General features: G+C 52.0%; 2 protein-coding genes and 1 pseudogene across 3 annotated transcripts in view; 1 reads left to right on the forward strand and 2 right to left on the reverse strand.

Moving 5' to 3' along the window:
- Positions 1-23,891: 23,891 nt before the first annotated feature.
- Positions 23,892-97,191, forward strand: ATP2C2 (ATPase secretory pathway Ca2+ transporting 2; the record flags this gene model as incomplete). The annotated part of the gene is made up of 27 exons (XM_080643806.1): positions 23,892-23,990; positions 39,390-39,500; positions 41,558-41,674; positions 44,414-44,503; positions 45,833-45,868; positions 45,972-46,033; positions 48,965-49,073; positions 53,933-54,082; positions 54,171-54,239; positions 55,022-55,097; positions 59,025-59,091; positions 66,356-66,480; positions 66,639-66,736; positions 67,592-67,693; positions 67,833-67,922; positions 82,989-83,090; positions 87,032-87,188; positions 88,357-88,527; positions 89,309-89,406; positions 89,502-89,552; positions 90,132-90,298; positions 91,477-91,545; positions 91,639-91,755; positions 93,812-93,959; positions 95,144-95,242; positions 95,382-95,523; positions 96,823-97,191. The coding sequence occupies 27 exons, from the start codon at positions 23,892-23,894 to the stop codon at positions 96,939-96,941; spliced, it is 2,841 nt and encodes a 946-aa protein (XP_080499932.1). The 3' UTR covers positions 96,942-97,191.
- A 10,657-nt stretch (positions 97,192-107,848) lies between these two features.
- Positions 107,849-126,880, reverse strand: MEAK7 (MTOR associated protein, eak-7 homolog). The gene is made up of 8 exons (XM_080645368.1): positions 126,749-126,880; positions 119,003-119,177; positions 117,091-117,321; positions 116,615-116,759; positions 115,934-116,359; positions 111,555-111,673; positions 109,863-110,042; positions 107,849-109,376 (listed from the first exon to the last, which is right to left on the reverse strand). Exons 2-8 carry the CDS (start codon positions 119,150-119,152, stop codon positions 109,263-109,265), a joined length of 1,365 nt encoding a protein of 454 aa, XP_080501494.1. The 5' UTR covers positions 119,153-119,177; positions 126,749-126,880; the 3' UTR covers positions 107,849-109,262.
- Positions 126,881-136,513: 9,633 nt separating this feature from the next.
- LOC308235949 (ubiquitin domain-containing protein 2-like) overlaps positions 136,514-140,912 on the reverse strand; it is a 5,653-nt pseudogene continuing 1,254 nt past the window's right edge. The window contains exon 2 of the transcript in view: positions 136,514-137,209. The product of the transcript in view is annotated as a ubiquitin domain-containing protein 2-like (transcript). The remainder of the gene's footprint in view (positions 137,210-140,912) is intronic.

Raw genomic sequence — 140,912 nt, forward strand, 5'->3', positions numbered from 1 at the left:
AATTGTTTGGCAGGCTTCAACCTTTTTAATTCCAAATGTGGAGGCAACACCTGAGTATGTATATTTTAAAAACAAGCCACTGTCCTGTCCCCTGTCCCCCGGCACGTCCCTACCCATGCACACAACACACATTCTCTTAGAAAATAGTCCAAGTCCCGTTTAAAGTGGAGATTGATGGCCTTGGTGTGTGTGTCATTTCTGAGCATCAGTGCATTCAAAAGAATTCTTACTGTTTTCGTGTGTAGAACACGAGTGAGAACAGCCGAGTGACTCACGTAAACGGTGCGTGAAGTGGGCATCCGTCACGCTGCCTGGGGAGGTCTGGACCTTCATGTTGATGGAAAAGAAGGACAACTTTGCCCACGAACGTCCAGTCAGGAGACATTTCAGAGACTGAGGTTATGTCTGTTCACTCCAGGCACAAGCCTCAGAGTGGAACTTATTCACACACTTGCTGTGGGGCAAGCCAGGGGTCACCGCTTGGGTGACCCATGACATGCCCAGTCTCCCACGTGTCCAGGAGGGGGGATCTCACTGGTCTGGAAGGGACCTGGGGCTGCGGTGGCAGTAGCTCCTGGCAGAGAGAGGGGTCTACAAGGAGCAGGGCTCATCAGGGCTGAGGACCGTGGTCTAAGGGACTGTCCGCTCAGGGCTGGCCACACACGGTGGAAGCAAACAATTACAGCCAGCCACTGGAGTGTCAGAAATCTAAAAGGACTCACCCAGAGTCACACAGCCGGTAAGTGCCGGGTCCCGGATCCCAGCCGGACCTGTCCTACCCACAGCTCAGGCTCCAGAGGCCCAGCTGCTCTGCTAGTTCTGGCCTATCGGGCGCATCCCTCCAGCCCCCCAGGCCCAGAGGGGGGCTGCTGGTGTGTCGTCCCACACAGGGCGCTGGGGACGGGGCTGAGCTCATCCCCACTTAGAGGGCTGCCCATCAGATGGGGCGGAGCGAGCACAGACTGGTCAGTCTGGGTTCCAATCCTGGCCAGGTGCTTACCTTCTCTGACCTCGGTTTCCTCCTCTGTGAAATGGGTGTGATAAGAGTGGCTGCCTTTCAGAGCTGCTGGGGAGGATTGTGTGAGATGATGGATGGATGGTAAGTGCTCGATGGGCGTGGTTATAATTCCTTATTATTATTTTCTTGGCTCAGTCATCTTCTGGGGGCACAACTGCCCCTGCTGAGAACCTCTGGTTGAAGCCCAAATAATTGCTATCGCTTCGTCCATCAGTGAGTCCCACTGAAGCATTTCTCCCAGGTTCAGGACTAATTAACTTTCCCACTCACTCATCACCTGTTCATTCATGCATTCATACATTCATTCTGTTAATAAGTATTTACCAGGCACTAACCACCATTTCTTGGTAAATCCAAGATGCATGCCTTCTCACCTGTCCACATCCCTGATGCTGGGATGTGTCTCAGTCACGGCGGCGGGCAGCAGGGCCCACTGCCTGCATCTGAGCACTTTGCAATGTGCAGGTTGGGTGTAAGCAACTTGCTGGAAACTTCCAGGGACAACGGAGGAACCATCTTCCAGGAAATTCTGTGTCACCAGAGCTTTGGGGGGTCAGAGAGCCCTATTAGCAGAAAAACTGCGATACTGGCAACTCTGTGTCGAAAAGGGATTCGGAAGGGTGGGGTGCAAAAGTGACAACCTAGGAGAGACCTTCTCCCATTTATTTCACTGGTGTTTTCTTTTGGTGTTTGTACAGAATGATACATGCTTAAAACCTATGTCTACCTCAGGCTTTAATAGGTTTGAAATAGAAAGGTGGAAGCATCCAATCCCTGCCCAAAAGCGTAGTTGGCGGTGCTTTTTCTTTTGCTAAATACAAAGTGATGCTTGAACTATGGTAAGTGCTGCTTGTCATGCTGAGACATGGAGAGGAACAGCCCAGAAACGGTCCCTGTCTGCACTGCGTTCACATTCTAGTGGGGACTTCAACCCGGCCTGCGGGCTCCAGGGGCTCCGCCCTCCATCCCACCGCTCCTCACCTGCCCGCCCCCTTGCTGTGTCCCTGCCCCGGGTTCTCAGTCTGGAGGGGACACACGGATGAATCCGTGATCTTGGGCAGTGAGGGAAGCTCAGGGCCCATCTGGGAAGTGGCTGTGTCTCCTGGTTTGAGCTGGGAGCAGGGTCCCTTTGAGCGCTGGCACAGCCCTTCCTTGGACCTGAGGGGTTTGGGAACCAGGTGATGGTGCTTGTCCAGCTGCCCGGGAATGACAGCTCTGGGCTTGGAACTGGCCCTGTTTCTGCCAGGATGGAACGGAGAAGAGGACCTGGCATACCTTCCCCAGGACCAAATGAGATGAGGAGTGTGAAATCAGCAGGATACACAGAAAAGCCTGTCCAGGGTCTTCCAGGTCTAAGAGGCAAAGAAGACGGAGGGTACACTGGAGGCCCGGCCTGGGGTGGAGGGGGACTGAGGGGCTATTTGTCCACTGTGCTGGTGGTGATGACAGAGTCCCAGCTCCAACCAGCTGGCAAAAGGGGCTGCAAGGAAGGGCAGGTGAAGGAGTGGTCAGAGGTATGGCTTTGGTGCTGGGCGGATGGAGTTCAAATCCTGGCACTGATACTTGCTAGTGTGTGACCTTGCACAAGTTATTCATCGTGCCTCCATTTCCCCAATTGTAAAAGGGGGCGATGATACTGCAGAGCTGTTATGAGAAATAAAAGTGTTAAAATATATGCAGTTCTCAGAACAATGCCTGGCTCATCTACATATATAAAACCCTAATATGCAAATAGACCGAACGACGGAACAACCAAACAACCGAACAACCAATTGCTATGATGTGCGCTGGCCACCAGGGGGCGGCCACAGACCCTGGTGGGCGTCGGCCGTGGCGGGATGGTGGAGCAGGTGAGCGGGGGCGCCAGACCAAGGAAGGGCACTGGTCGCTGTCATCGGGGCGAGCCTCTGGTGGTGACTGAAAATTCTTTGCTCTTGTGAGCCACGATCCCGCCCAGCACTTGCACCTGCTGCTGGCACCGGCTCACTTGTCCCTCAGGGCTTCTCCACCTCCCCCTGCTCCTGAGGGGTGATCAGGGCCAACAGCTGCCTCTCACATCCACTGCTGGCAATGGCCCCGCTGGCACCCACTGCCGGCGCCTGGTGCCAGTCCCAATCACGTGGTGCCGTCAGTGTGTGCAAGCAGTGGCTGCCAGCCCTGATCACCCCTGAGGGCTTCTCCACCTCTCTCTTCTCCTGAAGGGCAATCGGGGCAGCGGCTGCTGCTCAAACCTGCTGCTGGCGCCGGCCCCAACCACTCCATGCTGTCAGCGGATGCGAGCGGGCCGGCGCCGTTAGCACATGGGTGTGGTGGCAGCAGGAGCAGGGCTGCCAGTAGACAGGGGACTGGGGCCATGGCAGGAGGGGCCAGGCAGGAGTGTGGAGGATGTGTTGAGACCCGCCCCTATGCCCACTGCAGCCTCGCGGCTCACAGTTCCTTTCAAGGTGCACAAATTCGTTCACTGGGCCCCTAGTCTATTTATATAAAAGGCTAATATGCTAAGTGTCCATCTGGGTAATGCCATCACATAGCAATGCCCAGCTTTCTCTCCCTAGTGACTAGCCTCCTTAGAGATTCTTCAGCCCAGGAACATGACTTGCTTTATAGCCAAGTGGAAACATTTTACACTTACACCAAATGTCTGTGAAGCGTTTTCCCATGCCTCATCTCATTTGATCCTCACAGAAGTCCTGGAGTAGGTAGATAGGAGACTCAGTGGAATCCTATTTTCTTTTCATTAGCCGGAAAATAGAGATTTAGAAAGCTTAGAAACTTGACCTGACTGAAAAGAAGTAAGAAATGGTGGACCTTGAAAATGACTTCAGGTTTTCTCACTGTGCAGAATATAGTCAAACATTGCTGCAGTTAAATATTTTACCCTTTGTTCTCCCTGTGTGATCTACACTAATAATCTGCTTCGTATTGATATTTACTGCTGTGTTGCTGACAATTACCTGAAAGAGAAGTTAGGGTGCTTCACTGGGCTGGAAAAAGTTTAGCTAAATTAGAAAGCAGGTCTAATGAAGCAAGATTATTCTATATTTATAAAAGGCTAAGTTGACTTGCACATGTGCCATTCATATAAAGCTCTCACTGGCGCCAATTGCACGCATGAGTTTCGATCTGTCATTGTCAATCGTGAATTTGGTTGACACTTCTATTATAGAGAAAGGGCAAATAGCAATATTAAAATATTTCTTCTAATTAATTTCCTTTCAATGTGCACAGATTCGTAGTATATATTAACCTAAGTCCTTACTGCTATTGTTCTTGTTGTTATTATCACCTCTGAGGAAGAACTGACTGATCCCAGCTGGGAAGACAGGGCCTCGCCTGGGCTTCGGGGACAGTGAGAACCAGGGTCAGAGTCCTCCAGCCTCTCTGTCCCCTCGCGGTGTGGAACGTGGCCCCGGCAGCTCAGACTCTCACACTGCACACCCACCCCCTGAACAGGATGAACAACTGTCTGCTGCCCCTCCAACTGCTAGGAAGGCGCCCACATCTGGGCCCATCCGCTGAGGCTCCGGGAAGGGCAAAGAAGGAACTAGCCGCTCCCCCGTCACAACCACAATGGGGTGGGGGTGGGGAAGGCGCACCTGGGGGGGTTCCGGGGGAAAATGCACACCTGGGGGGTGGGCAGATTGTCTCCTAGATAGCCACCCCAGAGACCTCATTTCACAAGGGAAGACAGACGTATTGTGACTTGTCCAAGTCACCCACAGCCAGGCAGCAGTAGATGGGCAAGTAAGCATTACGGGGACTCCGTCTGTTCGTAGCACTCAGCCTGTGTTATTTCGTTGCCTCTCGTGGCAATCTTAACCCAGTAGCCAGCACCTTCTGAGCACAGGCCATGTGCCAGGTGCCCTGTAAGCCCTTTACAGAAACTAGCAACTCATCTGAGCTCTCCCAGCCCACGAGGAAGAACTACAAACATCCATCTTACAGGTGAGGGGGCCTGAAGCTCAGAGCAATCAGGTCACTCGGCCAGGGTTACCCACTAGTACGTGGCAGAGTGAGGACACAGACCTCAGTAACCCCATCCCAGTGTCCTTGGGAGGCAGGAACTTTTCTTAAAAACATTTTCATTGATTTTTAGAGAGGAAGGGAGAAGAGAGAAAGAGAAACATCAACGTAAGAGTGGGGCCACCACCTGCACACCCCCTCCCAGAGATGGAGCCTGCAACCCTTGGTGCACAGGACGATGCCCAACCAACTGAGCCACACTGGCCAGGGTTCTTTTTCTTTTATTAAGCAGCAGGAAAAAGCATTTAATTTGTGTAGTTACATGAACACATATAGGTATTGTTTGAGTTCTTGATGAAATGTTGACTGCATCCTGACATTCTTATATCGGCAGCATCGGAGTAGAGATGTTATAGTTTATCTCCTAGGAAGCACAAATTACAGGAAGCTCTTCGGGAAAGATTGTAGGAAGAAAAAACCACGTTTGGGGAAGCCATTAATTGTCAAAGTCAGATTACGTCTCATACTCAGGTCATCCACTCGTATTACCTGTATTCTTTTCTTTTTAAAAACTAATTTTTGAAAACATTTTATTTGAAACAATGGAACATTTATGAGACAGGCAAGGAAACAAACAGGGAGTCCATCCCCCACGGTGACACCTTGCGTAACCACAGGACAGTATCACACCAGGAAGCTGGCACCAGTGCCGTCACAGAGCCTATTCGGTTTCCTTCGGTCCCACAGAGGGAGCTGAGGGGTGAAGCAATTCTCCAAGGCCACCCAGCGTGGAGTTGGCAGAGCAGGCCACTGGCATGCCAGGGTCCCACCTCCCATTGTCTCATGAACTGCAGGAGGCCAGTCCCACTGCTCCCAATCCCCAGTCTGGAGTTTTCCTTCTTGCCACACAAGACCTCCCATATTGAAGAGACAAAAGAAGCCGTGGCCACCACCTCTGAGGCTGTCTGAGGACTGTGTCCCAGCCGTAGGGGTGGGGGGCCAGCCTTTGAGAGGGCATGGTCCCCCCTAACAGGGCCCAGGAGTAGGGCACCAGGAAGACGGAAAATAGCGGACAGGCCCCTGGGCTGCTCCGGCCCTGCCTGCGGAGACAAAGGGCTTCTCGGAGGCCACTGAAAAGGGACTGGCCCCCCGGGCACTTGGCTAAAGGCAGGGCCTGCCTGGGCCTCCCCCACTGAAGCAGCTTTTCTATAGGAAGGAACAATGACACAATTGTCCCAAATGCCTCTGTGTTCCTTGGGTAAAGGGACAGTTACAGTCTTTCCTGGGGCCATTTTCCATCTGAGCTGCCAGGATTAACTAAGCACCTGATCCCAAGTCTTTTTCTAGAACATTCCCACACAGGTCAGCAAGGTAGTCTAAAGGGAAAGTGCAAAGATGAAAGTGCAGGATAAATCCTATCTTATAACCCCAGGGAAGGTCCCTTGCTTCCACCTGGGAGGAGGTGAATAGGCCCTGGGGTGGGAGGAGCCCAGCCCCCAAACAGACTCCTCCCTGAAGGCACCTGTCTGCTTGAAATTCAGCTGGGTTGAGTGTCGAGGCCTGCTGGACTGTGGACTCCTTTCCCCTGGGAGAGGCTGCTGTCGTTTAAGCCACTGGAGACAGAGATACCTGCTGTCCGGAGGAGACACACGGGTGTGCGGGCCATCGCAGGCACCCTGGGAAGTGCTGGGGTAAAGCCATTCATGGGCCCTGGGCACCTAGTCCGGGTGAAAAGTCAGGGAGGGCTTCTCAGGGGAGGCGCTGTCTGAGCTGAGTTTCTGAGCGTGAGTTTCCCAGTGGCTGCCATACAAATGACCATAACTGGGTGGTTTTAAACAACAGGAACAAACTTATTCTCCCACAGATCTGGAGGCAAGATGTCCAAAATCAAGGTGTCACCAGGGTTAGCTCCTTCTGAGGGCTCTGAGGGAGAATCTGTCCGTGCCTCTGTCCCAGCTCCTGGGTGGCTACCAGCAACCCATGGCATTGCTTGGTTTGTAGATGCATCACTCCAATTTCCACCCCCATCTTCCCAAGGCCTTTCCCTCTGAGTCTGTGTTCCAAATTCCCCTCTCCTTGCTTTTATAAGGACACTTGTCGTTGGATTTAGGGCCCATCCCAAATCCAGGATGACCTCATCTCAAGATCCTTAACTGAGATACATCTGCAAAGACCCAACTTCCAAATAAGGTCACACTCAGAGGTTCTGGGCTCTGAGGGTGAGGATGTGGACATATCCTTTGGGAAACACAAATCAGTCCACAACAGGGAGCCAGTTAGCTAAGTTAGATTGTGTGAGAAGAGGAAGGGCATCCACGGCAGAGGGCACAGTATGTGCAAAGGCACAGACCAGAGAAGCTCAAGGAACTACATACAAGTAGTTGAGCACGGCTGGAGAAGGGGGCCGCTCTGGGAGTAGGGACATAAAGGGTAGAAAGTTAAGCAGGTGCCAGCCAACTCACATCTTGAGTTTGAACTTGACCCTGAAACCCATATGGAAACACTGAAGAGTTTACCTGGGTTATTATCTGATTCTCCCCACATCCCTGAGAGGCCAGTATTGTGATCCAGATGAAGACTCTCAGGCTCAGAGAGGTAACTCCTTTGCCCAAGAGCAGACCTTTAGGAAAATGGCAGAGGCAGGATTTGAACTCAGGCCACTTCAAACTGCTTAGTGGACTGATGAATGCAGCAGGGTTTTGTGTGCCCGAGGAAGACAGGAAATGGTATATCTAAGAAGGAGGGAGGGGACATTCGTGGAATCTTGCTGAGACCATGTGCCAGCTCACGGCCCCATCTGAATATGGCTCCCTAATGCTGGGCCTGGGAGTCCCACGTTGGTGCTCTGAGAACCACCTCCTTGGCCACAGTTGATTGGTTGATTGGTCCAGAACTAGACACCTGCCTCAAGCTAGGCCAATCAGAATCCCCCCTTCCCCCCGCCCAGGAACGTGCTCCTGAATCTTTTTGACTTGAGAAGTTAATGTGATAGGGGACTAGGACACCCTTCAAATCCTGCTCTGACTCTTATTTCAAATGTGTGGTTTCAGGCACTTTCTTGAAACCTCAATGCTTCGGTTTCCTTCTCTGGAATTTGGAATGATGAAAACAGCTCTTCCTCCATGGCTACCGAGGGATGACATGAAATCCTGGTGGTGAAGCCTTGTGTCTAAGCTGCAAGGGTGGGGAGGTGGGGAACATTCGGCCCGAGGGCTGTATAAGGCCCGCAAAATCATTTGGTCTGGGGTGAGTTAATTAAATGTTTGACCAAATATAGCAGACTAATTTTTAAATTGGTAATTTTGTATGGCCCATGAATGATGTTATAAGCATCCAAATGGCCCTTGGCAGAAAAACGGTTCCCCACCCTTGGTAAGGCCTGGCACACAGGAAGTGCTGGGCAGACATTAGCAGGCTCTGCTGGTTGAATGAACAGAAGTGATGGACTCAAACTGTGTGGAGGCTACTTCCTGCTGTGTATATGAAGAAGGAGGAGGAGGAGGAGGAATAGGAGGGGAAGAAGAGAAAGAATGAGAGAAAGAGAGAGAGAGAGAGAGAGAGAGAGAGAGAGAGAGAGAGAGAGAGAGAGAGATGCCACTGGGGCTCTTGACAGCTTTCCAGGACTTGCTTCCAGTTGGTAAGAGACTTGGCTGCCCTCCTTATAGTGAAGTTCAAGGAAACAACTTACAACTTCATGGTCCCCAGTCGCCAGCGCCCCTGACTTTGGCTTAGGCCAGTGGTCGGCAAACTCATTAGTCAACAGAGCCAAGTATCAACAGTACAACGATTGAAATTTCTTTTGAGAGCCAAATTTTTTAAACTTAAACTTCTTCTAACGCCACTTCTTCAAAATAGAGTCGCCCAGGCCATGGTATTTTGTGGAAGAGCCACACTCAAGGGGCCAAAGAGACGCATGTGGCTCGAGAGCCGCAGTTTGCCGACCACGGGCTTAGGCAAACATAAATGAGTTTCTGTTAGCTGAAATCAAAACCAAGCGAAGAGCACCTGGATGGGGACAGTTTGGCAACCACCTTTGAACTGGATGCCAGGGTCCCTGCCCCAGGCTTGGTTACCAGGCAGAGAGACGCCCAACAGGTCCAAGCCACCGTGCGTGGCGACCAGCGGAGCTCCACCGCCGCCATCCTGCCCATGACTGCCCAGAGGCCTCACGCTCAGGGCACACACATGACCTATCTGCTCCACATTCCACACCAACCCCCCTGCTGCCAGACAGGCAGGCTCCTGGCTTGCTCCACTCTCCACCCAGGAACCCGTTGAGCAGGTGCCTTGAGATGAGTGAGTCGCCTGCCCATTAGGCACTGCCCTGGCCAGGCCTGGGCTGGAGAATGTGGAGAGCGGAATAAATGGGAGCAATTACAAGTTCATGAGTTATGTGCCAGGGTGGGGGCTACAGGTCTAACACCACTGTCCCCTCAACAATGGAAAGACGCCATCATCTGCTCCATAGCAGAAAGAACTGTGGCTCAAATAGTGCAACTTCTGGCTCATGTTCATGTAGTTACTAGGTGAGGGAGCCAGAGCTTTTTTATCTACACAAAATAAACAAGGTTGATTATTAACACTTGCAAATATAAACTAGGTATAGGAAGTGGTATAACCTTTTTGGACTCATTAGCCAGCTACCGTTGTTTCATTTATACCCTCAACTTTTTGCAAGGGGAGAGGCTGGCATATTTTAAAGTAAATCCCAGACATGACATACATCACCTGTGATTGCTTCAGAATGCATCTCTGCCAGAGGAGGATTAATATTTTTTTTAAAATATATATTTTATTGATTTTTCACAGAGAGGAAGAGAGAAGGATAGAAAGTCAGAAACATCGATGAGAGAGAGACATCGATCAGCTGCCTCCTGCACGCCCCCCACTGGGGATGTGCCAGCAACCCAGGTACATGCCCTTGACCGGAATCAAACCCGGGACCCTTCAGTCCGCAGGCCGACGTTCTATCCACTGAGCCAAACCGGTTAGGGCGAGGATTAATATTTTTTTTAACGTTATCATGGGACCACCTGGATGAGAAGAATCACATTGGAACTGCCACACTGTGTCCTGGGAGGGAGCAAAGAGCCAAGCTCTATTCTTCCAGGGTGGGCAGTGGTTCCCAAAGTGGGGTCCCCGGACCAGCAACATCAGTATCAGCACCACTGTTAACACTTATTAGAAATGCAGGTTCCCTGGCCCACCCCAGCTCTACTGAATCAGAAACTCTGAGGTTGGACCCAGCAATCTGTGTTTTAACACCCCTCACCCCCAGGGATTCTGATGCTCGCTCAAGATCAGGGACTACTGTCCTAGAGAAAGTCAGCTGGCCTAGGAGTGGTTCCATTCTTACATTAAGTCCATTTATTTAATGTAAGGAGCAGGTTCTGGCTCCTTCCCCAAAGGATGCGGAGGACTGGTTTTAAGTGGTACTGCATTGTCTTCTGGCTAGAAGCACCAAGTCTGGAGCCCCACGGTCAGTGGCTGGGAACTGGCTCCTTCTCTCATGTCCTAGGTGACCCTGAACCAAAGGCTCCTCACCCCTGAAATGTGCAGGTGATAAGTACTTGCCTCCGACGCTGGCCTTAAGGTGGAAACTGGTTAAGGTACACAAAGCGCTTAGAATGCTTCCTGGGACATATCAAGTGTTAGGAAAGAACCAGCTGTTTTTACCAAAACAGGAATGGCAGGGCTAAGCTAGTGGCTTAATCCGCATGCTGTTGTAGGACTCCTGAGAGTAAGCTCCAGGACGTCACCAGGGGCCTGATTCTGAGGGGCAGGCCTCCTGAGGGAGAGGGGGAAGGAGATTTGGGGGCTACTGGGAAGAGCAGGGAGCCCCCCACCCAGACCAGGTGGGGAGGCTGCAAGGCAGGGACCTGGCAGAAGATGGTGAGGGAGGAGCTTGTAGTAGCCCAGGGCTCCCCAAGTCCCAGAAAGGGGACAAGGGGGCCGTTGAGCTGCAAGAGCTGTGGTGCCTCAGGGAGCCTCAAGAAAGTTTTTGCCCAGCCGGCGTGGCTCAGTGGTTGAGCATTGACCTATGAACCAGGAGGTCACGGTTCAATTCCTGGTCAGGGCACATGCCCAGGTTGCAGGCGCTATCCCCAGTGTGGGGCATGCAGGAGGCAGCCGATCAATGATTCTCTCTCATCATTGATGTTTCTATCTCTCTCTCCCTCTCCCCTCCTCCCTGAAGTCAATAAAAATATATTTAAAAAAGAAAGAAAGGAAGTCCTTGTCCCCTGGGGCCCACAGGGAGAACAAGAGTTGGAGGAGCTGGACACCGGAAGGCCAGGAGGCTGGGGCTGAGCTCTGAGCTAACATCGATGTGACTTGCCCCAGGTTTGCTTGTCGCCAAGGCTGGGGAAACATGAGAACTCTAACAGGGAGATAGAAATCTTGTTTCATTTACCTCCAAGCATGTGAGAGCTCATAGGATTTACACCTTCGAAAGGACCGAGATGCCAATCAAATAGCAGATCAGGAACAAGCTTTGCAGTGGGATGAGCAGCCAGCCACGTGTAGACATTGTGGAGGTTCGTGGTGTGAACTCACCACGAATTTCATTTAAAAAAACCACTCATACGAGCTAGCGCTACCCGCTGTAAAGGCCTAGAAAAAAGAGGTCACTTTTGGAGCCTAGTACACAGGTGTGGTCTTAAAATGCCATTTCCCTTTCTTAAAAATTTAAAAGCAAGGTTTCTTGGAGAAATAGCTGATTCTGATACCGTTGTTATTAACTAGTTTTTAACAACAGGAAAGAAGCCAAGGGAAGGCCAGACATTATAGGCATGTTCCCTGCAAAACACGGGGGCGGGGGGAGCACATAGGAAAGACAGACGCATGCCCAGTAAAGTTGGGGTGACATAGGGAAGATACTTGCCTGTCAATCACACCTGGGGACAGAGATGGTTGGCCAGAATGGGCGTGGCCACTGCCAGTTTCCTGTAGTCGCCCATGAAAACCACTTGCATTCAAATCTTTTTTCAGAGTTTGCTTCTGGGGGACCCCAAAGCAAGACACTAAGAAAACGTGTAATGAGGTGGGAGGCAATGGTTCATCTACACATGGGTTGGAGAGAGTACCTGTGCTAGTTTACCTGCAGCTTTTACCACCCGCCTCACCCACCTCCAGCTCCTCACATAATCTCTGGCACATAAAAGGCACTTGATAACTGCGTGTTGGATGGATGGATGGGTGCGTGGCCGGGGACCGTGTCCCACCTCCCCTGAGGGAAGCTGAGAAGGACAGATCTTCTCCCTCCCTCCCCTGGCTTAGTCTTGGCGAACTGATGTCCTGCTGAGGCAGGACAGTAAGAAGCTAGGGAAATTCCTTGACAAGTGGAATGGGATAACTGAGGCAGATAGCTGAACGAACTGGCCGAGTGATTTAGCCTCACCTCATTTAAGCTCGTGTCGGTCCATCCTTAACAGCCCGGTGGTGGGCATTGTTCTTCTGTTCTTGCTTGTCAGAAGTGAGGCTCGGGAAGTGGGGCGGTTGGTGGAGGACTCCCGGAAGTCAGTGGTAGAGTGAGAACTGGCCCAGAGTGGACTTGTCCGCTAAGCTTCTATGCCAATCCTGTCTACTGAAACCCTGCCCAGTGTCCCCCAGGTCCTCTTGGCTGCCGGCGTGGCCCAGAGACCTATGGAAGCCTGTGAAGCTCCAGGCTCCAATGAACAGTGCTCAGGTCTGGGGCTCACATGTGGGCACCAAAGACCCCCCCTCGGCAGGTCTCAGCAATGACAGCCCCCATAGGCAGCACTGCTGCTAGTCCATCTGCAGGCTTTGTAGGGTTTCAAAAAGGGCGCCCATCCTCTATGATGAGCACCTGCAAGGATGTGATTAGTGCCCCTAGACCAGCCGTGGGCAAACTACGGTCCGCGGGCCGGATCTGGCCCGTTTGGCTGTTCTATCCGGCCCGTGGAGCCGAAAGAGCGGAGGGTTCTCTTGCTCTCCCCTCCGCTCCTTTACTTTGAATTTATATTAGTTCACACAAACACTCCATCCATGCTTTTGTTCCGGCCCTCCGGTCCAGTTTAAGAACCCATTGTGGCCCTTAAGTCAAAAAGTTTGCCCACCCCTGCCTAGACCCCTGCCCAAGCCCACCTAGCAGCCCTGCGGGCTCCATCCAGGGCTTACTCAGGGCGAGGTCATCCTCAGGTAACCTTCGTGACCACCTGCAAGGTGTGTGTGAGTGTTCCCCTTTCAGAGAGGCCCAGGCTGAGGGGTGAGATACGTGGTTCAAGGTCCCAAAGAAGTGGATCTGGGTGCCTGGGCCACCTCTGGTGTTTCCTCCAGAGCCCAGGCAACAGCAACCGGCTATGATTTCACGTCCTCCTCTCAGCCCAGCCAAGGGCCTCAGATGTTATGCAACTGCTCCTCTCCTAGATAGTGCGTCTCCACCCGTCTCTTCCCGCACCCCGTCTCTCTGTTCTGTTTAGATCCAGATGTGTATCAGCTCCCTGCAGACTGACATGTGCTTTGTTGTGCCCCTGCGGGTCCTGCATGCAGAAACATTGCGACACTTGCCACGTGTTTGCTCCTTCTCCACTGAACCTAGAGTTCTTGCAGGACAGGGACCATGTCCAAGTCCTTTCCCTCTCAACACCTAGCATGGTGCAGGCACATAGCAGGTCCTCGACATTGGATTATTGAATTGGTGAATGATCAAATGGATGGGGTTGAGTCTGCCTTCCTGAAGAGGCTGAGAGCTTCTGCAGAGGGGCCTGAGAATCCCCTCGGCCCATCGGCTCTGAGCCTGGCAGCGGGGGATGGTCACAACAGGACTGTGAGTGAATGAATGAGTCCCTCCGGGGAGGCAGTGCGGCATGGTGGGTAGGGGTGCAGGTTCTGGAATCTGACTCCAGGGACACAACCTCTGGCTTTCCCTCTTCTCTTATCTGTGTGGCTGTGGTCCAGTTACTCAACCACTCTGTGCCTCCAATTCTGTCCTGGGCCAGTTCCCCAGAAGCAGACCCTGAGATAAGGATGTCCTTCCAGCAGCAACCAGAAGGACGCGAAGGGAATAGGAGAGGCAAGGGTGTGGTTTCAGGTCAGGCCCCAGCTCGGCCTGGCCGGCCGGAGCTCTGGAGGGTGAGCTTGACCTGAGTTGTCCCTCCTGGGGGCCAGGAGCTGGGCTTCTGCCGTGGGCTTGCCAGTCATGGTCAAGGGAAGTCCTGGTATGAGAACATGTCCCGGCACTTTGGTCTTGGGCACTGCCAGATCTGGCCTCTAAAGATGCCCCGGTGTTGGATTTTAGAAGGGGGAGACCCCCAAGAAGAGGTCCCAGGGGACCTGGGCGGAAGACCACATACATTCCCTCTTCAGCGAAACGGGGGCGCTGACTGTGAACATGGCACGTGGCTGAAGTGAGAACAGAAATCTAGTTATGTAAGGGAAGGTAGCGCTCGCCGACAAGTCAGCAGTATTGTGTGCTGGTATTGTTATCACCTGCTGCAAGCAGCCTCTCTCCTCTCTGCCGGCTCTCAACAAATATTTGTTGAATGAATAAACCAGCTTTCCTACTGGTTTAACTGGGTTCGCAGTTACCACCCAAACTGGTTATCAGACGTCTCTTTGTTTCCAGGCTACACGGTACAAATAGTAGGAGACCCACAGCCAGGAGGAAGCAATTACAGCAGCAGCATCTAGGCCTGCCCCCCTGGGGCCCCCATCTTCCCAGAGGGGCCTGATGTGCTTTAACATGGCTGTTGCTCTGTGCTTGCCTCCCTTCAGTTTCACTGTGGCCAAGACACTCAGTTGCCTCTAGCTATGGCTCTTATTCGTTTATCAATTTACCTACGATGTGCCAGGCACTCTTCTAGGTGTTGGGAATAAAGCAGGAAAGGGATGTGTGACAGTCCAGTAGGGGCTCTGATGATACCCATAAACAAATGGGTGAAATCCGTGAATAAAAGCTATGGAGAAAAATGAATCAGGATAGGGGAATGCAAGGTGGCAGAGAAACACTATTTCTTTTACTTTTTCAACTTCTTATTTTTAATAGTTATAGATTCACAGAAAGCAACAGAGATTGTACAAAGAGGCCCTGTGCAGCCTTCGCTCAGGTTTCCCTGATGGTTCCATCTTGCATTCCTCAGTGCCTTATCACAGCCAGGGGACTGATGGGCACAGTGTGCGTGTGGTTTCTGGCATTTGGTTGCTTGTATAGATAAATGCAAGCACCACCTCCACCAAGATACAGAACTGTCCCATCACCCATAGCTCTTCTCATGCCTCACAGCACAGCCGCCCTCCTCCCCACACCACCCCAACCTCTGCCGAGCAATAGCCTGCTCTCCAGCTCTATACTGTTGTCACGTCAAGAATGTTAGAGAGTGGAATCATACAACATGTGACCTTTTCAGATTTGCTTGTGTTCTTCATCAGATTCTCAAAGTCCCTGCACAGGAGTACACTCTTTTTCCTCCCCTCCCTTTCTTACTCCCCAAAACTTGAGGGTGTACTTTCAAAAAGGGACATTCGCTTACATAACTAGAGTACCATGATCAAAATCAGAGAATTCATATTAATTCCTGGTGGGACAAAAGCAGGTTTACAGTTGGGAGTCTGCAAAACAGTTTATTCTTGTACTAGAGGCCCAGTGCACAAAATCCGTGCACAGGTAGGGTCCCTAGACCTGGCCGGCAATCAGGGCCCATAGGGGCCTTCCTTCCCCCGGCTGCCAGCCGGGACCTTCCTTCATTCCGTGCTGCCCCTGGTGGTCAGCGCATGTCATAGCGGGCGGCCGAACTCCCCGTTGGTCGAACTCCCAAGGGGAAAATTTGCATATTAGCCTTCTATTATATAGGAGGATTATTTATTAGTTATTGTATTATTTTCCGTACAAACAACTGTAAACCTACTTTTGCCTACCACTGTATAATACTATTATCTACAGACCTCACCCAAACTCACCAATTGCCCCACTAATGTTCTTTAGGACAAAAGATAAAGATATTTTTTCTGGGCCCAGGATCACAGGTTGCATTTAATTGTTATGATTCTTTAGTCTCTTTTAATCTGGAACATTCCTTGATTTCCCTAATGATGACAGTTTTGAAGAGCACAGCCTGTTTAGTTCCTCAGAAGCCCCCAGGGAGGATGTGGTGCTTCCTGGTGATGAGATGTGTCAGCCCTTTGCCAGGAACACCCAGCGGTGACTGCTCTTGGCCCATCTCTCTGATCCACACGGGATCATTCGCTGCTTCACTGGCCATGGAACTGCCTCCTTGGTTAATGTGGGGTCTGCCACGTTTCTCCACTGGAAAGCGACCGTTCTCCCTTTGTAATTAATAAGTATTTCGTGGGACACACTCTAAGGCTGTGTTCATAAGCTTCCATCTGCTCTATAAAAACAAATGTAACAGAATGTTTTATTGAAGCAAAGTTTGCCTACAGAAAAGTACACCCAGTACAAGTTCCACCCAATGAACTAGTACAGAGTGGGCACCCCGCAGGGCAGCACGAGGCTGTGCTTTAATCCATGGGAAGGGAAGGCTTCCCTGGGGAGGGACACTGACACCCAGGCCTGGAGGGATGGGGGTTGGGCCCTGCGAGTTGCTGGGGGGAGAACAGTCCGGTGGAGGGGCCGGGAGGCCGGACCACGCTCAGTTGCTTGACAAACAGCCAAGAGACTGGTGGGGTGGGGCTGGGGCAGGAGGTGTGGAGTTGGCAGATGGGGCCAGATAACAGGGGACCCTGTGGGCCAGTATGAGGAGTCTGGCTTTATGGCACGGGCTCCCAGTTCCCAGGGTGAGATCCCAGTAGCGGAGGGGGGAAGTGAGACAGGTGAAATAAAGGGTGTGTTCTCCCAATGACTACCTCTGTGTGCGACTGGATCCTGATCCTTTGGGAGGGTGCTGGGACACAGTGGAGACAGTGCCTCAGGCTATTAAGTCCATGTCTGGCCCATGGCGCCAAAATAAAACCCTTCAAGCAAAAGCCTCCCCTTCAAGGTGAGTGTGGACGGATGGGATGTGCCCAGTGGCACCTGCTGTGGGCAGCATGGGGGGCTATGAGCTTGCTCATGCTTCATGGAGGATTGATGGCAGGGCGAGCCAGGAGGGTAGAGGGAGACCCCACCTCTTTGCTTCCTCGGCTTGAAGGGATTCCAAGCCCCTTCAGGAGACCTCAGCCCCAGAGAGATGAGTCTGGAAATGGCTTCACCAAACCCAAGAACAGAAGTCATGCCCCTTCTACCAGCTCCCTCCCTGAGAACTCACCACCCTTCAGGCACAAGCTGACCTGGGAGCCTTTAATAGTTATTATACTTAAAAGCCAGCAGAAATCATACACTCAGCTTCTTGGTTCACTAAACTAGTAACTCATTCATTCCCCACTCAACAAATATGTATTCAGGGCCTCCTTTTAAACGATATCTCTGTTGAGATAAAATTTACCATTTTTGACTATTTTGAAGTGTGCCACTCAGAGGGTTTTACTATATTCACGAGGTCCTGCCGCCATCCCCTCTAATTCCAGAACATTGTTATCCCCCCCCCCAAAAAAAAATCCATACCTCCAAGTTCCCCCCTCCCCGAGGCCCTCGCAACCACTAAGCTGCTTTCTGTCTTTTTGGATGTGTCTAGTCTGGACATTTCATATGAATGGAATCATACCATATGTGGCCTTTTGTATCTAGTGTCTTTACTTAGCATGCTTCTTCCAAGGTTCATCCATGTTGCAGCATGATCAGTACTTCATTTTTATTCCACCACATGGATGGGCCACGCCCTGTTTATTCACTGCTCATAGACATCTGAGCTGTTTGTCTTCAGCACCTTTGTTTAAACTTGTGAATGTAATAAAGTGCCAAGACTTTGTGGAAACCACAGGGATGGTAGGGATCCCTTTGCAGGACATCTCACTAGGTCCAAGGATCAGGAGGGGCCTCTCAGAAGAAGGGACAATTCAGATAAAACCTGACGAGTGAGCAGGACTTATGAGGGAAAAGAGTTTGGGTAAGGGGACCCTACGGAGGAATGCAGGCAGAGGGGACAGCTCAACAAAGCGGGGGGGGGGGGGTGAGGGGAGAGAGCTTTCACTGGGGGGCCTTTGGGAAGAGAAGGGGTTTGGCATGGGTGGAGTGGGCAGGTGGGGAGGGAGTCGGGGGCCAGGCCTTGGTGGCTCTGGCTTGTTTGAGTCTGGACTTTCCTCATAGCACTGTTCACTCTGCTAGTGTCCTGGGGCCGGGGCAGCAGCAGTGACCACACACACACCGGTTGGCTTAAACCTATTTTCTCCCTATGTGTGTGTGTCTCCTCTTCCATCTCTTACAAGGACACCAGTCATTGCACTTAGGGCCCAACCAGTTAATCTAAGATGATCATCTCAAGATCCTTGATTTAATTATATCTTCAAAGATTGTCTTTCCAAATAAACTTGCATTCCCAGTGTCTGAGGATTAGAATGTGAGCATATGCTTTTGGGGGGCCATTGCTCAACCCACTACATTCACTGCCCGGCATTGCATTACACATCGACTTGTTTGCAGCCTATGGCAGCCACTAGGAAATAAGATACAAGAGTGCAGAATAAAGTCTGTTGTGTTCCGGGGTCTATCTCCAATGCCACATAGAATATGTGCTTAAGAATATTTGCTGAGTGAACGCAAGGGGCTTACCTCCTTAAACTGCAAATTTTTATCTATGAAATGATTATATTATTCCCTGTGTGCCATTTAAAAAACAATCAGAGCCCAGCTGGTATGGCTCAGTGGTTGAGTGTCCACGTATGAACCAGGAGGTCATGGTTTAATTCCCAGTCAGGGCACATTCCTGCGTTTCAGACTCCGATCCCCAGTGTGGGGCGTGCAGGAGGCAGTCAATCAATGATTCTCTCTCACCATTGATGTTTCCACCTCTCTCTCTTCCCCTCTGAAATCAATAAAAAAAAATATTAAAAAAAAACAAACAGAATTGAGGGTTTATGTAAAAAGACATAACTTCATACTAAGTCCTAAAATTAAAGACATATGTGTGTGCAAAATATGCCCTTTGTATTAGTCAACAGAGCCAAATATCAACAGTATACCCCTTCTTAAAAGGATGCCTTCAAATGCCAACCTTATAATTTGTGAGGTTTATTATAAATTTCAGGTGTGTTGGGATTGCATCAAGGCTTCCCAACAGGTGTATTTTGTGGAGATGATTTATGGGAAGGGAAATGACACCATTTTCCTGTAGAGAGTGAATGGGAGTTGGAGAGCATGACTTCATTGCTCAAGGTGCCCAGAGCAGATATTCAAGAAAGACTGCTTTTGGCTGAGTCCCGCCCTTGACTCAGGGCTGACCAAGACATCAGGATCACTCTGAGCTGCAAACCTCAGGAAGTTCCCAGAAACTGTCTTGTCTGAATCGATTCATTCAGCCTAGACTCTACAATTCTGCAGTTTAAAGGCAGGAAAAAAATTCTTGGAAAAAAAATATCTTGAAGGATGTTGAAAACAAATATAAATAGCAGGTGTAATTCTGGGGGGAAGTGGAGAACACACAACAAAAAGACTAACAAATTATAATAATTTGGGTAGTGACATCAAATTACTAAAAATAAAAAAAGAAACAGAAGTTAGAAAAAGAAGAAAGTCACCAACAAAATGCCTTTAAATCTGTAAGAGGAAACCAAAAGAGATCTCTGAAATGCTTTCCTATAGTTCCCGGTAAAATTTTCGATGGAGTGCTTATCCTGAAATCAAAGAAAAGATGACAGTAAGTTGCATCTTATGCCTTAAAAAGCATAGGAATAAAATGTAAATGAGGATGATAGAAGTCAATTTAATGGTAACAACTATAGCAAGGTAGACACAATACATATCTTTTATAAGCAAATGATCTCAAATTAAAAACAAATTTCAATAATCTGCTGCTTATGAGAGACGTGGTCAATAAATATTTTTGTCTACCATGCCAGACACTGAGTGGACACACAGTGAGGAAGAGTTCCTGCTCTCATAGAGCTTACAGTCTGTGGAGAATGAAATAAGACAGCCAAAAAAGATCAAGTATAGGTCACACAAATTTAAGCCACAGGGAAGAAACAGTGGCAATATTAACTCTACAAAGTAGAATTTAAGGAATAAATTTTAATGGGTTGCAGATGATATTAAACAGTTACAAGAGTTATAACAAACAGGTAAATCATATGCACTAATGGTTACCAACAAAGAAGCATAATACAAGAAGCAAAAATTCAGACAGACAAAAGAAAAAATGGACAGGAAAGCAATTAGACTGGGAAGTGTTAAACTTCCTTATCTTGCTGTGTCAGATCTACTAGTCCAGTGGGTAGGCAAACTCATTAGTCGACAGAGCCAAATATTAACAGTACAACAATTGAAATTTCTTTTGAGAGCCAAATTTTTTAAACTTAAACTTCTTCTAATGCCACTTCTTCAAAATAGACTCACCCAGGCCGTGGTATTTTGTGGAAGAGCCACACTCAAGGGGCCAAAGAGCCACATGTGGCTCGTGAGCTGCAGTTTGCCAACCACGGTAACTAGTCCAGAGAGAGAAAGAGAGAGAGAGAGAGAGAGAGGAGAGAGAGAGAGAGAGAGAGAGAGAGAGAGAGAGAGAGAGAGAGAGAAAAGGACATACAATATAATTAAAAAGTAAGAATGAATAGCTACAGAACTAATTTACAAAAGAGTGCAGCTTACCAGTACCCTTATGAAGAATATACCAACTTTTCTCGTGCCATTGGATACTTATAAAATAGTGCATACAAACCAGACACAAAGTCTCAATAAATTAAGAAAATTTAGTAGACATGTGTGCAGGCTACATTTTCTGATCACAATGCAACAAGAACAAAAAATTTAAATAAACTTAAGCCTAAGGGTACCCATTCAGCTGCTTCTGGTCACATAGCTTATCTCTTTAAATGCTTTCTCTGTGGTCTACTCCAGCGGTCGCCAGCCTTTGGGACCTCACGGACCACCAGTGGTCTGCGGACCTCCGGTTGGCCACCGCTGGTTTACTCCGTATTTTTCTCCATTCCAACAGGTCCAGGTGTTTCACAATATCCACTACCCAGATTTTTCATCCTGAATACCCTGGGCATTATCAAACTTGATCCATGAATTCCAGCCTGACATCTCTGAGTGGGAGCAGAGGCCATGGTGATGGGATCCAAGAGGCCAGGCTTTCAAGAGAAAGGTGTTTGACCAACACATCACTCCCTGGATGTGTTGCACCACCTGAAGAAAGGATACCTGATAGCACCCTTGGGGAAGCATGAAGTTCTGTGCCAACAAGACATTTTTCTTCCCTGGATCCAACACTATCTTAAAATAACTGAAAAAAACCTGAGAAATAACTAAGCCAAGGTCCCATGAATATTTTATATTAATAACTCATGGCCCGGTGCATGGATTCGTGCACATTGAAAGGAAATTAATTAGAAGAAATATTTTAATATCGCTATTCACCCTTTCTCCATAATAGAAGTGTCAACCAAATTCACGAATGACAGATCGAAACACATGTGTGTGATTGGTGCCAGCGAGACCTTTATATGTATCACGTGAGTCAACGTTTGTTTTTATTTTTTTATTTTTTATTTTTTTCCCAAGTATTTTTATTTATTTTTTATTTTTTTTAATTAAGGTATTATATGTGTACATATCTTACCATTGCCCCCCCACCCCACTCCCATACATGCCCTCACCCCCCAATGTTTTGCATCCATTGGTTACTCTTATATGCATGCATATAAGTCCTTCAGTTGATCTCTTATTTCCCCCACCTCTCCCTAACCTTCCCGCTGTAATTTGACAGTCTGATGCTTTACTGCCTCTGTATCTATCTTTTTGTTCATCAGTTTATAATGTTTTTCATTATCCCCAAATGAGTGAGATCATGTGGTATTTTTTCAACGTTTATTTTTAAATTGCCAGTGCGCGTCATATGTACTGGCCAGCCAGTCAGTCGGACAGTCAGTTTTGGTCGGTCAGATGAAGGGTTGGTCACTTAGCCTTTTATATATATAGATGGAATTTCCCAAGGAGCTACTAATGTCAGACCTAACTAGCTATTCTACCTAGGCAAACATTAGCTCAGACCCGTATACACAGGGCTGTGAAGTAGGTTCCGATATGCCCCCTTGACTCCTGCAGACCCACTCCTCACTCTCCTCCCTGCTTCTTTGGGTTTTGGTCCAGGAGGCTGCATCCCTGGCTTCCTTTCAGAGCCATTTCCCTCTACTACGTTTTCAGCTCCACACAGATATCTCCTCCAAGTAACTGCTTCCTCCTCTTTCCTCCCAGGCCTTGGATGGTAGCATTTTTTCACCGCTGCTAACCTTGAGAAATTGCAGAATCCCTCTGGTTTCTCTACACCTGCCCACACCTTTGTAAATATCCTGTTTATCAAACTCTCCCCAGAACACTAAGTTTGAGGGTGGCATCTGTTTCTCTTGGGATCGTGACCAGGTAGGTAGTGTCATCCCCATTTTGTGGATGAGTAAACTGAGGTGGAGAGAGGTGAAGAAACTTGCTTAAGGTGACACATCTGAAAGGAACAGGCCTCAGATTCAAATCTGGACGGAATCACACCAGAGTTCTGCTTTTTCCATTATTCTTGGGCCTTTGTTGAAATGGGTGGAGCCAGACGGTACAGTCTTGGTAGGCTCTTTTGTTTCTGTAAAGGGGAAAGAGTCAGGATAAACACGAAGGGCCACCAGAACTTCCCAGCAGGTTGAATGGGGCTGAGGTGGCCACTCCCTGCAGTTGAGGTAGGTGGCAAATATTTGCTCAAAAGGGGCAGCCCAATGTAATGGACACATACACATGCCATGTCCTACATTCCTTAAGTAATCCCACTCTATAAAACAGAAAGCAGAGGCACGGAGGCGTGGCACAGCCTTCCCCAAAGCCAGCCCCCTAAGTGGTGGGCCTTGTTATGGATTCCAGTCCCATATGAAGCCGAAGCCCTTACACTTTTTCATACATCCCTTTGGAGGCTGGGCACCGTCCACACTACACACTCACTCACATACCTTGGGAGGCATTTGAGCCCCGCAGCTTCCCTGGTGATGATGAGACCACCAGCATACCCCGTGCCAAGCCCTGTCCTTGTCCTGAGCCCTTCCTATGCAACACTGTTCGGGAAATCCTCTCCATTTTACTATGAAGGAGGCACTCTCATGGTGACCATTTTACAGATCAGTAAACTAAGGCTCTGAAATTTTAAGAAAACTGCCCGAGATCCCTCAGTTGGCAAGTGCAGAAACCCATTCTGCAGTTGAGACTAAAAGGCTCAGAGATCACCCAAGACCACACACAGCACAAAGGCTGTGGGGGCCTCAAGGCTCTCCCTCGAGGTGAGTGAGGTCTTGGCCTTTTCCCACTCCAGGCCAAGGAGTCTCTGCTCAGAGAGGCCCCGTGGCTGGTCCCGGGGCCACGGCAGCGGTAGGATTCTCACTCGGCTCCTGTCCACTGTGCTCTCGGCACCTTAGGGTTAACTACTGCCCGCAGGCGAGTCACCTGGGCTTGTTAAAGTCCGGCTTTTGGGCAGCTCCAGACCCAAGAACTCGAGGTCAGAGAATCCGCATTTTAAACAAGTGTTTGCTCGCCCTCTCGCTCCCCGTCCCCTGCTCCAGGTGGCTCTCAGATCTGGCAAGTTTAGGAAACAGCCGGGATGCGGAGGCGCAGCTGCAGCCCCCGGGCCGCGGGGCCACTACTCTCCTGAAAGTCCCGGGGAGCTCGCGGGCGGGTGCAGCCAGGTGCGCAGCTCCGCCCCGGGGCGGGGCCTCACCTGCGGCAGCAGGTAGGCGGCTCCCTGGTAACCTGGCCCTGGCCCAGGAGGCTTGGGCGCGCGCAGCCAGCCTTGGCCTCACCAGGGATCCAGACACGCACACAGGGGCCGCCGGCGGCGGGACAGGAGGCTGGGCGAGGGCCCCCCGCCCGCTCACCATGGTCAAGACACGCTTCTCCAAGTTCCTGCAGAAACTCGGCTTCTCCGGCGCGGGCCATCAGTACGAGCGGCTGGAGAGGGGCGAGTTGGAAACATTGGTGAGTTTGGACGCCCGGGCGCGGAGCGTGGGACCTGACCCTCCACCCTCCGCACCCCACACCCCGATCCCGTCCGCGTGGTGCGCTCCTCCAACCCGCCCTCCACCACCCGGTTCTGGAGAAAAGCGTCTTCATAGCAACGCCAGCTCGCGTTTCTGCTCTGGCCCTGCGCTCATGCCGCTTAACCCCACTTTGCGGATGCGAAACTGAGCGCGAGGCACGTAAAATACGCCCCTCAAAGGGCACACGGCTAGAAAACCACCTCGCTAGAAACTTAATCTAGGTTTCTCCGACTCCGGAGAAATGAAATCCCCGGGTTTCCACACCTAGGCTGCTATATGGATTTTTAAAAGCTACTTGAATTGGGGGGTGGGGGAGGAGTGATGTAAAACAACAGCAACAGAAAACTGCGCACATGTTTTAGCAATCATAGAAATAATGGTGAAAATCAAGGTAACAGGAGCCAGGCCTCCCAGCTTCGCTCCCCATGTCTCCAGTGTCCTTGTAAAAAGCCACTCAGGTTTGTGTGTTGACTTTGCAACCTTCAGGTGACTCTCTAGAATAAACCAACAGGATTCTCAGGGAGGGGAGTGTTTACTAGCTGACACACGGAGACAAAGCTGTCCCCAAAAAGCCCTTCCACTTGGAGGAGCCAGAGGTGACAGTGGTGACCGGTGGCTTTACTACCTTCTCCTTAGCTTGTAATCAGAACTCACAGCAGGATACCAGAGCAGAGGGCGCTGAATTTCTAAGCTTAACCAGTCATTGAAAAGTAAAACCCTGAAATAGTCCCCTGGGGGCGCTCATGAGACTACAACCCTGCCTTTCTACTGGTGAAGGGAAACCTCAAAGTTAAGTTTACTTTGTAATGAAAGAGATCAGTTGGAAATACTTGATTTAAAATATTTAATTTCCTCCCAAAGAATGAAAGTAGTCAAACAGTTTGGTTGTAGGATTCCTAAATATTGGTGCATTTTAAAATGGCATTTTATAAATGGACTAGAGGCCCAGTGCTGGAATTCATGCACGGGTAGCGTCCGGCTGGCCCCCATCAGGGCCATCAGGCCCCTGGTGGTGGTGGGGAGGGAAAGGGATGTGGGCAGCCCCGCCCCCATGGGGGGAGCAATTGGGGGCGGGGCCAGCTGAGAGGGAGGGGCTGGAGGCGGTTGGCCGCCCCCGACCCCCAACTCCTAGTTGAGGGGACAATTTGCCAGCAGCCTTTTATTATATAGGATATTAGCACTAGGGTGAATATTCTGGCACTAGGGTGGTGGACCACAGGACTGTGTAACTAGCAGTTCTCAAATTTATTTTTCTGAAGCATTGTGTGTGCTAAACATGGATTAGGTAAAGAGTTCCATTATTTTGCCAAAATCCATTTCTCTACTTATATGCCATGCGATGCATTGTTAAAGAAGTTTGAAGTTAGTTTGCCAACATGGTTGCCTTTTCTATGTTCTTTTTCTTTCCACTGTTTGATTTTTGCATTACGCTTGGTATTTTTCAAACACTCCTGATGTGTATGTAGTTGGTTATGATCAGATTTTATGAGATGTCCAGGTGCCCCAAGTATCATCCAGGTGTGCCAGGCATGGGGATGAAATAGCATGAATAGAGCTGCTGGGGTGAGCTTGATCTCTGCACCAAAGTGGACTTCATTCCCCCCAAAATTTTTAAAGGGGCCTTAAAAGGGTGGGACAGGGCTTCAGCCTGTCTGTAGGTGTGGAGGGGCAGGGGCTCACCCTCTGGGCTGTGGACCTGTGCTCTCAGCTGCACCCTGAAGGGGGTGTGGGATGATTGTCAGTGTAGCGTGACCCAGGCAGCCAGCATCAAAGGCAGGCTGAGAAACACAGTGTAAAGGCAAATGGGGAGTGTGATGAGGGAGGGAGGCCAGCCCACCCCCATGAGGAGACCTGCTTACTGCCAGCTCAGCTCAGAGCCGAACAGCTCCTTTGCTCTCACATTTATGCCCTCCAGTTGGAAGTCTTTCTCTCAAGAAATTTTGAAAAAAGAAGCAATGTTTCCACAATAGTCCTAACTCTTATGAGCACACTATAGGCCTGGTGCACGAAATTCATGCACGGCGGGGGGGGGGGGGGGTCTTCCTCAGCCCAGCCTGCACCCTCTCCAATCTGGGACCCCCTCAAGGGATGTCCGACTGCCTGTTTAGGCCCGATCCCACGGGCAGTTGGACATCCCTCTCACAATCCAGGACTGCTGGCTTCCAACCGCTCGCCTGCCTGATTGCCCCTAACCACTTCTTCCTGCCAGCCTGATCACCCCCTAACCCAGCTGTGGGCAAACTACGGTCCGCGGGCTGGATCCGGCTGTTCTATCCGGTTCTCTTGCTCTCCCCTCCACTCCTTTACTTTGAATTTATATTAGTTCACACAAACACTCCATCCATGCTTTTGTTCCGGCCTCCGGTCCAGTTTAAGAACCCATTGTGGCCCTCGAGTCAAAAAGTTTGCCCACCCCTGCCCTAACCACTCCCCTGCCAGCCTGATCAACACCTAACTGCTCCCCTGCTGGCCCAATTGTCCCTAACTGCCCTCCCTTGCTGGCCTAGTCACCCCTAACTGCCCTCCCCTGCCAGCCTGGTCGCCCCCAACTGCCCTCTCCTGCAGGCTTGGTCACCCCCAACTGCCCTCTCCTGTTTGCCTGGTCACCCCTACCTGCCCTCCCCTACAGGCCTGGTTGCCCCTAACTGCCCTCCTCTGCAGGCCTAGGTCACCCCAAACTGGCCTCCCCTGCAGGCCTGGTCACCCCCAACTGCCCTCCCCTTCAGGCCTGGTCGCCCCTAACTGCCCTCCCCTGCTGGCCTGATCACCCACAACTGCCCTCCCCTGCCGGCCATCTTGTGGTGGCCATCTTGTGTCCACATGGGGGCGACCATCTTTGACCACATGGGGGTGGCCATCTTGTGTGTTGGAGTGACAGTCAATTTGCATATTACTCTTTTATTAGATAGGCCGTTGTATGCAGCGTGCTGGGCAGTCTCTGGACCTCCCAACCACTTTGCCCAGTCACCCAGTTATAATAATGGTTACTGTTAAGAACTTGCTGCATTTCCTCCTGGGTCTCTTCAGTTCAAGAGAAGTTTTATTGTAACTGTGAGAGATGAGGATGTCAAGGCTCACAGTGGGGCGAGGCGCTAACAATACTTCTGTACAAAACAGAGTTCATGGGGGAGGCTGACAGCCAACAGAGAAAACACGAGATGTTTAACATCCAGAGGTCTCAGGTCTGATGGAGAATAAAGAACAGAGTGACCGGGTGGGGGACAAGTGGTTGAGACGGGACCAGTGTGGAGCCAGAGTTAGACGCGTCAGAGGCAGGAACTAAGCACAGTTCTCATGGCTCCTAGGACATCTCACTCTGGCTGTATTTTCATTGTAATGAAAAAAAAAGTGTAAGAGAAACCCCCTTAATTACTGGGAAAAAAGCTTCTCTCTGCTGACCTGATGGTTGGGTAAGGAGAATGTTGGACCAGAAATACCTGCTTCCAGGATGATTCTGTGAAAGTTGTCTTGGACCCTCAGGGCTCCCACCTCTTAACTGAGACTGCGTGGCTCCACCTGCACTGCCTTCTGGTTGGTGAGCAGATTTATCCTCCGGGGTCTCTGCAGGGGGAAGGCGGTTCCAGCAGACTCGTGTAACGGCAGGAGGAGGATCGGCTCCCAGGCTCACTCCCGTGGCTGCTTGCAGGTCTCTGAGCCTGGCTCAATGGTCCTCTCCCCAGGGCTGCCTCAAGCATGCTTCCCCAAGGATGAATGGTCTAGTCTAGCCTACTCTCACGGGGGCAGCATTACTAGGTGTGAATACGGGGAGACTGGGATGATTGGGGGCTGTCTTAGAGGCTGCCGTCCACAAGTGGTAGGAAGAAATTGTTTTTTAAATGAGATCATTCACATAAAAACCACGTGCGTGGTGTATTCCAGAGTTGTCTAGTTTTGTTAGTGTTTTTATTAGTCTTGAGTTCTATTTATTTAGATTCTTTTAAATTTGATTTTGATAATGCTCAGGCTGAGAATGTCTACTTACATGTACAAATGGCATTTAAATGTCTCAAAAATGTGTTTGCTAGTGTAGTTTGGGACCAGCCCCCTGGGAACGCCCACTTGGAAGGCTGTCAGTGGGTAACTGTAGAACTGGTTGGGTCACTGGACGAGGAGGCGAGCGGCGGCCACTGTGGAAAGAATATTTCTTCACTTGGGCTTGATTACCATACTCGCTGCTCATCCACTGTGGCAGGCAGGCAGGCAGCTGTGTACAAAGACTGGATTCACACGAAGCCCCACTAGCAATGTGATGGCACTGCTCACTGGTTCGACACTTTAGGGTTAACTCCCGGATGCCTCGAGCACCTGCTGCACGAGGACTCCATTGGTTTTCTCTCCGAGCCTCTCATCCCTTCAGCATGTCAAGATTATTGTCCCCAGTGCAATTGTGACTGTCCCCCCCCCCCAAATACCAGCATATTGACATTTGAGTGACAGTTTTGCCTTCATTGAATTATGCTCCTATTAGTTGTGTTGTTTTTTTTAATCTATTTTTTATGAACCAGGAACTATATATATTTTTCCTCCCTTTCTTTTTCTTTTCTCAGCTTGTCATGGTTATTTTCATAAACCACAAGAAAAACTTGCACAATGTGGCATTCTCCTTCCCTGCCCCACTTTGCTCCCACTTTCCTCCTCGGTGTGTGTTGGGGTTGTGCGTACTGTTTGCATCTAATCAGGGTGCAGCGATCAGATGGCTGTTTGCGTGGGCGGTCCTGGCCCCTTTCCTTGCAGTTCCTGAAAGGCTGTGGTTAGCAGCACTGGAGCCTGTGGTCCAGGCTCCCTAAATGCGCATTCTGGTTCTGCCACTTGCCAGCAGCGAGACCTTGAGCACATTCCTCAGTCTGCCATGCCCCTGGTTTTCCTTCTGGATGTGAGGTCATGACTGCACACACCGCAGAGATCTGTTGTGGAGTGGAATGGTTGCGGAAAGCTTTTAGGGCAGCACCTGACCACAGTATTTATTATTCACACCCAACTCATGGTTTTTCTTTCCTTTCCTTTTCTTTTTTAATTTTCACCCAAGGATATTTTCACCATTGATCTTTAGAGAGAGTGGAAGGGAGAGAGGAGGGAGGGAGGAAGGGAAAGAGAGAGAGAGAGAGAGGGGGGGGAGAGAGAGAGAGAGAGAAACATTGATGTGAGAAAGACACATCGACTGGTTGCCTTCTGCACGTACTCCAACTGGGACCTGGGATCAAACTTGCAACCGAAGAACATGCCCTTGACCAGGCCGACACTCTAACCATGGAGCAAACCTATGTTTTTAAAAAACCTATATTTTTAAAAATATACACAGGGTAATTCTGTGCACCTGCACCCTCCCCATTTCTGCAGTATATACAGTTCAGAAGTACAGTTCAGGAGAGGGTTCTTGCTGTGTAGGCGTTTTTATTTAACCCACCTCTGTGGATGGGCATTCAGATGGTTTCCTGTTTTAATGATTAGACAATGTCCCAATGGACATCTGTGGAGGCACCATGTTATTTTGAATCCTTACAAACGTCCCCGCAGAAACCTGAGGCTTTGAGGGTGCAGTGACCTGTCCAGGGTTGGAACCCAGGGCTGCCTGGATTCTGTGCTGGAGTTTTCTCTCTCCTGGCCTCGTTTCTCTCTATACGTTGCTGTTTTCCCCACTGTCATTAGTAAGTATTTTATGGAGAGACGTGTTGAGGTTGTCAGTAGCCTGTTTCTCAGACCATTTTCACTCTTCAGTTTTAGCATCCGTTGATGATCTTTGCCCGAATCAATTAGTCTTACAGCATCTGAGAAACGGCGGTTTTCTAATTCTGTCATTCCCTCCCCGCTTGGTTACCTGGCATTCTGGTATGAGGAAGAGCTTCCCCTTTCCTCTGTGTATTTGGTCACTTATTTACTCATTCGTGTATCGTTGTCAGGCATGGGTTTCTGTTTTATTAAGGGTGTAAAATTTTGTTAGTATCTCATTTTGATGCTCAGATTGTCCCAGATTTGGCCAACAGAAGCTCCTCCGTGGTGACATCTTGAATCTTGGATATTTTTTTCATCCTTCTTTGAGCACATTCCTACTTTCTGGCACAAAAAGAAATTCCAGCCTCGTTCGGTACCTTCCCTGCCCCCGCCCTGGATCAGCCAATTCTCCCAGGATTCTCGGCTCTTTTTACTGGAAGAGTGGTATGGAGAACCAGATCTGTGGCGAGGTGTGCGCATGCTAGTGGGTGTCATAGCTTCTAGGCCCTCTCAGAGAAGGGTGTGTGTGTGTGTGTGTGTGTGTGTGTGTGTGTGTGTATGTGTGAGTGTGTGAGTGAAACCATAGATTGCAATCAATAAATGCCGCAGGGTCAGTGACAGCTCTCTACATGTGTAACTCCCTTTACCAACAGTGAGAAGGGCAGCTCCCATTATCCGCAGTATATTTACTTATTGCACAACCTCCCTGTCTGTAAGCAGTCTCCTCACCTGCCAACCAATTGTTGGCTCCGGGTTGAACTGGCCACCACCTAATTTGGCCATCTCCTCACTTGGGCCTTGACTGCCTGTAAACAAGATATGTATTCTGGATGTCACGTTTCCTCCTATTGTAGCTCTTTGCTGCTGGGGCCACACCATCTCTCTCTCTCTCTCTCTCTCTCTCTCTCTCTCTCTCTCTCTCTCTCTCACACACACACACACACACACACACACACACACACACACAACCTAGCTATAATTTCAAGGACTGGGAAACACCTCTGAACCCATCTTGACCTGAGACTGGAGTTGAAGAAGCCCTGACTCAGCAATCCTCCATATGGATCACCTTATTCCCATTTGACAGAGGAGAAAACTGAGGCTCAAAGAAGTTGGGGGACTTGCTGAGGGTCACACAGCTGGTAGCCAGGGGAACTAGGATTAAAACCGAGATTAGTGAGATGTGGGCCTAGTGATGCTCCCTCCCCCTGGCTTGCTACATTTAGGGGTTCCCCCCTAACATTGAAAGGTATTGGGCAGGTCCTCTTGAGTTCATTTGTGATGCTCTTGCCCGAGGATCCAGCCTCCTGTTTCCTGTGCTCCGCAGAGAGCCGGCCTCCTCGTGGCTCCTCTGCGCACAGCTTTGCCCACACTGTGCCCTGCCTGGGGCTCTTCTTCCCCCCATTCCTGAGTTAATATCTGCTCATCTGCTCTGTCGTTCGTTTTCTGAGCATCCCTTTACTAGGATGCTCCCTCCTGCAGGGGCTCTGCCCCCATGCTTGGTCAGGACGGGGTTTTCCCTCTTTGAATCATCCGTTCTTACTGTGGTGCAGGATTCAGAAAGGTACAAAAGGGGGTCCTTAGGAGCCTGTCACTGCCTCTGTCTCCCAGCCTGGTTTGAGGTGTGCCTTATAAACAAGCAAATACGCATTCTCCTTTCTGTGTTACTTAGGCTAATGTGTTACAATAGTGTACGTCTTTTTCTTCCCAACCTATTGCTACTCGTACCACTCCTGGGAAAACTGATTGGCAGTGTCTACTATAACCAATGGGGTGTATACCTGCGGCCCAGCGGTTCCACTTCTGGGGATGTGCCCAGGAGAAATGAGGGCTTATATCTGCTCAAAGACTGTTCATAGCAGTGTCATGTATGATAGGCCAAACCAGACTAAGTGCCCAATCATATGCAAATCTATCTATAATAATAAAAGCATAATATGCTAATTAGACCGGACATCCTTCCGGACAACCTTCCGGATGAAGCTGGGACTGCGAGGGAAGCCTGGGTCCCGGATGCCAGAGGGAAGCCAGTGCCGGCAGCTGGGGGAAGGAAGGCCTACTCTTGCACGAATTTTGTGCATCGGGCCTCTAGTAGTAAAATAAATTATGGCATATCCAATGGGACACTTGAAATACTACACAGCAACGAAAGAGAATGAATTGCAGATATGAAACCACGTTCATGGAATAACACAGATGAATCTCAGCAAAATGACATTGATTGAGAGAAGCCAGATGTAAGAGTACCTAATATGATTTTATGTATGTGGGGTCCCAAAATAGGCAGAACACATCCACGTTGATAGAAGTCCGAACATTGGTCAGCTTTCGCAGGGTGAAAGGGCACGAGGGAAACTTCCAGGAGCTGGAGAGGTTCCAGGCTGTGTCCTGGTGGGGTTCCTCAGGTGCACACATACAGAACGGCACCCAGCTACACACCTAAGATTGGCTGTATTGTCCTATCTTCCTTATGGCCTGTTAGCTGTTCTTGGACCCCCTTTATTGCCCAGCTCCTTCCCTTGACTGTCCAACTTCTAGAAAGTCTTGGGGGCACCTGCTGCCCTGGGCCTTGCCCTCACCTCTCCTCCAGGAAGCGGAAGGACCCTTCCCTGCTTGGACTCCCATGGCTCTCCAGGGCCCAGGCACTCCCCACCTGGTGTTTGGCCTGCGAGCCATGGGCTTTTCGGTCCTCCAACGTGGTGGCCTCTTAAGAACAGGACCCTGTGGGGTTGGTCTTTAAAGGCATCTCCAGCCAGGTAGCCTCAGCTTAGCTCTGGCGGCAAATTAGAATCACCTGAGCTTTTAGGACTCCTGAGAAGCAGGCGCCACTCTGTTGACCTAGCCATCAGGATAGGCCGTGGCAGGTATATTTTTACAAGATCCCAGAGGCTCCTCAACTTTGGAGTCGCTGCTGTTATAGCCCCCACTTTCAGGAGGGGAAACTGAGGCAGCCAAGGGGTGGATTTGACAAATACGTTGAAGAAATAAGTGTTCGCATCAGTCACTGGACAGGGAAGCAATCCTTGGTGTCTAAGCCAGTCAGTGCTTGAAATGAACTGACTCTGAGCCCGGAGGAAGGGCAGAGAGAGCCCAGTTCTGGCTCAGGAGGCTGGTCCACCCCCAGGTGCCACGTGCTCGCTCCCTCAGCCAGCTCATCTCTCAGCAATGTCATGTTTGCCCTGTGCGGTTCCCTCCGGAAGCCTCCACTAGGTTAAATATTGGCACTGAGCTGTCTTCGCTTGGGAAAACACTCAACACCCTCGTTCCAGACTATTTCCTCGGGGCTCAGGACGGCCCCACTCACCATCGCCTGCCCTGGGATGCCAGCGTGGATCTGTTTGCTGTGGGCAAACAATACTTTGGGGGTCACAAAGCTGGCACAAAAGGTCCCACACTGTGTGATTCCATTTATATGAAATATGCAGAGTAGTTCGGTCCATAGAGACAGACAGCAGATTGGTGGTTGCCAGGAGCTGGGGGAGAGGGGTAGGGAGTGGGAAGAGAATGGGGAGTGACTGATAATGGGATGGGGTCTCCTTTTGGGGTGATGGAAATGTCTCAGAACTAGATACAGATGGTGGTTGGACAACATTGGGAATGTGCTAAACGTCACTGAACGCTTTAAAATGGTTAATTTTATGTTATGTGGATCTCACCTTAATAAAAAAGAACTTTAAAAAAAAGGAGACACAAAGGAGAAGGGAGGGGTGGCTCTCCCTGAATCAGGTTTGACAGGAAGCGAGAATCAGGGGTGCCCCACAGGGCGCCTGACCTCCATCAGGACGTGCCACTCTCGTTACCAATGGAACATGTCCTGACTCAAGCCGGACAGACGCCTACAAAGTGTGTGTGTCCTTAAGGAGCGAGAAGGCCGCACGTGCGCACCCTGTGCAGAAGTCACCCCCATGCGGGCAGGGGCTGGAGGCCGCGTGCTCAGTCCCGGGCCCAAGGGCTCTGCTCTCTGAGAATGAGACGGAGTGAGCCTTCCCAGGTGATGTTTCGGGTCTCGGCCACATCCTAGCAGCCTCGGCCCACAGGAGGGACCTGGGAGACCCCCCAAGTGGGTTGAGAAGTGGATGGGAGGTGAAAAATTGGAGACAGCGAGTGTAGACAGACGACTTTTTACCGAGCCTGATTGTGGCAAATGAGAGAAGGAAGTGTGGACATCTCCATTGTGAGCCCGACAGGAGGCTCTGATTCAGGTGGAAAACCTAAAAGAGTATTGAAATGCTTCTGGGGAGAGAGGGGGGACAGAGGAGATGAAAGGCCGAGGGGGTGGCAGGGCGGGGCAGAGGTCTGAGACCTCTAGGTGGTTCAAGATTGTGGTGGGAGTTCCTATCTGTGACCTATAATGGCTTCATCTTTTTTTATTTTATTGAGGTGAAATTCACATAATATAAAATTAACCATTTTAAAGTGAACAATTCAGTGGCATTTAGGACAGTCACAACACTGTGTGACCACTAATTCTGGTGGGACCCCGATAGAGGGTTCCAGAACATTTGTGTCACCCCTAAAGGAAACCTCACCCTATTAGCAGTCACTCCCACCCCCCACCCCCCACCGGGGGGTCAGGACTTCAAGATATGTTTCTTTGAGGGGAAACAATTCAACCCACAGCACAGCGTGTGTCAGCACCCCATGCCTTTGTGTGGCTGACTAATGTTCCGCTGTGTGGCTGGAGCCCGTCGTGTTTGTCCACCCCTCGTTGTTGGCCACTGGCTGTTGTGGATGGTGCTGCTGTGATCACCCATGAACACACGTTCATGTGAGTCCTTGCTTTCCGTTCTCCTGGTCACATACCTGGGAGTGTGTGGATGGCTTTCACTTTGGAGGCCAGGTGCCCTCCCACTTGGTCTCAGACTCTGCCTGCATGGAAGGCATGTCCTCAGCCAGACCTCCCCCACAGGCTGCCTGTCCCTGCCCCTGCCCCTCCCCCTCCCCCCTTAGCCCCCCAGGCCTCTTTCAGCCACTTGCCTGGTTCCCAGAGCTTGGACCGCCCTGCCCTGCACCTGTCAGAGCCCACCAATTCCCGAGAAAGCGTGGGCACGCCTGCTGGCCTTTTTGTTAATCCTCACCCAAGGATATTTTCCATTGATTTTCAGAGGGAATGGAAGGGAGGGTTGGAGAGGGAGAGTTGGGGGAAGGAAGGGAGGGAGGGAGAAGAGAGAGAGAGAGAGAAACTTTGATTCCAGAGTTGGTTGCCTCGCCCACGCGCTCCTTGGGGCGGGGGATCCAACCTGCAAGCCAGGTACCTGCCCTTGACCAGAAATCAAACCTGAGCGCCTATGTTTGCCGGCCAGTGCTCCTCCAATCATTGAGCAGCTCCAGCTAGGGAGTCTCCTGCTAACCTTGACCCACAAAGGCAGGGGAGCTGTTTCGTTGTTTTTCTGGATCTTTTTTACTGTGGTAAAATATAGATAACATTTACTATCTTAACCATTTAAAAAATATATTATTGGTTTCAGAGAGGAAAGGAGAGGGAGAGAGAAATAGAACATCAATGATGAGAAAGCATCATTGATTAGTCTCCTCCTGCACGCTCTACACTGGGGATCGAGCCCACAACCCAGGTATGTGCCCCGACCAGGGAATTGAACCCTGACCTCCTGGTTCATAGGTCAACACTCAACCACCGAGCCATGCCTGCTGGGCTTAACCATTTTTAAATGTACAGTTCAGCAGCATTAAATACATTCACATTGTTGCACATCCATCACCACTATCAGCATCCAGAACTTTTTCATCGTCCCTAACTGAAACGCTGTCCCCGTTAAATATTAGCTGCCCTTCCCCGCCCCGGCCCCTGGCAGCCACCCTTTTCCTTCCTGTCTCTGTGGATTTGTTTCATCCCTACAGGGCTGGTCAGTGACAGAGCAGGACTGAAACCTGGTCTGTGCCATTCCAACCTCTGTGCTCCTTTAGTTGCGCTCTGCTCCTTCCTGTTCTAGAGTTTCCTAATCATAGCTGAGCCACCAAGCAATGCCCCGTCACCGTGTTTCCAGCCAAGTGCTGAGGCCTGGTCCCCACCGCAGGTACTGAGCCGACCCTCACTGGGAGCGCGCAGTGGGTCTGGGCTGCATTAAGCCATCCATACGCATGCACTTGCTTGATTCTGCAGAAGCATGACCAGGAAGACATCATCGACCCCATTTTGCAAACGAGGAAGTTACAGCTGGATAAACTGAGGCTTGTGGCTGAGAGCATGTATTCATTCCACATAGCCAGGAGAACTAGCTGCATCCACATTTCCGGTAGTGTCCTGAGCTCTGGTTGACAAATGTCTGGGGAGCAGCCCGGGGTACCAGACATTGGTCCCGCCTTCAGGAGTGGCTGCACTGTGAGCGGATAAAGGCGTTTAATGACAACCACTCGCTGGTGATTGCGTAGGTGGCATCACGAAGAGGTCAGGATGCTGAGGGTAGAGCAGGTTGACTAATCTATCTGGGAAGATGTCAAGACAGAATAATCCCTCTCTCTCAAAGCAGAGTTTCTCACCCTCAGTACTACTGACCTTTTGTTCCAGATCATTCCGGTTTTTTTTTTAGGGGTGGGGACCAGGGATTGTCCTGTGCATTGGGGGGTGCTTGGAAGCATGTGTGCCTCTACACACCAGACGCCAGCAGCACCCTCGCCCCCCAGTTATGATAACCAAACGTGCCTCCAGATGTTGCCCAAGTCTCCTGGGGGCAAACCGCTCCTGGCTGAGGATCCTGCTTTAGAGTCTGGTGTGGCGGCCATGAAATGTGCATGGACTCCTTTAGGGCCACTAGCAAGGTCCATTCCTGGGGGACACAGGGCTCCTCCTGGACAGCATGTGTCTCGTGGGCCCCGGAAGCAGGCTGTTTGCTGGTGTGCTGCTGTCCAAACGTACCAGGCTTCTGGGGGTGGGCATGTGGGGTCTGCTGAAGCCCGCTGAAGGCCGTTGGGTTTTCCTCCTCAGAGAACTGGAATCTCCCCACGTGTTTCAAGCATGGTGTGTGTGTGTTCATGAGAGAGAAGGGCAGAGAGGTCGGGGTGGGGGCGGGGGAGGGAGAGGCCTGGCTTTACATTTTCCAGGGTCACTCGGGGGATGCTGTACAAGAAGTGAATCGGGTATGGTCATGCCGGAAAGAAATGGCAAGACCGCGCCCAGCCAGGGAGCAGGTCCTAAAACCCCAGCACACCTCTGTCTGTGGTGTGAGCGAGAATGGAGCCCTTTACCTGGCACGTGGAACCAGCTCTTGAGGATAGAAGCAGCATTCTGTGTCATGTTGTGAGGCACAGTTTTCTTAGTCTCGTACAGCGACCGTGACAGTGGCCTAGCAGATGTCCTCAAACTACGGCCCGCGGGCTACATGCGGCCCACCGAGGACATTTATCCAGCCCGCCGGGTGCCACTGCCTGTCCTGCTTAGCAGCCGACTTGTCCCAGGCCCACAGTGTGCATAGGAATTTGTTCATAGTTTTTTTTTAAAACTATAGTCCGACCCTCCAACGGTGAGGGACAGTGAACTGGCCCCCTGTTTAAAAAGTTTGAGGACCCCTGGCCTAAGGGAAGCTCACGATGGCCAGGGAGCCTGCCGAATGGCCTGTGCCATCACTGCGTGCTTCTGGCCCCTGCCTAAGTGGGCAGCACCCCCAGGGATCGATGTGGTTAGTAGAGCATTTCTAGACAAGTCAGGTATGTGGGATGTGCTGGGTGTGGGAGGGGGGTATGGGGAGGCTGGCGAGAAGGAAAAGAGGAATTTGCTCCTCTGTTCCAGCTGCAGGAAGAGGGAAGAGGTTAGCCAGTGCCTCCTCCCCTTCCTCCTTCCCGGGCCCGACAACCTGGTGGAAAAGGAAAAGATGGTTATCATGCCCTGGGCCTAGGAATTCTCAGAATAATTCTGCAAAACACTTCATTTTTTCTGGATTCTGAGGTTTTCCTGTGTTATGTCCTCCCAAGCCCTCCCGGTGTTTCCCAGGCTTCTTCCCAGGCCCGTGAGACACCCAGAACTCAGCTGGGCTCCCCTTTGTTGGGCTGTTCCAAAGGCTGTGAGACCCCTGTCTCCATCAGGGACAGTCTCCATAATATGCTGCAAGCTGGACTGAGAATCCCAAAAGTTCGCGGTTCAGGGCTCTAAATATGTAAACTGTGGCCCTGTTCTGTCAGCCTTGTGAGCTCCGATTCTATTAAATAAGGTTGCTTATAAACAGATGGGTCAGTATTAGCCAACAACTGGAAACATCCCAAATGTCCAACAACAGCAGGACAGATAAATGCCTCGTGATGTATGTAGTCCCCCTTATCTGCTGGGCATATGTTCCAAGACCCCCAGTGGATGCCTGAAACCTCAGATAGTACTGAGCTCTAAATATACTATAGGGTTTTGTTCTGTACATACATACCCTTTCACTTAAGAAAGCACTTTATGACTCTTTTTTAAAAAATATATTTTTACTGACTTCAGAGAGGAAGGGAGATGGGGAGATAGAAACATCAATGATGAGAGACAATCATTGATCGTCTGCCTCCTGCACACCCCACACTGGGGATCGAGCCCACAACCTGTGCATATGTCCTGACCAGGAATTGAACCATGACCTCCTGGTTCATATGTTTGACGTTCAACCGCTGAGCCACGCTGGCCGGGCATGACCTTTTATTTTTATTTTTTTGCATATCTGAGTTGCCAGCATCACTCCTCTTGTGCACTGGGGCCATTCCCAAGTAAAATAAGGGTTACTTGAATACAGCACTGCCATACAGTGACAGTCGATCAGATAACCAAGACAGCGGTAACTGACTGACGAGCGAGGAGCGTGCACAGTGTGGGTACATGGACAAAGGGATGATTCACATCTCGGGCAGGATGGAGTAGGTGGGGGCAAGATTTCATCACACTGCTCAGAACAGAGAGCAATTTGAAACTTGTAAATTTTTCATTTCTGGACTTGCCTATTTAATATTTACGGACCACAGTTGACTATGGATAACTGAAACCATGGATGGGGAGGGGAGGCTGCTATGTTTATTCAGTGGAATATTATACACCCATGAGAATTAGCAAACTATTGCTGCATGCAACGTCCTTTGTGACTCTTACTAACAACACTCAATAGAGGGGAACCAGATGGGAAAGAGTATGTGTTACATGCAACCATTTATATCAAGTTCAAACCCCAGTAAAACTAATCTATGGTGGCGAGACTATGAGACTATGACGCCATTCCCCTCCAGGGGGTTAGGTCGCCTGCAGGAGCTGCCGGGGTTGGCTTGTCCATTTCGTGATTTGGAGGCGGGTTATCTGGATCAGTCTGTGAGACTTTGATCTGTGCAGTTAAGATACGCCCACTCTCTATGTGTATGTCATACTTTATAAAGACGCATCAGGCCCTAGCCGGTTTGGCTCAGTAGATAGAGCGTCGGCCTGCGTACCTCAGTTGCAGACTTCTCCCTGGCCCGGGCCCTGATCAGGGCTCTTGCAGGAGGCAACCAATCGATGCGTTTCTCTCACATCAATGTTTCTCCCTGTCTTTCCCTCTGTCTTCCACTATCTCTAAAAGTCAATGGGAAAATATCCTCGGGTGAGGATTAACAAAAACAAACAAAAGATGTGTAAGTACAAAACCTCAACTTGCTTAATAGCAACCTGCTTTTTTCACAGTTTGATGAACAATGTGAGTTGAAAGCCATCGAGAAAGAGAAGACGGTGGTAGCCCTGCCACCCAAGGAGGCGAGCAAATGCCACAGAGAGGATTTGGCCGAAGCATTGTCCGTAAGCATTGGATTTGCACTTGATGCCAGCTGTGGGAAAGGTTTTAGATGAAGCAGAAAGGGGCACAGGGTCCTGAAAGCTGCTTTAGAATTCTGTGCTGACACGTTTGTTATCATTGTTTAAAAAATGCTATTGCCCTGGCCGGTGGCTCAGTTGGTTGAAGCGTCATCCCGTGCACCACAGGGTTCTGGGTTCAATTCCTGGTCAGGGCACATACCTAGGTTTCTGGTTCGATTCCCAGTTGGTGCACATGTGGGAGAAACCCATCGATGTTTCTCTCTTACATCTATGTTTCTCTTTCCCTCCCTCCTCCTCCATCTCCCTCTCTCCCTCCAAGTTGAACTGTTCTGATTTCCCGTGAGGCCCTTACCAGAGGACTGGCACCCCCCTCTCCCAGATGCTCAATTATTTGTTTCTCTTGATCAGACATAGAGAAGTCATAACCCAGACAGCTATACAGTAGCATAGCCAGTGGTGAACCCAGGTGTTTTGACATCAAAGTTCAAATTCTTTTAAAAAAAAAAATTTATTGATTTCAGAGAGGAAGTGAGAGGGAGAAGGAGAGAAACATCAATGATGAGAGAGAATCATTGATTGGCTGCCTCCTGCAGGCCCCTACTGGGAATTGAGCCTGCAACCCGGGCATATGCCCTTGACTGGAATCAAACCCAGGACCCTTCAGTCTACAGGCCGATGCTCTATCTGCTGAGCCAAATCGGCTAGGGCCAAAGCTCAATTCTTAACCACCTCCTCTTCACACCCTTCATCTTTTATCATCTATGATGTTGCCAATTCCAGAAACCAAATTCTCACATTTCTCAAGTGATTTGAATTCCTGGCCAATGCAAAACTAAAAGAAAGAAATGAAAAAGAACACCCGACTCTATAAAACTCTTCTCTGCGGCTGAAGGACGTGGCTTGCTCCATGTGTTTAATTTCTTTACCTAGAAAACTGAGCAAACATAATGTTGTGTTTGTGAGTGCACTCATCACTCACCACACTTGGTAAAAAAAAATTACTAATAAAGGGCACATGCCACAATTTCAGGGAAGTTGGGTGTCCGTGTTTCATGCCAGGCTTTCCTGGAGAAGAATTCAAAAGTCTGTTTAGATTCAAGGCCTGCTTGTTAGTATTTGGAGAGGGGAAGGGAAATATTTTTTCCTTGCCTAGACTTTTTACGCCACCTAGAAAATGAGCTTGATTTTCTTTACTGAAAGGAATCTAGAAATTAATTCAGCGTTCCCTGCCACCTCTACCACCTGGGAGAGCTGTCTTGTCCACCTTTTAAAAACAAGGGTACCTTTGCTACAACCAGAACAGTGCAGTTTCCTTACGCAACTGCCAACTCAAATGAACTGTTTTAACGTTAGTTTGTGTGAAGAGCTTGAAGCTGTGCCTGGCACAATGCGTGCACGGTACAGTAATTTTAGCTAGTACTGTGTGTAGGGACAGGCCTTCTTTCTGTTATTTTACTTTATGTTTAACTGTGGTGAATGCACAACATAAGCCTTCCCATCATAAGAATTTGCAAGAGTACAGCTCAATGGTGATGAGTACATTCACATTGCTGTGCTACCCATCTCCAGAGCTCATTCATCTTGCAACACTCTGCACCCATTGGACAATCTCCACCTTTTGGCTGTTGAGAATAACGCTGCTATGAACACACATCACAAATATCTCTTCAGGATCCTCTTCCAACTCTTTTGGTATATCCACACCCAGAAGTGAAATCGCTGGATCGTGTGGTATTCTATTTTAATATTTTGAGGAAACTCCATATTGTTTTTTTTTTTACAGTGTCTGTACCATTTTACATTCCCAAGGCCCGTGACAAACTTGGGCCCAGGGTTGTTGTTTTGTGCTGTAATTGTAGGGCAGGAGTGCAGTCTAATTGAAAAGGAATTGGGGCTGTGGGTTTCCTTCTCTCTCTGCCCTTAGTGCTTGCGGTCTTTGATGGTGCAAGTGGCTGGGTGCAGAGTGGGGACTCTGTGGCTTGGGCTTCTCGGCATTTACTGGCCCACCAGTGAGCGTGGGCTTGACCGTCTCCCTGCAGGTGGACTTACAGAATGGACTGTCGGAGTTCTCGGTGACACAGCGCAGGCTGGTCCACGGCTGGAACGAGTTCGTTGCTGACAACACTGAGCCCGTGTGGAAGAAATATCTTGATCAGGTAGGACCATAGGCGTCATTCCCTGCATGTCTAATGGGGAGGGTGGGCAGTCTTTCTTTTTTAAAAAAAGATTTTAAACTATGTGTGTTTTTTTTATTGATTTGAGAGAGAGAGGAAGGGAGAGGGATGGAGAGAAAGAAACATTGATGAGGGAGACATCTATCAGCTACCCCCTGCATGCCCCCACTGGGAATTGAGCCTGCAACCTGGCATGTGCTGGTTCATAGGTCGATGCTCAACCACTGAGCCACACCGGCTGGGCAGTCTTTCTTTAAATATTCACCGAGAGTGTCCTTGGACCAGTCCCAGGGCATGGGGCATCTGTACGACAAAAATAAAAAGGCTCTCCTACACTCAGGCTGCTCTCAGCCAGCAGGAGGGACGGACACGAGACTTCACCAACACCCCAGGCAGCCGTGATCAGGAACAGCAGTTGCTACATTCACAGAGGGTTTCCCTCCTGCTAGGCCCCATGCTAGCTGAGTGAGTCAGTCAACATTAACTTACTCTATCTTCCTCCTAACCTCCATTCTGAGATGAGGAGGGCGAATATAAAGAAATGGAAATATCTCCAGACTGTGTAAGGGTGCCAGATTTAGCAAATAGAGACACAGAATGTCCTGTTAAATTTGAATTGTAGACAGATGAACAAAAAACAATAGTTTAGTGTAAGTAGATCCCAAATGGTGCATGGGACCTACATCTACAAAAAAAAAAAAGGTTTTTGTTTATCTGAAATTCAGATCTTACTCGGTGCCCTATTGTGTATCTGGCAACTGGAGCCTGAAGTCACACAGCAGTCAGTGCAATGCTGGGCAGTGAGCCAGGCACCTAGCTGCAGGGCCCCTGCCCCCTTAACTGCTGCCGTTGGTGCAGGCAGGGTGCTGAATGCAGACAAGGTGCTGAATGGAGGGCACACAAATCAAATGCCTGGAAACCACTGGGAAGAGGAAAGAAAAATTGGGATTGGACATGGCTGCAGGTTCCAGTTTAGAAGTTAAGATCCCCATCACCCACCCAGTACCAGCTCAGAAAGCCCCAGTTAGCAGGCAGATTTTCCCAGATACCTGAAGGCATTCAGGTTGCCTTGGTTTCTTCTCCCTAGCCTTTTGCACCCCTTCTCCCATTCCTGACACCTGCCTCTCCTAACCCTAATCCCCACCCCACCCCCAGCCAGGCTTCAGCCCTGTTCTATTGGCTCAGCATTTAAAGGTTTCTTGATTGGTTGGTTTGGGGACCAATCACAGCACTCCTTGCAGCATCCTCACACTATCCTCCAGTCCCCACCCTGCTCATTGGTTGGTTCTCAGTGTACTGAGATGCCATTCACTGATGCATGTTGGCAGCAAAAGGGTCTTCTGCGAGCAGGTGGCTCTGGCTGCCAGGAAGATTCCTGGAACCCCAGTGTTAGAAGAAGGTAGTGGAGGTTCCTGGAAGTTGGAGTTCAGGGAAGGAGGCGGACACACTGGCTGCGCGGGACATTTTCCTCCTATGGTCGGGCCTCCTCAGTTCTGCCCTGCCTGCCCCTTCCACTAAGCAACCCCCGACACCCCCCCCCCCCCCCCCGCTGCCCCAGCCCGGCCCGTAGTTCCCCAGCCATCCTCCTTCTTGCCTCTGCCCTGTCAACCTCATACCAAAGGTTCTCCTCCAGCCTCCAGCCAGGGCCTTTCCAGAAATAAAATCTCTCACGTTCTAAGAGGGAACATGTTTATTCATCTCAGCCTTGTCTGTCCCTGGGTCCATCTGTGGGAATCCCGGAAGGCAGCTCCTGATGGCCCTGCCCCACCCCCACCCCCTTGCTGAGTACAGAAAGCCCATCTGCACTCACGTATTAACTCTTCACACTCACCAGACGTTGTGCTTCTCCTGTCTGTCTCCTCCAGTAACGGGGAACTCATCACTTCACAAGGCAGCCGTACTTCTCCAACTCAGGAGACGCACCATTAGGAATTCTACCTGAGCATGACCCCTGGAATCATGAGGCGAAGGTGTATTAGAGTCAGGCTATCAGGGTTCAAATCCCACTTTCCAGCCTTGTGACTTTAAGCAAGTTATTGAACTTCCTTGAGCCTCAATTTTCCCCATCTCGAAAATGGGACTAATAAACACTGTTCTGAGTTTTACATAAGAAGAAGCTTATCACATATTGAGTTGCTCAGTAAAGGCTGTCCTGTATACGTTGGCCCTGATTGGAGCGTAGCAGGTAAGTGCACAGGTTAAGGAGTCAGTCTGACCTAAATGGATCTTGGGAAATTCAGTTTCTCTCAGAGCCTCTGGTTGCTCACTTATCAAGCAGGAGTAATAACAGGTGCGTGTGCCCAATAGATGGTGGTGGTTTTTATTGTTGCTGTTTGTCCAGTGGATCACCAGCTCCCCTGAAGAGTGAGGTTCCAACAAGCCTCTCGCTGCCTCTCCCTGATCGTGTGGGCGTGGAAGGGGCTCCAGGAGCCAGGAAGAGTCTGTTCGTCCACAGCCAGGGCGGCACGGGGGGCGCGTGGTGTGTGCTTCCCATTGGGTCTCTCACCTGTTTGCTGTGTGGCCCCCGGAAGCCAATGTCAATGAAAATGCAGGGGGGCGTTACAGGAGGAGGACCATTGGCGGTGGTCTTTCTCCCCCAGGCCTGGGTCTCTGTAGTTGTTGGCTTGGAAGCCTGGCTCTGAGTAAGGAACCGGGTCACACGCGCTGCTGCACAGTTAGAATTCCAGAGAAGAGCCCACCCACCCTGCTTTCATTTTTCAGTTTAAGAACCCCCTGATCCTGCTGCTGCTGGCCTCTGCCTTGGTGAGCATCCTCACGAAGAACTATGAGGACGCCATCAGTATCACCATGGTGAGTGCACGGCACCTGGGGCAGCACCAGCCCCCAGACCCGGCTGCCCTGAGGCTTGCCGGGTGTTTGCTTACTTACTATGCAAGGAAAACAGAGCTGGGCTGTTGAGAAAAAAAAGAAAATGCAGCAGAAAGAAAGAGAAGCAAATCCATGTCCTTCTCTGCCCACATGGGGGTGTCGGGGTTTATGTGGCCATCGCTCTGTGGGTGGATGCCCAGGTGGCTTCTATTCTTTGCCACTTGGAACGCTGTTGCAAGGAGTTCCTCTCCCATGACCCGGGTGGAATTGCTCGATCCTGGCTGTGCGTGCAGGCGTAGCCAGTTTGACTCAGTGGAAAGAGCATCGGCCTGAGGACTGAAGGGTCCCGGCTTTGATTCCGGTCAACAGCACATGCCCAGGTTGTGGGCTCGATCCCCAGTAGGGTGTGTGCAGGAGGCAGCCAATCAATGATTCTCTCTCATCATTGATGTTTCTATCTCTCCCTCTCCCTTCCTCTTTGAAGTCAGTAAAAATATATTTTTTAAAAAAGAGTAATTGTTTGTAATCTGTTACCTAGAGAGAACCACTGAGTACCTTAAAAAAAATTTTTTTTTAATTTAGGTGAAAAGTCACATAAAAAAATCAACCATTTTAAAGTGAACAATGCAGTGGCATGTAGTACCTGCACAATGTTGTGTGACCGCCACCTCTGTCTAGTTCTAAAACATTTTCATTGTGCTAAAACGGAACCCCATGCCCATTATAGTTACCCCAACCTCCCCTCCTCGGCCCCTGGCAACCACCAGTCCGCTTTCTGTCTCTGTGGAGTCACCAATCCTGGATATTTCATACGAATGTCATCACACAATATGTGACCTCTCATGCCTGGCTTCTACCGATCACCTTTTGATGGATGCCATTCCGGCTTTCTCTATCTGTCAGGCACTCCTAAAGTACAAACACGGACTCATTCCACACCATGAAATTTGCTGCTTCTGTTTAAAAGGCTGGGGTTAGAGCCACACCTTCTGATGTGGAATGGTGTTTACAGGATGCTGTTGAGTGAAGAGGCAGTTTGTAAAAGAATATGTCTACACTGTATAGGACCCTGTGTGATAAGTGTGTCTATCCAGAAAAATCTAAAGGGGTACCCCACAACGTGAACCTCTCCTGGTAGGACTTGGGGTGGTTTTGCTGCTCTTTTTTGGCTTATCTCTTTTCTAAGTTTCTGCACAGTACACTTATTTTACAAACAAAAAAGAAATATATTTTGAAATTCGATGACCTCCCCTTACTCCCATGGACTCACGCGCTGTGCCGCCGTGTTAACGCCCCTCGTTTGCTCCTTAGGCCGTGCTGATCGTGGTCACTGTCGCCTTCATCCAGGTGTGTATTTATTTCCCGAGGTCCCGGGTGGGGTGACCGGGCATGGCGGGAGCTCTGTGGAATCCCCACCTTTGAAAAGCATGTGTGATGTGCTTCCTGCCAGGAGTACAGGTCGGAGAAATCTCTGGAAGAGCTGACCAAGCTGGTACCTCCCGAATGTAACTGGTAAGTCAGAGACCCCTGGGACTTTTTGGTTCATCAGAGGAGCCGGTGGGCTGGTGGTGAGTCTGGCACAATTTGTATTCCTTGTAGTGTGACATGGGAAAACCTGGGCTGGTCGTCCTGCCAGTGGGTTACCTGAGTCCTTGGGCATGTCATTCGGCTTCTCTGGGCTTCCCGTCTGTCATTAGCATCTAATCAGGGTTCCTGGCCTGGGGGCCACGGATGATGGAAATGGCCCTGGGAAGAGGGTGCCCATGAAACCCGTCATGCGCTGTGCAAAACTATGCTTTTTCCCAAAAGAGAGCGTTCAGAGGTTTCATTGGATTCTCAAAGGGTGGACTCAGGAGGCTGAGATGCGGGGCTTTATCAAGCTGAGGCATCAGGACGTTGGGTGAAGGGTAGGACGACATGAGAATAAATTCCAGGGACTGGGTTAGCAGCCCACCAGCCTCTCTCCTGTCCAGGCATTTCCACGTTGCTGCTTGTGATCGCGCAGCCCTTACCAACGACATTTAAACAGGAAAACGACAAAAATATCTGTCAATACCTCGTGGGCATTTCTGCTTAGCACAGTGCTGTGCAGTAGAACTCTCTGGAATGTTCTGTAATCTGTACTGTCCAGTACATGTCCAGTCAAATATGGTTACTGAGGATTTAAAATGTGGCAGGGGCAGGTATTACATGACCTGAGGTATTTTGGAAGGACTTCAGCATACAGTACCTATTTTCTGAAGGATAATTCTGCGGAAAGAACCTTAGCATATATTTGAGTACATATGGCACCATTGAGCCACAGGGCTGGCGGATAGAAGGATCTTGTGAAATAGAGTTCCACTTCTCAAGGAATCAGTAGAGAATAATGAATAACAAAATAGAGACAAAAAGGATATGTGGAGGCATGGGAGAGGATGAATCAATTCTGGAAGGGTCATTGGGGACAGTAAAAATGTCTGGGCTTACTGATGGGATGAATAAGGCTGTCAGAAATCCAGGTGTGTGATGTGTGGCATAATCCCATGAGCAAATGGGGGTGTAAATGATGGATGTGGTTTGATGTGATATTAAGTGTAAATATCAAGTCTTGACCTTTTAGGTGAATAGATACATTATTGATGTCCTCAGAAGTTTTGCCTCTAAAAGACATTTTATTCTCGGGAACAGCAGTGGCAGGCAGCCTGGCAGAGTTGAAAGAGCATCGCAGACATGCAGCCTCACTCTCTGGGTCTCCAAGGCCCATTTTACAATTTAGGAGAAACACCTGCCACGCAGACCCTTCCTGCGTTACCCCACCCTTGGTGCAGCCATTAACTATTTATTGAACACCTACTGTGTGCTGGGAGAAACAGCGCTGGGGTTATAATCAGTGAACATGATTAGGTGCATTAGAGCCAACAAGACCCCTCCACACACAAAGCCCCACAAAAATCAAAACAAAAAGCCCTACAGAGACACAGTGGTGGCTGGTGCAGGAGTGGGGCAACTTTAAAAGCTGGAGGCCAGGCCCTCCCTCCCCCCGATCCGACATTTAAGGGAAAGCTGACATTTAAGTTGAGGCCTGAGAAAGATAAGGAGGCAGCCGTGGGAACAGCCGGCGTGTGTCGGATAGGTGCTCTTGGCTACAAGGAACAGAAAACTCAACTGCACAGACCACAAGGAAACTGTGCTGTCTCATGGCAAGGGGCCTGAGGGGGCGGGCAGTGGGCTTAATGAATGGAAGATCCACTAAGGACCTGGTCCTTTTCATGTCTTTACTCTGCCATCCTCAGCTTGTTGACTTTGTTCTCTGGCTGGTTCCCCTCGGGGTCCTAGATGGCTGCAACAGCTCCAGGCATCACAGCCAGGCATGAAGGGTCAAACAGGAGAAGAGGCTGTGTGTGTGTGTGTGTGTGTGTGTGTGTGTATGTGTTTGTATGTGTGTGTGTGTGTGTGTGTTTACAGGTGCATGAGCCCCATCACGTGTCCACTCATGTCTCAAAGGCCAGTGTTACAAAACATGCCTGTGCCTAAGCCAGTCGTGGGCAGGGGGTGGGATCACTCCGATGATCTCAGCCAGTCAGGACCCATTCCTGGAGCACACAGTTGTGGGGGGAAGGGTGGATACAGGAACAAGGTTGAATTCTGTTTTCAAGGAGGAGGGGAATGCCTGCTCCAGCATTCGAGGTCACCAATGACCTTGAGACTAGAAAGAGCTGGGTGTGTTCAAGGGCTGGCTGGTGTGAGGAGGAGACAAGTCTGGATCGAGAGGGCCTTAGTGGGGCTTTTGGGTTTGCTTGCAAGGTCATCAGAGAGCCACTGGAGCGTTTGATTTTGTGTTCTAAGAGCTCTCTGCTGTGTGCAGGATGAGTTGAGGAGGCCAGAGGAGAGGCAGGAGTGCGGCTGGGAGGCCACTGGAGGAGGGCCGTGTGTGGTGGGATTGCAGTTGCAACCTGTGCACAGAAGCACGTCCATTGTCCAAAGGCGGATGGCCATGAGCAACGGCCCTGGCCCTGTGGGATGATGGTCCTGGGCTGCTCGGACACTTAAGATGCTCCTCCGGGCTCTGACGAGGCTCTGCCATCCCTGAGATCTCAAGACGGGCTCTGCACACCTGGGTGGTGTCTCCTCTGAGGACACAAGCTACTGCCTCCATTAAGGAAGCTTTAGTACCGCTGACCTAGAGCTGCAAGAGCTGGAGGCCGTGTGGCCCAGCCTCGTGTCCGGGCGGGTGAACAGGGAAAGCTCTGCACTTCAGACAAGGACCAGGGTCTCCCAGAAGCCACACACTCTCCCAAAACACCTTCTAGGGTACAAGAGTTTAAGAAATAACAGCACCGCAAGGGTTTGTCCATACCTGAAAGGGAAAGCGTGTGTCTGTCATCTTTGCTCACATTTATCAAAGGGCATGAAGCTGGGTGCTAACATGCGTGCTTTGTCTTTTCACTGTTTCACATGCAGCGTAAGAGAAGGAAAGCTCCAGCACCTGCTGGCGCGAGACCTGGTTCCCGGGGACATCGTGTGTCTCTCCATCGGAGACCGGATCCCTGCAGACATCCGCCTCACTGAGGTGAGAGTCCCAGGCCCTGGTCGGTGGGACATGCTTCTCAGAGGCGGACACTGTCTCTCACACACATCCGTGCACACACACGTGCATGCACACACGCGCACACATGCACCGAACAAGTCGGGGAGTTAGCAGACAAGCTAATTTTAAGCACAAAGCTCCTCAAATTGTATTTCATAAATCATGTACTCTCGCTTTAGCTATAAGCCTACCACATGTTGGTTGTGTGACCCTCTAGTTTTTATAGACTGCAGCAGCAAATTGAACCAGGGTGAGGTTGAGGAATGAGGCAAGAGTTCCTTCCAGAAACAGCCGCATTGATGTCAGAAAGAGTGATAGCAGCTGCTGAGGAACGGGAAGGGAGCCAGACCGATGAAGCATAAAAAGTAGCGCAAGCTTTTTACAGTTGCTCGGTTTGGGGACATGGGGTGTAGCCAAGCTATTTGCCTAACCTTTGTGGGTGCCAGGGTGCCACAGCTTCACAGAACAATACCCGAGGCTCTGAGATCATCCTGGGTTCTCGAGCAAAGGTGAAATCAAGTTCAGAGAGGTCTGTTGCTGGGAGTAATCTGTTTTATGGCTCTTCCCAATAATGCCTAAGAATTGTTCAAAGCGTTTAGCGATAGAGGATTAAGCACAGGTTATCTGCCCGATTTATTTATTTTCTCAGGAATGGGAGGGTTAATAGCATGCTGTTCAAAGGTGGTGTGAAGGGCGGGGGATGGAGATAGGTGAGGAGGCCAGGAGCCAACTCCTGGGTCCTGCCTTTACAACATGCTGGCCAGGCTTTGAAGTCGAGGCAGGGCCAGAGGGCCACTCAGGCTACTCTGCCTCCCTGCCCGGACTTTCAGATCTCCAGGCGGGGCGGGGACCAGGTGGGGCAGGGACCAGGCGGGGCGGGGACCAGGCGGGGCAGGGACCAGGCGGGGCAGAGACCAGGTGTGTGTGGGGGGGAGGGAGGGGGTTGGGGGTAGGCATTCTCTCTCAACCTCATGCTGATGCCCCTTCCTACACCAGAATGGATTCCTCTCCCTCCGCTCCTCCCTGTGCTGGCATTCAGCACGCAGGTCTGGGGCACTGGGATCCCATTAGAGAAACCATTGTCCCCCGGAAAGCCAGTCTGACATTGTCCACTTCCCCACCAAGAGGGGGCACTGCCTCCCAACTTGGGGATTCCAGAGGAACAGGGTTGGTCCTGATACTGGGCATCTCCACCACAGGTGCTATGAAGAGGCAGTGCTTCTCGGTGGTTAGTGCGCTGAGGCGGGGCGTTAGCCTGAGTTTGAAACTGATGCTTATCATTCACAAGCTGTGTGACCTGCAGCAAGTTACTTAACCTCTCTGAGCCTCCGTTTCCTTATCTGTAAAATGGGGGAGGGGGGTGATAATGCCCAAAAGGTGCTTTTAAGGATCAAGTGACTTCATAGATGCAAAGTGCTCAAAATGGTGCCTGGCACCAGTGAGTGATGGGCACGTGTTGGAGGTCAGGGGGCCCTGGGTTTCAAATCCCCACCCAGCACCTGCCAGCATGTGACTTTGAGGGAGGGATTGGCCTCTCTGAGCCTCAGTTTTCTCATCTATCAAAGGGGATAATGTTCATTCCCACCTTGCAGGGTTATCAGGAAGAAGAAACAAGCTAAGACCTGCAGCCTACTTGGCACAATGCCTGATGTGGGTTAGCAATCACCGAGAATTAGCTGCTGGTTTCGTTGTTTATCATTACCGGTCTCCGCAAGAGTTCTTTAAAACAATTTTTTAAAACCCCAAATAACATCTTTACAACTTAACTGGATTTCTTCCTGCCCTGCTTATATAAATCAAATTATACCTGGTTGTTGACACCATAAGGGTTTAATCCAAGCTACCACCTGTGAACACTACAGATTTCCTTTTTGGTATGTTGCAACTCCTTTGGACAACATACCAACAGAGTTGCAACACAGTTAATAGTTCTATCAGCTCTTAAGCTCTGAGGTCCAGGAGAGTTTGTATACATTTTGGAGCCACTTAGGGCCAGAAAACAGCAGGTTCAAGAAAGTTCTTTAGCCGGGCCAGTGTGGCTCAGTGGTTGAGTGTCGACCCATGAACCAGTAGGTCATTGTTCGATTCCTGGTCAGGGCACATGCCCTGGTTGCAGCCTCAAACCTCATCATTGATGTTTCTCTCTCTCTCTCCCTCTCCCTAAAAATCAATGAGAGAGAAACATCGATCAGCTGCATCCTGCATGCCCCCTACTGGGGATCGAGCCTGAACCCCAGGCATGTGCCCTGAACAGGAATCAAACCAGTGACCTCTTGGTGCATAGTACCATGCTCAACCAACCCAGCCACATTGGCCAGACAATATCCAAATTTCTTAATCAATGCCAAATGCAATTGGGTTCCAACCACACTTTTCACAAGTGTTCTGCTGTAGTCAAACTAGTCCCCGTTCGTGTCCCCACGTGGACCAAACTTCTTGCCTTTGCCTGGGCCCTCTCGTCTTGGTAGAGCCCTATCTTCCATTCAGTGCTCCCTGAGGGCAGGGTCAGCTCTCCTCCCGCTATGGCTTCAGCACCGGGGGACAGCGTCCGCCTCTGCCCACTCCCAACAACCTGTATCCCAAAGGGTGAACTGGTACCAATGCTCCTGGCTTCTGTCCTTTTAGTGCCAGTGACGTGCTGGGAGAAGTCTTTTCTCTGTCTCCCCCATCTCAGTTGCTTGGATCAAGTGTGTGATTACCATGTTCTCCCACCATCAGTTGCCCAAATTGCCTTATTTTCCCTCCCTGGAGAGCCTTTCCTATTCACTCACCAAATGCTTGCTTATTCTGCAAGGTCTCTTCCAATCCCAGAAGCCTCAGGAAGCCCTTCTCTTCCAGCTCATCCCCCCCCCCCCACAACCCCACACCAGCCACTCCACCCTCCACTTCCCACCCCCAACCTTCTGCTGCAGATTAGATCTATTAGAATATCAGATTGTTCCAGTTACGTCTCTCACAGCCAGTGGAGGGGTTTCCATACCATTGTTGACTTGTTTTTATTACAGTGTTGCTTAAATGTGAACAAGTATATAAGTTTGAAGTACAAATTCCATGTGTTTCAAACTTATATAGAACTGTGAACCTAAGCCAAATTTTCAAATCAAGTACAGCTTATCCAAATTATTGTCATTTCCCATTAGACAGTGTTTGGGAATGAAATCTCTGAGTGCCATTGGGATGTGGTGCTCATTTCTGCTGCCCGGGCCTCTGGGTCAGCAGCCTGTGGTGCTGGGTGGCTCAGTTCTCCCATTTTTTCTTTCATTGTGGGTTAGGAGCTGCCCCATGAGATTATTTGACTTTCCCTTGATGCCCTGGGGATTAAAAAAACACAGGTGCAAACTCTAGATCAGTCGGTAGCTGTGTTTGACTTGAAATCAGGGGACAGAAATCAGAACATGACCTGAGATGAAGATAAATATGTATATTGGCTCCAAAGGGCCAGGGATTTATTCCTCTCACATCATGGAGTGTCCAGAAGTGGAGTGTCCCTGGGGTGGCCATCGCCTTGATTTGTAAGGTGGCTTCTGGAACTCCAGGATAACAACACTAGGCAGGGGGAACGAGGAAGGCAAGAAGGGCAAAAGGGGCCCATCAGCTCCGCCACCTTCAAAGATCTTCCCCAGTACGGTGGTGACTTCTTACGTCTTGTTGTCTCATTCCGGAGACACTGAGTAGCTGCAAGGGAGGCTGGGAAGGAGGATTGTGTGGTGGGGCACATCACCGCTCCCAACACCATGGGGCTCTGTTTCAGAGGAACGAAAGATGGGCATTTCATAACAAGTGGTAGCCCCAATCTTCTTGGGGACTGGGATCCCATGGCATTGGGCATATTTTTAAAAGATTGAATTTAAAAATTTTTGAATCATAGAGGATTCCCCGGCTCCTATTTGAGAAATGCTGAACTAACAGTTCTCTTGTGAGTTTGCAGGAAGTTGGCTCCTCTCTCTAAGTGGGTCTTACATGCTCAGATAGCAGGGTCCTGAGCCATCCTAGGCCCATCCTAGGCCCCTAATGTCCTTAAAAGTGCCTGTTAACAGTTCCGGCCACAGCAGACTCACCTCTTGAGCGATACCTACTGGGTCTGTGGTCAGTTTGGAAGATGGCTGAGAGGGCAGTTTTTGGAAGCAGAGCCTTGGCTCACCCTCTGCTCTGCCACTAAGTAGCTGTATAACCTTGAGCATGTTACTCACTGTGCCTCAGTTTCTCCATAGGAAAAATAATAGCATCTTTCATGGTGGGTGTGAGGATTAAGAGATAAGCTTGCTGGCACCTTCCTTCTGCTTTTCTGGAGAGAGAGAGAGAGAGAGAGAGAGAGAGAGAGAGAGAGAGAGAGGGAGGGAGAGAGAGAGAGAGAGAGAGAGAGAGAATGAGAAAGAGAGAATGAGAGTGGGTGTGAGTCAGGGTCCATGTTTCTGGTGTTGATATGACCTTGGGCTGTCACTGAATAACCTGACTCAATGCTGCTCAAACCGCACCAATTTCATGGGCCTCTTTCAAGGAGGGGCAGCACGTGGAATGTTAGGTGAAAGGCACAGGTGCTTTGAAAGGTATATTCTAAATTGGCCATTGCCTGTGTGTCTTTTTAGATGTTATATTAAAACTTAAAAAAACGTAAAAGAAGATACAAGGCTTTCCTGTTTTTTGAGAGGGGCCACACGTTCAAAGCTTTCTGGTTCTTGAGGCATCTCGGGTCATGTCCTGGTGGTTGTTCCCTGATTTCGAGGAATTCTATGCTGTCTGTTGGCAATTGACATGAAGGTGTCAGACACCGTTCTGTGCCGGGAAAACCAGTGCACAGGGCGAGAGGGCAGATCCCACGGCCTTTCCCTCTGCTCCCTTAGGTCACAGACCTCCTGGTAGACGAGTCCAGTTTCACGGGAGAAGCTGAGCCATGCAGTAAGACGGACACCCCGTTGACAGGCGAGGGGGACCTCACCACCCTGAGCAACATCGTCTTCATGGGGACCCTGGTTCAGTACGGGAAGGGGCAGGTGAGCCCTGAGGCACCCTGGGGGCCGTGGCTTCTATCACCAGCAGGCCTCCAGCCTCAGGCCTTACACTGCTCTCTCCTGAACCCAGGGAGTCGTGATCGGAACAGGGGAGAGGTCTCAGTTCGGAGAAGTGTTTAAGATGATGCGGGCTGAAGAGGTAAGGCGAGTGGGGGCTTTGGTTTTCTTGTGAGCTGGGGTTTGAGATCTTCTTGGCTAGTGATGCCAGTCCTGCCCACCTGTTAGGAATGAGGATCATGTGGTTAATCCTATCTAATAAAGAGGGAATATGCAAATTGACCATCACGCTGCCACAAAGATGGTGGCACCCAGTCCCCTCAACCCTGCTGGAGTCCCACAGTCCTTTCAGCCCAGCTGGGGCGGGCAGGGGGTGGGGGTGGCGGTAGGTGCACGGTGCAGCCGGATCCGCCCTCAGCCCCCCAGCCACCCAGGGCTGGCTGAGGCACAGGCAAGCCTTGGATGGCAGCTGCCCAGCCACCCAGGGCAGCCCAAGGCTTCGGTAACCAGGGCTGGCCGAGGCTTGCACTGCCGGCAGTGGCAGCAGCAGAGGTGTGATGGGGGCATCGCCTCCCCCTGATCACCAGGTTGCCTCCTGCCCCTGAGGGCTCCCAGACTGTGAGAGGGGGCAGGCCGGGCTGAGGGACGCCCCCTCCAGTGCACAAATTTTCATGCACCAGGCCTCCAGTGTGAGTATAATTTTTAAAAATTAATTTTTATTTTAAGACATGTGTTAGGATTTTTGTCAAGATATAACTTACAGACAGTCAGGTGCACAGACATTACATGTAGAGGTCAATGAGTTTTTGTATATGTGTACCCCTGTGGCATTGTCACTCGGCTCAAGATAGAAATGAGCCAGGCAGAAGCTCTGGGATGCTGCCGGGATGTCAGCTAAGAAACCCATTGTTCCCATCCTTGCAGACACCTAAAACGCCTCTACAAAGAAACATGGACAAGCTGGGGAAACAACTGACACTTTTCTCATTCTTCATAATTGGTGAGTGAAGCTTTTGCACTTGGTCCCAGGGGTTGGGGAGAGCGCCCCACACAGCCCAGCTGTCGCTAAACAGCTTGCTGCTCACCTGGGTAAAGATGGGGGTTTGGGGTCGGAGACTCTCTGACTGTGACAAAAGGCTTCTGTATTAGTCAGATGAGGCCAACTGCGGTAACAAGCAGCCCCTGCCTTGTAGTGACTTAGCATAGTCAAAGTTTATTTCCTGCTCATATCATAGTCCACGGGCATGTTCTTGTCTGGTCCGCAGACCACTGGTGGTCCGTGAGGTCCGAAAGGTTGGTGACTGCTGGTCTAGTGGCTTTTCTGGACAGCTCACCTTCAAATGGCAGCTCAGGGGCCCAGGCCCCCACTGCATCTTTGCTCTCCCTTCCTCTGGGTCCTTGGAGGCTGGTCATAATTCTCTTTAGCCCGAGAACACAGAGGCTTGTGTGGGAACATTGTAAGGCATGGACTAGGAAGTGAAGCCATCGCTCTTGTCCATTTTCAGTTGGTCAGATGGAGTCATGCAGCCTGCCTATCTGCAAGGGAGACTGGCAGCTGTGGTTTAGCCATGTGCCCAGCCATATTTCTGTGCCACTAAGTAGGCTGTGCCTGGTCTTATGCTTCATGGCTTTTGGCAGCCCACCACAACCAGCGTTCACGTGATGCCGAGGACCTGAATTCAGGTCTTTCACCCAAACGTCACTGTGCAGCTGCCCTGGCCCCTCGCCCGCTCCCTCCTGCTGGCTCCAGCTCTGGCTTGGAGTCTGTGTCCTTTGTTCCCAGCCTTCAGGGCCACCCAGTGCTTTGCCCATAGTAGATTCTCAATAAACATTGGTTGAGTTAATGAGCTAATAAAGGAACAAGCCAAAACCACTGCCCATCGCACAAGCAGTGATAAGAGGAAGGACTAGTAAATCTGGAGCCAGGGGAAGTTCTTGGGAGGATCAGCCATCCCTTCCGGCAGCAGCGCTGTTGTGCCTCTGGCCACACAGATGCATGATTTCATTACGTGAGTGTTTTATGACGCACTAGACCCTACGGTAGGTTCTGGGCCCACCAAGATGAGTAAAACGCAGTTTCTTCCCTCTGAAGGGCCCCCAGGCAAATAGGGGAGAGATACCTGAACAAATATGAAATGTGAAAGTAGCAGTTAATCTGGTGTGGAAGAGCTGGGAAGACTCCAAGGAGGAGGTGACGTTAAACCAGGTCTTGCAGGATGAGTAGGAGTTTGCCAAGTGACAAAAGAGGGGATTGGGAATTCCGGGCAGGGAAAAAATAAGTTCAAAAGTACGGAAGGTATCTCCCAGTCCTTTACAGCTTGTCGGAGATGGTGAACTTAGCAAAGTGGTTAAGAGGATGTGGCCTGGAGTCAGGGCTCTCCTTCTGTCATGCCGGGGACAGACCTACTCTCCTTCCCTCCCTGGCCACCCCTCCCCAACATTCCAGTCTAGTCTTCTTTCCAAATTTACGCTTTGGATTAGCTGCTCAGAGTTTGCTAACTCACTCGGTTTACTGTTTTTAAGTAGCACTATGCCCTCTTCCCTCCTTTCTGCCCTCCTTTGTCCTGGAGCTGTGATGAAAAATGGGTTTTAATCTGCCAAGTCTGAGGACAGCCAGTGGGGCTCTGTGCTCTGAGAGGACTGTGGGACTGTGGTGGCCAAGAGGACTGGGAGGATGAGTGACACAAGGGAAGGTGGCTGTGAGCGCCACTTATTGGCCATCCTTGGGGTTGCCTGCTGCCCAGGCATCAGGGCAGATTAGAATACCCAGAGGCATTTCACATTCCAAAGCAGGGATTGGAATCTGTGGCTCTGGGGCCAAACTGGATTCACCACCCAGTTTTGTAATGGCCCACAAGCAACGAATATCTTTTATATTTTTAAGTGACTGAAAAAATCAAAAGAATAATCCTATATAATAAAGAGCTAATATGCTAATTAGACCGAACAGCAGAACAACCATCCGAACGACCTTCCGGACGAAGCCAGGGCTGCGAGGGCCGAGCCCCTTACGTGAATTTTGTGCATCAGGCCTCTGGTATTTCATAACATGAAAAGTATATGAAATTCAAGTTTCAATTCAGATTTCGGTGTTTATCAATAACATTTCATTGGAACATAGCCACACCCATTCACCTGCTATCTACAGTGGCCAAGCTGAGTTGCAACAGAGACCATGTGGCCCACAAAGCCGAAACTATTTCCCCTCTGGCTGGTTACAGAAAAAGTTTTCCCACACGTGCGCTGGAGGTTGCAGTGACCTGCAGGACATAGTGCTGTAATGGGCGCTGCTCTTTCTACCCCAGGAGCCTCAAGAACAAATAGCAATTAGATGTGCTTTAAGTTGTCAAGCAGGTAGTATTCATAGGACTTTCCCCAAGATGAAATTGTTTATAAAAAATAAAAAGTTTCAAGTCAGGGGTCCTACAAGGTCATTGCCTTGCATTGAGCCACTATTCCTCAAGTTAAATTAAAGCTTAGTTAAATTGGCACGTGTGTGGCCAGCCCACAATACCACTCAGACCTTTTACTTCATAATAACTATTTCAAGAATTGTTCTAGAGGAGCTGGAGTTTTGAAACTGGGTTCCATGGATCGCTAAGGACCCAAGAGTGGGAGATGCAGGGTAGCAGTGGTGCCCTGGTAAATGTTTAACAACTTTCCAGGGCAGAGTAGCGTTTGCCAATTTCTGTGGTGTCAATACTCTCAGCATGGCCAGTTTCAAGCTGCCAATGTGAAGTTATTGAACATGATTTGTGGGGTGTGCACATAGGCAAGCTGCAGCCTTCTGCAGGGAGGCCTGGGGAGGGGGTGTTTCTGATTCTAATGGGTAGGGCTCCAGACTCACTGCCCCACCCTTATTTCTAACAGTTTCCGCCCTCCCCTCTTTTGCATCTGGGTTCATTTGGAGTCCAGCTAAGATTTCATTTGACTGCTGAGTTCTGTAGTTAATTATAGTATGAATAAAACAACAACCATGTAACAAATCAGAACTTGTGATCTTACACACACACACACACACACACACTACCACCACCACCACCACCACCATCACACTGCTCATAACTTGCCCTGCCCCCCCCCACCCCCGTTCCTGCGAAACAGAGCTGATGATCTTTAGTGAATCCTTCAGTGTCAACAGGAACGCCACTCACCTTCCCACTCACCTTCCCACCACTTCCCATACAGCTGCAGCAACAGTTAATGACTGGGTATTCGCTGTGGGCCAGGGGCTGAGCTAAGCACTTCAGATGTGTTGTCATCTCTTAAACCCTGAAACAGCTGCTTGAGGAAGGCATGGTCATTATCCCCACTTTACAGATGAGCGAACTGAAGCCACCCCAGAGGCCCCAGAACTTCTCCCCATTGCCAGGCCTCTTGTGAACTTTCACGGGTCCCAGGTGGCTCATGCCACTTCTCACCCTCAGGGTTCCACCTCTGACAGTCTCCATGTATCCCGAGCCGAACACAGGGCCTGGTGTTCGGTAAATACTGGGTAAATGGTTGGTGAAGGAGAAATGGAAACTAGCCCATCTGCCCATCACGGAAGAGGCATCGTCTGCCACCTCAGGGGGCGTCCTGGAGCCGCACGGCCCTTGGGGATCGTTGGAATAATCTGTAGATCTACAACCGCCCAGAACAATCCGGTTGTTTCTTTCTTTACTCGACCTGGCTGGATCCTTTCCAGAACAAGTGAAACCATTCTTCTTTGTAGGTACAAGGGTTTCCTAAAAAGGAATAAGTGGTTACAAGTCCTTGAGGTTATTAATTACTGCCCGGTGTCTCTTCTCCTGTAAACTCTTAAAATGCTGTCATGCCTTTAGATGTTGGAGAACGTGTGTGTGTGTGTGTGTGTGTGTGTGTGTGTGTGTGTGTACACACATGTTTTGATTTGTTTTGTTTTGTTCTGTTTTGGTCTCTTCTCCAGGCATCATCATTCTCACTGGCTGGCTGCAAGGGAAGCATCTTCTCAGCATGTTCACGATTGGGGTCAGGTAAGGGCTCCATGCCCTCCCTCCCTTGTCAGTGCAGCAAGACAAGGCAGGAAGATTGGGGCGCGGGAACAGTGTGGGGAAGATGCATCCTCCTCCCCTCAAGCGCAGCCCCAGTAGTACATCACCTGGCAGGTGGGGTGCCCAGGGGAAGCTTGGAAAACAAATGAACGGTAAGATTTGGACCTCCCATTCGCATCACTTCTTTGCCTGTGGGTTCGGATCTTTCTGGCTAAAGGGGTGGACTCCAGAGCCTGCCTGCCTAGGGTTACATTCTGGCTTTACCACTGCTAGCGGTGTGACCTTAGGCAGACTTTTGCACTTTCTGTGCCTCAGTTTTCTCCTCTGTAAAATGGGAGTGATGACATAGCCCCTCCTGCGGTCATGGTGAGGATGAGATGAGAGCCCATGAAGGTTCCTGCAACAGTCCCAGCGCACAGTGTGTGTTTGCTCCTAGTATTCCTTTGAAGCACCGTCTTGGTCCTTCTTTCATGGAGGAATCTATAGGAGATGGTAAAGGCCGTGTCACTGAGGCCACACAGCTGATGGCAGGGCTGGGAACCAGGGCCCTTGGCCTTAAGCCCTAGGAACCTGCCGTCCCTCCACATGGTGACTCTAACGAGCGACAGTCACACCCCCAGGCCCGGTGGACGATGCAGAGATGAGCAGGGAGCAGGCTCAGTGGCTTAAGTTGCCCCAGCTTTTCCATGGCTGCTCGCCAAGGCCAGGGAGGCAGAGTGCCAGGGACCGTCTGTAACCGGATATGTCCCAGCAGAAGGGCAGTTGGTGACCCTTCTGGGACACACAAAAGCCAACACATTTCTAGGCTCATGTTAAGCCCCAGGGTTTCTGGAGTGTGACCCCCATGCTGTTGGTGTCGGCAAAATGCTTTCGGTGATACATGGGAAATTATTTCCATGTCCTTGAGCAAAAATATACCCTTAGGACACCAACCCCATGATGTAAACAAGCTTAGATGCCCATCAGCTAATGAATGGATAAAATTCATCCCGGGGAACATTATTCACCCACAAAAAGGAAAAAAGCACTGATGCCCACTACTTGGGTGGCCCTAGAAAACATGATGCTAGCCCTAACCGGTTTGGCTCAGTGGATGGAGCGTCAGCCTGCGGACTCAAGGGTCCCAGGTTCGATTCCAGTCAAGGGCATGTACCTAGGTTGTGGGCACATCCCCAGCAGGGGGTGTGCAGGAGGTGGCTGATCGATATTTCTCTCTCATTGATGTTTCTAACTCTCTCTCCCTCTCCCTTCCTCTCTGTAAAAAATCAATAAAATGTATTTTAAAAAACAAAAAAGCAAAACATGATGCTAGTGAAGGAAACCAGGAACAGAGGGCCACATCCTCCTATCTCATAAAGAGGGAATATGCTAATTGACCATCACTCCATCACAAAGATGGCTGCACCCACAGCTGAGGCCAGGTTCCCTTAAGGAGCCTTAACGAGCAATCAGCAGGGACCTGAGGCTACGCCAGCCGTGGGCAAACTACGGCCCATGGGCCGGATCCAGCCTGTTCAGCTGTTCTATCCGGCCCGCGGAGCCGAAAGAGCGGAGGGTTCTCTTGCTCTCCCCTCCGCTCCTTTACTTTTAATTTATATTAATTCACACAAACACTCCATCCATGCTTTTGATCCGGCCCTCTGGTCCAGTTTAAGAACCCATTGTGGCCCTCGAGTCAAAAAGCTTGCCCACCCCTGGGCTACGCCCTCCCCCGCTCCTGTGGGGCTTGACAGGGGACCTCAGGCCTCGCCCCCACCCATCAGGGCTTGACGGGGACTTCAGGCCGCACCCCCCGCCCCAGCACCAGGCCAGAGGACCTGAGGCTGCACCCTTCTGCCTGGCAGGGCTTGACAGGAGACCTCAGGCCATGTCCCTCACCCAACAGGGCTTGACAGGAGACCTCAGGCCATGTCCCTCACCCAGCAGGGCTTGACAGGGGACCTCAGGCCATGTCCCTCACCCAGCAGGGCTTGACAGGGGACCTCAGGCCATGTCCCTCACCCAGCAGGGCTTGACAGGAGACCTCAGGCCATGTCCCTCACCCAGCAGGGCTTGACAGGGGACCTCAGGCCGCGCCCCCCACCTGGCAGGGCTTGATGGGGGACCTCAAGGTGCACTTCCCGGCCTGGTGCTGGGCTAGGGGACCTCAGGCCGCGCCCCCCACCCGGCAGGGCTTGATGGGGGACCTCAAGGTGCACTTCCCGGCCTGGTGCTGGGCTAGGGGACCTCAGGCTGCTCCCCCTGCCCCAGCACCAGACCGGAGGACCTCAGGCCCCATCCCCCACCTGGTGGGGCTTGACAGGGCACTTCAGGCCATGCCCCCCACCCAGTGGGGCTTGACAGGGGATCTCAGGCGGTGTCCCCCCGTCCTGGCGCCAGGCCAGGGGACCTGAGGCTACACCCCCAGCCCAGCAGGGCTTGACAAGGGTGAGACTGGCTGGGTCTGGATCTAGCCCAATCGGGGGGGCCGGCTGGGTCTGGGTCTCATGCGATTTTGAGGCGCATGTGGGTGGGCAGGGACTTGACTCTGGGTCCCGTGGTGAGCCCCAGTCTCTGACAGGAGGGAGGTTTTCATATACATTTTACTAATTTTCTTTCATTTCTGACACTTCTATTATAGAGAAAGGGCAAATAGCAATATTAAATTACTAGAGGCCCGGTGCACGAAACTCGTGCGCGGGGGGGGGGGGTTGTCCCTCAGCCAAGCCTGCACCCTCTCCAATCTGGGATCCCTCGAGGGATGTCCGACTGCCCGTTTAAGCCCGATCCCGGTGGGATCGGGCCGAAACGGGCAGTCGGGACATCCCTATCACAGTCCAGGACTGCTGGCTCCCAACTGCTCGCCTGCCTGCCTTCCTGATTGCCCCTAACCACTTTTGCCTGCCAGCCTGATCACCCCCTAACCACTCCTCTGCCAGCCTGATTGATGCCTAACTGCTCCCCTGCCAGCCTGTTTGCCCCTAACTGCCCTCCCCTGCAGGCCTGGTCACCCCCAACTGCTCTCCCCTGTAGGCCTGGGTCCCCCCCAACTGCCCTCCCCTGCAGGCCTGGTCACCCCTAACTGCCCTCCCCTGCAGGCCTGGTCGCCACCAACTTCCCTCCTCTGCTGGCTTGGTCACCCCTAACTGCCCTCCCCTGCTGGCCTGATCGCCCACAACTGCCCCCCCTTGCAGGCCTGGTCCCTCCCAAGTGCCCTCCCTTGCTGGCCATCTTGTGGCCATCTTGTGTCCACATGGGGGCAGGATCTTTGACCACATGGGCGCAGCCATCTTGTGTGTTGGAGTGATGGTCAATCTGCATATTACTCTTTTATTAGATAGGATAGAGGCCTGGTGCACAGGTGGGGGCCAGCTGGTTTGCCCTGAAGGGTGTCCTGGATCAGGGTGGGGGTTTCCTTGGGGCGTGTGGCGGCCTGGGCGAGGGGCCTGTGGTGGTTTGCAGGCCGGCCACACCCCCTGGTGACCCAAGTGGAGGCCCTGGTATCTGGGGTTTATTTATCTTCTACAATTGAAACTTTGTAGCCTGGAGCAGAGCCAAGCCTTCTGCTTGCTCCGTGGCAGCAGCCTTTTCTTTTTTCTTTTCTTTTTTTTTTAAAATATATTTTATTGATTTTTCACAGAGAGGAAGGGAGAGGGATAGAGAGTTAGAAACATCGATGAGAGAGAAACATCAATCAGCTGCCTCCTGCACACCCCCCACTGGGGATGTGCCCGCAACCAAGGTACATGCCCTTGACTGGAATCAAACCCGGGAACCCTCAGTCCCCAGGCTGATGCTCTAGCCACTGAGCCAAACCGGTTAGGGCTGGCAGCCTTTTCTGTTGGGATTTATATATCTTCTATAATTGAAACTTTGTAGCCTTAAGTGGAGGACTGGGCCGGCCAGGGCTGCAGAAGCTTGGCTTCCTCCATCGCCACGGGCAACCCTAGCCTCCTGCTCTATCCAGCTCCGTGGCTGCCGCCATTTCTGTTTGGATTTATGTATCTTCTATCATTGAAACTTTGTAGCCTTGAGTGGAGGCCTAGGCCGGCAAGGGCAGTCGGAAAGCTTGGCTTCCTCCATTGCCGGGGAAACCCAAGCCTCCCTCCTGCTCTCTGTGACCGTAGCCATCTTGGTTGGGTTTATTTGCATATTCACTCCTGATTGGCTTGTGGGCGTGGCTTGTGGGTGTAGCGGGGGTACAGTCAATTTGCATATTACTCTTTTATTAGATAGGATTTCCTCTAATTAATCCCCTTTTAATGTGAACAAATTTCATGCACCAGGCCACTAGTACTGTATAACTTCGTTTGTGTGAAATGTCCGAATTAGGCAACTCCATGGAGGCGGGAACCAGACGCGTGGTCTCCAGGCTGGGCCGAGGAGAGACTGCTAAGTTACAGGGATTCTCCTGGGGGTGATAAGAATGTTCTAAACTCGATTTTGGTGATGGTTGCACAATGCTGACTCCACTAAAAACCATTGAGTTACATACTTTAAAAGGGTGAATTTGGGGGCATGTGAATTGTATCTCAAAAAGACAACAAAGGAAAGCATGGAGCAGACCATTAGGAGCGTTGTTCTTCATCGGATCCCTGAGCCTCTCTGTTTATATATAACGAGTCAAGTGTTGGCAGACACCGGTGTGCAACGGTGGTTACAGTAAATCACAGTGACGCACCTCGCAGTGACCGGCACCCGTCTGTGCTGGGACACAGAGGTCAGAGGTGCTGCTTCCCCAGTGCTGAGCAGTGTGGGCAGGGAGCCTTGCTGTAAGGGCTGGGTGTGTCTCTGGTACTGGTCAAGCTTGTCTGTGTGTGAATGAAGGGACACGGTTACCTGACCATTAGCAACAGGATGGATGCTGGTGCTCCTGGTTCAGGAAGCACACCGAGCAGCAAGGCAGGGACTCGGGCTGCCCCAGGCAGGGTCCAGCAAGAAGCAGGGCCAGGGAAGAAGTCAGCCCCTGGAGGGAGTGCTCAGGTGACGAGGCCGTCAGAGGCGGGTGATGGCAGAGGGACTGGGCCGCCTGAGCGCCCAGGTGCCATGGTGCCAAAGACCTCCCCGAAATAGTGAAACTTTCCACCCCATCTTATAAACCAAGGGGAGTCCTGCAAGCCAGAAGGTTAACTATTTCCAGGAAAAGAACTAAAAAGGCCTCCATGTCCACCCTACCTCCCCAAGGTCATTCCCGACTTCCTGTCTTAACATTCCCTTTCCTCTCATTCATTCTGCGGGATCTGGGGTAACTTACCGTTAAGAGAAAACTCACTGTTCATTTCACTTGTGACTTGAAAGGAGGTTTTTAGCAGAATTGAAGTCACTCGGAACCACCAAGTTGGAATGTAGCAATGGCAGGATAGCCAGTGAGGAGGAGATTCTACAAAACAAATAAATGGGAGTCACTCTTTTAAACACTTTATCCTGTTCCCTCTGCCTCGAGAGACACTCGAGATGCCCCACGGTATACTTGCTTTTTCATTCTCATCTTTATCAGTTTGTGGATTCGTTTTTTGTTCCTATGCAAGCTTCCTGGCACAAAAATCACCCTCCCCACGCCGTACAGCGGGAAAGTGCCCCTCATAACCCTTGCAGATGTTTGCTTAGTTAGCCTTGTCAGCCTGTGCCATAAAACCAAGCAAGCCTTGCCATCCCCATGGCAACCAGGCACAGTCCCTCAACCAAAGTCCGTCATCATGGTTTCTCTAGCTGAATGCTCCATTGTCTCTGGGTAAAAGGCCACCATCATTACCGTGCTTCTTTGAGTCTAAGATGCACACCCCTTTTCACATGTTAACTGTGTTGCTGATGAATCGGCGGTATTTTTTCTTAGTAGTACACAAGATAATGGCGTCCTTCACAAGCAGCCTTGTCTTAGATTGGATGAAATACGTTAGCTTTGTGTGACTGTGGTTGAATGGGCCTCCTCGGCTAGGCTTTCTGATTATTAATCAGCCACATAGAGCGCTCACTATGTGCTAGGCCAGTGCGGGTTGAGACTCCTGCCATATATTCACTTGTGAGTTCGTTCACTCAGCAAATATTTACTGAAGGCCTGCAGGGTTCTGCTGGAGGTTCCCGTGCAGAGGTGACCCTGGTGGGTGTGGCGTGGTGACGCTCACTGCCCAGATCTGCACAAAAGGACCCTCTCACCCACTCATCTCCAGCCTCCCCCATCGGCCTGAGGTCAGCTGGTCATTATCCGGCCCTCTGCCCTCGGTCAGGCCAGCCCAGGAATGTGGGATGGGGGAGCAGTCAGCCCTGATGCTCTGGAGCCAAATTGAGGCAAGAAAGAGCCCCTTCTTAACAGCCTACCACATGTTGACATCCTGCCCACAGGAAGGGGATCCATGTTTGCAATCCCAGTTCAGATTCCCAAATACTAGAAGCTCATTGGTTCAGCTTGGAACACATGGTCTCCTCTAATCCAGTCAGCTGTGGCTATGGGAGAGCGAGGTCACACAATGAAGAGTTGGAGGGATGATAAAGAAGTGAGCAGATACCCCAAACAGATCTGCTAAAGGCATATCTGTGTCACTTTGCCTTCCTCAATTTTAATTTTCTGTCCGGCTTCCCTACCAGATGTGTCTAAACCAGTGGTCGGCAAACTCATTAGTCAACAGAGCCAAATATCAACAGTACAACGATTGAAATTTCTTTTGAGAGCCAAATTTTTTAAACTTCTTCTAACGCCACTTCTTCAAAATAGACTCGCCCAGGCTGTGGTATTTTGTGGAAGAGCCACACTCAAGGGGCCAAAGAGCCGCATGTGGCTCGCGAGCCGCAGTTTGCCGACCACGGGTCTAAATCATTAGACCAATAAAAAGTGAAATTTAAGGGAGGACCCACTGAAGCAAAAAATTCCACTTCCTACTAATTCCCTGATTCTGGAAATTCCTTTCCCAGGGCCCAGAAACTTTTCTCTTTAGTAAATGAGAACAATTTAAATGCAGAAGCACTTAAAGAGGCTAAACAGCTGGCAGACGAGTTCACACTCAAATGTGGGTGTCTGATAGATGAGATCCCTTCCCCAAAGCAGGACTTTCTGTGTGTGGGGGGTTTTTTTTGGAGGGGGGATTGGGGCTCAGCACAATGGATGTTGGAGAAGGAGGCAGGTGCATCATGGAATGGGGAACAGAGAATAGAACGGGAACTTTGGGGACACTAGAGACAAGCTTCCCCAGGTGAAAGTGTTGCCAATCCCGGTTGGAACTCATATCATTCTTAAGTACATGTTAAAAGTGACCCATTTGGCCTTTTGATCCAGCCTGGCTGTGGCTGCCATTCCAGAGGGTCTGCCCATCGTTGTCATGGTTACGCTGGTCCTGGGAGTGCTGCGGATGGCCAAGAAGCAGGTCATTGTGAAGAAGCTGCCGATCGTGGAGACTTTAGGTGAGGGACTGCAGCTAGTTGAATCCTTAAAAATTGGATTGAATGGATGTTTTGGTGCCATGTTCATTCAACGTGGGTATTTCATAGGCCTGAGAGTTGGTGGCGATGAACTGCTTTTTTTTTTTTTTTTAAATAAACTCTGCTGTTTCTCCTGCCAGGCTGCTGCAATGTTATCTGTTCTGATAAGACGGGGACCCTGACTGCCAACGAAATGACTGTCAGCCAACTCGTAACGTCTGATGGGCTCCATGCCGAGGTGAGTGCTGTGTGAATTACAAGGTTCAAGACAAGGGCGTGCCCTGCCAGACCCTTTCCTTCCTGGAGAAAGCACAGGGAGTCTTCTAGAAAACATGGAGAAAGCAAATAGGGGTTATATTGTGCAAATTCCTTGTTACCAGTCGCTGCAAGGAACGTGGCTGATTTAAGATAGCCACCTTCATTTTTTATTATCTTTAATAATAAGCACATTATAAAGTTTAAAAGCTAGAAGACTCTTACCCATAACCTCCCAGGGTAAACTCACCACGACGAGTCCATTTGGGCTTTGAGTCTCTCCTGTGTGTCAGCACAGTGGTAAGCTCCCGGAATGTGCAGTTTTGTATCTTTCTGCTTTTTTCACAAAACCTTCCACACCAAGGGGTCAGCCGTGACAGCCTGGGCCAGCGCCTACTTTTGCAAATAAAGTTTATTGGCACGCTGCTACCCCTTTTGTTCACATGTAGTCAGTGTCTCCTTTCACACCAAGCAGCGAAGCTGAGTCGTCACGACAGAGATGTGCATGGGCCACAAAGGCTAAAATAGTTGCTCTCTGGCGCTAGGAGAGGTTTGCCGAGCTCTTTTAGAACATAAGCACTCTCCTGTGCTGTTACTTGGTTTTCTTACCCAGATTTTTCCTGGCTGCAGAGCACAATTATTGTCGGTTATGACTCGTGGCGGTTAGTGAGGTGTTCCGCTAACATGCAGTCCTGCCGGGAGCATCTCCGTGCTTGAAGCCGTGGCTGTGGCCAGGATTTTGTCCTTGGAATGAATCCCCAGAAAAGATACCAGGGCTCAACCAGGGGAGTGTATTTCTGACTCTTGATAGCATCCTTCCTGTCCCTTTGCCCTGCAGGTCAGCGGAGTTGGGTATAATGGCCAAGGGACAGTCTGTCTTTTACCGTCAAAGGAAGTCGTTAAGGAGTTTTCCAACGTCTCCGTGGGGAAATTGGTGGAGGTAGGTGTCAGCAGCACCGTGAGAGAAATATGCATTTAAAATGGGGCTGATGGGGATTCTCTGCAGCCGGAGTGGGCCCGGGACCCGTAGGGGGCCGGCTCCGAATATTAACTAAAGTTTCAGAAATGCCCCCTTGCAGGCAGGCTGTGTCGCCAACAATGCTATCATCAGGAAGAACACCGTGATGGGACAGCCCACGGAAGGTGCCTTGATCGCCCTGGCAATGAAGGTGGGGCACGTTTTATTTCCTTTTCATACATTCACTTGGTCCCAGGGTTCAGCGGTTAGACCCTAGCTCTGAGACTGGGCAGAAGTGCCCCCCACTCTGCCCAGTGCCCAGCGCAGAGCGGCTGCTCCTGAGTGTTGAAGGGATGGGTGGTGGGTTGATGGATGTGCCTCTCTGCTTGGTGCTCAGGGGACAAATAACAGAAGAGGTCCGATCGGATCCCTCTGTGGAGGTAGGAGCCTACTCATAGGTGCCTGTCCTGGGGAGTGGACCCTCCCGCTCCTTCCCAGCCTCTCTGCTCCTGACTCACGGCCACCTCAGATGTTCTCTTCAAGTTCACTGCCATGTCCACCTCTGTAGACGCCTCTGCTCACCCGTGTACCCTGAGCTGTCACTCATCGCACTGTCGTGTGTCTATCTGTCCATCTATTCCTCCCCCAGCACGAGGCCAGGGTACCCACATTTCTGCCTTTCCCCCAGGTTGCAGGATCCAGTGCAGGGTGGGCGGATGAGGGGGAGAAGGATTACCCTTTCAGTACATCTGTGTAAAGTAAACAAAGCGCTTTAAGACATTCCTTTCACTCACAGAAGAAAATGCTCGCCAGAATGTCAGTAATACCATATGGAACTTACTGCCTCTTTAAACAGTGAGGGCAGCCGCACTCAACAACTCCCACTGCTCTGCAGGGCAGGGAGGCTGGCCTGGCATCCAGCTACCTGGCTACTGCCAGTGACCCCAGTGCTCCTCTCCCCGTGCTCCTCTCTGTGCTCCTCTCCCCGTGCTCCTCTCCCCGTGCTCCTCTCCCAGTGCTCCCCTCCCTGTGCTCCTCTCCCCGTGCTCCTCTCTGTGCTCCTCTCCCCATGCTCCTCTCCCTGTGCTCCTCTCCCTGTGCTCCCCTCCCAGTGCTCCTCTCTGTGCTCCTCTCCCCATGCTCCTCTCCCCGTGCTCCTCTCCCCGTGCTCCCCTCCCAGTGCTCCTCTCTGTGCTCCTCTCCCTGTGCTCCTCTCCCTGTGCTCCTCTCCCTGTGCTCCTCTCCCAGTGCTCCTCTCTGTGCTCCTCTCCCAGTGCTCCTCTCCCAGTGCTCCTCTCCCAGTGCTCCTCTCCCTGTGCTCCTCTCCCAGTGCTCCTCTCTGTGCTCCTCTCCCCGTGCTCCTCTCTGTGCTCCTCTCCCAGTGCTCCCCTCCCTGTGCTCCTCTCCCCGTGCTCCCCTCCCAGTGCTCCTCTCCCTGTGCTCCTCTCCCCGTGCTCCTCTCTGTGCTCCTCTCCCCGTGCTCCTCTCCCCGTGCTCCTCTCCCTGTGCTCCCCTCCCCGTGCTCCCCTCCCAGTGCTCCTCTCTGTGCTCCTCTCCCTGTGCTCCTCTCCCTGTGCTCCTCTCTGTGCTCCTCTCCCTGTGCTCCTCTCTGTGCTCCTCTCCCCGTGCTCCTCTCCCCGTGCTCCTCTCCCCGTGCTCCTCTCCCTGTGCTCCTCTCCCTGTGCTCCTCTCTGTGCTCCTCTCCCCGTGCTCCTCTCCCCGTGCTCCCCTCCCCGTGCTCCCCTCCCAGTGCTCCACTCTGTGCTCCTCTCCCTGTGCTCCTCTCCCCGTGCTCCTCTCCCCGTGCTCCCCTCCCAGTGCTCCTCTCTGTGCTCCTCTCCCCATGCTCCTCTCCCCGTGCTCCTCTCCCCGTGCTCCCCTCCCAGTGCTCCTCTCTGTGCTCCTCTCCCTGTGCTCCTCTCCCTGTGCTCCTCTCCCCGTGCTCCTCTCCCTGTGCTCCTCTCCCTGTGCTCCTCTCTGTGCTCCTCTCCCCGTGCTCCTCTCCCCGTGCTCCTCTCCCCGTGCTCCTCTCTCTGTGCTCCTCTCTGTGCTCCTCTCCCCGTGCTCCTCTCCCCGTGCTCCTCTCCCCGTGCTCCTCTCCCCGTGCTCCTCTCTCTGTGCTCCTCTCTGTGCTCCTCTCCCCGTGCTCCTCTCCCCGTGCTCCTCTCCCTGTGCTCCTCTCCCTGTGCTCCTCTCTGTGCTCCTCTCCCCGTGCTCCTCTCCCCGTGCTCCTCTCCCCGTGCTCCTCTCCCCGTGCTCCTCTCTGTGCTCCTCTCCCCGTGCTCCTCTCTGTGCTCCTCTCCCCGTGCTCCTCTCTGTGCTCCTCTCTCTGTGCTCCTCTCCCTGTGCTCCTCTCCCTGTGCTCCTCTCTGTGCTCCTCTCTGTGCTCCTCTCCCCGTGCTCCTCTCCGTGCTCCTCTCTGTGCTCCTCTCCCTGTGCTCCTCTCTCTGTGCTCCTCTCTGTGCTCCTCTCCCCGTGCTCCTCTCCCCGTGCTCCTCTCCCTGTGCTCCTCTCCCTGTGCTCCTCTCTGTGCTCCTCTCCCCGTGCTCCTCTCCCCGTGCTCCTCTCCCCGTGCTCCTCTCCCCGTGCTCCTCTCTGTGCTCCTCTCCCCGTGCTCCTCTCTGTGCTCCTCTCCCCGTGCTCCTCTCTGTGCTCCTCTCTCTGTGCTCCTCTCCCTGTGCTCCTCTCCCTGTGCTCCTCTCTGTGCTCCTCTCTGTGCTCCTCTCCCCGTGCTCCTCTCCGTGCTCCTCTCTGTGCTCCTCTCCCTGTGCTCCTCTCCCTGTGCTCCTCTCCGTGCTCCTCTCCCTGTGCTCCTCTCCCTGTGCTCCTCTCTGTACTCCTCTCTCTGTGCTCCTCTCTGTGCTCCTCTCCCTGTGCTCCTCTCCGTGCTCCTCTCCGTGCTCCTCTCCCTGTGCTCCTCTCCCTGTGCTCCTCTCCGTGTGCTCCTCTCTGTGCTCCTCTCCCTGTGCTCCTCTCCCTGTACTCCTCTCTCTGTGCTCCTCTCTGTGCTCCTCTCCCTGTGCTCCTCTCCCTGTGCTCCTCTCCGTGTGCTCCTCTCCCTGTGCTCCTCTCTGTGCTCCTCTCCGTGTGCTCCTCTCCCTGTGCTCCTCTCCCTGTGCTCCTCTCTGTGCTCCTCTCCCCGTGCTCCTCTCCCTGTGCTCCTCTCTGTGCTCCTCTCCCTGTGCTCCTCTCTCTGTGCTCCTCTCCGTGCTCCTCTCCCTGTGCTCCTCTCTGTGCTCCTCTCCCTGTGCTCCTCTCTCTGTGCTCCTCTCCGTGCTCCTCTCCCTGTGCTCCTCTCCCCGTGCTCCTCTCCCTGTGCTCCTCTCCGTGTGCTCCTCTCCCTGTGCTCCTCTCCCTGTGCTCCTCTCCGTGTGCTCCTCTCCCTGTGCTCCTCTCCCTGTGCTCCTCTCCCTGTGCTCCTCTCTGTACTCCTCTCTCTGTGCTCCTCTCTCTGTGCTCCTCTCCCTGTGCTCCTCTCCGTGTGCTCCTCTCCCTGTGCTCCTCTCCGTGTGCTCCTCTCCCTGTGCTCCTCTCCGTGTGCTCCTCTCCCTGTACTCCTCTCTCTGTGCTCCTCTCCGTGCTCCTCTCCCTGTGCTCCTCTCCCTGTGCTCCTCTCCGTGTGCTCCTCTCCCTGTGCTCCTCTCTCTGTGCTCCTCTCTGTGCTCCTCTCCGTGTGCTCCTCTCCCCGTGCTCCTCTCCCCGTGCTCCTCTCCCCGTGCTCCTCTCCCCGTGCTCCTCTCCCTGTGCTCCTCTCCCTGTGCTCCTCTCTGTGCTCCTCTCCCCGTGCTCCTCTCCCCGTGCTCCTCTCCCCGTGCTCCTCTCCCCGTGCTCCTCTCTGTGCTCCTCTCCCCGTGCTCCTCTCTGTGCTCCTCTCCCCGTGCTCCTCTCTGTGCTCCTCTCTCTGTGCTCCTCTCCCTGTGCTCCTCTCCCTGTGCTCCTCTCTGTGCTCCTCTCTGTGCTCCTCTCCCCGTGCTCCTCTCCGTGCTCCTCTCTGTGCTCCTCTCCCTGTGCTCCTCTCCCTGTGCTCCTCTCCGTGCTCCTCTCCCTGTGCTCCTCTCCCTGTGCTCCTCTCTGTACTCCTCTCTCTGTGCTCCTCTCTGTGCTCCTCTCCCTGTGCTCCTCTCCCTGTGCTCCTCTCCGTGCTCCTCTCCCTGTGCTCCTCTCCCTGTGCTCCTCTCCCTGTGCTCCTCTCCGTGTGCTCCTCTCTGTGCTCCTCTCCCTGTGCTCCTCTCTGTGCTCCTCTCTGTGCTCCTCTCTCTGTGCTCCTCTCTGTGCTCCTCTCCCTGTGCTCCTCTCCGTGTGCTCCTCTCTGTGCTCCTCTCCCTGTGCTCCTCTCCCTGTACTCCTCTCTCTGTGCTCCTCTCTGTGCTCCTCTCCGTGCTCCTCTCCCTGTGCTCCTCTCCGTGCTCCTCTCCCTGTGCTCCTCTCCCTGTGCTCCTCTCCCTGTGCTCCTCTCCCTGTGCTCCTCTCCGTGTGCTCCTCTCCCTGTGCTCCTCTCCCTGTGCTCCTCTCCGTGTGCTCCTCTCTGTGCTCCTCTCCCTGTGCTCCTCTCTGTGCTCCTCTCTCTGTGCTCCTCTCTGTGCTCCTCTCTGTGCTCCTCTCCCTGTGCTCCTCTCCGTGTGCTCCTCTCTGTGCTCCTCTCCCTGTGCTCCTCTCCCTGTACTCCTCTCTCTGTGCTCCTCTCTGTGCTCCTCTCCGTGCTCCTCTCCCTGTGCTCCTCTCCGTGCTCCTCTCCCTGTGCTCCTCTCCCTGTGCTCCTCTCCGTGTGCTCCTCTCCCTGTGCTCCTCTCCGTGTGCTCCTCTCCCTGTGCTCCTCTCTCTGTGCTCCTCTCCGTGCTCCTCTCCCCGTGCTCCTCTCCCCGTGCTCCTCTCCCTGTGCTCCTCTCCGTGTGCTCCTCTCCCTGTGCTCCTCTCCCTGTGCTCCTCTCCGTGTGCTCCTCTCCCTGTGCTCCTCTCCCTGTGCTCCTCTCCCTGTGCTCCTCTCTCTGTGCTCCTCTCCCTGTGCTCCTCTCCGTGTGCTCCTCTCCCTGTGCTCCTCTCCGTGTGCTCCTCTCCCTGTGCTCCTCTCCGTGTGCTCCTCTCCCTGTGCTCCTCTCCCTGTGCTCCTCTCCTTGTGCTCCTCTCCCTGTGCTCCTCTCCCTGTGCTCCTCTCCGTGCTCCTCTCCCTGTGCTCCTCTCCCTGTGCTCCTCTCCGTGTGCTCCTCTCCCTGTGCTCCTCTCTCTGTGCTCCTCTCTGTGCTCCTCTCCGTGTTCTCCTCTCCCTGTGCTCCTCTCCGTGTGCTCCTCTCCCTGTGCTCCTCTCCCTGTGCTCCTCTCTGTGCTCCTCTCCCCGTGCTCCTCTCCCCGTGCTCCTCTCCCCGTGCTCCTCTCCCCGTGCTCCTCTCCCTGTGCTCCTCTCTGTGCTCCTCTCCCCGTGCTCCTCTCCCCGTGCTCCTCTCCCCGTGCTCCTCTCTCTGTGCTCCTCTCTGTGCTCCTCTCCCCGTGCTCCTCTCCCTGTGCTCCTCTCCCTGTGCTCCTCTCTGTGCTCCTCTCCCCGTGCTCCTCTCCCCGTGCTCCTCTCCCCGTGCTCCTCTCCCCGTGCTCCTCTCTGTGCTCCTTTCCCGTGCTCCTCTCTGTGCTCCTCTCCCAGTGCTCCTCTCCCAGTGCTCCTCTCCCTGTGCTCCTCTCCCAGTGCTCCTCTCTGTGCTCCTCTCCCCGTGCTCCTCTCTGTGCTCCCCTCCCAGTGCTCCCCTCCCTGTGCTCCTCTCCCCGTGCTCCCCTCCCAGTGCTCCTCTCCCTGTGCTCCTCTCCCCGTGCTCCTCTCTGTGCTCCTCTCCCCGTGCTCCTCTCCCCGTGCTCCTCTCCCCGTGCTCACCTCCCCGTGCTCACCTCCCAGTGCTCCTCTCTGTGCTCCTCTCCCTGTGCTCCTCTCCCTGTGCTCCTCTCTGTGCTCCTCTCCCTGTGCTCCTCTCTGTGCTCCTCTCCCCGTGCTCCTCTCCCCGTGCTCCTCTCCCCGTGCTCCTCTCCCCGTGCTCCTCTCTCTGTGCTCCTCTCTGTGCTCCTCTCCCCGTGCTCCTCTCCCCGTGCTCCTCTCTGTGCTCCTCTCCCCGTGCTCCTCTCTGTGCTCCTCTCCCCGTGCTCCTCTCTGTGCTCCTCTCCCCGTGCTCCTCTCTGTGCTCCTCTCTCTGTGCTCCTCTCCCTGTGCTCCTCTCCCTGTGCTCCTCTCTGTGCTCCTCTCCCTGTGCTCCTCTCTGTGCTCCTCTCTGTGCTCCTCTCTGTGCTCCTCTCCCCGTGCTCCTCCCCGTGCTCCTCTCTGTGCTCCTCTCCCTGTGCTCCTCTCCGTGCTCCTCTCCCTGTGCTCCTCTCCCTGTGCTCCTCTCTGTACTCCTCCCTCTGTGCTCCTCTCTGTGCTCCTCTCCCCGTGCTCCTCTCTGTTCTCCTCTCCCCGTGCTCCTCTCCCCGTGCTCCTCTCCCCGTGCTCCCCTCCCCGTGCTCCTCTCTGTGCTCCTCTCCCTGTGCTCCTCTCCCTGTGCTCCTCTCCCTGTGCTCCTCTCCCAGTGCTCCTCTCTGTGCTCCTCTCCCTGTGCTCCTCTCCCTGTGCTCCTCTCTGTGCTCCTCTCCCCGTGCTCCTCTCCCCGTGCTCCTCTCCCCGTGCTCCCCTCCCCGTGCTCCCCTCCCCGTGCTCCTCTCTGTGCTCCTCTCCCTGTGCTCCTCTCCCTGTGCTCCTCTCCCTGTGCTCCTCTCCCAGTGCTCCTCTCTGTGCTCCTCTCCCCGTGCTCCTCTCTGTGCTCCTCTCTGTGCTCCTCTCTGTGCTCCTCTCCCCGTGCTCCTCTCTGTGCTCCTCTCCCAGTGCTCCCCTCCCCGTGCTCCTCTCCCCGTGCTCCTCTCCCCGTGCTCCCCTCCCCGTGCTCCTCTCCCCGTGCTCCTCTCCCCGTGCTCCTCTCTGTGCTCCTCTCCCCGTGCTCCTCTCCCTGTGCTCCCCTCCCCGTGCTCCCCTCCCAGTGCTCCTCTCTGTGCTCCTCTCCCCGTGCTCCTCTCCCCGTGCTCCTCTCTGTGCTCCTCTCCCCGTGCTCCTCTCTGTGCTCCTCTCCCCGTGCTCCTCTCCCCGTGCTCCCCTCTCCGTGCTCCCCTCCCAGTGCTCCTCTCTGTGCTCCTCTCCCTGTGCTCCTCTCCCCGTGCTCCTCTCCCCGTGCTCCTCTCCCTGTGCTCCTCTCCCTGTGCTCCTCTCTGTGCTCCTCTCCCCGTGCTCCTCTCCCCGTGCTCCTCTCCCCGTGCTCCTCTCTCTGTGCTCCTCTCTGTGCTCCTCTCCCCGTGCTCCTCTCCCCGTGCTCCTCTCCCCGTGCTCCTCTCCCTGTGCTCCTCTCCCTGTGCTTCTCTCCCTGTGCTCCTCTCTGTGCTCCTCTCCCCGTGCTCCTCTCCCCGTGCTCCTCTCCCCGTGCTCCTCTCCCTGTGCTCCTCTCTGTGCTCCTCTCCCCGTGCTCCTCTCCCCGTGCTCCTCTCTGTGCTCCTCTCCCCGTGCTCCTCTCTGTGCTCCTCTCCCCGTGCTCCTCTCTGTGCTCCTCTCCCTGTGCTCCTCTCTGTGCTCCTCTCTGTGCTCCTCTCCCCGTGCTCCTCTCCCCGTGCTCCTCTCCCCGTGCTCCTCTCTCTGTGCTCCTCTCTGTGCTCCTCTCCCCGTGCTCCTCTCCCCGTGCTCCTCTCCCCGTGCTCCTCTCTGTGCTCCTCTCCCCGTGCTCCTCTCTGTGCTCCTCTCCCTGTGCTCCTCTCTGTGCTCCTCTCTGTGCTCCTCTCCCCGTGCTCCTCTCCCCGTGCTCCTCTCCCCGTGCTCCTCTCCCCGTGCTCCTCTCCGTGCTCCTCTCTGTGCTCCTCTCCCTGTGCTCCTCTCCCTGTGCTCCTCTCCGTGCTCCTCTCCCTGTGCTCCTCTCCCTGTGCTCCTCTCTGTACTCCTCTCTCTGTGCTCCTCTCTGTGCTCCTCTCCCTGTGCTCCTCTCCCTGTGCTCCTCTCCGTGCTCCTCTCCCTGTGCTCCTCTCCCTGTGCTCCTCTCCCTGTGCTCCTCTCCGTGTGCTCCTCTCTGTGCTCCTCTCCCTGTGCTCCTCTCTGTGCTCCTCTCTGTGCTCCTCTCTCTGTGCTCCTCTCTGTGCTCCTCTCCCCGTGCTCCTCTCTGTGCTCCTCTCTCTGTGCTCCTCTCCCTGTGCTCCTCTCCCTGTGCTCCTCTCTGTGCTCCTCTCCCTGTGCTCCTCTCTGTGCTCCTCTCTGTGCTCCTCTCTGTGCTCCTCTCCCCGTGCTCCTCCCCGTGCTCCTCTCTGTGCTCCTCTCCCTGTGCTCCTCTCCGTGCTCCTCTCCCTGTGCTCCTCTCCCTGTGCTCCTCTCTGTACTCCTCCCTCTGTGCTCCTCTCTGTGCTCCTCTCCCCGTGCTCCTCTCTGTTCTCCTCTCCCCGTGCTCCTCTCCCCGTGCTCCTCTCCCCGTGCTCCCCTCCCCGTGCTCCTCTCCCTGTGCTCCTCTCCCTGTGCTCCTCTCCCTGTGCTCCTCTCCCAGTGCTCCTCTCTGTGCTCCTCTCCCTGTGCTCCTCTCCCTGTGCTCCTCTCTGTGCTCCTCTCCCCGTGCTCCTCTCCCCGTGCTCCTCTCCCCGTGCTCCCCTCCCCGTGCTCCCCTCCCCGTGCTCCTCTCTGTGCTCCTCTCCGTGTGCTCCTCTCCCTGTGCTCCTCTCCCTGTGCTCCTCTCCCAGTGCTCCTCTCTGTGCTCCTCTCCCCGTGCTCCTCTCTGTGCTCCTCTCTGTGCTCCTCTCTGTGCTCCTCTCCCCGTGCTCCTCTCTGTGCTCCTCTCCCAGTGCTCCCCTCCCCGTGCTCCTCTCCCCGTGCTCCTCTCCCCGTGCTCCCCTCCCCGTGCTCCTCTCCCCGTGCTCCTCTCCCCGTGCTCCTCTCTGTGCTCCTCTCCCCGTGCTCCTCTCCCTGTGCTCCCCTCCCCGTGCTCCCCTCCCAGTGCTCCTCTCTGTGCTCCTCTCCCCGTGCTCCTCTCCCCGTGCTCCTCTCTGTGCTCCTCTCCCCGTGCTCCTCTCTGTGCTCCTCTCCCCGTGCTCCTCTCCCCGTGCTCCCCTCTCCGTGCTCCCCTCCCAGTGCTCCTCTCTGTGCTCCTCTCCCTGTGCTCCTCTCCCCGTGCTCCTCTCCCCGTGCTCCTCTCCCTGTGCTCCTCTCCCTGTGCTCCTCTCTGTGCTCCTCTCCCCGTGCTCCTCTCCCCGTGCTCCTCTCCCCGTGCTCCTCTCTCTGTGCTCCTCTCTGTGCTCCTCTCCCCGTGCTCCTCTCCCCGTGCTCCTCTCCCCGTGCTCCTCTCCCTGTGCTCCTCTCCCTGTGCTTCTCTCCCTGTGCTCCTCTCTGTGCTCCTCTCCCCGTGCTCCTCTCCCCGTGCTCCTCTCCCCGTGCTCCTCTCCCTGTGCTCCTCTCTGTGCTCCTCTCCCCGTGCTCCTCTCCCCGTGCTCCTCTCTGTGCTCCTCTCCCCGTGCTCCTCTCTGTGCTCCTCTCCCCGTGCTCCTCTCTGTGCTCCTCTCCCTGTGCTCCTCTCTGTGCTCCTCTCTGTGCTCCTCTCCCCGTGCTCCTCTCCCCGTGCTCCTCTCCCCGTGCTCCTCTCTCTGTGCTCCTCTCTGTGCTCCTCTCCCCGTGCTCCTCTCCCCGTGCTCCTCTCCCCGTGCTCCTCTCTGTGCTCCTCTCCCCGTGCTCCTCTCCCCGTGCTCCTCTCTGTGCTCCTCTCCCTGTGCTCCTCTCTGTGCTCCTCTCTGTGCTCCTCTCCCCGTGCTCCTCTCCCCGTGCTCCCCTCCCCGTGCTCCTCTCCCCGTGCTCCCCTCCCCGTGCTCCTCTCCCCGTGCTCCTCTCCCTGCTCCTCTCCCCGTGCTCCCCTCCCTGCTCCTCTCCCCGTGCTCCCCTCCCTGTGCTCCTCTCCGTGCTCCTCTCCCCGTGCTCCTCTCCCTGTGCTCCCCTCTCTGTGCTCCTCTCCCCGTGCTCCTCTCTCTGTGCTCCTCTCCCTGTGCTCCTCTCCCCGTGCTCCTCTCTGTGCTCCTCTCTCTGTGCTCCTCTCCCCGTGCTCCTCTCCCTGCTCCTCTCCCCGTGCTCCTCTCTGTGCTCCTCTCCCCATGCTCCTCTCCCCGTGCTCCTCTCCCCGTGCTCCTCTCCCCGTGCTCCTCTCTCTGTGCTCCTCTCTGTGCTCCTCTCCCCGTGCTCCTCTCCCGTGCTCCTCTCCCCGTGCTCCTCTCTGTGCTCCTCTCCCCGTGCTCCTCTCTGTGCTCCTCTCCCCGTGCTCCTCTCTGTGCTCCTCTCTCTGTGCTCCTCTCCCTGTGCTCCTCTCCCTGTGCTCCTCTCTGTGCTCCTCTCTGTGCTCCTCTCCCTGTGCTCCTCTCCCTGTGCTCCTCTCTGTGCTCCTCTCTGTGCTCCTCTCTGTGCTCCTCTCCCCGTGCTCCTCTCCGTGCTCCTCTCCGTGCTCCTCTCCCTGTGCTCCTCTCCCTGTGCTCCTCTCCGTGCTCCTCTCCCTGTGCTCCTCTCCCTGTGCTCCTCTCTGTACTCCTCTCTCTGTGCTCCTCTCTGTGCTCCTCTCCCTGTGCTCCTCTCCCTGTGCTCCTCTCCGTGCTCCTCTCCCTGTGCTCCTCTCCCTGTGCTCCTCTCTGTACTCCTCTCTCTGTGCTCCTCTCTGTGCTCCTCTCCCTGTGCTCCTCTCCCCGTGCTCCTCTCTGTACTCCTCTCTCTGTGCTCTTCTCCCTGTGCTCCTCTCCCTGTGCTCCTCTCCGTGTGCTCCTCTCCCTGTGCTCCTCTCCCTGTGCTCCTCTCTGTGCTCCTCTCCCTGTGCTCCTCTCCCTGTGCTCCTCTCTGTGCTCCTCTCCCTGTTCTCCTCTCCCTGTGCTCCTCTCTGTGCTCCTCTCCCTGTGCTCCTCTCCGTGCTCCTCTCCCTGTGCTCCTCTCCCTGTGCTCCTCTCCCCGTGCTCCTCTCCCTGTGCTCCTCTCTGTGCTCCTCTCCCTGTGCTCCTCTCCCTGTGCTCCTCTCTGTGCTCCTCTCTGTGCTCCTCTCCCCGTGCTCCTCTCCGTGCTCCTCTCCGTGCTCCTCTCCCTGTGCTCCTCTCCCTGTGCTCCTCTCCGTGCTCCTCTCTGTACTCCTCTCTCTGTGCTCCTCTCTGTGCTCCTCTCCCTGTGCTCCTCTCCCTGTGCTCCTCTCCGTGCTCCTCTCCCTGTGCTCCTCTCTGTACTCCTCTCTCTGTGCTCCTCTCTGTGCTCCTCTCCCTGTGCTCCTCTCCCCGTGCTCCTCTCTGTACTCCTCTCTCTGTGCTCCTCTCCCTGTGCTCCTCTCCCTGTGCTCCTCTCTGTGCTCTCTCCCTGTGCTCCTCTCCGTGTGCTCCTCTCCCTGTGCTCCTCTCCCTGTGCTCCTCTCTGTGCTCCTCTCCCTGTGCTCCTCTCAGTGCTCCTCTCCCTGTGCTCCTCTCCCTGTGCTCCTCTCTGTACTCCTCTTTCTGTGCTCCTCTCTGTGCTCCTCTCCCTGTGCTCCTTTCCCTGTGCTTCTCTCCCTGTGCTCCTCTCTGTGCTCCTCTCCCTGTGCTCCTCTCTGTGCTCCTCTCCCTGTGCTCCTCTCTGTGCTCCTCTCTGTGCTCCTCTCCCTGTGCTCCTCTCTCTGTGCTCCTCTCTGTGCTCCTCTCCCTGTGCTCCTCTCCCCGTGCTCCTCTCTGTGCTCCTCTCCCTGTGCTCCTCTCCCTGTACTCCTCTCCGTGCTCCTCTCTCCGTGCTCCTTTCCCTGTGCTCCTCTCCCCGTGCTCCTCTCTGTGCTCCTCTCTCTGTGCTCCTCTCTGTGCTCCTCTCCCCGTGCTCCTCTCCCAGTGCTCCTCTCCCCGTGCTCCCCTCTCTGTGCTCCTCTCCCCGTGCTCCTCTCTCTGTGCTCCTCTCCGTGTGCTCCTCTCCCTGTGCTCCTCTCCCTGTGCTCCTCTCCCTGTGCTCCTCTCCCTGTGCTCCTCTCTGTGCTCCTCTCCCTGTTCTCCTCTCCCTGTGCTCCTCTCCGTGCTCCTCTCCCTGTGCTCCTCTCCCTGTGCTCCTCTCTGTACTCCTCTCCCTGTGCTCCTCTCCGTGCTCCTCTCCCTGTTCTCCTCTCCCTGTGCTCCTCTCCGTGCTCCTCTCTCTGTGCTCCTCTCCCTGTGCTCCTCTCCGTGTGCTCCTCTCCCTGTGCTCCTCTCCGTGTGCTCCTCTCCCTGTGCTCCTCTCCCTGTGCTCCTCTCCGTGTGCTCCTCTCCCTGTACTCCTCTCTGTGCTCCTCTCTGTGCTCCTCTCCCTGTTCTCCTCTCCCTGTGCTCCTCTCCGTGCTCCTCTCCCTGTGCTCCTCTCCCTGTGCTCCTCTCTGTACTCCTCTCTCTGTGCTCCTCTCTGTGCTCCTCTCCCTGTGCTCCTCTCTGTACTCCTCTCTCTGTGCTCCTCTCCCTGTGCTCCTCTCCCTGTGCTCCTCTCCGTGTGCTCCTCTCTGTGCTCCTCTCCCTGTGCTCCTCTCCGTGCTCCTCTCCCTGTGCTCCTCTCCCTGTGCTCCTCTCTGTGCTCCTCTCTCTGTGCTCCTCTCTGTGCTCCTCTCCCTGTGCTCCTTTCCCTGTGCTTCTCTCCCTGTGCTCCTCTCTGTGCTCCTCTCCCTGTGCTCCTCTCTGTGCTCCTCTCCCTGTGCTCCTCTCTGTGCTCCTCTCCCTGTGCTCCTCTCTCTGTGCTCCTCTCTGTGCTCCTCTCCCTGTGCTCCTCTCCCCGTGCTCCTCTCTGTGCTCCTCTCCCTGTGCTCCTCTCCCTGTACTCCTCTCCGTGCTCCTCTCTCCGTGCTCCTTTCCCTGTGCTCCTCTCCCCGTGCTCCTCTCTGTGCTCCTCTCTCTGTGCTCCTCTCTGTGCTCCTCTCCCCGTGCTCCTCTCCCAGTGCTCCTCTCCCCGTGCTCCCCTCTCTGTGCTCCTCTCCCCGTGCTCCTCTCTCTGTGCTCCTCTCCGTGCTCCTCTCTGTGCTCCTCTCCCCGTGCTCCTCTCCCTGTACTCCTCTCCGTGCTCCTCTCTCCGTGCTCCTCTCCCTGTGCTCCTCTCTGTGCTCCTCTCTCTGTGCTCCTCTCTGTGCTCCTCTCTGTGCTCCTCTCCCCGTGCTCCTCTCCCTGTGCTCCTCTCCCCGTGCTCCTCTCTGTGCTCCTCTCTGTGCTCCTCTCTGTGCTCCTCTCCCCGTGCTCCTCTCTGTGCTCCTCTCTGTGCTCCTCTCCCCGTGCTCCTCTCTGTGCTCCTCTCCCTGTGCTCCTCTCCCTGTGCTCCTCTCCCTGTACTCCTCTCCGTGCTCCTCTCCCCGTGCTCCTCTCCCCGTGCTCCTCTCTGTGCTCCTCTCCCTGTGCTCCTCTCTGTGCTCCTCTCTGTGCTCCTCTCCCCGTGCTCCTCTCCCTGTGCTCCTCTCCCTGTGCTCCTCTCTCTGTGCTCCTCTCTCTGTGCTCCTCTCTGTGCTCCTCTCCCCGTGCTCCTCTCCCCGTGCTCCTCCTCCCGTGCTCCTCTCCCTGTGCTCCTCTCTCTGTGCTCCTCTCTGTGCTCCTCTCCCTGTGCTCCTCTCCCCGTGCTCCTCTCCGTGCTCCTCTCCCTGCTCCTCTCCCCGTGCTCCTCTCTGTGCTCCTCTCCCTGTGCTCCTCTCCCTGTGCTCCTCTCTGTGCTCCTCTCTGTGCTCCTCTCCCCGTGCTCCTCTCCCCGTGCTCCTCTCCCCGTGCTCCTCTCTGTGCTCCTCTCCCTGTGCTCCTCTCCCCGTGCTCCTCTCTGTGCTCCTCTCTGTGCTCCTCTCTGTGCTCCTCTCCCCGTGCTCCTCTCCCCGTGCTCCCCTCCCCGTGCTCCTCTCCCCGTGCTCCCCTCCCCGTGCTCCTCTCCCCGTGCTCCTCTCCCTGCTCCTCTCCCCGTGCTCCCCTCCCTGCTCCTCTCCCCGTGCTCCCCTCCCTGTGCTCCTCTCCGTGCTCCTCTCCCCGTGCTCCTCTCCCTGTGCTCCCCTCTCTGTGCTCCTCTCCCCGTGCTCCTCTCTCTGTGCTCCTCTCCCTGTGCTCCTCTCCCCGTGCTCCTCTCTGTGCTCCTCTCTCTGTGCTCCTCTCCCCGTGCTCCTCTCCCTGCTCCTCTCCCCGTGCTCCTCTCTGTGCTCCTCTCCCCATGCTCCTCTCCCTGTGCTCCTCTCCCCGTGCTCCCCTCCCAGTGCTCCTCTCTGTGCTCCTCTCCCCGTGCTCCTCTCTCTGTGCTCCTCTCCCCGTGCTCCTCTCCCCGTGCTCCTCTCTGTGCTCCTCTCTCTGTGCTCCTCTCCCCGTGCTCCTCTCCCTGCTCCTCTCCCCGTGCTCCTCTCTGTGCTCCTCTCCCCGTGCTCCTCTCTGTGCTCCTCTCCCTGTGCTCCTCTCTGTGCTCCTCTCCCTGTGCTCCTCTCTGTGCTCCTCTCCCTGTGCTCCCCTGTTCCTCTCCCTGTGCTCCCAGTGATCCGTGCTCCTTGGTTTGCAGACACATCCCTCTAGTCTTCACAGGGTGTTCTCCCTGTATGTCCCTCCTCCTCTTACCAGGACACCAGTCATATTGGATTAGGCCTGCCCTAAAGACCTCATCTTACCGTGGTTACATCTCCAAAGACCCTATTTCCAAATAAGATCCCAGTCACAGGTACTGGGGGTTAGCACTTCAACACATCTGGTGGAAGGACACAGTGCAGCCCATAATACCCTCCTTCAGGAACCTTTTTAGACATTTTTCCCTAGTCACTCCTTCCATGGAATTTTAATACCACAGATACGTTGTATGTCTGTTAGTGTACTGCATGCATGTCTGCGCTTTAAATATTTAGAAAGTGGATTTTTTGCCCTCCTAAGGACCCCTTTTCCCCAAGTGATCAGTTGGGAAAACTGAGGCTCAAAGCTGTCAACTAACTGGCCCGCAAGCCATTGAAGAGCCAACAAATGTCAGATCTGGCAAGGACCCCAGGCTGTGACAACAGGCCACCCTCTAACCCAGGGGACCTTTTTGGGGGAAATGGCTCCATCCTCAAGTCTGACGTTTCTTCTGACAGGAACCCCACAGGCTCCTGTTTATGAGCACGTTTCAGCTGGGAGCTATTTCAGGGACCACGTGGTTCTGCCCCTGGGACAAGATAAAGAGGTGTTCTTTTTTCCTGGTTGGAACATTTGAAAGCAAATGGCCTTTCTCTGTGAGCTAAACGCTTGGATTTCTCATCTGCCCGAGATGGTTTCATTAGGGAGTCATTTCAATGGACTGAGTTTTGCCTAGAAATTGCTTTATAATGCCTCACTGAAAACTCCCATTTTATTATCCTAGATGGACTTAAGTGACGTTAAAGATTCCTACGTGAGAAAACAAGAGATCCCGTTCAGTTCAGAGCAGAAGTGGATGGCAGTAAAGTGCAGCCCCAAGAATGAGGTGAGTTTGCTTCTCAGCCCCTTTCCACCACATCCCCCCCAAATCAAGTTTATGCAGACATTAGTGAGAGAGGTTAGTTTCCATTGCTTCTGTGAGGTTCCAAATACATGACAGTACAGTTGATAGCAATTAAATCTTAGACTATCTTGGGTCTTCTGAGATTTTTAAACTGAGTCACTGGTCTTCCACGTGGGGTCCCTGTACCAGCCCATCATTGCACCAAATGGGAAGTTGTTAGAAATGCAGGTTCTTGCCCTGGCCTGTTTGATCAATGGTTAGGGCATTGGCCCTCAGACTGAAGGGTCATGGGTTCATTTCTGGTCAAGGGTATGTATCTTGGTTGCAGGCTCAATCCTCAGCCCCTATGGGGCACCTATGGGAGGCAACCAATTGATGTGTCTCTCTCACATCGATGTTTCTGTGTGTGTGTGTGTGTGTGTGTGTGTGTGTGTGTGTGTGTGTGTTTCCCTCCCCCTCTCCCTCTCCCTCTCCTTCTCTCCCTTCCACTTTCTCTCTAAAAATCAATGGAAATATATTCTCGGGTGAGGATTAGCAAAAACAAACAAACAAAATAAATGCAGATTCTCAGGTTCCACCTGAACTCCTGAAATCCCAGGGGTAGGGTCCAGTAATCTGTGTTTGCTGGGGATTCGAATGCACGCTCAAGGCGAGAGTCACTGGCCTGTAATATAGTTGCTGAGTAATTACTACTAGAGCAACTCTAGGCTTCTGATAAATGGACCCCATTGCTAGCTTGGGTCCTTCCTTCGTATCCCGTGCTAAGTTTTTTACACATATGAGCTTATTTAACTGTCACAATGAAGGACCAATTCTTCATTTCTTTTTTCTTTTTTTTTAAATATATTTTATTGATTTTTTTTTTACAGAGAGGAAGGGAGAGAAATAGAGAGTCAGAAACACTGATGAGAGAGAAACATTGCTCAGCTGCCTCCTGCACACCTCCTACTGGGTATGTGCCCGCAACCAAGGTACATGCCCTTGACCAGAATCGAACCTGGGACCCTTGAGTCCCCAGGCCGACGCTCTATCCCCTGAGCCAAACCAGCCAGGGCCCAATTCTTCATTTCTGAAGGGGGTCCCCCACAAATGATGTGAACAGTGAGCTCACGCATACACACAAGCATAGACACACATGTGTACATGTTATAAGTGATTAAAGGACTATATACTAAACTATTCATGGCTATCCCTGGGTGGGGATTCAGCTGACTGTTGTTGTTTTTTCTTTTTAAATTTTCTGTAGCTTTGCATATTTTCTACAATAAAAATAATCTTTATTTTTTTTTAATTTTAATCTACACTAATAAAAGAGAATCATGCAAATTGACCATACCTCCACTATGCCCACCAGCCAATCAGGAGCGAGTATGCAAATTAACCCAACCAAGATGGCTGTGGCCACGGAGCGAGCAGGAGGCTTGGGTTTCTCCAGCAATGGAGGAAGCCAAGCTTCCCGCCTGCTCTGGCCGGCCCTGGCCTCCGCTCAAGGCTACAAAGTTTCAATTATAGAAGATAAATAAATCCCAACAAAAATGGCAGCAGTCACAGAGATGGAGAGAGCAGGAGGCTTGGGTTGCCCCCAGCGATGGAGAAAGCCAAGCTTCCTGGCCGGCCCTGGCCTCCTCTCAAGGCTACAAAGTTTCAATTATAGAAGATAAATAAATCCCAGATACCAGGGCCTCCGCTTGGGTCACCGGGGGGCGTGGCCAGCCTGCAAACCACCACAGGCCCCTCGCCCAGGCTGCCCCATGCCCCAAGGGAACCCCCACGCTGATTCGGGAAACCCTTCAGGGCAAACCAGCCGGCCCCCACCCGTGCACCAGGCCTCTATCTAATAAAAGAGTAATATGCAAATTGACTGTCACTCCAACACACAAGATGGTTGCCCCCATGTGGACACAAGATGGCCGCAACAAGATGGCCAGCAGGGGAGGGCAGTTGGGAGGGACCAGGCCAGCAGAGGAGGGAAGTTGGGGATGACCGAGCCTGCAGGGAAGGGCAATTGGGGGGGACCCAGGCCTGCAGGGGAGGGCAGTTAGGGGTGACCAGGCCTGCAGGAAAGGGCAATTAGGGGCAAACAGGCTGGCAGGGGAGCAGTTAGGCATCAATCAGGCTGGCAGGGGAGTGGTTAGGGGGTGATCAGGCTGGCAGGCAGAAGCAGTTAGGAGCAATCAGGAAGGCAGGCAGGTGAGCAGTTGGGAGCCAGCAGTCCTGGATTGTGAGAGGGATGTCCAACTCCCCGTTTAGGCCCGATCCTACCAGGATTGGGCCTAAACGGGCAGTCAGACATCCCTTGAGGGGTCCCAGATTGGGGAGGGTGCAGGCTGGGCTGAGGGACACACCCCTCCATGCACCAATTTCGTGCACTGGGCCTTGAAAGGAAATTAAGGTAGCTGGCGGGGCAGGACTGGGCAAGATGGGCCAGGAATGACCTGGAGCCAACCTCCCATGGTCCCTCTCCAGCCAGCCGTACCTGGGGCGGTGCCAGGGCTCAAAGGGCGTCTGCGGAGTGAGCGGGGTCCCTCTGGAAGGTGGGGTCCCTCAGGCTGGTCTGCAGGGATCAGGCCAAAACCAGTTCTATGACATCCCCTGAGGGGTCCCAGATTGTGAGAGGGCAGTTCTCAGGTGACGCACCCCGGAATCAGGCTCCCTCCTCTCTGGTTCCAGGTGTGTCACCCGAGAACTGCAGCTGCCAAGTCATGGCAGCTCGGCAGCTCCTGCATTGAGTGGCTGCCTCCTGGTGGTCAGTGTGCATCATAGCTACTGGTCAGACAGTCACTTAGGGCCTTAGGCTTTTATATATATAGATTTATTGATTTCAGAGAGGAAGGGTGAGGGAGAGAAAGAGAGAAACATCAATGATGAGAGAGAATCATTGATTGGCTGCCTCCTGCTCGCCCCCTACTGGGGATCAAGCGCACAGCCCGGGCATATGCCCTGGATGGGAATTGAACCCGGGACCCTTGAGTCTACAGGCCGACGCTCTATCCAAATGAGCTAGCACAAAAAAATCTTTTTTTTTTTAAACTGCTTTTTATTGCCTTCTGCCTTTTCCTCCCACCATCCCCTTCTCCCCCATTCTTTCTGGAATCTATCACGTCTTGTCAATGCTGAGATTTCTCATCTCGTTCAGGGCAGGGGGCAGCTCCGCCAACTCATTCCAGGTCTCAGGTGGGCATGTCAATTCTGGGTGTTTGAAAGGGGTTATGGATTTGTAAAAAATGTCTTACTACCTTCCAATCATCCCCCTGAAGGTGACTGTAATATAGTCTTGTGAAAAAATTATGGGCCCTGGCTGGGTGGCTCAGTTGGTTGGAGTATCATCCAGTGCACCAAAAAGTTGCAGGTTTGATCCCCAGTGGGGGCACCTACAGGAGGCAAGCGATTGATGTTTCTCTCTCACATCCATGTGTTTCTTTCTCTTTCCCTCCCTCCTTCCCTCCCTCCCTCTCCCTCTCTCTCTAAAATCAATATACAGGTTCTTGGGTGAAGATTTTAAAAAATATGGAAATGTGACTTTAAAAGTAGAAGCTCTTTATAATTTGCCCCCCCTTCTCTCCTTACCCATCCCCCACCTGAGGTAACTCTCCTTCACAGTCTTGTTCTGAAATAGACATCTAGCAGTCAGTCACATACCTAACACATACACTGGCTGAGATATGAACAATTAATGAAACATGCTGAGTGACATTAACACGGTGACTTAATGCAGGGTGGGGCGAGAGGGTCAAAGATCAGCCCGTGCCTTTTATGGGCTGTGTGGTATTCCGTGGTGTGGGTTTCCTGAAACTTACCTGATCTCTCCTCCACTGGGGAGAGCTGAGAGTCCACTGTAAGTCACCTGCCGTGCACATCTCTCTGTGGATGAGGTGACATCAAGAAGCACCCGATGACAGATTTTTCCCTTTGTCCTTTCCAAGGAGCAGGAAGACATCTACTTCATGAAGGGGGCCTTCGAAGAAGTGGTTCGCTACTGTACCTTGTACAACAACGGGGGCATCCCCCTGCCGCTGACGCCCCAGCAGAGGTCCTTCTGCCAGCAGGCAGAGAAGAGGATGGGGTCGCTTGGCCTGCGGGGTCAGTGCCTGTGGCCCAGCCCCGGGCTTTGCGTTTGCATGTCACGCTGACTTTTCAGGCGCATTGATGCAGGGTCCTCAGTCTGTGAGGTGATGGTCAGAGTGGCAGCAGGCAGTTGCCAATGAAAGTCAAGCAAGTGTGGAATGTATAGGCCCCCTCGCCCCACCAAAGACACCCATTAATCCAGGGGCAGCTCAGCATGAGGAGAGGCGGCACCCTGTTCCTGAGTTTTCTAAGGCGAATGGGATGCCCAGAAACAGCGGTTTTCCTGGTTGTCTTGCTCAGCGCTTACTGTCAGGAAAGCCTCGCGCTCTTGTCAATCAAGGCAGACATTTCCAGTGTTCTGCACCAGGGCCAGGGCCTCCCCTGATGGGCTGAGTGTTGAAAACCCCGTTTCCTGTCGCGTCATTTCTCAGCCTGTCGGCTTTCAGAGAAAGTCTTGAAAAACACTCCGGAACACGTGTATTCCCTCGGGGAGATGAGCAGCCTCGGGCTTGCCACACTGGTTTCCCCCTTAGGAACACATTGTATGTCACGAGCAGCTCGCTGACAGGTGCGAGGGGAGGGATCTCGGCCTCGGGAAAGGGGGGAACAGCACCTGCACTGGGCACAGGGCAGCTGTCCTAGGGAGGCACAGTGGGAGGCTTCGGACCACAGCCCCCTCCGTTATCAGTAAGGGGCCACCCCCCCCCCCCCCCGCCAGAGCACTCGCCGGGGAGCTGGGCCTCGCTTCTGTGCCACCGAAACAAGAGTCCTCACTCGTGTTCGCCTCCCGCACATTTCCCCTAACCTTTGGAGCTGCCATCCCGTCTGCTGGGGTGACAAAGGAGAGCAGACCAGGAGAACCCATAGAATGGCAGGCCGTCTTGCAGACCTCCTCGCGGCACTCTTGTTGGGGTGGGATGGGGTTTGTAGCACCCTGGACAGCGGCCTTATTTGGGGCCAGGGAAGCTGTCTCTCCAGCATCTCTGTTTGGGGTGAGGCGCGCTGCCCTGTGCAGGCCCGTGACCACCGCACAGATCCTGCCTCCCCTTTCGGGGTCCGGGAACTCGGAGCCCAAGCCCCTCGCCGCCAGGAGGAACTGCAACATAGTGGGGCCAGGGCTGACTGCGGCTAGAATCAGTCCCTCGGCCCCAGTGACACTTCTGAGGGTCTGCTCTCTCCGCAGTGCTGGCCTTGGCTTCTGGGCCCGAACTGGGGCAGCTGACATTTCTGGGTCTCGTGGGCATCATCGACCCTCCGAGGGCTGGCGTGAAGGAAGCCGTGCAGGTCCTCTCTGAGTCCGGCGTGTCCGTGAAGATGATAACGGGGGATGCCCTGGAGACGGCCTTGGCGATAGGTAAGGGGGCGGAGGGGGAGGAAAACAGGACCTGCCATCCTTTAGAGTGGGGTCCTACCCTTGGTTACTCCCCCACAATCCTGGTCATGAGAGCTCACCTGCTTGGTACTGAGAAAAGATTCTGAGCTTTAAGTTTGCATGTCCCAGCATTCCACCTTCAAAGGCTGCCAGCTCTGAAACGTTGGCAGGTTCTCCAAAAGGGGAAAAGCCCTCATGTATAATGAAAGCCTACTATGTGCCAGGGCTTTTCATCTTTATGATCTTCGCCTTCACAGGCAGCATTGATCCCACCCTGTGTATAGTTTCAGTCTGGCTTCTGCATCAGCTGTGAACTCTTGGCAAATCACTGAACCACTCTGACCCTCAGGCTCTTCATTAGCAGAGGGCTAGCTTGCCACCCTGTCCCCCTACTCTTCTTCTTATTGCTGTGAGGGTTGTCACACCTCGGCTTTCTTGCCCCTCCGTCCCGAGGCTGCCTGGCACCGTGGAGCTAGGTTCCAGTTACCACCCGCCAGCTCTGTGACCTGGGAAGTTACTTCCCTCTCGGTCTGATCTTTGAAGTGGGGATAAGATGGCCTTTGTTGTGGGCTAATTCTGTGGGTAGAATTAGATCATGTCACACAGCAGGTGCTCAGCAAATGGTAGTCATCGTGGTTTTATTCTTGTTATTCTGTGGCCAAGGCAGGGAGTGATGTCAGGTAGGTGGAGTGAGGGGTGAGGCCAGGGACCACAGCGGCAGGCCTGGAGCACGCCCTGAGCGCGGATTCTCTCCACCACGCAGGACGGAACATCGGCCTGTGCAACGGGAAGCTGAGTGCCATGTCCGGGGAGGAGGTGGAAAGTATGGAGCCGAGCAAGCTGGCTGACCACGTGGGGAAGGTAGGGTCCCCCTGGGGGCTCGCTGGGAGCGTGGAGGGCGCTGTGTTTCCAGCTTCCCATTCACGGACTCTGCCCTTTCACGCCTCTGTATGCAGGTGTCTGTCTTCTTCAGGACCAGCCCGAAGCACAAACTCAAAATCATAAAGGTAAGCTGTGAGGAGACAGGTGCTGCCTCCCTTGTCCTTCGGGGCACAGCCCAGGGCAGCCGCAGTGGCTCTGCTCCCCAGGATGGTGCAGGCCTGAGCTGGCGGGAGCCTCGGCCATCCTCAAGCCTGGCTTCCTCCCTTGGGTCCAGGGCAGCCGCATCAGCAGTTCCTTTTTCCAGCCTCTGGGGAGGGAAGAACTGACTGGGGGCCCTTCACCTCCTACACCAAAATCGGGGAGTGGGAGTTGGGTGATGCCAAGGGAAATATAAGAAGAGGCTAGCCTTTGTTAGTTGAGTGGTCTTTGGCATATTCCTGTTAACTCCAGCCCGGGATGGAAGGACTGTTGTTCCCATTTTGCAGATGGAGAAACTGAGATTGGGAAGTTCAAGGCTTGCCCACTTCCCACAGTTAGTGCAGATGGAGCTGGGATTCAGACTCGGGCCAGCTGACGCCAGTGCCCTTCAGAGAGGGGTCTCTGTTGTCAGCCACAGTGTGAGAGACAGAGCGTCAGGAGGGAAGGAAGGATCTAGGAGGAAGGGCCTCAGGCTGCATGCCTCCACTCGCCTCCTCTTTCCAAAGGCTTTGCAGGAGTCGGGGGCGATTGTGGCCATGACGGGGGATGGGGTGAATGACGCGGTGGCCCTGAAGGCTGCGGACATTGGAATTGCCATGGGGCAGACGGGGACAGATGTCAGCAAAGAGGCTGCCAACATGATCCTAGTGGACGATGACTTCTCTGCCATCATGTAAGATGCTCTTTAGGTGTTTTTTTAGTGGCAAAGATGAGTGGGTTAACCAGCTGCCCCCTGGGATCCGCTGTGCTGTAGATACAAGGTGTCCTCGGGCCCAAACACCACTGAAAGTGGGGTCACAGGGGCCACCTGGGGTGACGGCAGGCGGCACCCAGGGAATGTTGCAGACAGTGCAGCAGATGGAAAAGCCTGGGGTGGATGGGGGAGCTGCAGCACATGTGCAAGGAAATCCTGGGTCACCCTCAATGCCCACAGCAGGAGACGGGAGTACGGCGTGGCCATTAGAAAACACATTTTGAAGAACATTTTAATGACAGAGACATGCTCACACTGTGGTGTTACATGAAGAACATTTTAATGACAGAGACATGCTCACACTGTGGCGTTACATAAATGGCATCAGTGTGAGAGAAATGAGTACGTTCCGTGTGAGTCTGTTGTTGTGTTTGCATTGATACGTACATTTCATGAACTGAAAAGAGATTGGACAGAAATGCCCAGATCATTAACACCGATGGGGATGGGGAAACTCTTCTTAAACCTGATATCAAATATTGAAGTTTGATGTGATTGTCGACTTTACAAAAGGAATCACCTTGGGAATTCTTAAAATAGTTGCTCTTAGTGAGAAAATATAGTTAATCTATAGCTCTACAGCTTTAGTTCCTTTGCAAAATTTTTAGTAAAAAAAAGGGAGGGATTAGACAGTTTTCTATGACATTAGTGATCCAGGACTTTCACATGCAAACAGCTCTTCTAAAAATACAGCAGATGATGAGCCCAGTTCTCTCTTCTTGCTGTGCCCCCAGACCTAAGCACTGGATCTAACTGGTTTCGCTGTGCCTCTTGCCAGGGTGAGTCGGAGGTGCAGTAGGCACTTCGGGAGTCCTGGCTGAGGGCTGAGATCCCTGGGGTCACGTGACAGAGTAACTTAGTCTTCAGACAGAAGGGAGATCGTGGCTCAGGAACCTGTCCCCAGCAGCTGATGGTACCTGTTGGGACATCATCATTCTCTGCCAGTGTGTCCCCAAGAACGCCAGCCAGGGGAAACAGGAAGGGGGTTCCAGCATGGGGTCACCAATGGCTGACACCATCGTTTCATTTAGCAGCCGACAGGGCGGCTGAACCTTCCCACCAGGCCCTCCTGTGAATGAGTGCTTCCTCTCTTGCAGAAGTGCCGTGGAGGAAGGCAAGGGGATTTTCCATAACATCAAAAACTTTGTCCGATTTCAGCTGAGCACGTAAGTCGAGGCCAGCCTCTCCCAGTGCCAAGTGCTGCATCTGCATGGCTAGCTCTGTTGACAGTGCCCTGTTCTGCCGCTTGTGCCCCGCAGGAGCATCTCGGCCTTGAGCCTCATCGCTCTGTCCACCATGTGCAACCTGCCCAACCCCCTCAACGCCATGCAGATCCTGTGGATCAACATCATCATGGATGGGCCGCCAGCACAGAGGTGAGGCGCTGGGTTGGCCAGACCACACCGTTCTGCCAGCCTCCACTGACGGCACCCTAACTCTGTGCAGGGGCTCGGGGTGGGCAAACACGATCACTGGCCATAGGAAACCCCGGAAAACTTAAGTGTGGTGCACTGGGCACAGGGGGAAGCGCCTAGGCAGGAAGGGCAGGGGATGATGGAACATTCGGCCTGGAATGCTCTCCCTGGGCTAGCTGCATGGCCCAGTCCTTTTCATTCAAGTCACCACCTCAAGGAGTCCTCCCTGATTACTCTAACAGCATCCTCCTCTCTTAGTCACCTTACCCTGCTTTATTTTTCCCGACAGGAAAATGTATATTTCCTTGCTTACCTGATTATATAGAATCCATCTCCCCATCAGAATGTCAGCTTAATGGAGGCGAGGTTTTTTGTTCCCTCAGTATCCCCAGTTCCTACAATGGTGCTTGGCATAGAGCAGGAACTGGGTAAATTAGTTGCTGAATGAATGAGAAAGGAGAGTTAGGCTAGCTCAGTGGTCGGCAAACTGCAGCTCGCGAGCCTCATGCGGCTCGTGAGCCGCTCTGTTGACTAATGAGTTTGCAGACCACTGGGATAGGGGCTTAATCACAAGGAACAACAACAGCCTGTAATTATTGGAATCAAGAGTCTAGGTCAGCCCTAACCGGTTTGGCTCAGTGGATAGAGCGTCGGCCTGCGGACTGAAAGGTCCCAGGTTCAATTCCGGCCAGGGGCATGTACCTGGGTTGCAGGCACATCCCCAGTAGGGGGCGTGCAGGAGGCAGCTGATCGATGTCTCTCTCTCATCGATGTTTCTAACTCTCTATCCCTCTCTCTTCCTCTCTATAAAAAAAAATAAAATATATTAAAAAAAAAAAGAGTCTAGGTCAGTAGTCAGCAAACTCCTTAGTCAACAGAGCGGCAAACCACGGCGAGCTGCAGTTTGCCGACCACTGGGCTAGCTAAATGGTGCAGGAGGAAGAATGAGCTTTGGAGTCAGGATGACCAAAGCAAACTGCCCACTATGTGCTCACTGTGCTTGAGCACATAGTGGGCAGTTTCAGATGTAGCTGATTTCCTGTTACTATCTACACTAATAAAAGAGTAACATGCTAATTGACCATACCTTTGTGACGCCCACCAGCCAATCAGGAGTGAGTATGCAAATTAACCCAACAAAGATTGTGGGTTAATTTGCATACACAGTAGTCAAGTGGCCAGGGGCAGGCATTCCCCACCACCCTAGCAGCTCCGGGCCTCTGGGCAGCATGGGAAGGCGGAAAGGCGGCTCCGCCCAGAGCAAAGGCGGTGCTGGCAGCCAGGGGAAGGAAGGCCCATTCTTGCACGAATCTTCGTGCATCGGGCCTCTAGTAAGTAATATAATTATCACCAGTGACAGCTGCTGAGGAAAGAGGTTGTACTTTGTCATCACCTCACATCCCCAAAGTAGAGGCTCCCTCTTCTATACACTCTTCCTGAGCACAGGGCTGGGACCTCAGCCATATCTGCACACAGTGGGGCCTCACCCAGCCTGTTCCCTCCTTGGTGCCCCCACACCACCTACCACTGTTTCGGAATGGGCTGAGGCAGGTGTCCCTTAGTCGATGGGGAGTTCTGTGGTGGGCAGGGCCTGCATCCTGTATCTCCAGCCAGCTTGGATGGGGCCAGGCCCAGCTCTGGGTGGGTCCCCTTGTGGTGGAAAATTGAGCAGAAAAATGATTAAGTGTGGGTCCAAGATCAAGGTGTGTGTGTGTGAGGGTGAGGGGGTTATAGATGGAGGTGGGCAAGCTGCCCTGAGTCCAGGTTCTGGGGGTCTCTCCAGATGGAGCTAAGGGACTGGGTGGTTAGGGGGGGTCAGAAGATGAGAAGGGCAGGCTTCCAGCGAGGCCACAGAGGGCCCCATGAGACTGGGAACGCCCCTGGCTCACACAGGACAACATGGAGGCCTTTGCCACCTCCCCATCCTGGCTGAGCCTTTGATGGTGACGAGCACATCTCTGCTTCAGGTTCCTTTTTCAGTGGTTTATTCCAACGTTTCCCATTTTGTCCCGAGCAGCCTGGGCGTAGAGCCGGTGGACAAAGACACCCTCCGGCAGCCGCCGAGGAAGGTCAAAGACATGATCCTCAGCAGAGCCCTCATCCTGAAGATCCTCCTGTCGGCCTCTGTCATCATCAGCGGGACCCTCTTCATCTTCTGGAAAGAGGTGAGGACGTGCTCATGGGCTCCCCTCAGTGCCTGGCGGCTGATGCGGGGCTGGGCGTGGGAAGCAGGTGGGCAGTCCCTGCGGTGGGGGGTGGAGGATGGGGGACTAGGAGCTGACTTTGCAGAGGTGGGAAGAGGCAGGAGGGATGTGAGGCCTCAGGGGCAGAGGAAAGAATTCAGACTTTTTTCCTAAGCGGGATACCTGCCTCCTGTTGTCACCAGGAAACAATCTGAAATCTACTGAAAGAAACTCCTGTTTTGTTCCCTGAGGTCATTGTTGCAGGGTCGTGTCATGGCCTGCAGGTTCAGGAGGCCCCCTCCCCAGCCATCCAGTGAGCTAGATGGAGCTAGCAGGTGGCCCATGCAGACCTTTACCCCCAATCACCCATGTGCAGGAAGCGGGATGGGACACTGGACTGCCACCACCGTGTCCTTAGCCTGGTGGTTGGAACACAATTGTCCTCAGCAGGGGGTCCCACGGCGGCATCAGCACCCGGGACCCTGGGAGAAATGCAGGTCCTCAGGCCCCCGAGCTGCCCTGTTTGGACAGTGTCCCCCCAGGGGCGGCGGGTGAACCTCTGGTCCAGCGGAGGGTCTCAGGCAGGAATGGTGACGGGCGCCTGCGCCAGAGAGGGTTCACGGCCACCATGTCAGGCAGAGGGAAGCCCTGGGAGCATGGCCAGCTCCTCTCACCCGGGACGCCCCCACCCCGTCAGCCGGGGGACCTGAGACAGGTCCCAGTGGCGCCAGAGACGGGAAGGGTCTGTGGCTTTGTTCATTCACTCCCAGGCCTTGGTTCTCCGTGGGGTCGGGGTCCTTCTGCCTTCCCTGTAGGAAGCGACATCCATGAAGTGGATGTACCTGTGGCAGTGTCACCTGCTGGAGGCAGGGACATTCCATTTACTTATGAGAGGTCCCCCACCCCCCCAGCATGCAATTCCGGAGCGAAGGTTCACGGCCCCTCCCAGATGCTGACAGCAGGGGCAGGCCCTGGGGTGGCTCGGGAGACACGCTTCTGGGCCGCACCACTGACCCAGGACTGCAGGGAGGTCTCGATCCATTTCTAGTCCAGCTCACGTGCTATGGCCTGAACCGCGAGGCGGTTACAGGTGCCCTGGCCCAGCTCGCGATGGGCGAGTTCAGGGCAGGGGCTGCATCCCCTCCTCCCATGCACTTGTGTTCCAGATCCCCGAGGACAAGGCGAGCACCCCGCGCACCACGACCATGACCTTCACCTGTTTTGTGCTCTTTGACCTCTTCAATGCCCTGACTTGTCGCTCTCAGGTGAGACCTGCTGCCTCTCGGCTTCCTCTCCCAAGGAACTGAATCGTGTTCTCAACGAGACGGGTCCCTGCCCGGGTCCCTCGGGGGCTCTGGGACTCGGGCATCCTTGTCTGAGACGGGGCGTGTGCCTTCCCCGCAGACCAAGCTGATATTTGAGATCGGCTTCCTCCGGAACCACATGTTCCTGTACTCGGTGCTCGGGTCCATCCTAGGGCAGCTGGCCGTGATTTACGTGCCCCCCCTGCAGAAGGTCTTCCAGACGGAGAACCTGGGGGCGCTCGGTGAGTAGGAGGGGACCGGAGGACGGGATCACCAGAGACCATGGCCAGCACAGAGCTGGGGAGCGGGGTCCCCAAAGAACCAGACAGGTACCTGCACTGGGTAGAAGGGCCACGGCCGGGGACAGGGACAACCCAGGGAACTGCAGCGAGCAGGTGCCTCTGGCAGGAGGACCGTCCAGGGCAGAAGGGGACTGGCACCTCGGCCCCTCCCTGCCCCCTGTGCAAGGAGGCTCAGCCTGTGACATGCCGTGTGCCCAGCGAGGAGTGACCTGGACACCCACTTACCTGAAGGCAGGGCGTGGGCCACCAGTAGAGACAGCATTGCTGAAAGGACGGGACTTAATGACCCGCTCTCTGCACACATTCCCTGAGCGGAGCCCCAGCGCTCTCCCCATCCTCACTGGGCCTCCCCAGACCCGCATCTCACTTGGGAAGCTGCCAGGGGTGGCTTGGCCTCCTGTGCCTGCGGCTGTGATGACTGAGCAGAAGTGGGAGGAGGGCTGGGTCCTGAAGGGGAGGAAGTCCCTAGAAAAAGAGAGAGACCGTGACCACAGGGACTTGGAGGGAGCAGGGCAAATACCACCCCCTTCCCGCCTCCACCCTTTCTTCTCGCCCAAGCTTCCCATTGGCCAACCCCACCCAGGGCAGCAGGTGAGGCAGCCCCAGGCAGGGCACGGGGGTCTGAGGCAAGACTGGGGAAATCAGCTCTTTCTTCCCCAAATCTAAAAAGCAGCGTCTTCCTGGGTCTCCTGTGGATGCCCTGTGGGCACAGACAAAAGAAGACACTCCCCTCCCTCCCCCCCCCCAAAAAAAAATGTGTCCATCCACTGGGAATGGAGCCAGCTCACCAACTCTGAAGGAAACACCGTGACTACGCACCATTTATCCCAAATCGTTGACAACAGGGAGCAGGGATGGTTCTGAGCAATAACTTGCAGTGGGATCGGGGAGGGGGTCTTTAAGAATTAACCCAGAGAACAAGCCAGGGTGGGCTGGGCCAGAAGCGCTGGTTAAGGGGCAGCTGCCCTGGGTAACCTGCCCACTGCCCCTTGCCCTGAACCCCCTAGAAAGCCTACTGGTCCTTGTGGAGCTGCTCGGGGACATGGACGGGCTTGTCCCTGGCTCCTGGCCCCCTTGCCTGTCTCTCTAATTAGAACGAGGTGTAGGGAGCAGCTCCGCAGTGAGGGGTCCTGAGAGCTGCCTGGGAGACCTGCAGCCACCTCCGTGCTGGGCACTGCCCAACTCGGGGGGCAGAGTCCCGGGCAGAGCTGACCCTTTTCTCTCCTCACCTGTTCACAGACTTGTTGCTCTTAACCGGGTTGGCCTCATCCGTGTTCATCTTGTCAGAGCTCCTCAAACTATGTGAGAAACTCTGCTCCAAGGCCAGGAAAGCCCGGCTCCACCAGGAAGATGTGTAGTGGAGCCCGACCAAGGAAAAGCCCCAGATAAGCTATATTTTTATGTGACTGCGCCCCTCCCCGGGCCCTCCTCAGAGAAGGGGTGTTTCTAGGACACGCAGCATGAGGTCGCCTGCCCAGTTCTCCCGGGAGGCCAGCAGGAAGCTGGGCCCGGCAGCATCCACACGCGCCCCTCGGGCTCTGGGACGACTGTGAGGAAGCTGCACAGAAATACCCGCTATTTATTAAATCTCAGTGATTTTTATAAACCACGTCTGCCTGTGTCCTTGTGTGAGAGTTCAATGCGAGCAGCCCTTGAGTGAAGAATGCCCGGGTGCCTGCAGGGTGGGGCGGGGGCTGGGGACAGAGGGGCGGGCTGGGACAGGACGGGCTTCTGGTCCTTGCCCTGCTGGCCCTCCCGGCCCATCTCCTCCTCCACCGGATGGGGGCTTTGGGTATTTCTGTTAAGTGTAGGCCAGGAGCCTGGTTAGTACTTTGATGGATTGAATTAGTCTTTTTCCTACAAGAGCCCAGGCTGCAAACCCGCAGCCTGTGCACATGACCACGTATGTGGGAGCAGCAGTCTCATCCTGAGCACTCTACGTCAGTGGTCGGCAAACTCATTAGTCAATAGAGCCAAATATCAACAGTACAACGACTGAAATTTCTTTTGAGAGCCAAATTTTTTAAACTTAAACTTCTTCTAACGCCACTTCTTCAAAATAGACTCGCCCAGGCCATGGTATTTTGTGGAAGAGCCACACTCAAGGGGCCAAAGAGCCGCATGTGGCTCGCGAGCCGCAGTTTGCCGACCACTGGTCTATATGAAGGTCCAGCTTTTAAAATGGACGGTAAGCAGCCCTTCCCTTCAGAGCCAGGAACTGGAACATTGCCCGCCTGGCTGACAATGAGCCTTATCACCCACTGCCCTAAAGACTTTTAACACATGCCTGTCCTAGCTGAAAGGTGGCAGAGCAGAGCGGTCTCTGCCCCATGCCTCTGTCTGCAGCGGGCAAAAACCACCACGGAGAACCAGAAATGAGGCCCAGGTGTTAGCTAGAGTTTTCCAGAGAAACTGAACCAATAGGATGGAGAGGGAGAGATTTGTTTTAAGGCAGAGGTTGCCAACCAGTGGTCCGCAGACCACTGTTGGTCCGTGAGGTCCGAAAGGTTGGTGACGGCTGTTTTAAGGAACTGGCTCACCTCATGGTAGGGACTGGCAAGTGCGACTTCTTTAGGGCAGGCTGGGCAGCGGGAGAGACTCAGGAAAGGGTTGATATCGCAGCTCAAGTCTGAGGCAGCATTCCTTCCTTCTCAGGGATCTCAGTCTTTTCTCTTAAGCCTTCAACTGATTGGATGAGGCCCGGTCACATGATGAAGGGAATCTGATTCATTCAAAGGCTACTGATTTAAAGGTTAATCCCATCTAAACATCTCACAGAAACATCTAGACTGGTGTTTGGCCAAACAACTGGGCACCATGGCCTAGCTCAAGTTGACACATGAAAGTAACCATCACACCAGCCACAGAAGCTGTCGACAGACTGCCCAGGATGGCGACACCTGGGCCAGATCAGGGTAGAGGTCAGAGTGAACCCCTGCAGACACCACAGTTCAGATCCCCCCAAAGTAATAGTCACAGCCTGGGGAGGTGGGGGTCCTTGTGGTCCTCTGCCCCGATCCCAAGAGACACCAGAAGTCAATGATGAGAGAGACACATGTACCATCCCTGCAGAACAAAACAAAACAAAAAGAAAGAAAGAAAAGACTGAGGGGACTGGCTGCAGAAACCTTTGGGCAGAGGTGATATCTGCCCGGCAACTGCTAAGCAGTAAAGGCTGAATTACTTCTCACGTACAGCCTCCTATGGGGCTTCGCTCTGAGGCCAGGACACTTCCTGCTGCCCCTCTCCCTTTTCAGGATCCTTCAGCAGAGTGACCCAAGAAATATGCTTCCCCTTTAAAAACAATAAAAAAAGAACCCGAGTTGATTGATACTTGCAATAACAACAAAAATTACTCTTAACCCTTATTAATACCATACAAAACAAAACAAAACAAAAAAAACCCCAAGGTAGATTATAAATAGAAAAGAAAACAAAGCTTTTGGAAGAAAACAGAGAGATAGGTAAAATTTTACTAAATAAAACACAATGCAAGCCATAAGTATGATGGATAAATCAAACTACACTCAAATGGAACCTTTTCATCAAGGATACAGTAGACTGGAACACCATTAAGCAACTTGGCTTGATTTACATCTACAAAGCACTCCACCCATCAAGTGCAGAGGACATTCACCAAAATAAAAATAGTAAAGAAGAGAAATCAGTGTAGTTGAAGACAAAAACAGGAAAAAAGTCAAAAGTGAATTCTTTGAAAATATCAATAAGTCTGGCTGAAGGCTTATCAAAAAGAAGATAGAAATGACCAGTATTAGCAATGGAAGGTGGTATATCATTATAAACCCCTTAAGGTATTTCAACAACAAGGGTCTAAGAACAACTTGATGCACATAAACTCAACAAGTTAGAGGAAATAAATTCCTTGAAAACCACAAACTACCAGAACTCACTGAAGATGAAATAGATAATCTGAATAGTCCTATAAGTAGTAAAGACACTGAAGTTGTATTTAAATCTCTTCCCCAAAAAGGCAATCTGGTTTCACTGGTGGCTTTCATTAAATATTTAAAGACAACAATTCTACACAATATCTTCCAAAAAATAAAATAGGAGGGAACACTTAGCTCAATTTATGAGGCCAGCACTCCCTATACCAAAACCAGATAAAAACAGTTCTACAGACCAACATGTCTCATGAACACGAACTCAAGAATCCTCAATGAAATATTAGCAAATTGGATCCAGCCACTTGTAAAGAGTACAAGACCATGACCAAGTAGGGTTAATCCAAAAATGGAAGGGTAGTTCAGTATTCAAAAATCAATGTAATCCATCATACTCATGGTCTAAGGCAGTGATCGGCAAACTCATTAGTCAACAGAGCCAAATATCAACAGTACAACAATTGAAATTTCTTTTGAGAGCCGAAAACTGACTTCTGCGCATGGGCCACGAAGTTTCAATCGCACTGTACGTGCACGCCCGCACGTGGTATTTTGTGGAAGAGCCACACTCAAGGGGCCAAAGAGCCGCATGTGACTCACGAGCCGCAGTTTGCCGACCACTGGTCTAAGGGAGGAAAACCACAAGATCATATCAACTGAAGCAGAGAAAGCATTTGATAAAATTTAAACCCCATTCATGATTAAAAACTCTCAGCAAAGTAGGCATAGAAGGGAACTTCCTCAACCTGATAAAGAGCATCTACAAAAAACGAAAGAAAGAAAACACCTATAGCTAACATCATACTCAGTGCTGAAAGACTAAATGCTTTCCCCATGAGATTAGGAACAGAGCAAAGATGTCCGGCCTCACCACTCCTACTCAACATAGGACTGGAATTCCTAGCTCCTGCAACATGGCAAGAAAAGGAAGTTAAAAGGCATGGAAAAGGGATTGGAAAGAAAAGGAAACTGACCCTATTTACAGCTGACATTGTAGAAAATCCCAAGGAGTCTAAAACAAAAACCTTTTTAGTACGAATAAGTGAGTCTAGGAAAGCCATAGATACAAAATGAACAAAAAAGTCACTTGTATTTTCTGTACACTAGCCATGAACAATCGAAAATTAAAATTTAGCCCTATCTGGTTTGGCTCAGTGGATAGAGCATTGGCCTGCAGATTGAAGGGTCCCAGGTTTGATTCTGGTTGAGGGCACATGCCAGGTTGCGGGCTCGACCCCCAGTAGGGGGCGTGCAGGAGGCAGCTGATCTCATCATTGATGTTTCTCTATCCCTTCCTTTCTGAAATCAATAAAAATATATTTTAAAAAATTTAAAACATACCATTTTCAATTTTAAAAAATGAAATAGGTATAAATAAAGCATGTATAGGATCTGTATGATGAAGACCACAAAATAACAAAGAAAACTTTTTAAAATGGAGAGACATACTGTGTTCATGGATTGAAAGATTCTATATAATAAAGATGACAGTTCTCCCTAAATTGATCCATAGATTTAACACAAATCCTATTAAAATCTCAGCAGGGTCTTTTTTTGGAAACAGACAATCATATTCTAAAATTCATACGAAAAGACAAAAAAAAAAACAACACTAAAATAGCTAAAACAATTTTGAAAAAGAGGAAGAAAGTTGGAAGAAACATGTTTCCTGATTTTAAGATTTACTATATAGCTACAGTAATTAAGACACTGTAATAGTGGCAAAGTGATAAACACATAGATCAATGGAACATTAACAGAGTCCAGAAATAGCCCCACACAAGTAAAGCCAATTGATTTCTGACAAAATCCAAAAGGAATACAATGGAGAAAAGATAATGTCAACAAATAGTATTGAAACTGGGCATTCCTTGACTTAAAACTCATACCTTCTACAAAAATTAAATCAAAATGAGCCATAGACCAAAACAGTAAAAAACATCAGAGAAAAATCTTTGGGATCTAGGGTTAAGCAAAGAGTTCTTAGACATGACACCAAAAGTACCATTCATGAAAAAAATTGATAAATTGAATTTCACCAAAATTAAAAAGTTTTACTAATGAAAGTTACTATTAAGCAAATAAAAAACACAGACTAGAAGAAAAAAAATTTCAAATCACAACAACAGATGAGATCCAGAATATTTTTAAAAACTCAAAATTTTAACACTTAAAAATTTTTGGAAAATTTACAAAAGTCTTAACTGAGTCTTCACCAAAGAGGACATACAGATGGTAAGTACATGAAAAGATGTTCAACATCATTAGCCAGTAGGAAAATGCAACCTTGACAATGAGATACACTCTACACCTGTTACAATGGCTAAACTAAAAAAATACAATTCTAAGTGGTGACAAGGATATAGAACAGCTAGAATCTTAAATATTACTGGTGAGGATGTAAATGCTACTGCCACTCTAGAGAACAGTTTGGCAAAGTCCTGTAAAGTTAAATGTAAACTTACTACAATGACTTGGCAATCTTACTCTTAGGTACTGATCCTAGAGAAGAGTTCTGTTCATACAAAAATCTGTAAAGGACTGTTAATGGCAGCTTTATCTGTAAGAGCCAACTCTTAGAAACAACCCAAATGTCCTTAAGTGGGTGAATGAATAAAAAAAACTGTGACCTATCCATACAATGAAATATTACCCAACAAACATAAACATCACAGTTTAAATGGATCTCATAGATATTATGCTGAGTGACAGCAGTGTTAAAAGGTTACATACTATGTGGTTCTATGTACATAACATTCTCAAAGTGACATTTATTGTGATGGAGAATGGATTAGAGGTTGCCAGTGATTAAGATCAGGAGGGTGCGCACTGGCCAGTGTGGCTTAGCAGTTAGAGCGTTGGCTGATGCACCAGAGAGTCTCAGGTTCGATTCCCGGTCAAGGTCATGAACCTGGGTTGCAGGTTTGCTCCCCAGCACTGGTCAAGGCAACCAATCCATGTGTCTCTCACACATCGATGTTTCTCTGTCACTCCCCCTCCTTCTTTCCCTTCCAGTATCTCTTAAAAAAAAAAAAAAAAAAAGTTACAGCCCTAGCTGGTTTGGCTCAATGGATAAGAGCATCAGCCTGTGGACTGAAGGGTCCCAGTCAAGGGCACATGCTTGGGGGGGGGGCGCGTGCAGGCGGTAGCCAATCGGTGATTCTCTCTCATCACTGATGTTTCTATCTCTCTCTTCTCCCTTCCTCTCTATGAAATCAATATTTTAAAAAATTATATTTCTATAATTTCTATATTCTATAATTATAGACTATTTCATATTCTTGGGTGAGGATTAACCAAAAAAAGAAAAAAGATTAGGAGAATAGGGGAAACTTGAAGGAGTTTGCGGGAGGGGAATGATTATAGTGGTAGTTATACAAATCTAGACATGTACAAAAATTCCATAGAAATTGTGTTTATGCAATACTGCTAAATAAAACAGAATTTAAAGAAAGAGTAATAGCTCTATATATTCATTTACTTTCATTCTTCTTATTTAATAATTTAACAGTCAACTCTAAAAAACTGACAAAAATAAACGTTAAGTAGGAGGAAATAATATGAAAGCAAAATTAGATTTTTAAATTGGTAGACCAATCTAGGAAAAATGAAAGGAAAACAAGAAACAAAACCCACAAAAGATTTCAAATATTTTAGTCAATTCTATATAAATTAATTTGAAGATTTAAATAAAATGGAAATATAAAATTTATCAAAATTGATCCCAGTAGAGATTTAAAACAACCCAGATGATAAAAGAAATAGATAAGGTCATCAAGAGTTAACCCTGTCCTCACCCACCAAATCAAAATGTACCAGATGAATTTTACCTACACTTTAAGAAACTCCTTTCATTTGCATTCTCTAGAACCTGGAAAAGGGAAAGGTTCTAAATTATTTTTGTAAAGCCAGCACAACTTTAAAACTAACGCATGGTTTACATAAAATCTGACCAAAACAAAACAAAAAACTATAGACCAACTCATTTATACACATTGCTACAAAAGTACCAAACACCGGCCAACTGAATTAACACATTGGAAAAGTGAGTTAAAACACAAAGATAGCTCAAGATTTCAAACCCTATTCTTTATTAATAACTCTGAAAAAGAAAACCATGGATGCCAATATATATATATATATATATATATATATATATATATATATATATATATATAAATCAATATCTCTTGATAGAAACTCTTTAATATAAATAATTACTTCCTTTATATGAAATGTCTCAAAAAAGCCAGCATCATGCTTAATGATAGAAGACTAGATGTATTTCCATTAAAATCAGAAATGAGAAGGATGTATCATTACTTTTAAAGTTCTCAAAATATTTGCTGATACACTTAATCAAGAGAAAGGAATAAAAGGTCTACATTACATAAGAGAAGGGAAATTATCCTTATTTCCAGGTATGCAACCATAATGCCTGCAATCACACACTGTATACCTTAAACCTTCACAATGTTCTGTGTAAATTACATCTCAGTAAAGCTGGGGGGGAAATGCAAGTCTTGTGCCCTAGCTTATTTGGCTCAATGGACAGAGTGTTGACCTGCAGACTGAAGAGTCCCAGGTTCGATTCTGGTCAAGAGCACTTACCTCAGTGTTGCAGGCTCCTCCCTGGCCCAGGCCCTGGTTGGGGCGCACACAGGAGGCAACCAATTGATGTGTTTCTCTCACATTGATGCTTCTCTGTGTCTTTCCCTCTCTCTTCCACTCTCTCTAAAAATCAATGAAAAAATATCCTCGGGTGAGGATTAAAAAAAGAGGAAATCTTGCAAGCCAAAACACAACAGTAAGACATCTTTAAAGTGTTTTGGGGAAAAATATATCAAAATATCTTTCAAAAAACAAAACAAAAACAATCCTTCAAAAACAAAGGCAAAATAAAGATTTCAAACAAAAAAAAAAAATCATAATACCTGTAAACTCCAAGGGAATTCATAGTCGATCAAAAACCATGAACAGTCCTGGTCAGGTTGCTCAGTTTGTTGGTGTGTTGACTCATACTTCAGAGCGTTGTTGGTTCAATTCCTGGTCAGGGCACATACCTAGGTTGTGGATTCGATCCCTGGTTGGGGCACATACAGGAGGCAATCCGACCGATGTTTCTCTCTCTCCCTCTCCTTTCCTCTCTCTCTAAAAATCAATAAACATATCCTCGGGTAAGGATAAAAAAACAAACAAACAAAACATAACCAATGAACAGCAGTGCTTCTCAATGTGAGGCCCCAGAAACAGAAGCATCAGCATGCCCTGGGAATCTTATTAGAAATACTAGAGGCCCGGTGAACAGAATTCGTGCACAGGGAGGTGTGTCCCTCAGCCCAGCCTGCACCCTCTCCAATCTGGGACCCCTCAAGAGGGATGTCCAACTGCCCATTTAGGCCCGATCCTACCAGGCCTGGTCACCCCTAACTGCCCTCCCCTGCAGGCCTGGTCCCTCCCACTGCCCTCCCCTGCTGGCCATCTTGTGGCGGCCACCTTGTGTCCACATGGGGGCAGCCATCTTTGACCACACGGGGGCAGCCATCTTTGTGTGTTGGAGTGACGGTCAATTTGCATATCACTCTTTTATTAGATAGGATAAATTCTTTGGGTCCCTCCTTCCCAGACCTACTGAGTCAAATGCTAGGGGTGGAGCTCCACAATCTGCATTTGAAGAAGCCCTCGATGCTTCTGCTGCATGCTCAGGATTGAGAACCACTAGGTAAAAGCACGGTAACTGGGTACAAAACTATGTGGAAAATTAAGAACTTTTCTATGTTCAAATAATCATCTCAGAAAAAAATGAATCCCCTTACAGTGCCAGCAATGAAAACAAAACTTTATGTAGCAAACTTAGATATTCCTGTTCTTGGATAGCAGGCATCATAAATTTTTAGCCAAATGTCAGTTCTGCCTACAGCAATCTATATTTAATGCTATCTCGAAAATGTGCCATCAGATTTTTTAGAAGTCAAGTGCTCCCAAGGGTGGCGGAAAATAAGCAGGCAAGCATATGGAGGAAAATTGCAAAAAAACAGTAGTCATAGTGGAATAGCTCTTACATCTTTTTATCATAAAACTCCAGTAATTAAAATATGAGACAAAAATCTTAAGTTCATTCATAAATTCAGTTAAGGAGAAAGTATCACTTTAAGTCAGTAGGAAAGAGGCATACCATTTAATATAAAAGGCACTGGAATTTACTTTGGGGTAAGATAGAAGTCTATTTTAAAATACATTTTGAATGGTTCAAAGATATAGACATAAAAATAGAAAGCACAAAAGTAGCAGAAAAAAACATTTTTTAAAAATCTAGAAGTGGAGAAAAACTTCAAATCTCAGACTTAAGACGAAGTGCTGGCAAATATGATGGCATAAAATGCAAGAATTTATGTAAAGAAAAATAAGCAAAGTTGAACAAACTGGAAAAAATATTTGTCATACACGTCAAATGCTAATTTGCCTCATTCCAAAGAGCACTCTTGCAAGTCAATCAGAGAAGACTCACACCCTGGAAAACCAGATAAAGGACATAATACAGATGGCTTTAAAAAATTAAGCTGCTCACTGTCACACATAAAAGAAACAGAAAATAAAGTTAGTTTTCGTGTATCAAGTAAACAAAAACTAAATTTTAATATCATGTTGATGAAAATACAGCAAACAAGCACTCCAATATGTTAAAAATATAAATTGAGCTCGAAAGGTTAATTTGTTAATATCTAAATAAAAGTTCATGAACCTTTTGATCCAACAGTTCAGCTTCTAAGAGTTTATCCTCCAGACAGAAATCACACCAAGAGACATGGGATAGTCACTGCAGCCACAGTGAGCTACAAACCAAACGTTCCGCAGCCGGGATGGCTGAACCCTAGAAATGATGCCACATCCCTATAATGGGCTATTACACAGTCAATGAAAACAAAGAAGACAGATGGGTGACCATGGAGCCATCTCCACCCAATAAAAAGTGAGGGGCACACCAGTGTGGAAAACAGTCAAGCTGAGTGTGCAAGGAGTTACCTTGCTTTTGCCTCTTGGGAAGGAAATGCTGGGAAGGGGGCAGGAGCAAGATATAGCTTCTATTTTGGCTTTTACCATGTACACATGTGGTAATTTTTAAAATTAAAAAATATGATGGGAAAAATAGTAGGCATGTTGGTATCGGGAACTGCATTTTTTTCACCTCTAATGCCGGAGGTCTTGATCCGGCATCTAGAAGGGTTCAGCAATCTGGAGAAGGCGCTGTGCGTACATTAATAAAGAGTCCAGATGAAACATAATTTTGGGGGCCAAAGGAAACTTAGCTAAAGGAACTAAGTTCTCCTTGTCTCAGGACCCCTTGCTTTTTATTAACACAAATTGTCCTAAGGTGAGGTAGATATACACATCAAAGGGTGGGGTTAGGTGCAGAATCCATTGTCAGATTGTCAGGTTTGGGAGAAACTGCCTTCGGCTGTTCAGGTGTTTGGCCAGCAGGAGGCAATAACATGTAGATTGAGGCCCTCAGCTGTCTGGCAGCAAGTAATCAATTTATGTATCCTTTTCAGGTTTGGGGAAATGCCTTTAGCCATTCCCAACAGGCGATAACATATGTGACTCAGCTCTTGTTGAGTCCCCAAGTTCCATCAACCTTTTGATGAAACTCATGCAATTACGACATGCTGGAATTGGCTTCTGGCACACCTCTTCCTTCTAGCACCTTTTTGGGTGCTGACCAGTCTTCACTTACAGAGACCACTGGTCCTTACAACCTGAATTGTTATTCCCGATCATAAAAGAACATTTGTTTTAAGACTAGCATCACAGGCTTCCTGGTCCCAGGTAGAGGATGGTGCTCCAGGCCAGTGGCCCGGCCATGACTGAAACTGTAATCAGGGTGTGCTCAGACCCACAGGCCCACCGTGAGGGCAGCATCCCCCAGGAAACCACGCACCTGGTCTGGGCACCCTCCCTCCCTCCTGGAAGTGTGCAGCTTGGGAAACACAACCCCCTTTGATCTGCATGCACTCTCATCAGAACAAGCGCAAGGCGGGAAGCACGCAGGCAGACAAAACCTCTGCCTCTCCGACAGCCACAAACAGAGGCAGCAGTGAATGGTACTCAAAGTACGGACACCAATGGATCTTTTTTTTTAAAATATATTTTATTGATTTTTTACAGAGAGGAAGGGAGAGGGAGAGAGAGTTAGAAGCATCCAAGAGAGAGAAACATCGATCAGCTGCCCCCGGCACACCCCCCACTGGGGGGTGGGGGGGGTGTGTGTGTGTGCCCGCAACCAAGGTACATGCCCTTGACCGGAATCGAACCCGCGACCCTTTAGTCTGCAGGCCGATGCTCTATCCACTGAACCAAACCGGTTAGGGCACCAATGGATCTTTTATTAATGAGGTATTTAATTGCATTTTATAAAAATAAAGAGAAAAAAAAACATTCCACAACTAACTGAAGATTTGAGACCTAATTCTTCAGATTTATGGTGAGGATATCTGAGGGTCCCAGTGTCCTGCAATTGCTAATCCATCTGTGAGGAAGTCACATAATGTACCAGGGAAACTGTTATAAACTGGCTTTTTATAAGGAAAATTAATCGTGACTACATCTGTGCGTGTCACGCCGCTGCCCCTCTGCACACCGTCCGAGCGTGTGCTTTTCTTTGGAAGGCTAATTTGCAGGGCTTTCTGCTCAGTCAAGGGCACTGCTAAGTGCAAAGCTTGATGAGCCTCCTGGTAAAAAATAAAGAACCTACAAAAGGCAAACAGCTCCGTTTGCTATGGCTTGTAATCAGAGCAAATTCTGTTCTAAAAGGTCAAAGATCAGAGCAGAAGACACAAGGATGCAGTGACGTGTCTGAGAGAGGCACCCACAGCTCCATGAAGGAGGGGATTTGCACAGTGTGTTTATAGATTTTTCAGGCCTGGGAGATGGCAGCTCTGCTCGGAAGCCCAGCCCACCTTAGCTCAGCGGTCCTTAGCATTTCAGGGTCACTGGGGTTTGTTTGAAGGGAGCCAGCCCTCCCCTGTGGGAGCAGCACTGGGCAGGGAGGTGATACTGACAGGTGCGTGTCAGGAGGCCCGCAACCCAGGCCAGTGCTGCCAAGGTGCCGCTAATTTATAAAACAGGCCGTAGCAGGGCCTCCAAATGCCCCCACATTGGATTAGTAACAGAACTTCTCTGTCGCGCTAATTTTCCACTTGTTCATGGCACAGACTCATTTGAAAACAGCTGAGAAGGCAGACGTGGACCCTCACAGACACCCACTGAAGACCCAGGCTGCTGCTATCTCCGAAATCGTCGGCCATTTCCCCCCATTAATACATAAAAAAGCATCACGATTCCCATCCAAATGCCTGTCCTTTACCCGTCGAAACGGAACGTCAAGGCACTTTAACTGCGACAGACACGTGGTCAGAGGCCAAGTGACCCCTGCAGCGGGCCAAATCCCCTACACACAGACCCCACATGCCCATCAAATGCTGATTCCAACAGAGGTCTCAAGTGTCTCAGTGTCTCTGCACTTCAGTGAGACAAAATTTACCAAGTGCAGGACTTAAGTTGCTCATTTGACACTCGGGATTTCTGGGAGACACACCCACTAATCAATGTATGGCATCGGAGGGGTGACTGTGTTCCGAGTCAGCACATCCAGGATACGGCCAGGCAGCTCTAGGTTAAAGCTAAGCACCCACAGGATGGGGAGAAGGTCTGCAGGCTGAGCGCTCTGTCCAGGGGGTCACGCGCAGCTCCAGGACCACCCTCAGTCCAGGCTCCTCCTCACTCCTGGTCAGGGACTTGCCGGAGCCCATCGCTGTGGCGACTCCGCCCACTGATCTCCAGCAGGGCCTGGGCCTCAGGGTCCGCATCCAGAATGCTCTTGCCGCTGTTGGCCTTGGGAAAAAGGGAAATGGTGTGTTCAGTGACCAATGATGCACAGCCCAGAGCCGGAGGTGATGTTTCAAGCTTATTAGAGTGGACCGATAGCCTACTGTTGCCACAGGAAATGTGGTGGGGGCTCTGGCTCCCTCACTGTGGTCTCCCTGCCCCGGAATGCCATTGCTGGGAGGTGACAAGGGGCAGAAGGCCCAACCATGACTCATTGCAGAACCACAGAATTAGAAGGCACCCCATCCCACCTCATCTTGCAAATGGGGGCCCCTCACACGCCCAGTTCCCACCTTGGGCAGGCCTCACTTTCCCAGTGGTTCATTCTGCTAATCTCCCTCCCTCAATGGACCCCGACAGGACTGCTGTGCCCCCAATGGCATCCCTCTGGCCAGCAAATTCGGGAAACAAATGTGGAATAAACTGTCTCTAGATGCTTCCATCTAGCAAAAGGAGTGAAGCTGAGAAAGTGGAGAAACGCCCCATGCTCACCAGCTTGGAGCAGGAGGCGTCTCCAACCGCCCACACCTCCATCTTCTCAAACCGGAAGTCCTCCTGGGCTGACAGCTGAGGGCTGTTGTACGTGGTACACGTGGGCTTGGCCTTGCTGTGTCCTTTCCCGAAGTCGACGTCGATCCACAGCCCAAAGTAATTATGCTGCCCTCCCATGCCCTGCGAAGGGAAGGCCGTCAGCATCTCCCCAGCCTCCATGTCGGACTCCGAGCCCACATCAGCCTCAGCCACCAGGCCGAGACGCGGGATGAGAAGTGAAATATACAGACTGGTGCCATTTACATACCCCAGCACAAGTTACTGGACTAATCACTGAGGTGTCTGGACTCCCCCACATGGCTTTCTCTTGGGGCTACACTGGCTGACAGAGAGGACAGAAACACACCGTCAGGACCCAGAGAACTTCGTGGGAAACCTGCAGCAGGGACACTCGTCCCCCACAGACCAGGGCACTGAGCTGAGGGTGTAAGTCCCTCACTCCGTGTGTCACCTACAAGGTGGGAAACCAGGAAGCAGGCCCGGGGGTGACAGAGGCCCGGGGGGTGACGTAGAGCTGTTCTGCCACTGCCTCCCACACTGCCGCCTCTAAGCTCGTGGCGTTGAGAACGGAACTGCTGCCCCCCTCCCTGATCACGTGTCTGGGTGCCACCTCCACCACCTCTTCTCGAGGCCCTGGTGGCCTGGAACTACTTTTGAGCAAAAAACCAAAGCAAGAAAATGCAGTCGATTCTCAGCAGCTTGTCTCCCTTGAACTGATGATTGGCGATTCCTGGGGACCTACTGGGTGCTGCTCCTGAGACCAAAGCCTTTGCCCTTGTGGTCACCACACTGTCCTTTCTGGGAGGTGTCGGGGTCTTCAGGTGGCCCTGGGCAGGTATGCAGCAAGCCTGGGAAAGACCATGGGGGCGCTCTCCATCCTGATGGGGGACCAGCCTTCCTGGACCCTGGCTTTGCAAGCACAGGGTGGAGTTTCCCCAAAGCAGCTTTTTGTTAAGCAGAGAAAAAAAAATTGGCAGGAGTGCTAGTAAGAGGCACATTTCTCACCCACACTTAGCTGGCCCGCAGGTGCTGGGCTGCTGTGTGTGCATGGCCGCCTGTCCCCTCACCCCCCTGGCCCGCAGGTGCTGGGCTGCTGTGTGTGCATGGGCGCCTGCCCCCTCACCCACACTTGCCTTCACCCTCACTCACCTCTTCCAGTAGCTGAGTGTCCAGGCTGGAGCACAGAGCAGACAGGAGTACGGCCACCCCACACACCACTTTGTGAGTCACAGATGACAATTCCCCATGGCTCCAGGGAGTCCAGCCCTGGCTGTGCCCCCTCCCCCAGCTCATCTCCCAGGCACGTGGCAGGGCAGCAAGGCCAGTGACAGGTCTGACACCGACACCATGTCCAGCCATGAAGGCCACGGACCATCTGATTACCAGGAAAACTGGCCAAATCCACCATCGCACACAAGCCACCAAAACACCCCACCCGAGGCTCCAGGTGAAATTCTGTTAGACCAGGTAAATTCCGTCCTCCCTGTCACTCATTGCGGCCCTGGCACCGGGCAGAAGGAGCGGAACAGGGCACGTGGTGTAAGTGAATGCATACAGTTCCCAGGTTATCAGGACTGACTCCACCGGGATGGACACTCAGGTGGGACGTCCCAGCCCTTCCCCAGTCCTCACCAGTCCGTTTGGGATGGTCTGCTGCCCGTGGTTCAGGTACATGTAGTGGTTGTTGTAGCCCGTGCAGGTGTGCACGGCCATGCTGGGGGAGATGGAGAACAGGAAGCATCTGTTGTCCCCTGAAAGTGACCGGAGCACACATAAGCAGGATCACTGATCTGCCGGCACGGAGAGCAGCAGGGGTTGCAAACAAGCCACCGCTCAGAGGCAAAGCAGCAAGGCCATCACATGGGTCTTCACATGTGCCCTGAGCTCACACACACCCGGGGCTCAGCCCTCATGCAGGCCCCACCGAAGACAGGGAAGCAGTCATGGGGACTCTGCCCGTTGCGCATCAGAAGAATGCGACCAAGTCAAAAGGGGCGGGTGTCCTTTAACCTCGGAGCAAGGAGCCTGGCGGTCACTCCAGGTCCTGACTCGGTGTGGGCACAGCCTTCTCCAGTCGGCACTGGACGTTGTGGAAGGCTGTCCCAGCCTAAAAGAGCGCATTACTCGGTGGGGAGAGGACACCTGCAGACACCCCGCTGCCCCGCAGGAAGGATGGGGCAGGCAGGGAAAGGTGACCAGCTACCTTCGTCCCAGGGCAGGGCAGGGCATGCTGCCTCTGAGCGCAGGTACCAGTCAAAACTGTGGGCATGAACACATCCTGAGTCTCAGAGCCCTCCCTTTCTTGATGCATTCATTCCAGAAGCACATTCAGCACATCCAGGGGAGGGGTGGAGGCCCACCTTACCCCCGGAAGCCCAAGCTCAGGGGCAGCCAAACCAGAGATGCCCCCACAGTTGTGTGAACTTGGCCCAAAGGCCTGCCCCTCCACAGTGACAGTGTGAAGGGCACCTGGTGTCAAAACTAGCCGTACAAGCCCACACAAGAGGCAGTTCCTGGCACTCGGGGGTCAGGCAGTTCATGAGACAGAAGGAAGGTCCCGGGAAGTTAACGGAGCACAGAAGTGGAGGGCAGACATGAAGGGGGCTCCGAGCCCAGGGGCCTCAAGAAGCAGGAAGGGCCGAGGTGGGCAAGCGATGCTCAAGCCTCAATCCAGATAGATCCACGGGGTGCAGTCAGGATGGTCAGGGAGTTTCTGGAGGCCGAGCTTCGGGAAGGACATCCGGAGATGGAGACAGCTGCGGGGAGGGCCACTCCCTGGAGGAGTCCCCCAACCCCCCGCCCAGGGACAAGACGTGTGGGGAAAAGCAGGGGCCCTTTCCTGTCTGAAGGGTGTGTGAGCGCTGGGGAGGGCAGCAAGGGAGATGCGCCTGGAGCAGTCACAGGAGCCAGATGACAGTGGACCTGACTCTAAGCAAAGACTGGAGTCCACGGGCTTGGGTGGTCCCAGCAGGTGGGGGCAGTTTTGGAAGCAATGAGCTACCTGGTCCCTCCCTGCTGCCCCCATGCTGGTCACAGCATCACTTTGCTTTGCAATCCCAGGACTATCTTTCAGCCAACATGTACTCAGTCTGATGCTGCTAAGCAAAGCGATGGGGCCACAAAGCAGAGGCCCCTCGGCTGCAATGCACCCCACTTTAGTCCATCGGGGGCTGCCCTTGGCAGGGAGGCCCCGTGGGAGGATTCCTCCTAGAACGTGGCGGTAAGGACCCAGGGAGGCAGTAATACCTGCAAAAAACCACACCGACAGAGACGCTCCCACCTAACTCTCACAATGACGACACTTGACAACCACCCACGTGACAACACAGTTTGTAAGCCGCTTTCCCACCGCGCCACTTCCCACACTTCTGGGGGACCGAGGCCCAGAGAAATCGAGCACCCTGCCCGGGACCAGGGCCGGACTCGAGGCTCTGTGCCCAGTCCAAATCCACGGGCCTTTCAACTGCACCACAGGAGACAGAGCAGACGTGAAGCGACCCCGTGGCTGTCACTTCAAGTCCCAAACATCAGAAGGGATGGCTTCCAAGACGAACGGACAAGAGCGCTCTCTCTCAGTTTGACGGGACTCTGGAGCAAGGATGCCCTCTGCTGGAATTCCATCCTCATATTTCCGAACGGAATGAACTCCAGTTGGAGAACTTGGTAACTGCATTCTCCGCTGTTCTTCAGGAAGATTAATTCTGCTTGTTAGTAAAACATTAGACCCAGCAGCACTAACCTGGCGTTAATATGAAAGGAGCTGGAAGAAGTGAACGTTTTATTTCTAATGGTTCTCAAGGTGTGTTTGTTCCATATCCTGAAGCACAGCCTCCACCCACAGGACAGAGCAACTCGTCATTCCCCAAAGCCTGGAGACGGGGAGAGAGAGGGGGTGCCACTGCCCGTGACACTGACGGGGAAAGGTGGCTGTGCAGAACGGGGCCGCCGCCGGCCTGAGACTGCGGTCCCAGAGGGCTCCCAAGGCTGGCCCTGGGCTGACGTCTGGGAGCGTGGATTTCGGGGGAGTCCCCCCGCTCCCAGAACTGATCAGAGCGGCTCCCTGTGCCTGAACTGCTTGCACACACAGTGATTGGTGCTGACCCCCTGCTTTCCTCCTGGGAGTCTGGGACTTTGCTTCATGCCCGGCAGAGGGTGCCCACATGGCCGGCCCCCAACATAACCCTGGGCGCTGAGCCCCAACTAAACTTCGGTGGTGGACAGCACTTCGCACGTGCTGTCACGGCCCGTTGCTAGGGGAGTTCAGCATGTCCTGGGGGGCTCCACTGGGAGGGGACGCTGGGAGCTGGTGCCTGGTTGCCCCAGACTTCACCCCAGCCTGTTCCCTGTGCTGATCTTGATCTGCGTCCTCTCTCAGTGATAAACCATGGCCGTGAGCACAGCTCTCCACTGAATCCATGGGCGCTGCCAGTGGAACTCTGTGTGGGGGTGGTCTTGGGGGTCCCGGACAGTGGGGAAGAGCTGGGAGCAGCTCCTGGACTGAAGATCCATAACATTCTAATCCCGAGGGAAAATAAAATCCTAGAAATAACGGGATCTCGGGGATAGAGGTACCCAACCTTCATCTCATGGTTCCTTCCACCCCATCCCAGGCACAGGGAGGCCCGCCTCTGCAGCTGACGCGGCTCCCCCGACACTCCCCTCCCTCCCCCCCCCCCCCCCCACCGGCAGGAGCTCTGCCTGGCGGGGAAACAGGAACAATCCCAGAGGCTTGCAGCACGCCTGAGGACCGCAGGGAGCACACGGCCCTGTGTGGCTGGGAAGGGGTCCTGGAGGAGGGACCCTGGCTGAGTCCCAAACAGGTGGAAGAGGGAGAAAGCAGCATGTACCATGTCCCGAGATGAGAGGGAGCGCGGCCTGTTCTGGAAACCGCAGGAAGTTCAGTGGGACTGAGCACGGATCGCAAGGGGCAGGAGTGGGTCGGGAGAGTGGAGGTAAAAGGCGCACCCCCCGAGGGCAGTGGGGTCTGCTAGTTTCCAGGAGAAGAGCTGGGACATGGCAAATGGCTTGGAGGGCGAGACTAAAAGCAGAGGGCCCATGAGAAGGCAGCTGCACACGCTGCTGAGAGTGAGACCAAGAGGAAGAGAAGAGGCAGGAGGGACGCAGCAGAATGGAGGGAAACGGATGACCGTCTGGTTCGGATGCGCAGCCTCTCCGTCTCCCACATCTCAGTATTTGGAACCACCTTCCACTCACACAGCTAGGGAGGGTGTTAACCTTGCCCCTCACGGGGAGGGACCCTGCCCAGAATTCGCTTAGCCCATGGGAGTGAGAGCGGGAATGGACCTGCGCTCAGCGCCACGAGGAAAAGCCCTCCGCTGGCCCCGAGGAACCCAGCTGAGAACACAGACTCGGGCAGACGGGCCACGCTCCAGGGCACACACAGCGACACCAAACCCTAGGAAGGCAGTTTCACCCCTGAGCATGCCCAAGCAGATTAGCATCTTCAAAATGACCCTTCAGAAATGTTTATCAGAGCACTTTTCTTTGAGGAAGGGGGAGAATTCTCTAGAGCCATTTAGATCTCCCTACATTTGAGATCCCACAAGATCTTCCCAACTCCAGCAAAATCCCAAAACCAAAAACCCATGGCGGCGGCGGCGGCGGCGGCGCAGCAGACACAGGGGTTCCAGGGAAGGAAGACAGTCCCATCTGAAAGAGCTGGCATCTCCCGGGCCCTTATGAGGGCCTCTCCCACGACCTGGACCTGGCACCGTTTAAAAAACCTAAAATCCAAGTGAGGATACGTGGCCTCCCTGCTGTCGGGACCAAAAAGGAAACCCGTGCATCGTTTACCCACCATAAAGCAACAGCATGTTTCCCTCTCCTCCCAGACCAGCTAGGCGAACACCTGGAGGAGCAGCTGGAAGAAACGCTCACCCTTTTAACACCCACACCCTTTGCCGGTGCTCGGGGTCTCCAGGCCGCAGCCGTCTGACCAGGACTCCTGACGCGCACCCTGCTACCACTGGGTTTCGGTGGCCACGTCTTACCTTGAAACTGAGGCTTGATTTCCCAGGAGCAGGAGGCAAACCCACCGAACACGTGGCCATCATGGTCCTCGAGGAGCAGCAGGCAGGGCCCCCGATGTGGAACGCGCCCACAGAGCTGGGCGAAGCTGTGCCCGTGGAGCTCGGACGAGAAGAGCAGGTGCCAGCGGTGCTGCTGCTCCCTGGGCAGGTGGGAGTTGATGTAGATGACCGACAGGAGGTCCAGGACACTCTCAAACTCCTGCCCCTGGTCAACCTGCCGCTCGGGGAGCAGCGTGGCCAGATCCAGGGACCAGGGCAGGCAAAAGCCCCTGTGGATGACCACGCTCAGGAACGTGGCCACCAGGTGGGCCCTGAACACCCAGTCCTCGATCACAGCGGGGTCACAGTCACAGTCCAGCTGCTCAGGCCCCCGCAGCTTCTTGCCATCTAGGGAAGGGGAAACAGTATTAATGGGCGATCACATGTCCTTATATCTCCTCACCTCAACCTGCACAATAAGGATGATAAGGAAATACTATGAACAGTCATATACCAACCAATTAGACAATCTACAGTCTTCCCAAGGTGGAAGACTCACCCTTTCTGATTCCAAAACGTGACTGCAAGCCTACAGTATCAAGACAGATGGCACCACTCTACGCCACTGAGGCCTCAGCGTGTGGGCACGCGCAGGGCACTTGCCTGCAAGCTTCACCTCGGAGAGCAGCTGAGCAGCCAGAGCCTGCACCCTGGGTGGGGGGCCGGGAACTCTCTTCTGCGTCCAGCCTCTCAACTCCTGCCTGTGGCTCAGCACGTGCACCAGAGAGCCAACGAGATCCTCTGTGAACTTGAAGGTTATAATTTCACCATTAATGACATTTCTACCAGGACCGGTGACCTACGTCCTATCAGCAAGGGGAAGGGGTTTTATCTTTCTAATGCCAACTGCAATGGCCACAACGTGGGAAAAGATCATGTAGGTAGTTATTCACTTTCCTAATGATCCCCTCAGCTGGTCTGGTTTTGCCAAGGCCTTTGTCCACCAGCTATGTGACCTAGGCTTCCCCAAAGGTGGACATCTCTCTAATGCTTCCACCAGCGGCTTGATCACCCCGAGTCCCCCACTTACGGACATGGAGACCACGCGGGTGGCTGCACTCTCCTTGGGGCCTCCCTACCTTTTGGACTTCGCGTGCTTTCACAGGACCATCTGTGGCAGAAATCATCTTCAGGATCATGAAACTCTTCTCCCTGGAACTCCCTTTCAGCAGGTGGGACATCGACACTGTGAACTGCTCCTGGGAGACGCTCTCGCTGGGCCCCTTCGCCGGTCTCATCAGGTCAACCCTCCGCATGCCATCATACAGTCTGGCGATCATCTCGGGGGGAAGCGCTTCCCCGATGTGGCTCTGTGAAGGACAAAGAGGAGAAAGGGCTAGACAGGGTCCAAGTTAAACATGGTAACGAGGGGACCACGACCAACCACTGCCATGCCATGATGCTTCTACCAGCATGTAGCCTTCCCTGATCCTCACACGCACCATCTCTCCCGCACCAAAGGGCCTCACATCACCAAGGACCCACATGCATAACGTGCCCTCGCTTGTGGCTCGTCATGGCCCTCAGATTCTTCCACAATCTGTTCCCCTCTCTCCAAACTTTCCAGTCTCCCCATGGCTGGCCGTGTCATTCCTATGTCTGGCCATCATCTGCTCTTCACTCTGCTTACAACATCTCCTTCCTCCTACACGGATAGCTGCCATTTGCACGTCTGAATTTATTAACATATGGTGCATATGTCTATTTGTAGCTAATTTGGTCTCCTCTATCTTAGGGACTTCCAAACATAGTAGCTGGCTTTCATTTCTTATCTAAGTTCTGTGTTCTTAACATGCATTTTAAATTAATTTTTATTTCAATTTAAAATCTAGTTCTTAATTAATGTCTTGCCAATAACATTCTGTAAATATTGCTTTCCTTTTGACAGACATCAGGTCAGATTTAGTCCAGAGATTCAAAATAAATGGTGAGAGAAAGCACATCACGAACTTCCATCCTGGTGGGACCTGAACACGGGTCCTTCTGTAACCATTCTACCTACACTGTTTGTGACAGCAGCGATGCTCTGCAATTCCTGTAAAGCCGGTTCCCACCCTGACTCTCAAAAGGAGTATTATCTACTTCTGTCAGTGTTTCTGGATTTCTACTGGAAAAGCAATCTCTAATTTCTTCTCAAAGGAAACTATATAGTCAGTCACCAAGGCTTTCCGATCAACTTGAACCATATTTATCTCAACAAACACTTATGATGTTGCCACCCACTCTGCCGTCCAGTCTAGTCTGGGTCTCTCTGCTCCAGCAAAGTGGGGGACCAGGCAGATGGGGGTGATTTTGGTCCAGTGGAGACACTTGTGCACACACGTATGCACACACAGATGCACACACATACACCACACGGCTGTGACCCACATAACCTCCCTGGCCAGTTTGCTGGGGGATCCCCGATGCCCATCAGCCCCCATTCTGCATGCTCTAGAAGAGGCTGCCAGAGCGCCTCACACAGGGCCTTCCCTCCCACGGCCCAGGCACATGAGCCCATGTCATCTTTGCCGGTGTCTTCCCTCAGTCTGAGCACTCAGACAGGCAGTTAAAGCCCCCCAGGGAACAAGGCAAAAAGGTGGGGAAACAGGCATTTTAACTCCCGATGAACCTTGACTTTGAAACATCATTATTTTTTAGGCGTACCATAAAATTCCTAGGACTTCACACACTTAACAAAGCCTAAGGGCAAAAAGAACATCAAACACTTAACAAATCCTAAAGGCAAAAGGAACACTTTGCAGTTATTGGACCTATGAACCCAATAGGTCCAGAGATGGGAAGCGGGGCTGGCCCCTTTGTTCAGTCTCATTAGAAATGTGAGAGGGATGCAGAGCAGAGTAGCTGTGACATATGTACTATCTGAGCCTTGACAGAAAAGGAACTTTTTAAAGTTCAGTCTTACAAAAACAGAGCCGATTCTGGCTCGGGGGCCATAGTTTGCAGACTCCCGCTCTGGACTAAGCCTTAACTGATGACTGTGACTCTTGCCTTGAGCGCCTTCAGAGAAAAGGATCTAGGCGAGGCTGAGCTGCTTTTCTCCGATGACAGGGCATCAAACAATCGATCCACCTCCGCCTGCTCCTCAGGAAGAAACTGCGAACAAACACTCTGCTCCGAGCGGCTTCCGCTGTTCCCCATCTTGCCTTATTGCTGGCAGGATTCTCTGCAGAAGAAGGTACTAAGTTAGAGAGAAAAATCAAAATGCCATAACCATAGAAAATAAACGTTGCTAAGTATACGATCAAATTAATAAACGTCGACTTAGCTGTAAAATGCGGCTAAAACGCATCAGAGCCAGGTCATGTTGCTTCGATGTGGTGGAACTTGATAGTCAATATAAATAAGTATGAAAACCCAATCCAGATTCCTATGATCTCTGGAAACATGCCCATAATTGCCAGTTTAGATTTCTCTATTTGAAAACACAGTTCTCAAGTTAATGCAACTAAAAAGTAGGGGGAAAAAACTAGTATTTTAATTTAAATATTCTTTTTTTTTTTAATCTGAGTTTAAAACTGTAAAAACCTGTTGTCTGAATGATCACATGTATTCAAATACAATCAGCACCTTGAAACTATCATGGGCAAAGGGAACAGGCTATGTGACAAGTTCTCCTCTGTGATCGTGGCTCTGCCTCGCACTAGCTGTGTAGCCTTGGGCAAACTACTGAAACTCTGTGGCTCGGTGGTTAAAGCATCAGTCTGCCCATCAAGGGTTGCAGGTTCGATTTCCAGTCAAGGGCACATACCTGGACTGCAGGTTCAGTCCCCACCCCCGCCATCGGGGTGCGTGCAAGAGGCAACTAATCAATGTGTCTCCTCACATTGGTGTTCCCCTCTCTTTCTCCCCTCCCCCCTCTCTCCCTCCCACTCTTTTTCCCACTCTTTTTAAAAATCTAAAGATCAATGGGTGGGAGGGATTTTCTCGGGTGAGGATTAACAAAAATAATCCTAATATATATAAACAGCTAGGTGGAGTCAGGAACGAACGGGCGACCGGTCACCATGAAGTGCATGGAGCACCTCTCGGTCCCCCCTCTCCCCCAGCCCCTGAGCCGCTCATCATGAGGGGGAGCAGGACTGGGGACTGTTGAGCAGGTGGGTGGCCGTGAGCTTAGCGGAGCAGTCACCCAGGTGGCAGCAAGTTTCGGGAAGCGCTAGCAGGGTGGGGGAGTTTCGTGGAGCAGTGGCGGGGCGGGGGGGGGGGGGGAGTTTCGAAGGGCATCCAACAGCGAGCTTCGCTCCGCAGAGCTGTCGAGGGGCGGGGGGAGCCTCGCAGAGCAGTCAAAGGGCCACAAGCATCATGGAGCACCCTGGGGCGGGGAGCTTCACGTAGTGTCACAGGACGGCAGAGGCCATGCAACGGAGGCCAGGCTAGGCCTAGGGACCCCGACCGTGCACGAATTTGTGTGCGCTGGGCCTCTAGTAATAAATCACAGCCGTACCTCAGAGATCATTGTGATAATTAAATTCTCCAGCCAATGAGCTCAGGAGTTTGCACAGACTGGTACCCAAAAGCAGGTGACCTTTGTTCATTATCATAGACCTCGTTACAGATTCATGGATTCAAAGAGAAAAGCACAGTCAGATGAAAAAAATCTCTTAAGGGGCAAGTGCTGTGACTTCTTAATTCTTATCCTAAACTTAATCTGGAAACTTGCTTTGGTGAAATTGCTGGAGAGACAAGCACTCCATAAACTGCAAGGGTCAACCATCTCCACCAGGACAGCGAGGGAGAGGCAGCTATCTCAGAGGGCGAGGAGTGTGTGTAATAGGCCCCTCAGGTCCCGGCTGTTCGAAACCTCAAGGGGAAATGGAGGACAGTTGGGATCTTTTCTTTCTTTTTATTGAGGCGAGACTCGCTTAACATAAAACTCACCCTTTTAAGGATACAGCTCAGGGCATTTAGTTCATTCCCAATGGTGTACCCCACCACCTCTATATGGTTCCAAAGCATTCCCATGGTGCCCCAAGGAAACCTTGTAACCATTACTAGTCACTCCCCATTCCTCCTCCCCCAAACCCAGGCAGCCATTAACTGCTCACCTCTCTACGGGACCTGCCTACACTGGACTTCTCATGTAAATGGGACCACACATATGTCCTTTTGTGACTGGCTTCTTTCACTCAACAGAATGTTTTCGAGGCTCATCCTGTTACAGTGTGTGTCAGCACTTCCTTCCTTTTCATGGCTGAGTAATACTCCAGTGTGTGGAGATATCATGTTTGGTTTATCCACTCATCTGTTGATGGACATTTGGGCTGTTTCCTCCTTTTGGGTATTGTACACGCATGTTCACAGCAGCAATATTCACAAGTACTTGTTTGAGTCCCTGCTTTCAAGTTTTGGGGGTACAGACTTCGGAGTGGACTTGATGGGTCCTGTGGTAATCTGATGTTTCACTTTTGAAGAACCACCAAACTGTTTTCCATTTTCCGTTCCCAGCAGCAAAGCGCAAGTGTTCTGATTTCCCTGTATCCTCTCCAACTTTCTTGCTATTTTTTCCATCATTTTTTTTTATCACTGCCAACCTGGCAGGGGGCGCCATGGGCCCGAACAGGAAGGCTCCAGCAGAGGCACCGAGAGGGACTATAGAGCACTTGCAAACGCAGGCTGCAAATGAGGCCTTAGCAACCAGTGTAGGGCTGTCACTCACGGGCCATCTGATCTAAATACTTCCACTCCTCAAGTTTCCCAGCAGCATGAGAGCCAAGAAGGAAACCGGGGCCCTGGCTCAAGGCCAGCCTGCATGCGGCTTTACTATCTCTAACCACAGGGGGGCAGCACCAGCTGGCCCCTAGTCCCCTCCAGGGGCACAATTCAAGCAGCCAAAACTGGCCCATCCTCTTCAGTCAGTTATTCTAAGAGCCCCAAGAAACAACCTGATCATTTCAGACTGGATTAGGAGATGAGCCATCATCATGGTCTTTAAATACCACTGATGCCAGCGGAGAGTGGGAAAGAGTGCGAAGCAAAGGCAGAATCAGAAACACCTCTGATTCTGAGGTTAATTTCCTACTTCCTACATGCTGTGCGCTTCAGGAAAGATTCTAAGGCGAGGCCCGGGAGAAACCACAATGGAAAGTATGTCACTGCCCCCCCTAAAGATGAGCAAGAAGCTGCATGTCCAAGTTGCTGCAGGGAGGAAGTGTGGGGGGTCTTGGGAAGAGCATGTGAGGGGGCTTGGGATGGCATTGGGGCTGCCTTCTTGGAAGGTTCAGAGAAGGCAGGGTTCAGTCTGGACTGGGTGCAGATCAGTGACTGGGTGTCTTCATTTATTACAAAGATGCAGGAAGAACAGAAAGGGGCTACAATTAGCATTAGGAAGGATGCCGTACTGCTCGAGTTTACCAGGAGAGGGGTAGGGGGTTCATCTGGGGAGCATGCCCTGTGATCTTATCTTTGTCTGTACAGCCTGGTCCTGCTTTTGCTCTGTTCTGTCACAGCTTTACATATATCGCTGGTAAATCATGACAGTCAAAAGGATTTTTAGATTCATATTCCCCACCACACACACACACACACACACACACACACACACACACCACAACCAAGTAATTCAAGTCACTCAAAATCTGTGTCAATTTATTAGGCCACCAGAAGTTTTGTCACATGACTCTCCCTGCATCCTATCTTGTTATTCTGCGGAAATCCTGAAAATGGTAAACGTACAAAAATGCACCCCAGTGAATTCATCTCATACTCAGATGGATGGGGTCTTCATAGCAAAGAGCTCACTTTTTCCTTCCTCTAGAAAACTTTACGGCTTTGACATGAGAAAGCCACGCCTCACCTAAACGCTGGAAGAGATGAAGAGCTTCCTGACACCTGGGAGGGCAAGGCTTTTGAGACGTTAGCACAGCTTCATATCAAAGCTGGACTCTCCAGGCTGCGCGCCCACCCAGGCAGGCTCCCACGGCCAGCCTCACAGATGTGTGAGGTCCACGCGGGCACCAGGTCCTTCCTGACCCTTGCCTGGCTCGGCGGGCCCTCCCTGTCCATCTTGCACACCTCACCATCGCACTCAGCCTTTGGGTTCCGAGACACCCGGCATCTGTGACTTTCCTAGAACTGACTGTTGCCTTAACTGAAATGGAGACAGGTCATGCTTGCTCATTCTGCTTGCCCCACACTGCCCCCCACCTCCAGCACTCAGGTTCATGCCTAATTGGTTGGCTAGAATTTGAGTCACAAAAGAGACTCTGCCCCACAGCCACCTGCCCAGCACCTAAGCCAACCAGGCGCATGCAGGCATGGGGATGTCATTCCTTGCTGGTCTCAGGTAGACCAGCCCATTCTCCCCCCTCCTTGTGGGCTCCCAGGTGTAAACCCCAAAAACTGACCTGGCCGAGGTCCTGAGAAGGGCCAAGCACCCCATGTTCAGCTCCTATGGGACTCGCTCCCAGGGGCCCACAGAACTCAGGAGCCCCCTGGATCGGTGCTCTCTCTACTATTCACAACTGGATGGCTCCAGGGTACCTCATCTCTGTACCCCACGGCCCATCAGGCCTAGACCACGGCAGGGACTCAGCACATACAAGGAAGTGATTCATCCCAGCCTGAAGAACAACAAAAGCCCAGAAGCCACCAGGGAGAACGCACAGCAAGGCCAGGATCTCGAGATGACACCACCTCCAGCTTCTAAAGACATCGAAGTGCCACACCTCAGGTTCCCGGAATCCTGAGCAAGCTCCCTCCCTGCTCAAAACCAAGGATTTGCTCTACTAGGGGACACCAGCCTCAGTAAGGGGTTTCTCATCCTCTGCCCTACTGACTGGGGTGAAAAGGCCACCCACTTTTAAATGCCACTCCTCGGAAGTTTGTAGTGTACCCAGGGGTTGTGCCACTAAGGGGCCACAGGTCCCGCCTCCTGCAGGACACTTCCTGACGTCAGCAAATGCATCTATTCCTTCAATAAACAACTCAGCTTCCCCCCCCCACCCCCCACCCCCCACCCCGGGCTGGGCTGTCAGAGAGAGCAGGTGATGGAGAGAAGCCTCAGGCAGGCCTGGGCCTGCAGGAACTCCCGTTTAACAGGGAGAGGCAGACAAGTGCTGCAGGGTCAGTGGGGATCAGGGTGAGAACACATGCTCTGGCTAGGTCTTCAGGCACCCACAGGAGGCTCACCTGGGAAGTGGGGACAGTGAGCACAAAGGTGTGGGGTGAACCCCGAGATTAGTGAGGTGAGGCCTGGCGTGGGGAAGGTACCTGAAGGGACTACAGAGCAAGGGACTTCCGTCTGCCCCTCACTTTCAGCCCAGCCCATCCCCTCCTCTGTCCCACTGGAAATAGGTTCCTCCACTGTTTGAAAACAAATCAGGATGGAGCAGCCAGGCCAGCCTCGCCCAGCGCCCGGCCAGCCTCGCCCAGCGCCCAGCCAGCCTCGCCCAGCGCCCGGCCAGCCTCACCCAGTGCCCGGCCAGCCTTGCCCAGCACCCAAACACTGTGAGAGAGGAAAGGCTGGGCGAGCAGCCAAGGCAGGGCAATGCAGAGGAGAGGTGCAGGCCAACAGCTTGGGGGTGGGCACAGGGCAGCGCCCGTTGGAGACACAGGATAGGCCCTGAGGCAACACCAGTTTTCCTAGTAAAAAGGAGTGTGTGTGTAGCAGCCTCAAATAGGAGCTTCAGGTCTATGGGAGGAGGGGCAGCTTCTAACAACATGCCTCCCCCACCCCCACCCCGCGCCCCACCATTCCTAGCCTGCGGGCACTGGAGAAGGGACGCATCTCAAAACACCTCTTTAAAGAGCTCCTGCAAGGCCAGAGGCAGTAATGGTACAAAGTGTCCCCGGTTCATCCACCCCGGCCTCGATCGCTGTGAACATGGCAGAAATCTCTCGTCAATTTTGGGAAGGACATGAAGGCCTTCTATGCATCCTTACTTCTCCCAAAATGCAAGTTCCCAGGCTTTCTTCCAGTCCCAGTGATGGCTTTCACAGGGGGCTGTCCCAGGTGCACCTCGCCATGTGGCACCGACTCTTTCCTGGCAAGTTGTGCATACAGCCACCCTCCGCTGGCCTGCGTCTCCTGTAGCTTCCTATACCAAGTTCTCTTTCAGGAGGATGCACCACAACATTACTCCAAGATTGCTCACCCCATTAGTTCTCAGCTGGGGGTGGTTTTGTCCTCTAAGGCAGCGGTCGCCAACCTTTCGGACCTCATGGTGCACGCACCACTGGTTGGCGATCGCTGCTCCAGGGGACATTTGGCAAGTTGATTTTTGGTTGTCACAGCTGCGAAGGGGGTCACTGCTGGCATCAGGGGTACTGCTGCTAAATATCCTACAGTGCACAGGAGGCCCACCCCCACAAAAAATTCCCTGGCCCTAAATGTCAGAAGGGCAGAGGGTGAGGAATCCTGGCTTCCAAGGACGGGGGCGGGGGGGGGGGGGGGGAGCGGGGGGGGGGGCGGGGGGAGGGCCATGGGGCAGAGCGGGAGAGTCCACACGGAACTGCACTGAATCGTATCTAGAACACTCGCCCCAGAGCAGGGCCCCAGGCTCTGAAGTGATGGTGTAACAAAGATGGGCACCTCCGAGTTCAAGTTCAACACTTGTTGGTTGTATGACGGGGGCAAGTTACTAGGACTAGGCCTTTTCGAACCTTAGTAAAATAGCGGAAGTGCCACCAACACTGTAATGAGGTGAAAAGGGTTAAGCGAGGCAACATAGGGCATTAATTCTGCTTTCTGGAGCCAGAGACAGACGCAGATGAGCCCACAAGGGAAGACTGAGTTCTTGCCTTGAAACAAGAGAAACAGCCTGGAAGAAACAGACTCCCTCAGTGCAGGAGAGGGAGCAGAAGCCCTTGTCTGCTGAGTGGGCGGGGGTCCTAGGATAGCTCAGTCAACCCCTCAGAACCTCTCCAACTGGCTCCTGTTTGGGGATGCTCTCCACCCTGGCTTGTCAATCTCTAACCCCTGACCTCAAGGGGCCACGGTCCTGAGACTGGTGACCTGACCCTCAAGTACCCCCTTTCTGGGAAGAATCCAACTGCCTCATCGGGACAGAAGCACTTCAAGCCCTGCTTATGTCCCAGAACCAGCAGCCCTTCTGCAGAAGGTCAGCTTGGACCTGAGCCAGCCTTCAGGCCGCACAGAGTCCCACTGGCCGGAAGGTGAACTGTCCTGCAAAGGCTGGCTTCCGCCCTCCAGAGAGCCCCACTGACTCATCTGCAGGTGTCAGCATACGGGTGCTTTCTTTCCCTCTCCCCTCTGCCCTGAATTTAGTGATCAGACTCAACTAACCTGGGGAAAAGCTAGTAGGTTGGGATCAAAAAGCAAGAAGGAAGGCCCCCCTTCTCCTCCACTCCCCCGCCTCGTCTCCCCGCCCCACAGTCCACCTTAACTTCCCTGACTCCTCCTCCCACAGATGTTCCCCTGTCCCTCCCATGTCCATACCAGTTTTATTGCTCCCCTTTCAGACCGCTGGCCTCGGCCCTGGCGATGTCACCTGCTAGGACACTTTTATCTCCAGCAAACGAAAGGCTGAAGGTGCGAGGTGATTTTGTGCTCTGACAGACCACCCTCCATCCCTCAAAGCTGTCCCCCCATCGCCCCTAACCTTCCCCCACCTAGGGCCCGTGACAGGGAGGTGCAGGGCCCAGGCGACTCGGGGTACCTTCGCTCCCAGGACCAGGGTGATTTCCCCTGATCGCTGCCCCCGCCTCCAGGCCACAGAGCCAGCGCCTCTTTTCTCAGCTCACCTCTGCCCTCCATAATCACGGAACTAAACTCACCTTCCCAGCTTCCAAAACTGGACTCGCCTTCTGGTCCGGCTGTTCAAGGATTTTTCCCCTGGAGCGGCCTGTCCTGTTGCCAGGCGACAGCGCTGACGGGCGTCTATCTGCCGCAATGGCAGAAGTGGAGGCTGAGGGGGCGGAGTCCTATAAAGAAGTCAGCCAATGGCGATGCATGTCATGGGGAATGGGCTGGCCTTAGCGGGTAAGGGCGGGGCCACAGACTGGGCGGCGCCGGGATGTAGGTGGGACCAGCAGGGGCTGCAGGCAGGAAGTTGCGGGTGGGAGTGGAGGGAGTTATGCTAGTGCAGTTGGAGTAGGAACTGGGGAAGAGAGAAGCTGGTAACTCAGGGGAGAATCCAGGGAAGCCCACCTGGGGAGGCATCGGGTGTCTGGGCTGGAGTAGAAAATAGTAGCTGGGCTGTGGGAAAAGCAGGGGTGTGGCTGGGAAGGGGGTGTGGTTGGAAATGAGAGTGTAGATGGGAAACAGACTGCGCATGGGGTTGAAGATAACCCGAGAAGAGTGAGCTAAAATGGAGACATAGTGAAAGAAAAGAGGCAGGTAACCCCGCTGTGGGACCCTCTACTGCTAGGCCCCCTGGATTAAGACCCAGGCCACCTCCTCTGATACCCCTCACGCCTCACCACTGGTTCTGGGCCAGGAGCCCTCTCCCACCTGAAGAGAGTACAAACCCCTAACCAGAGCTGGGGCTCCGCAGGCCACCCCTTACCTCCCCCAGGTATGACAGGCCAGTAAGCCAGGACAAGTGGAACAGGGAAACTGAGACACATAGCTGAATAAACTGGCAGACCTATTTACAGCAGATACAGAAGGCCACCTCCCTAGAGATGACATCTGGGCCTCAGTTGTGTTTCAGCTCCAGGCCCAGAAAAGCAGTAAAACCAGGTGGATGAAGCCAGGGTCAGCTGCAATGGCTAACGACTCCCTGCCCTGACACTGGCCAATCAGTGGAGACCACTGCCCTGGAGGAACACACCTAGAAAACTGATGAATAACCTGCTGAAACCCTCCCATGAGACCTCCCCGAAAATCCCCGCCGGCAAAAGAGATCAAAGCCTCAGGACAAAGGACTCAGTTTTGGGGGGTTGGAGGGTGCTCCCTCTGGGAAACACATCTGTGCCATCCCCATCCTCTTCCTCTTCCGCCATAGACACGCATCTCCTAAACACTAAGGGGGCCCCACAGACTTGAACCAGGGGAGCAATGGCCAGTGGCAGCCATCCTAGGCTAACCCCTTGAACCTGTCTCCAGGGCCCCCCCTCTCTGACTTCCTAGTGAGCTAAAGCAGCCCAGCCTAGGCTCATTTGTTTTATTGTCCCCAGCTTTAATAAAGGCGCCCCCATAGTCACTTGGACTCTTGTTGTGAAATTTTACATACACGAAGTCAAGAACACACACACTCCCAGCTCAGGGCCAGGACCCCTGTCTGGTAACCCTGGTAGCTAAGTCCTGCCTGTGTTCTTTCCTATCAGCCCTTCCCGGTAGCATTTAAATGTGCTTCAGTCTCTCCAGTCCTGCTAAATCACTTTCCTTGAGCCCCATGCCCTTCTCCAGCTAGTACCTACCCTGTCTTCACTCCGAAATGTCTCAAGGCTGTTGTCCCCATTTCTTCACCTTTCATTCAGTCCCAAACCACTGGAACCTGGCCCCAGGGGCGCTGTCACTAAATCCCTGTCACGTATCGGCACTTTCAGCCCCCATATGCAGTGGTTCCCAGTTGTCATTCCTGCCTCCCTATCCAAGCTCTCTTTCCTGGGCCTCCAGGCCACTCAGTTCCTGGCTTTCCTCCCCTCTCCCTGTAGGTTCTCACTTAGTCTTTCCTGGATCCTGTTCTACTGGACTTCCTCATGCTGCTCCCTATGGCCATCTCATCTTGTCACCCCACACATCCTCCTGAGATAACATCCTTCCTCATGACTTCAATCCCCACTTCTCCACAGTGCTGGCCCCCGAACCTGCACAGCCAACTCGTCTTAGAGCCTGCACCCTGACAGGCACATCCAGGTGTTTACCGGCATCTCCACAAGGCTGCACATCATATTCAGCCCAGCTGAACCCAAACGCAGCCTCTCCCCTCCTGTTTACCTCCTTCCATGGCCACGTTGGAGACCTGGGACCATCCTGGATGTCTCCTCTCCACCCCACTCCCATGTTCCATTACTGCCTAATCTGTTTTACCTCCAAGATAAGTCCTGCATCCACCCACTCCCCTATATAGGTCCAGGCTAGACCAAGACCAAAGTAGCAGCCTTCTTCCTGGCATCTTTGCCTCCTCCAGCCCATCCCTACACTAAACCCATGAAGACTTGTCCTGTCCCCTAGACTGAGAGAGCACCACGGCATCCCCTGGGCCAGTGGTCGGCAAACTCATTAGTCAACAGAGCCAAATATCAACAGTACAACAATTGAAATGTCTTTTGAGAGCCGAAAACCGACTTCTGCGCTTGGGCCACGAAGTTTCAATCGCACTGTACGTGCGCGCCCGCACGTGGTATTTTGTGGAAGAGCCGCACTCAAGGGGCCAAAGAGCCGCATGTGGCTCGCGAGCCGCAGTTTGCCGACTACAGCCCTGTGCCATTCATCAGGCTGAAACGGCAGACACTGACAAAGCTGGCTGCCAAGTTCACAGGAACAGTATTTCCCAAGGACACCCAGCTGAAGCTGTAGTGTTATGACAATCCCCCTTTTAAAGGAAGGACTCTTTTACTCAAAAAGAACTTGGAACTCTAAAATCCTAGATTAGCAGAAACTTTGTTTGAAATTCCCAGGAACAGTGAAACTCCCAGCTCCCTCCTGGAGTGTGTAAATCACTTTGTCAGAAAAGAGCCTGGGCCTGGCTGGTGTGGCTCAGTGGACTGAGCGCCATCCTGTGCACCGAGAGGTCACCCGTTGATTCCCAGTCGGGGCACAGGCCCAGGCTTTGGGCTCAATCCCCAATAGGGGGCATGCAGGAGGCAGCCAGGTGATGTTTCTCTCTCATCAGTGCTCTATCTCCTTCTCCATTCCTTTCTAAAATCAATTAAAACAAAGTAAAAATAAACAAATAAAATTAGCCAAAGCTTTGTGAGTTTGATACTACTTAAGAAAAAAAAAAAAAAAAGAAGAAGCCTGGATTTCCAGCCCGGATGCAGAGCACAACATCTCATGGAGCCTTGGCTTGGTGGTTGCTAAGGGAACGGGAGCCAGGCCCGCTTGGCAGCCCAGACCTGATGCTGGCCCTTCACATATGGCCCTGCTTTGCACAGAGCCCAAACACGGCTTCATGTCACCTCACCCTTCCACAAATCCTACGAACACTCTTACCTTTACAGCTGAGCTGCCCAGGGCTCCTGATGCAATCAGCTAACACCTGCTTTGTCAGACTGTGGGCTTGATCCTGATGGCCCTAGGCTGGTGGGGCTCACAGGGGTGGGCAAACTTTTTGACTCGAGGGCCACAATGGGTTCTTAAACTGGACCGGAGGGCCAGAACAAAAGCATGGATGGAGTGTTTGTGTGAACTAATATAAATTCAAAGTAAAGGAGCGGAGGGGAGAGCAAGAGAATTGGATAGAACAGCCGGATCCGGCCCACGGGCCATAGTTTGCCCACGGCTGGCAACTCCAAGGTCCCAAGATGGTAAGGGCAGGCTGTCCCTCCAGTTTGCAAATACATACTGAGCACCTACTACATGCCAGGTGCTGGCCACACAGCAGAGAATGACAGAGCCCCTGCCCTCATCAATGCCCACTTCTCGAATGAGTCAGCAAATGGTGATTAAATTAAATGGAGAAGATGGTTGGGGGGAGGGGGGAGTAGCTTCGGATGAGAAGTTTGGGAAAGATAAAAGGAAAAAAAATCAAGGACAGTGAGAGGCTGAGGGGGAAAGGCCGTCTCAGGAAAACAGATGGGATATGAAGAAATAAACAGGGATTTCCAGGCTCAAGAACTCAGAGGCCTCTGAACATTTCCTTTCCTTTGTCATGGGTCTCCTGCCTTTCCAAGCTCTTTCTACCCACCTTCATCCCCACCCCGCCTGCCAATCAGAGCTTCCTGGCCACTTCCCAAGTTGGAACAGACCAGAGACCTCCTTCGGGCCTGGCCCTGCCCCCAGGGCTGTGCCTAGCTGATGACAGCTCACAAGGCAGGTTCCTGGTGGAGAACATGGCCTGAGCACAGCAGCTCATGAGAGCAGCGTCCTGAAGTCCCGCCCACCCGCCCTCAGTGACAGGAGTGAGTGACCCGCTCTTCAGCTCCGCTCACTGGAGTCAGGCCTGTCACCTGCAGCCAAGGTAGTGTACGTGTACTTCTCACGCACACAGCCGGCGTACAGCCTTGTGCACTCTCAGTGATGCCCGAGGTGGTTGCATTCTGATTTTCTGTCGCTGAAGCAAATCAAAGGCAGGCAGGGGGCAGTGGTGGCCACCCAGGTGCAGGCGGGGGAAGGGGGAGAAGGGGAGGGACCTGGCTTTACAAATGAAAACACAATAAAACCAACGAAAAATCGATCTGCTTTGTATCACCAAGCGCTAGCAATTCTAAGCAACATCAGTGATATACTAGTAATTCTCTTCCTTGAAAAATCCATTTATGACCCAAGACCTTCAGTGGATGCCTGAAACCACAGATAGTACAGAACTCTCTCTATATTGTTTTTTTTTTTTTCCTATATGTACAAAAATACCTATGATAAAGTTCAACTTATAAATTAGGCATAGCAAGAGCTTAACAGTAACTAGTAATAAGATAGAACAATCATAAGGATATTCTGTAATCGGAGTTATGTGAACGTGGTATTAGAAGGAAAATAAAGGTGACTTGAACACAAGCACAACAGTCAGTCTGATAACCCAGAAGCGATGAAGTGACGAACAGGCAGGGCCCGTCTGTGCCGTGAAGACCCCGGACAAAGGATGATTCACGTCCAGGGCAGGACCGGGCAGTTCGGCGGAAGATCTTATCATGCTACCCGGATGGTGAGCAATTTAAGACATATGAATTGTTTACTTCTGGAATTTTCAGAGTGGGGTTGACTGTGGGGAACTGACACCATGGATGGGGGTGGGGGACAACTCCTGGTGTCAGCACTAAGCCCAGGGCTGGCGGACTTTTCCTGTAAAAGGCCACAGAGTAAATACTTTAGGGTTTTCAAGCCATGTGGTCTCCGTCACAACTCACTCCCGCTGTCGCTGCACAAAAGTGGCCGCAGACCATATACAAACAATTGAACAGGGCTGCACGCCACCCTTACACTGAGACTTGAGTTTCACCATTGTTACACGTTACGAAATAATTTTCTTTTGATTTTTTTCAACCATTGAAAATGTAAACTCTTTCTCAGCTCACTGGCTACGCAAAAGCAGGCCGCTGTCAGAGTTGACTTACACGCCACGGTTTGCTGACTTCTGTTCTTGACAGTTCCTGCTGTTACTCTTCTGTTTGAATAATATTGGTATAAGCTTCAAACATGTTTTATTACATCTCTTTTAAAAACTGGGTTTCTTTGGAGAACCCCCAGGTGAGTTTGAAATACCCAGGATTTTCCGAGCTCACCGAGCGAGCAGGCGGGCCTCCGGCTCCCCGGTGGCACATCCCGCATCGTGGAGTACATCGGAAACAAACATCGGGAGCACAGGGATTGTAAAGACGAGAAGCAGACAGCAGGCGACTTCGGTGCCGGCACTACAGTTCTAAGTGGAGTTTCTACGGTTAACAATTCTCAACTGCAGAGCCATCTAAATGCCTTTAGCGTGAGTCCCAAAGACACAAATGCAGGAACGGTTTTTCAGATTCTGGAATGTCCCAAGGAATGAAATTTGCATGAGTCTCTGCCCAGCATGGCCTAATGTTGAAGGCTGTTTCTATTTGTATAGCTGTTGCTGCATGAAAGAAATTTGGAAAGTCATGTTAATGAAACATGTTCATACATACGTGACTAAATAAGTAAATGTGGGGGAGGAGGCACGTCTCCCTTTCTGAAGAACCCAAATGATTGTGTAGACGCTCTTCAGTGTGGCTGTGCACCGGGACCTCCTTCCACAGGCAGCGGATACAGAACCTGACAGATGCCACCTCAGACAGGTGACCAAGGTCAACACCGCAGGAATAAATTATGTGGGTCCTTCGGACACCTGCTGTGATGACGTGGAAATGGCACTTTATCCCTGGGGTCTTCCCAAAACTGATAACCCTCATCTAACCATGAGAAAAACATCAGTCAAGTCCCAGCTGAGGGACACCCTACAAACTCTGACAGCACTGCTCAAACCTGCCAGTCATCAAAGCAGGGGAAGGCCCAATGACTGTCACAGCCAAGAGAGGCCTGAGGAGACGCAATGGCTAGACGTGAAGTGGGAACTTAGATAGGATCCGGGAGCAGAAAAGGGTGTAGGTAACAAGGAAATCTGAATAAACTGTGGTTTTTAGTCAATACTAATGTAGAACTAAGGATTCATTAATTGCAGCAAATGTACCATCATAACGTAAGCCACTCACCCTATGGGACACTGGGTGCAGGGCTTATGGGAACTGTGTACCATCTTTAAAAGTTTTCTGCAACTCTAAAACTTTTCTGAAAATTACCAAAATGTGTTCTTCCAGCAACTATTGGCAAAGATAGATTGACACGTGGCTAATACTACTGAATGTGCATATGCCAAGAATGTCAATTTCAACAAAGCAATCGATAAATGTGCAGTTAAGGCTCTAAGCAGAAACCATTATGTGATTGATTACTAGAGGCCCAGTGCATGAAACTCGTGCAACTGGGGGTGGGGGTGGGGTCCCTCAGCCCAGATTGAGAGAGGGCGCAGGCCAGGCGATCGAGGGACCCCACCAGTGCATTATTGGGGCCGGGGAGGGATGCAGGAGGTTGGCCAGCTGGGGAGGGACTGCAGGAGGGCTCCAGGGTGTGTCCGGCCCGTCTCCCTCAGTCCCGATCAGCCGGATGCCAGCAGCAAGCTAATCTACCGGTCAGAACGTTTGCCCCTTGGTGGTCAGTGCACGTCATAGCGAGCGGTTCAGCGGCCTTAGCATATCATTATCATATTATACTTTGATTGGGTGAATGGCTGACCAGACAACCAGACACTTAGCATATTAGGCTTTTATTATATAGGACTAGAGGCCCGGTGCACAAAATTCGGCACAGGCAGTGTGTGTCCCTCAGCCCAGCCTGCACCCTCTCCAATCTGGGACCCCTAGAGGGATGTCCGACTGCCCTCTCACAATCCAGGACTGCTGGCTCCCAACTGCTTGCCTGCCTGCCTTCCTGATTGCCCCTAACAGCTTCTGCCTGCCAGCGTAATCAACCCCTAACCACTCCCCTGCCAGCCAGATTGATGCCCAACTGCTCCCCTGCCAGCCTGTTTGCCCCTAACTGCCCTCCCCTGCAGGCCTGGTCACCCCTAACTGCCCTCCCCTGCAGGCCTGGGTCTCCCCCAACTGCCCTTCCCTGCAGGCCCGGTTGCCCCCAACTTGCCTCCTCTGTCAGCCTGGTCACCCCTAACTGCCCTCCCCTGCAGGCTTGATCACCCCCAACTGCCCTCCCTTGCAGGCCTGGTCCTTCCCAACTGCTCTCCCCTGCAGGCCTGGTCCCTCCCAAATGCCCTCCCCTGCTGGCCATCTTGTGGCGGCCATCTTGTGTGTTGGGAGTGATGGTCAATTTGCATATTACTTTTATTATATAGGATTACTAATGAATAATCTTACTAATGAATGATGTTTCAGGGACCTCAGACCAGTCACACTCAGTGATTCACTAGAAGGATTTAGGGACTCAGCATATAGTTGACCTCATGGCTAATTTTATTACCATGAAAGTGTAGAAACAGCAAAGGAAAAAGAAAGACACTGGTGGCATTTGGGGATGCCACACCCAGGCTCCCCCATGGTCCCCTCCATGAAGGATCACACAGAGGACCCTCTTCCCCCAGCAATGAAAATGCAACATCGTGTGCAGTTTTTCTGCCCAGAAAAGCCCGTTAGAGATCCAGTGCCCAGGTTTTTATTAGGGGCTGGTCACACAGGCACCCTGGGTCTGCCTGGCAGGTTCCCAAATTCCAGACTCCCAAAAGGAAAGCAGGTGTTGTGTATAAGCCATATTGTTTGTGCCAGCAGCCCAGGTATAGTGAACCCCCTTCTCCTTAGGGAATGCAGGGAATAGTTCAAGTGCCAAGTTCCCGAGGTCATCCACGGGCCTGCCCTGGAAGCAGGCCTTTCCAAAGATGGTAGTCTCAAACTCGCTACGGCAACTCTTCCACACAAATACAGGGTGCCCCCCAAAAATGTATACACACAATGTCTGTAGATTCTATTACATTTTGAAAATGAAATGTATCTTAATAAACACTGCTTTTATAGTTATTCAAAGTGTGTGCACATTTTTTGGGTTATCCTGTATAAAGGTATTAAGTTTTTTTTTCCCTTTCTTAAAAACAACATTAAAAATGTATTTATAAATTATTAACCCATTATATTTCCCCTTAACTACTGTAATATTTTAAATGTATAGTTTTTTACTAAAACAATTAAATATACAAAACTCTATAAAAGAACATTTTTAGCCCTAGCCAGTTTGTCTCAGTGGATAGAGCATCAGCGTCCGGACTGAAAGGTCCCATGTTCAATTCCAGTCAAGGGCACATGCCCAGGTTGTGGGCTTGATCCCCAGTAGGGGGCGTGCAGGAGGCAGCCAATCGATGATTCTCTCGCATCATTGATGTTTCTATCTCTCTCTCCCTCTTCCTTCCTCTCTGAAATCAATACAAATATATTTTTAAAGAAAAAGAAAAAAGAAAGATCATGGGAAGTCCTGGGCCTTTTATCTAATGACAAGAGGGTGGTTTACCTCCCCCTCCCAGCAGGTTCAAGGGGCTACAGGAAATAAAGCTGATGTCATGATCACACCCCACGAAGCTGTCTTGGATCAGTGACAGTGAGATGGATCCGTTCCGTCTCTAGCCCTAGGTCAGTGGTTGGCAAACTGCAGCTCGCGAGACACATGCGGCTCATGAGCCGCGGTTTGCCACTCTGTTGACTAATGAGTTTGCCGACCACTGCCCCAGGTGAAGGTGCAGATAGACACCAGCTGTGATGAGGAATCCTGTATTTGCTTTACATCATCCTGCACCTTGATTAGGAGCCACTGCAGGGCAGGAAACGGGCCTTTGCCATTTCCCAGCCCTGGTGTGCCTGACCCTGCCTTTTAGTTTGTTTTGTGGGGACTGGTCACAGGTAATGTAACTGTGTGCCCACAAGGTGGCACTCACGATCACTGCAAAATTTAGAAGTTTTAGATGTACAAGATTGAGAATCTGATACAGAGGGTTTCTGCATAGCCCACCCCCAGATCCTCCTATGACTAACGTCTTACGTTCGTATGATACATTTGTCCCCATTAATAAGCCAATCCCACCTTGTTTATTTACTTTTGTGATGATTTCTGAAAATAACTTGATTTTTATTTAAAAAACACACACACCTGTACTCACAAGGTGCTTAATGCTGTTCTTCATGGGTGCAATGTTCTACTTGGAGTCCAAATCATCTAATACAGCCACTACATAGTTGCTGGGGGTTTTCATACAAATGGCTATTTCTGAACTGCCCCTCAAATTAGAAAGCATAATTGCATGAGTCTCAAAGGCTATCTCTTTGTGTTTCATTAATTGTTTTTGTTGCTCTCCATCACAGATGGAATGGAATTTTTCACTGGTTTCCTCAGCATGAAATCATTACACGGAATTCAGAGCATGAAAAGAAATCTCACACCCCAGAGTAGGAAACAGCAATAAAGGAGCGGAGGGAGCTGGGGACCAGCCCATAGGACCATCTCAGTTCTCCCCTGGTGCTGGCTTTGCCAAGGCTGGCACTCTGTAACCGTACAGCACAGCCCTTTGGGAACTTCAGCTCGTCCAGCTCCGTTTTGTCAGAGAGAGGTGGGCCAGAAAAGAAGCGCCGCTGACTACTCGGTTCCACTCCCTCTGCTGCGTGCAGCCGCCTCCTCGCAGGGTACAGCGCCTGTGCTGCAGACCACAAGTTTGAGGTGTTCGCCAGCGGCAAGGCACGAGCAGGGCTGACATTCACATCCAGAAGTTGGAGGTGGCTCAGGAGTATCCAGTCTCTGCTGCTCCTTCCCTCTATCATGTTGATGGTGGTGCCAGGCGATAGACGGGACGCTGGCATTCGTTTCCCAGTTCATCACAGCACCTTGTGGTAATGATATGGTTGCACCATCCATGATTGCTTGTGCCCGTTCATGACCATTGCTCTCAAAAGCATGTGCTGCGTCCCTTCAAGGCATCGCCAAATCTCTTTACGGCCTTCAAAAGCTGGTGCAGTATCCCCAAATCCGTCCCTCTTGCCGCACAGCTGTCCATGTGTCACGCGATAATCACTTTTCCATTTGGGTTTCTCCTTTTTCAAAGACTGGTTGTGACCTGAAGCAACTTGACCAAGTTGCTACCAGACGGGAGTGGCCCAGAGCAGGTCTGCCTCAGGCCAGCTATAGTACGTGGGTTCTTGACATCATGCAGGCAAGATTTCACAATGGGAGTCCAGGCGATGTGAAGCACGTTTATTAAAGCTGGGGACAGTGAGACACAGGACAGACTTGGGGTAGAAGAAGCAACAGGAGAGGGCTTGGGCGGGGCTCTGCTGTGGCTCCCTAGAAATGTCAGAGGAGAGAAGTGAGCCAGGGTGGGGCTGCTTTAGCTCACCGGGAAGTCAGAGAAAAGGGCGACGGGTCACCGGGTGAGCCTGGGAATAGCTGCCGCTGCCCACTGCTCCCCTGGTTGCAAGTCTTGTGGGGACCCTCAGAGTTTAGGAGGAAGTAAACGTTCATGCCCGAGAAGGGGCAGGGCGTGCTCCAGAACGAACCTGCACCAGGTCACAGTTGTGAGGGTTTGTTTTTGTTTTTTTAATAAATCTTTATTCAGATTATTACAATTGTTTCTCCTTTTTCCCCCACAGCTCCCCTCCACCCGGTTCCCACCCCACCTTCTGCCCTTACTTCCCCCACACTGTCCTCATCCATAGGTGTACGATTTTTGTCCAGTCTCTTCCTGAACCTCCCATACCCCTTTCCCCCTGAGAATTATCAGTCCACTCCCTTTCTATGCCCCTGATTCTATTATATTCACCAGATTATTCTGTTCCTCAGGTTTTTAATTCACTTGATTTTTAGGTTCACTTGTTGATAGATATGTATTTGTTGTTCATAATTTTTATCTTTACTTTTTTCTTCTTCCTCTTCTTAAAGAATATCTTTCAGCCCTTCATATAATACTGGTTTGGTGGTGATGAACTCCTTTAGCTTTTTCTTATCTGTGAAGCTCTTTATCTGCCCTTCAATTCTGAATGATAGCTTTGCTGGGTAATCTTGGTTGTAGGTTCTTGCTATTCATCACTTTGAAAATTTCTTGCCACTCCCATCTGGCCTGCATAGTTTCTGTTGAGAAATCAGCTGACAATCGTATGGGTGCTCCCTTGTAGGTAATTAACTGTTTTTCTCTTGCTGCTTTTAATATTCTCTCTTTGTCTTTTGCTCTTGGCATTTTAATTATGATGTGTCTTGGTGTGGTCCTCTTTGGGTTCCTTTTGTTTGGGGTTCTGTGCGCTTCCTGGACTTGTAAGTCTATTTCTTTCACCAGGTGGGGGAAGTTTTCGGTCATTATTTCTTCAAATTTCGGTCATTATTTCTTGCTCTCTCTCTTCTTCTGGCACCCCCATAATTCTGATGCTGGTACACTTGAAGTTGTCCCAGAGTCTTCTTACACTATCTTCAACTTTTTGGATTTTTTTTGCTTTTTGCTTTTTCGGTTGAGTGTTTTTTGCTTCTTTGTATTTCAATTCTTTGACTTGATTCTTGTGTTCCTTTAGTCTGTTGTTGGGTCTCTGTATAATATTTTTTATTTCAGTCAGTGTATGTTTAATTTCTAGTTGGTCCTTTTTCATATCTTCGAGGGTCTCATTATATTTATCGGCCTTTTCTAGGATATTCTTGAAAAGCCTTATAACCGTGGTTTTGAATTCTATATCCAGTCGTTTGTTTTCCTCCATTTCTTTCGTTTGTGATCTGTTTCTTTGACGCCGCATTTTCACTGCTTCCCTGAGTTGGTAGGGTAGATTTGTGTGCTAGGTTTCCTATATGGCCCAGTGGGTCGGCCTCCCCAGTTAACCTGAGGTGGACACTCTTGGTGCACCCCTTTGTGGATTGTGTGTACAGCCTTGTTGTAGTTAAGTCTTGATTGTTGTTGGTATCACTGGGAGAAATTGACCTCCAGGCCAGTTGGCTGTAAGGATCAGCTGTGTCTATGCTGGGAGAAGTTTGGTGCTGGAGACAGCCTTATAGGATTAGACTTGCCAAATTTCAATAGCCTCTGTGCTCAGCTTGGATGGGGTGGAGTCTCAGGGCGGAGCAGACAGTCTTGGCTTCCAGTCAGCCTTGCCCTTGCGCGCACGCGCGCGCCTCCAGACCTCGGCTTTCCCCAGCTCCTGAGTCTCCGCCCGAGAGTCCAGATTCCCCCCATAAGAGTGTTGGTCCCCAGGGGCTCGCCTGGAACTGGGGTTCAGTGCAGTCAGAACTGGGGCTCAGTGCAGTCAGGAGCTTCCGACTCCCTTCTGCTAGGGAAAGCCTGTGGCAACCTCCAGACCCCTGCCCGCTGGGGCTCTGCTGGGGCTCCCCTGGGGCTCCCCCAGGTCTCCCCCAGGTCTCCGAGTCTCCGGGTGCCTTTCTCTCTACCTGACAGTCCAGACGCCCCCTGTATGAGCCTGGGTCCACGGGGTTTTGCCCTGAACTGGGGTTCAGTGCAGTCAGAACTGGGGTTCAGTGCGGTCGGGGGCTTCCTTCCCCCTTCCACCAGAGAAAGTCAGCCAGGCTCTCAGCTGCCCTTCCTCTCTGCGTGCACAAAGACCCTTTGCCATACCTCCAATTCTCTGTGAGCTTTTCTCTTTCCTTCTATTTGTAGAATTTTCACTCAGCCAGCTTTCCTATGGTTCTGGATGGTGTCCATTCTGTCTTTTAGTTGTAGTTTTGAAATTGTTGTGCGAGGCAGCAGTTTAGGTGCTTACCTATGCCGCCATCTTGGTTTCTCCGAGTTGTGAGGGTTTTTATCTTTCTTCTGCGGGTGAGAATCTCATGGAGGGGTTTGAGTAGAATATTCATCGGCTTCCCAGGTATGCTTTCAATATGCTGATGCATCGAAATGAGTATGGGATTCTTCTTTGTCGACTTCACTGTTTTATCTGGAGTCTGTGTGGCTTTAATGGGGGTTTTGGTATTTGTCCCCCTGACTTCATCCGCCCTTGGGTTTGGCTGGCACCAATGGCACTCATGGGGTCTCTGTTCTCTACCGCCCCGACCAGGGTGATTTAAGTTGTTTGTTCTCTGGTTGGGGAGGAGGGTGTAAACCATTTGCTCTCAAGTGTCCTTGGTTACAGAACATAAGGTCTGGGACTCACTGGCTGGCTTAAGTTGTTCAAACTGTCTGGCCTTGTTTGATGATCTTGTCTCCATTTCCTCATTCCACTTGCCCAGGAACTTGCCCAGCTTCTTACTGTCCTGCCTCAAAATGACCAGGTGGGCATGCCGCAACTCCAGATGGGATTCCTGGAGAATGACGTCACTTATAGGACTCTGTCTTGAGACATACAGCTGGAGCTGAGGCACGGCTCCCTCCACAGGTCTGAGGGGGAGGGCTTCTGGTTGGTAGTTGCCCCAAATGCCGCCCCATCACCGGCCAGGACTGTGCCTAGAAGACTTGTGTCCACGAGGGAAGACTGCCTAGAAAAGCGATCCTGCCGTATGTCTCGTTGCCGTGTCTCCTTGGCCATCCTGGGCTGTGCCGGTTCCTCTCACTCTCCTTGCTTTGACAGCCTTCGCAATTACCAGGCATGTTGGTCGGGGTTTTGTGAGACGCCCTCTATTGGGATCTGACATTTTTCTCTTGATTAGACTGAGGTTGTGTTTTTGGTGGATGAAGACCCCAACGGACTCACGACACTATATCAAGGGCACATGCCGTCCCCTGACTCATCCCTGTTGGTGTTGACCTTGGTCACCTGGCCGAGGTGCTGTCTGTCCGTTTCTGCACTGTCCAGTCACTCCTCCTCCGTCCCTCTCCCAGGCTGCGCTCTTTGGCTCATGTATTTTTAAAGGTCTGTC

This window comes from Plecotus auritus (genome assembly GCF_963455305.1).
Source record: "Plecotus auritus genome assembly, chromosome: 10".
Taxonomy (NCBI): Eukaryota; Metazoa; Chordata; class Mammalia; order Chiroptera; family Vespertilionidae; genus Plecotus; species Plecotus auritus.

Coding starts and splice junctions, on each gene's coding strand:
- MEAK7 (XM_080645368.1), bottom strand. CDS start 119,152: ATGGGGAACAGCGGAAGCCGCTCGGAGCAGAGTGTTTGTTCGCAGTTT. Junction 110,043..111,554: donor AGACCATCCCAAACGGACTG/GTGAGGACTGGG, acceptor TTCCCTTCGCAG/GGCATGGGAGGGCAGCATAA. Junction 109,377..109,862: donor ACGCCTCCTGCTCCAAGCTG/GTGAGCATGGGG, acceptor CTTTTTCCCAAG/GCCAACAGCGGCAAGAGCAT.